The sequence below is a fragment of the Meriones unguiculatus genome, chromosome 11 (assembly GCF_030254825.1).
Source record: "Meriones unguiculatus strain TT.TT164.6M chromosome 11, Bangor_MerUng_6.1, whole genome shotgun sequence".
NCBI lineage: Eukaryota > Metazoa > Chordata > Mammalia > Rodentia > Muridae > Meriones > Meriones unguiculatus.
The window spans coordinates 2,654,235-2,787,247 of NC_083359.1; the positions used below are offsets into that span (position 1 = coordinate 2,654,235).

The 133,013-nt window shown below is 55.9% G+C and overlaps 10 protein-coding genes, 2 long non-coding RNA genes and 1 other non-coding gene across 28 annotated transcripts in view; 7 read left to right on the forward strand and 6 right to left on the reverse strand.

Moving 5' to 3' along the window:
* Dnah2 (dynein axonemal heavy chain 2) overlaps positions 1-14,404 on the forward strand; it is a 110,009-nt gene extending 95,605 nt beyond the window's left edge. Inside the window, exons 66-88 of the mRNA XM_060365002.1 lie at positions 945-1,109; positions 1,368-1,493; positions 1,592-1,740; positions 1,807-1,873; positions 2,005-2,155; positions 2,312-2,460; positions 2,613-2,746; positions 2,839-2,983; positions 3,380-3,579; positions 5,338-5,464; positions 8,299-8,485; positions 8,582-8,730; positions 8,821-9,004; positions 9,596-9,786; positions 11,412-11,603; positions 11,723-11,907; positions 12,126-12,354; positions 12,426-12,577; positions 12,692-12,806; positions 13,297-13,473; positions 13,556-13,630; positions 13,783-13,933; positions 14,066-14,404. Of these exons, the coding sequence (XP_060220985.1) occupies positions 945-1,109; positions 1,368-1,493; positions 1,592-1,740; positions 1,807-1,873; positions 2,005-2,155; positions 2,312-2,460; positions 2,613-2,746; positions 2,839-2,983; positions 3,380-3,579; positions 5,338-5,464; positions 8,299-8,485; positions 8,582-8,730; positions 8,821-9,004; positions 9,596-9,786; positions 11,412-11,603; positions 11,723-11,907; positions 12,126-12,354; positions 12,426-12,577; positions 12,692-12,806; positions 13,297-13,473; positions 13,556-13,630; positions 13,783-13,933; positions 14,066-14,220 (3,555 nt within the window). The 3' untranslated portion in view covers positions 14,221-14,404. The remainder of the gene's footprint in view (positions 1-944; positions 1,110-1,367; positions 1,494-1,591; positions 1,741-1,806; positions 1,874-2,004; positions 2,156-2,311; positions 2,461-2,612; positions 2,747-2,838; positions 2,984-3,379; positions 3,580-5,337; positions 5,465-8,298; positions 8,486-8,581; positions 8,731-8,820; positions 9,005-9,595; positions 9,787-11,411; positions 11,604-11,722; positions 11,908-12,125; positions 12,355-12,425; positions 12,578-12,691; positions 12,807-13,296; positions 13,474-13,555; positions 13,631-13,782; positions 13,934-14,065) is intronic.
* Positions 10,917-13,358, reverse strand: LOC132646440 (uncharacterized). 2 transcript variants are annotated; one of them, XR_009584736.1, is made up of 4 exons: positions 13,226-13,358; positions 12,708-12,796; positions 11,792-12,533; positions 10,917-11,706 (listed from the first exon to the last, which is right to left on the reverse strand). It is a non-coding gene; the product is annotated as an uncharacterized LOC132646440 (long non-coding RNA). The 2 variants fall into 2 exon arrangements; XR_009584735.1 differs by lacking the exon at positions 13,226-13,358 and having other exon boundaries at positions 12,708-12,846.
* A 391-nt stretch (positions 14,405-14,795) lies between the features above and the next one.
* Kdm6b (lysine demethylase 6B) lies at positions 14,796-34,340 on the forward strand. The gene is given in 28 exon segments (XM_060364980.1): positions 14,796-14,952; positions 17,404-17,684; positions 21,187-21,296; positions 25,722-25,837; positions 26,058-26,201; positions 26,289-26,430; positions 26,607-26,705; positions 26,796-27,015; positions 27,102-27,194; positions 27,277-27,438; positions 27,520-27,729; positions 27,814-28,170; positions 28,263-29,609; positions 29,611-29,766; positions 29,768-30,052; positions 30,054-30,346; positions 30,443-30,569; positions 30,652-30,757; positions 31,479-31,684; positions 31,776-31,838; positions 31,939-32,012; positions 32,101-32,249; positions 32,327-32,441; positions 32,520-32,707; positions 32,812-32,953; positions 33,224-33,350; positions 33,468-33,638; positions 33,714-34,340. Coding segments are annotated over 23 exon segments (4,851 nt in total). The 5' UTR covers positions 14,796-14,952; positions 17,404-17,684; positions 21,187-21,296; positions 25,722-25,837; positions 26,058-26,201; positions 26,289-26,293; the 3' UTR covers positions 33,738-34,340.
* Positions 34,341-34,967: 627 nt separating this feature from the next.
* On the forward strand, positions 34,968-36,265 carry Tmem88 (transmembrane protein 88). The gene is made up of 2 exons (XM_021648196.2): positions 34,968-35,447; positions 35,556-36,265. Exons 1-2 carry the CDS (start codon positions 35,238-35,240, stop codon positions 35,823-35,825), a joined length of 480 nt encoding a protein of 159 aa, XP_021503871.1. The 5' UTR covers positions 34,968-35,237; the 3' UTR covers positions 35,826-36,265.
* Positions 36,266-36,716: 451 nt separating this feature from the next.
* On the reverse strand, positions 36,717-37,562 carry Naa38 (N-alpha-acetyltransferase 38, NatC auxiliary subunit). Of its 2 annotated transcripts, XM_021648190.2 has the most exons (3): positions 37,422-37,562; positions 37,036-37,219; positions 36,717-36,874 (listed from the first exon to the last, which is right to left on the reverse strand). In XM_021648190.2, the coding sequence occupies exons 1-3, from the start codon at positions 37,500-37,502 to the stop codon at positions 36,762-36,764; spliced, it is 378 nt and encodes a 125-aa protein (XP_021503865.1). In that variant the 5' UTR covers positions 37,503-37,562; the 3' UTR covers positions 36,717-36,761. The 2 variants fall into 2 exon arrangements, with proteins under 2 accessions (XP_021503865.1, XP_021503864.1); XM_021648189.2 differs by having other exon boundaries at positions 37,036-37,462.
* Positions 37,563-38,058: 496 nt separating this feature from the next.
* On the forward strand, positions 38,059-42,031 carry LOC110555137 (cytochrome b5 domain-containing protein 1). The gene is made up of 4 exons (XM_021648188.2): positions 38,059-38,245; positions 38,331-38,407; positions 38,533-38,751; positions 39,300-42,031. The coding sequence occupies exons 1-4, from the start codon at positions 38,086-38,088 to the stop codon at positions 39,528-39,530; spliced, it is 687 nt and encodes a 228-aa protein (XP_021503863.1). The 5' UTR covers positions 38,059-38,085; the 3' UTR covers positions 39,531-42,031.
* Positions 42,032-50,835: 8,804 nt separating this feature from the next.
* On the reverse strand, positions 50,836-61,016 carry LOC132646441 (uncharacterized). 2 transcript variants are annotated; one of them, XR_009584737.1, is made up of 3 exons: positions 60,700-61,016; positions 58,139-58,319; positions 50,836-57,933 (listed from the first exon to the last, which is right to left on the reverse strand). It is a non-coding gene; the product is annotated as an uncharacterized LOC132646441 (long non-coding RNA). The 2 variants fall into 2 exon arrangements; XR_009584738.1 differs by lacking the exon at positions 60,700-61,016 and adding an exon at positions 59,947-60,072.
* On the forward strand, positions 59,716-83,814 carry Chd3 (chromodomain helicase DNA binding protein 3). 8 transcript variants are annotated; one of them, XM_021648198.2, is made up of 40 exons: positions 59,716-60,001; positions 63,528-63,640; positions 64,169-64,339; positions 64,555-64,679; positions 65,651-65,937; positions 66,166-66,296; positions 66,418-66,583; positions 66,736-66,929; positions 67,211-67,441; positions 67,557-67,760; positions 67,861-68,072; positions 68,637-68,768; positions 69,476-69,575; positions 69,885-70,076; positions 70,245-70,445; positions 70,743-70,880; positions 71,153-71,274; positions 71,418-71,591; positions 71,858-71,999; positions 72,176-72,307; positions 73,118-73,235; positions 73,415-73,539; positions 73,715-73,946; positions 74,302-74,468; positions 74,888-75,065; positions 75,347-75,412; positions 76,239-76,324; positions 76,465-76,598; positions 77,108-77,252; positions 77,410-77,572; positions 78,043-78,164; positions 78,276-78,405; positions 78,507-78,608; positions 78,790-78,918; positions 79,488-79,596; positions 80,104-80,236; positions 80,487-80,728; positions 81,580-81,743; positions 81,912-82,038; positions 82,635-83,814. In XM_021648198.2, exons 1-40 carry the CDS (start codon positions 59,731-59,733, stop codon positions 82,873-82,875), a joined length of 6,351 nt encoding a protein of 2,116 aa, XP_021503873.1. In that variant the 5' UTR covers positions 59,716-59,730; the 3' UTR covers positions 82,876-83,814. The 8 variants fall into 8 exon arrangements, with proteins under 8 accessions (XP_021503873.1, XP_021503878.1, XP_021503876.1 ...); XM_021648203.2 differs by having other exon boundaries at positions 80,487-80,682; XM_021648201.2 differs by having other exon boundaries at positions 66,433-66,583.
* Positions 76,713-76,857, forward strand: LOC132646623 (small Cajal body-specific RNA 21). Its single transcript, XR_009584877.1, has one exon. It is a non-coding gene; the product is annotated as a small Cajal body-specific RNA 21 (non-coding RNA).
* Positions 83,815-84,353: 539 nt separating the features above from the next.
* Rnf227 (ring finger protein 227) lies at positions 84,354-86,406 on the reverse strand. Its single transcript, XM_021648131.2, has 2 exons — positions 85,853-86,406; positions 84,354-85,766 (listed from the first exon to the last, which is right to left on the reverse strand). The coding sequence occupies exons 1-2, from the start codon at positions 86,361-86,363 to the stop codon at positions 85,711-85,713; spliced, it is 567 nt and encodes a 188-aa protein (XP_021503806.1). The 5' UTR covers positions 86,364-86,406; the 3' UTR covers positions 84,354-85,710.
* Positions 86,407-90,168: 3,762 nt separating this feature from the next.
* On the reverse strand, positions 90,169-97,721 carry Kcnab3 (potassium voltage-gated channel subfamily A regulatory beta subunit 3). Its single transcript, XM_021648184.2, has 14 exons — positions 97,045-97,721; positions 95,820-95,863; positions 95,696-95,733; positions 95,352-95,431; positions 94,033-94,077; positions 93,883-93,927; positions 93,688-93,731; positions 93,462-93,548; positions 93,122-93,207; positions 92,867-92,987; positions 92,692-92,786; positions 92,470-92,590; positions 92,242-92,330; positions 90,169-92,008 (listed from the first exon to the last, which is right to left on the reverse strand). The coding sequence occupies exons 1-14, from the start codon at positions 97,284-97,286 to the stop codon at positions 91,931-91,933; spliced, it is 1,215 nt and encodes a 404-aa protein (XP_021503859.1). The 5' UTR covers positions 97,287-97,721; the 3' UTR covers positions 90,169-91,930.
* A 462-nt stretch (positions 97,722-98,183) lies between these two features.
* On the reverse strand, positions 98,184-99,823 carry Trappc1 (trafficking protein particle complex subunit 1). The gene is made up of 4 exons (XM_021648157.2): positions 99,569-99,823; positions 99,358-99,428; positions 98,873-99,011; positions 98,184-98,480 (listed from the first exon to the last, which is right to left on the reverse strand). Exons 1-4 carry the CDS (start codon positions 99,665-99,667, stop codon positions 98,352-98,354), a joined length of 438 nt encoding a protein of 145 aa, XP_021503832.1. The 5' UTR covers positions 99,668-99,823; the 3' UTR covers positions 98,184-98,351.
* A 76-nt stretch (positions 99,824-99,899) lies between these two features.
* Cntrob (centrobin, centriole duplication and spindle assembly protein) lies at positions 99,900-121,536 on the forward strand. 6 transcript variants are annotated; one of them, XM_021648154.2, is made up of 19 exons: positions 99,900-101,026; positions 101,773-101,851; positions 102,063-102,147; positions 102,542-102,698; positions 103,165-103,281; positions 103,533-103,649; positions 103,955-104,053; positions 107,361-107,597; positions 107,904-108,050; positions 110,630-110,763; positions 112,843-112,968; positions 113,412-113,574; positions 114,843-115,101; positions 116,413-116,567; positions 117,255-117,318; positions 118,118-118,288; positions 118,391-118,523; positions 120,758-120,830; positions 121,047-121,536. In XM_021648154.2, exons 1-19 carry the CDS (start codon positions 100,757-100,759, stop codon positions 121,164-121,166), a joined length of 2,706 nt encoding a protein of 901 aa, XP_021503829.1. In that variant the 5' UTR covers positions 99,900-100,756; the 3' UTR covers positions 121,167-121,536. The 6 variants fall into 6 exon arrangements, with proteins under 6 accessions (XP_021503829.1, XP_021503830.1, XP_021503827.1 ...); XM_021648155.2 differs by having other exon boundaries at positions 102,066-102,147; XM_021648152.2 differs by having other exon boundaries at positions 120,758-121,536.
* The last annotated feature ends 11,477 nt before the right edge of the window (positions 121,537-133,013 follow it).

Sequence of the window (133,013 nt, forward strand, 5' to 3'; positions counted from 1 at the left end):
TAACTGCTGCTTCCTCTGCTGATCTCTGCCACGCCTGCCTGCCACGGGAGTGGTCACCGGCCTTTGCCTCCTGCCACCCACACCCTCACTTTGTCTCCCCAGCTGGCCTGGGACTATCTGTACACCTCAGGCTGGCCTTGAACTCGTGATCATTCTGCCCCAGCCGCCCGCATGCAGGATCTGCAGGCCGCCCCAGCATGCGTGGCTTCCTGCCTTCGACTGGAGAACTGCTTTCTGCAGCTCGGAACGAGAGTTGCTGTTGGTGCAGGTGCGGCCGCATCCGGGAGTCTTGTGGGGAGCAGGCGCTCTGCCACCCCTCGCCAGCCTCTCTCACGGCTTTGTTTCCTGCCCGTGAGAGGCCGATGCCACCGGGTCAGCGGGCAGCCCCCGCCTCTCGAGTGGCCTCTGTGCTGCCAGGCTCGCTGCCCGCTGTGTGGGCCCGCTTCTAAGAGGAGGGAGCGAGACAAAGCTCCCCTGACGTGAGGTGCATCCCTGGGCCCTCTGCTCCCCTCTGCCCCCGCGACGATTCCCTTCATACAGGAGGGCGCAGAGCCTGGAAAGCATGACCGTGACATGAGTGTGACGCAGAGCCTAGAAAGCATGACCGTGACGTGAGTGTGAGTCGTGTGGGCGAGCCAGCAGCTCTTATCGCAGGCCAGGAGAGAGGCTTCTGGAGCTCAGGCCTCCTCCTCCGCCCTGACGCTGGCCTTGAGCTTCTGGTGATTCTCCTGGTTCTGCCTCCTGTCTTCCCAGTAGCTTGCTGGGGTTCCAGATGAACCCCCCCTGTGTGAGTGTGTGTGTGTGTGTGTGTGTTTGTTCGCATAGGCACTACAGTGCAGAGGATCAACTCCACTTCACACCCTCAGAGAGATTAACTGACCCAAGGGCAAAGTCAGGATGGGACCCAGCACGTGTCCTGGAGCTGCGTGTGCGGTCCCTCGCAGGTGGCGGAGAAGCTGGAGATGCTGAAGAAGCAGTACGACGAGAAGCTGGCGCAGAAGGAGGAGCTGCGCAAGAAGTCCGAGGAGATGGAGCTGAAGCTGGAGCGGGCCGGGATGCTGGTGTCGGGGCTGGCCGGCGAGAAGGCCCGGTGGGAGGAGACCGTGCAGGTGAGGGGAGGGCCCTCCGGAGAGAGGACAGACAGGGGCCGCTATCTCCAGCTCTCAGCCCCCGCTCCCTGAGGGGTTAGATCTTGTCAGCGGACGATTAGCAGGCAGGCCCCGTCAGAGGTCAGGCTTATCTCAGAGGTGGAGCGCAGGGGTTCGGGAAGGGGAAGCCGGCTTTGATCTGGGCCAGAATTGAGCAGCGTATCTCCCGAAGCATCGCCACTATCTGCAGAGGCTCTGATGCTGTCCTGTGTGCCCCAGGGCCTGGAGGAGGACCTGGGCTACCTGGTGGGTGACTGCCTGCTGGCCGCTGCCTTCCTGTCCTACATGGGGCCCTTCCTCACCAACTACCGGGACGAGATCGTCAACGAGATCTGGATCAGGAAGGTGAGGGTCCTGGGATGGGGGCCCTTGGGTCGTGCTGCGGAGGAGGTGCAGGCGAGAGGCAGCCGGGCTACGGCTGGATTCCGGGTTCCTCTGCGCAGATCCGGGAGCTCCAGGTCCCCTGCTCGCCTCGCTTTGCCATCGACAGCTTCCTGTCCAATCCTACCAAAGTCCGGGACTGGAACATCCAGGGCCTGCCCTCAGACGCCTTCTCCACTGAGAACGGCATCATTGTCACCCGGGGCAACAGGTGAGCCTCTGAGGACTGGGGGACAGGGAGGGCAGAGCCTGCCTTCTGACCGGCCTCCTCTTCCAGGTGGGCCCTCATGATCGACCCTCAGGCCCAAGCCCTCAAGTGGATTAAGAACATGGAAGGGAACCAGGTATCTCGAGTTGGGGGCGGTTGGGGGGTCGGAGGGGGTCAGGTCGCCCCGAGGGCGGCGCCTTCTCTCAAGGTCCCGCTCTTGGCTGCGGCGCTCCTCCACACGGCCTCTGTCCACCCCTCGCTCTCCAGGGCCTGCAGATCATCGACCTGCAGATGCACGACTACCTCCGAGTCCTGGAAAAGGCCATCCAGTTCGGGTTTCCCGTGCTCCTCCAGAACGTGCAGGAGTACCTAGACCCCACGCTCAACCCAGTGCTCAACAAATCTGTGGCTCGGATCGGTCAGAGCCTAGGCTTAGGGGGGGCAGGAGTCCGGGGTGCAAAGTGGGGGAGCTTGGTGGAACCCTTAGAGCAGGCGAAGTCACTGGCACCCCTGGGCCAGGGGGTGCGGGCTGTAAGGCGTAAAGTTCCCGCGGGTGACCCTGCTGTGATCGCAGGCGGCCGGATGCTGATGCGCATCGGGGACAAGGAGGTGGAGTACAACCCCAGTTTCCGCTTCTACCTCACCACCAAGCTCTCCAACCCGCACTACAGCCCGGAGACCTCCGCCAAGACCACCATTGTCAACTTTGCTGTTAAGGAACAGGTGGGCGAGGCGCTGGGGGGGGCAGGAAGGATGGGGCGTCTGCAGGGAGCAAGAGGAAAAGGCCAAGCTTGGGCCAGGCGATGGAGGACGAGGTCTCGGGAGGTCTGAAAGCCACGGGCATGGGACCCTCACCCGGGTCTCGGCCTTCACAGGGTCTGGAAGCCCAGCTGCTGGGCATTGTGGTCCGGAAGGAGCGGCCAGAGCTAGAGGAGCAGAAGGACTCGCTGGTCATCAACATTGCTGCGGGCAAGAGAAAGCTCAAAGAGCTGGAGGATGAGATTCTGCGGTGAGGACGCCGGCCCCACCCACCGGGCCTGCCCTGCGGGGGCGGGGGCTGACAGTGAGCGCCCCGGCCTTGACCCCGCCCGCGGCCCCCAGCCTGCTGAACGAGGCCACGGGCTCCCTGCTGGACGACGTGCAGCTGGTGAACACCCTGCAGACGTCCAAGGTCACGGCCTCGGAGGTGACGGAGCAGCTGGAGACCAGCGAGACCACGGAGATCAACATTGACCTGGCCCGCGAGGTGAGCCTGGAGGCCCCCAGCGGCTCCTGCTTCCTGTGGCCCTGACGCTAACTGAGCCCGCACACACGGTCAGACCCAGCAGCGGCCCAGGTAACGGCCCAGAGGCTTTTACTACCGTGACGCCCAGGCCTCTCAGCTGGGCGGGTTTCCAGGGTAACCTGTGCTGGCCGTGCCCCCTCCAGCCCTGCCGCTCTGCCCTGTTCATCTCCACGTGCCGAGGCAAATCTTGTCGCCTTTGCTTTCGTCTCCCAGAGCACCCCCCAACACACACCTCCCTGAAGGTCCCCCCTCCACTCCCACCCGAGGGAGGACGCATGACGTCACATGACGTTTACAAATGCCCCAGGCTGGCACCTAGCTGTCTGCAGGCTTCACACACGGCACCCACGCCTGCAGGCCTACCGCCCGTGTGCCCAGCGGGCCTCCGTGCTGTTCTTCGTGCTCAACGACATGGGCCGCATCGACCCCATGTACCAGTTCTCGCTGGACGCCTACATCAGCCTCTTCATCCTCAGCATCGACAAGAGCCACCGCAGCAACAAGCTGGACGACCGCATCGAGTACCTGAACGACTACCACACCTACGCCGTCTACAGGTCTGCGGCCGCCGGCAGGGGTGGGGGGTACAGAGGCAGGGGCATTTCTACGAGTTCAAGGCCAACCTGGTCTGCAGAGCAAGTTCCAGAATAGTCAGGGCTACACAGAGAAACCCTGTCTCGAAACCTACCCCCCAAATCCCTAGAAAACAAACAAACAAACTGAAAACAATGGAAAAGCCGGGCACTGTGGAATGTGCTTGGCATCCCAGCCCCGGGGGTAGAAGATTCCCTGAAACCTTGAGGGCAGCCGGTCTGGCTGAGCTGACGGGCTCCGGGGTTCCGTGGGAGATCCCGTTCCAGAAAACCAAGTGGAGAGCAGCCAAGGAAAGCCCCTCACCCTTTTCCTCCATGTTCTGCAAATACATGCGCACCCGCCCACTCCACACATGGACACACGCACAGACAGGCACATGATAGAGACACAGACGGAAAGACAGGTGGACAGGTGCCAGCCAGGCTGGGAGTCAGCTCTGCGGAAGGGTCCTCCATCCTACATTGCTAATAAGCTTCTGGGGAGCTGCTGATCCTGGTCTGTCTAACTCCGTTTATTTTTTAAACTTGCACTCGTTCATGAAGCATTTGTGGCGGGCAGCACGCACGCACCGCTCAGGGCCATCTTGTGAAGATGAGAGGATGGATTACGGTGGCCCACTCTCTCTCCCCAGCTTGTGGGCTCTGCGGACCAAACTCAGGCCCCCAGGCTTGGCCGCAAGCTCCCTTACCCACCGAGCCATCATGCCAGCCTGCGGATCACATTCTGAACGGCAGAGTCCGTAACTTCTCCCCTGGACTCACCTCCAGACCCCGCTCAGCCAGCCTGTTCAGACCAACTTGTGCTCCGCCCTCTTTCTTCTACCAGGGCCCTCAATCCTGGATGGCCCCCACCCCCCACCCCCGCACCCTTACACAGACACACACATAGGTCACGTGGAGTCACTCTATTCTCCCGCTCCAATCCGCTGCTGGGTTCTGCTATGCGCGTTCCCTCCCACGCCTCCCTCCCGGTTCTCCCTCGACCACCAGGGCCGGGCCTCAGCGTGCATTTCCACCCTGCACAGCATCCCTACCCTGTGTGTCCCTCGTGGGCCATCCTCCGGCTGTCACACTTGACTCTTGCTCAGAGCTTGAACTCTTCAGTGGTCAGCGTATCCTGAGCATCCCCAAAGCCTCTGGGACCTGGCCTCCACCTCTCCCAGCCTCACCCCAGCTGCCTGGGCAGCACTGCTGACCTTCAGCCCTTGCCCTGTCCCCCTGGGCTCTCCTTATGCTGAGTTCTTCCTGGAACGCTTGTTCCTCCCCCTCCCAGGTCACCAGGTAGTCCCCGGGTAGTCCCCGGACCCCTCAAGGCACTGCTCTCGGGCTTTCTAAGTGCAGCAGACACAGCAGGCCACCCGGCCTTGTGTCCCCTTGACAACACTCCCTGCCACGCGTGGGCCTCCTCGTGGCTTGTGATCACCTCTACGCCCCTGCTGTCAGAGCACATGGCTTCCCTGCAGGCCACGACTCCCTCAGGGACAGCAAGATAGCGGGAATAATTGCTACTTTGTTTTGTTTTGTTTCTAAATGGAACCGATGCCTGGTTAAGGCTGACCTCTGGGAAAACTATGTCCATCTCTCAAGGCCCGGAGTCCTTGGTTGTTCCCAGGAGGCTTGTGCCAGGCTCCCGCTACTGTCCTTCTGTGTGTGGCACTGAGCGTCTCTGTCAGCCACTCTCTGTGTCCCCTCACCTCCACCTTTCCTGTCCCTTTCTCCCAGGTACACCTGCCGAACCCTTTTTGAACGCCACAAGCTGCTCTTCAGTTTTCACATGTGTGCCAAAATCCTGGAGACTTCTGGGAAACTCAACATGGACGAGTACAACTTCTTCCTGCGTGGGGGCGTGGTGAGTGGGTCTGCGTGGGGGCGAGGGAGCCGGAGGGCGCCTCCCCTCGAGGAGTCAAAGCTGGGGCTGGGCTCCGCAGCAGGCGCTTCCGGAGTGGTCTAAGGAGAAAGTGCAGCAGAGACAGGCGACACGCGCTTCCTCGTACTGGCCTCTCATCTGAGACCCACCTGTACCTGGCTCTCGCCCTTAAAAACTTTAAAATTGTAGTAAGTAAGAAAGTGAGGCGAGGTTACACCTACCTCCAAGCCCATATGGGGGCAAAAGGTGGAGGCAGATGTCCGGGATCCCTGGAGTGTCCAGCTGTCCTAGCCTCATAGTTTCCAGTTCCGTGAGCGATCCTACCTCAGGGGACAAGCAGAGAGCCACAGAGGATGCCGTGCAGCACGGTTCACTGGCCTCCGCAGGCTTACCCAGTCATAGGCAGGCACCGCACACTCATACCCCCCCCCACACTACACCCACCCCGGGGGAAAAGCTCCAGATTTCCAGTTTTAAAGAAGGAGCGTGTGAGAATGGAGCAGTGTGGATTCTCCCGTGGGAAGTCTGCCAACGGTGGGTGTGGAGCTGTTTCTGCCACTAGACCGCCAGAGGGCACCAGCTTCCTGAACGGGAGCTGTTGGGGTCTCGGCGACGGCACCCCACCCCACCTGTGACTCTATAAAAGCGGCACCGAATCCATCTTGGATTCCTGTAGCGCCTCTGCGTTCATCGTTTCATAGAAGACCAACACTGGAGACGCATGCACACGTGCAGTGGGAGGAAAGGAACTTTTATTCGCCTGTTGCAGTTGTGGTCTTGGCGGCTTCCTGCCTCGTCTGCTGACCTAGGCTTAGTCCCGAGGGCTTCTAGCCTCCGAACAATCTAACCCAGGCTTAGAACATTTTCAGCCTCTGAGACTCACTGCTGAATAAGCTCACCCGTTCTTGGTCTTTCTGAGCTCTGGGCTGGCTGCTTCAACTCAGCTGTTCTGGTTCAAACTCCTCTCCCAGCTGATTTATTCAATCTGGCTTTTCTCTCGGCCTCTGAGTTGCTCTGCTTGGTCTCAAACTAACCCTAGCAATCTGGTCTGATCTCCTGGCTCCTTCTCAAACTCTGGCTCGTTCAGTCTTCACCTGTGTCTAATTTGTTCTCTCCTCAACCTCTCTCTGTAAAATTCTACTGGTGCTAAGTCTGCTTCCTCCCCCCTCTCTCATTCTCTGTGTAGTTCCCTTAAATAACTTCCCTTTCCTATCTGTTCTCCTGAGAGATTAGGCCGTATTCTATTCTGTCAAATCTTTCTCTGATTCCTAATTCATTACTTTTTCTGCCACTCAATTACACATCACTTTCAATTATAGGTGCTTCCTTCTACAAACAAACTTTACCAGCCCGGTTTAGGATTAAAGGCGTATACCACCACAGCTGGACCTAAGCTTTTTTTGTTTGTTTGTTTGTTTTTAACCTGAAATTTGCTCTATACCAGGCTGGCCTTGAACTGGGATCTGGTGGCCTCTGTCTCCTGGATTAAAGGCATGTCTATATTTCAGCCAGATCACACAGACAAAGAAGGTCTTTGGATGTGATCGCTTGCCAGAACAGCAATGTTCTAAATTAAAATTCCTCTACAACTTCCCCCTTTCTGTTTAAGCTAAAAGTTGTACACAATTTAACGTTTTCAATAGAAACAATTATCAATCCCACAAACTCAACAGTCTGAATGTCCTTGTGGAGTTCCACTCGGCCACTGATTCCATGGGCCTCTATAACTGCAGTCCTGGTCGTCTGTCCTTCAGCAACCATCCATTTCAGCATCAGGATTTCCAGTCGGCCCGTCGGATGAACTCTGTCCCTCTTCACCTGCTTTGTTAAGCTGTCTCCGTGCAGGGGGATCTGCTTTCTTCGTCCCTTCCTTGACTTGTGCCCTTCATTTGGAAGCTTCTCTAATTGGGATCAATTCTGATGCTAAAAGCATACAGGTTGATCTAATTCAATAGTTTGTTTGTTTGTTTTTCTTTTTTTCTACAATCCAGTGTTTTGGGTTGTAGCCTTGGCTGTCCAGTCTTACTGTGATTCGCCGCCTCTGCATCCCTGACTGCTGGGATTAAAGGCAGTGGCACACACCCGTAATCCCAGCACTCAGAGGCAGGCAGATTTCTCTGAGTTCTAAACCAGCCTGGTCTACAAAGTTAGTCCAGGTCTGCCAAGGTTACACAGAGAAACCCTGTCTCAAAAAAAAAAAAAAAAAAAAAAAAGAAAAAGAAAAAGAGAAAAAGAAAAGAAAAGTCTGTCCCTATAACTAAAATTGTTTTGGGGGGACTCGTGGCCTACTGTGATTCACAGTCTCAGAGGCCCCGCATCACTCCTTGCTCTGGGCTTGAGCTCTCGCTGCTCTGAGCCTCCCTGAGCGTCCAGCTGAACCTGAAGGACTGAATCTTCCTCTGAGGTGGTCCCAGGCGCATTTCTCCTCTGTGAATTTCAGTCCTCTGCTCTCTTCTCTTCAATCATGTTGGGTTTTCCTATCAACCATGTTGAGCACCATGTGTAAGATAAGACTCTTTTCTTTATAGCCCAGGCTAGCCTCAAACTCACTGTATAGGCCAGGCAGGCCTGGAATTGCTGGGAGTTTTCTTGCCTAGCCTGGGTGCTTTAGTGACAGGTTTGATCCGATGTCTGGCTTGCTATGAGACATTTCAATACATGCGTGCATACATATAAGCATGTATGTATAACGACCAGGTCTGGGTAGTCGGCGTACCCGTTACAGCGAACATTTCCCCTTTGTGTTGGAACGTTTCGACTCAGTAACTCTTCTTTCGAGGGCTCCAGGCACCCCTCTCCCCTCTGTCTTCCCCAAGGTTCTGGACCGGGAGGGCCAGATGGACAATCCGTGCACCAGCTGGCTGGCAGACGCCTACTGGGACAACATCACGGAGCTGGACAAACTGACCAACTTCCACGGACTCATGAACTCCTTTGAGCAGTACCCTCGGGACTGGCACCTGTGGTATACCAACTCTTCACCGGAGAAGGCCATGCTGCCAGGTGCCTGGCCTCCAGCCCTGCCCCCCCGCCCCCTCCCCCTCCCCGACAACTCCAGCCCCTGAAGAGCCCCCTGTTGAGCTTCCTGCCCCCCTCCAGGAGAGTGGGAGAACGCGTGCAACGAGATGCAGAGGATGCTCATCGTCCGATCCCTGCGCCAGGACCGCGTGGCCTTCTGCGTCACCTCCTTCATCATCTCCAACCTTGGCTCCCGCTTCATCGAGCCACCCGTGCTAAACATGAAACTGGTCAGCCCTGCGCCTGCTCGCCCCCACAGCCCATAGCCCCTGCCGGCGCCCCGCCGCGGCTTCCTCACGTCCTTCTCCGGGTTCTTCTAGGTGATGGAGGACTCTACCCCCCGGTCCCCACTAGTGTTCATCCTGTCCCCCGGCGTGGACCCAACCAGCGCTCTGCTTCAGCTGGCGGAGCACACAGGCATGGCCCACCGCTTCCACGCCCTGTCCCTGGGCCAGGGCCAGGCCCCCATTGCTGCCCGGCTCCTCCGAGAGGGTGTGCTACAGGGTGAGTGTCTGTCTCAGCCAGGGCTGCTACTGCTAATCACCGTCCTTTAGACACCATGGCCAGAAGCCACTCCGGGAGAAAAGGGGTTATTTCCCTCATACTTCCTTAGAACCGGTCACCGGTCACGGTCACCGGCCAAAGCAGGGAGGGCGGGAACTCATCCAGGGCAGGAACCTGGAGGCAGGAGCTGACTGCTCACTGCCCTGCTCCCTGTGGCTTGCTCAGCACCCAGGACCACCTGCCGGGGCAGCCCCACCCACCATGGGCTGGGCCCTCCCCACCCAGCACTAGTTAAGAAAATGCCCCGCAGGCTTGCCTCCAGCCCGGCCTGATCTTGTGAGGACTTCTCTGAACTGAGGCTCCTCCTCTCTGACTCTGGCACTGGCGCCATCTTTCCTGTCCACTGCTCAGCCCCAGTCCGCCTCCCAAGAAACCTCCTCCTCAGCCCACCTGCCATGATTGCGGCTCCTGCTTTTCCATAAACCGCAGAAGTAACCCTGGGCATCTGCACCAGCCCTGCACCCCCAGTGCAAAGCGCGTGGGTCAGGAAGCTCGCCGGCCGACCCCTGCTGACCTGGTGCCCCCTTGCAGGACACTGGGTGTTCCTGGCCAACTGCCACCTGTCACTGTCTTGGATGCCCCATCTGGACAAGCTGGTAGAACAGCTGCAGGTGGAGGACCCGCACCCTTCCTTCCGCCTCTGGCTCAGCTCCAGTCCTCACCCAGACTTCCCCATCTCCATCCTGCAGGCCAGCATCAAGATGACCACAGAGCCACCGAAGGTAGAGTGGCCACAGAGCCGGCATCGCCAGAGCTGCCCGCTCGCCCTTCTGCTCAGTGGCACCGGAGAGGGGTTCCCGCCCTAAAGACCGCACACCTTTCTTTGACTCTGTTGTCCTCTAAACTCCACCTTTCTTTTGCAAGCCCAGCTCCCGGCACTTAGCAACGGCAGCAGCCACCCTGTGGGTGTGCCCTTCTCACACCACGGGCACTCCTGCACCCTCCTGCTGCTCTCCCTTTTCAAGTTCACACCTGGATGCTCAGATTTTCTCTCCTTCCTTCCCTCTCTTGAGAATTTTATCTTTGATTTCACAAGTTCACTGCTGAAAACAATGATATCAAATACAATAATACTGACCCTTTAAGATCTGGGGGGGGGGGGGAGGTGCGCGCCCTCATGCCCAGCGGGCGGAAGGCTGAGGCAGTCGGATCCTTGAGTGTGAGGTCAGCCTAGAGGGTGGCTCATGCCCAGCGGGCGGGAGGCTGAGGCAGTCGGATCCTTGAGTGTGAGGTCAGCCTAGAGGGTGGCTCACAGGCACCCTAAGTCCAGCCCCAGGAGAGCCGGGGCTGACTTGCTTTGAAAAAATGGAGGGCAGAATAAGCATTTTTTTAAGTGCCTTTTCTCAGTCTTGCGACCTTCTCTCCAGGCCCAGAAGCCATTATTTGAATAGTTTGTAATTTTCTTATAATTTTAACACAAAATTCGGTGTCACAAGTACAACCATATCATGATTTATTTTCCTACTTAATTCGTGTACTTGACATTCATTCCATACTTCATACATTCATACAGATCATCATCTTTCCATCTGTTTTTTTTTTTTTTTTTTTTTTTTTTTTGAGATGGGGCAGCCCTGGCTGTCGTGGAACCAGCTCTGTAGGCAAGGTTGGCCTCGAACTCCCTGAGATCTGTCTGCCTCCCCAGGCCTCGGATTATAGAATTAAAGGAGTATGCCACCACTTCTCAGCTTTTCTCTTCCTCCTCCTTTTTGTTTGTCCTTTTCTTCTTTTCTCCTTTTGCTATGTAGCCCAGTCTAGCTTTGATCTTGTGATCCTCCTGCTTTGGTCTCCCAAGTGTATGCCCATACTTGCAATTCCATACATTTAAAAAAGAAAAAAATCTCAGTTGCAATAGACTGGCAGTATAGCTCAGTGGTAGAATATTTTCCTGGAATGAACAAGGCTTTGAGCCTCAACCCCCAGCATTGACGTAAAACACAACAAATAACAATGAAAAGCTAATTGCAGGTGTACACTTCTGTCTTTATCCATATGTTCTGGCACTTGCAAACTGAACTGGTTCCTTCATCAGGGGTGTCATGACTGAGACAATCAAGCGCAGAGGAAGGGCCGGCCGCTGTGGTACACACCTGTAGTCCTAGCACTATCAGGAAGGCAGGGAGATACCCGAGCTCCAGGCCCACCTGCTCTACCTGGCCTTCCCAGGCCAGCCAGAGCTGCAGGATGAGACCTTGTCCCCAGAACGGGGAGGGAGGGGCAGAGTGATTGGGCCTCAGTGTGCAGCACTGGTGGGGGAGGGAGGACTCAGTGGGGGCAGCCCCGCCCCACTGTGAGCGCCCTCCACCCCGCCCACCGTCACAGGCAGCCCTTGCTTCCCCGCCCTCAGGGTCTGAAGGCCAACATGACTCGCCTGTACCAGCTGATGACGGAGGTCCAGTTCACGCACTGCTCCAAGCCCGCCAAGTACAAGAAGCTGCTGTTCGCGCTCTGCTTCTTCCACTCCATATTGCTGGAGCGCAAGAAGTTCCTGCAGCTCGGCTGGAATATTGTCTACGGCTTCAACGACTCCGACTTTGAGGTTCGCGCTTCCCTCGTCGGCCCTCTCTCCTCGTCCTCCTTGCCCCGAGGCTCCTTTGTGGGGTACTGGGTGCCAGGACATGGGGAGAGGCCTCGCCATCGCCCTGGGGTCACACACAGGTGTCTGAGAACCTGCTGAGCCTCTACCTGGACGAGTATGAGGAGACGCCCTGGGACGCCCTCAAATACCTCATCGCCGGCGTCAACTACGGCGGCCACGTCACGGATGACTGGGACAGGCGCCTGCTCACCACCTACATCAATGATTACTTCTGCGACCTGAGTCTCTCAACCCCCAACTACCGGTGAGGGCTGAAAGGAGATGCTCAGACCTGGAGCCAGGGTTGTGTGTGGGTGTGCGGAGACCCGGAGGTCGGGAGGAGACAGAGTTTGTGGAGTTGGGAGGCGCAGCAGGAGCTGGAGCCGCCAGTCACGCAACTGGGAACACATGGAGCCTGAGGTCTTGGTTTGGTGTGGAAGCTCAGGTCCTGCCACGTGGTGATTCTCCACTGTGGCTGCCCAGGTTGTCTGTACTGGAGACTTACTTCATCCCGAAGGACGGGGCCTTGGCCTCTTACAAAGAATACATCAGCATGCTGCCCAGCATGGACCCCCCTGAGGCCTTTGGCCAACACCCCAATGCTGATGTGGCCTCGCAGATCACTGAGGCCCGGACCCTCTTTGAGACTCTGCTTTCCCTGCAACCCCAAATCACACCCACCAGGATTGGGGGCCAGAGCCGAGAAGAGAAGGTAGGGACAGAGGGCGTCCCGGGGCGAGGGAAGGCTGAAGGGCAGGCCAGCCCCAGCCGCTGCCTTCCTAGGTCCTCGAGCTGGCTGCGGATGTGAAGCAGAAGATCCCCGAGATGATCGATTACGAGGGCACCCGGAAGCTGCTGGCTCTCGACCCGTCCCCGCTCAACGTGGTCCTCCTGCAGGAGATCCAGAGATACAACAAGCTGATGAAGACCATCCTGTAAGGCGGGAGGGACATGCAGGTCCTGGGGGGGGGGTGGGGGAGAATGGCCCCAGCTCACGCCTGGGGTGGCTCTCGTAGGCCTGCACTCCCTTTAATGCTCTTTCTGCCCAGGTTCTCCCTGACAGACCTGGAGAAGGGCATCCAGGGCCTCATTGTCATGTCAACAAGCCTGGAAGAGATCTTCAATTGTATCTTTGACGCTCATGTGCCTCCGCTCTGGGGAAAGGCAAGATCCCATCACTGCCCGCTCTAACCCTGAACGCCCCTCACTTCATTCTCAGGGGGCAAAGGGCAGACTTCAGAGAGTGTGGGGTTCCAAGCTCCAGACAGGTTCAAGGTGTGGAAATCTGGCTCTGCCATCTGGGGACTGCAGAATTTAACTCACAGGCGTATTCATTGAACTTCTGCAAGGGTATTTCAAAGACCTCCCTCCCCCAAGCACTGTACATGGTCCTTTTGAGTTAGGGACCCTCAACTAGAGTCTATTCGAACATTCCGCACACACGAAAACCCCCTGAGCAATCTGAAACTCTTGTGGCCCCGTGCACTTTGGCTAGAGGCACTCTTGGGTGATCTCAGTGTTATTAGTACGCAGCTGCTACTTCATGCCCCCCCGCCCCCCAGTTAGTCTTGGAGAGCTCCGACCTGGAGTTGCAGAGCAGGAGCTGATGCTGCCCAGGGAGCATGGAGCAAGCCAACCCCGCCTCCTTTCGCAGGCATATCCCTCACAAAAGCCCCTGGCGTCGTGGACGCGGGACCTGGCTGTGCGCGTGGAACAGTTTGAGCTGTGGGCCAGCCGAGCCCACCCTCCTGTGATCTTCTGGCTGTCTGGCTTCACTTTCCCCACGGGCTTCCTCACCGCCGTGCTGCAGGCCTCGGCGCGCCAGAACAACGTGAGTGCCCAGGATGGCCGAACCGGGGAACCCGGCCGGGTGGGAGGCTGGAGGCCTCCCTCGCTGTCGCTTCCACCCACAGATCTCAGTGGACAGCCTCTCTTGGGAGTTCATAGTCTCCACCGTCGATGACAGCAACCTCGTGTACCCCCCCAAGGTGAGAGGCAGAGCAGGTGGGCCGCTAAGCAAAGGGTGGGGGAGGACCCCGGCAAAGAAGCCAGAAGATAATTGGAACGGGCGGGCAGAGGAGTCAGGTCAAAAGTAGTGTCAGCTTAGGGTCTGAACTTCACCCCAAATCTGTCTCTCCAGGATGGTGTCTGGGTTCGCGGCCTGTACCTGGAGGGTGCTGGCTGGGACCGGAAGAACTCCTCTTTAGTGGAGGCAGAGCCCATGCAGCTGGTCTGCCTGATGCCCACCATCCACTTCCGTCCAACGGAGAGCCGCAAGAAAAGCGCCAAGGGTGGGACTCGGGCTCCTTCCCAGCCCGTGTTTGGACACTAAGCTCCTCCCCCCGGCCCCTGGCCCCTGCTCCAGCCCTCAGATCCCCCCCTCCCCTGATCTTCCGAGTCTGACTTCCTTTCCTCGCCCCTAGGCATGTACTCCTGCCCCTGCTATTACTATCCCAACCGGGCAGGCAGCACGGACCGAGCCTCCTTCGTCATCGGCATCGATCTCCGCTCGGGAGCCATGACGCCGGATCACTGGATAAAGAGAGGCACCGCTCTGCTGATGAGCCTGGACAGCTGATGAGTTCCCCACCCCACCCCTCCCGCTTGAGGGGCTCAGAGGCCCTCGAACTGACAGCCGGAGCTCAGGCTTGGCTCTCACAGGAATGCAGCCTATAATGGCGCCTGAAGGTACCCGGTGGCGCCAGCCGTCAAGGTGGAGGACTTGCGTGGAGCTCAGCGCAGTAAAACACGTGCAAACCCAAGCCTCTCAGTGGAACGGTGGTGTTTCAGCGCGTGTTGGGGCGGCGGAGGCGGCCGGCAGCGGGAAGGGGGAGCGGGGAGGGAGGCGTGGCCTTGACGGCTCGCCCGCCGGGCCCGGAGGAGGCGTGGCTAGGCCTCCCGGGACGGGCGGGAGCGGGCGGGGCGGAGCTTGCTTCAGAAGGGCGCGGGATCCAAACGGAGCAGAGACTCGTCAGGTGAGGGTCCGGGGTGGGCTCCGCACGCCGCGCCCTAAGCCCTGCAGTCCTCACTCGGAGTTCCGACCGGGCGTGCGCGCTGAGGCGAGCGGGACCGAGGGCGGGGCGGGGCCGGAGAGCGGACTTGAGCGCCGAGGGGCGGGGCCACGGCCCGGGGGCGGGGCCCGGAGGGGCGGGGCCCTGGGGGCGGGAGCGGGTGTTTGTGTTGGAAAAAATCAAACTGCGCCACGGGGTGGAGCGGCCCCCCCAACCCATGTCTGGGGGACGGTGTGGGGGGGCCGCTCGACCCCCGAGAGGGCTTGCGGATGCTGAACCTCTGGGATCCCCAGAACCAGGTAATGGGGAGCCCCAGGGGGTTCTGGTAGAAGGGAAGCCATCTCCGTGGAAGGGGGTGCGGGACGTCAGGATCTCTGAGGGGTCGGGCCAGGGATGGGCATTTGAGTCTTGGGGAAAGCAATGGCAAAGTGGGGGCGCAGGACGTGCAGGCCCCCCAGAAAGGAGCAAGGCGAAGGGAGCGGGAAAACTGCGGTCCCGGCTCCAGAGGTCGAGAGGCCCTGAAAAACCCCGCTGGGACGGGGACCTTCGCCGGGGCGGGGCCGGCCGGTCCTGCGGAACGCGGCCGCAGACAAGTTGCCGATGGCCCCCTGAGGTGAGGCGCGGCCGGGCGCAGCAGCTCTGGGGCCCCTCGAGGGCACCGTCAGTGCCCACCCCCGGCGACATGTGTCTGCAGCCGCCCCCGTCCCGCAGGCCGGGCTCGCCCCCGCCCCCGGGCCGTCCCCACGCTTCCGTCTGAGGTTCCCTAGCCCTCGAAGGGCTCGGGCCCCGGTCTCCACGAGATGGCTGAGGGGCACGCGCCTGCAGGAGAGTGCGTCGAGGCTCTGCCCTGACTCCCTGCCATCTGTCCCGCACCCACCCTGGCTCGCGCCCCAGGAAGTCGTGAGCCTGAGGGCGACGGGCGGGAGCTGGGGACAGGGCTGCAGGCTCAGCCGATGCTTTTCCGGCCTGGAATGGGGTGGTGAGGGGCGTGCCGGCCTGCGGTGGGAAACTGGGGTGCTGAGAGGGCCGGGGACGAGAACCCCGAGAGCTGGGGTGCGGCGGAAAGGGCCTCAGCGGTGGTCGCGAGCGAGGCAGGACTCGAGCTGATGTCCGTGGCTTGCCGGGCCTGTTTGCTCGGTTGCCAGAGTAACGGGCCGCCGCCAGCTTCCCAAACTCCTCTCTGCCGCCCAATCCGCGGCGGCGGACGTGTCTACGTCGGGGCCCTGGTGGCCAATGGCGGGCCGTCCTCCCGGAGAGGCTGCCGGGGGCTGGGAGAGGGGGAGGCGGCGAATCCCCGGGATCTGCACGTGCACTCCCACACGCAGCGCTCCCGCGGCTCCCCCTTCCACCGCACGCGCCCAGACTGTCCCTTGCGCCTGCGCGGCGAGATTGTGCGCGCGTGTCTGTGTGTGCGCGCGCGCGCCTTCCCTTCCCTTCCCTCCCGCGCCACCTCGCCTCGGGTTTAAGTCTGTGTTTGCAAACTGGTCCAGCGTCGCCTTTCTCGAGCCCCGAGGGCCCAGGCGTCTGGGTGGGTGTGCGCTCTCGAGACGGACGTGGACCTCGCTCGGGGAGGCCGGCTCCCCGTGCCCCCCGCCGGCGCCCCAAGCTCCCAGGTGGGCTGGGCGGAGCTGTGGCTTCCGGCGCCCCAGGCTCGGCCCCGGCTTTCTCGAGCTCTCGACTGGGGAGCGGGTAGCAGCGCCCCTTCCCGGGGCTTCACCCGCCCAGGCCCGGCTGCGGCCAGTGGCCCCGGCAGGACCCCATGAGAAGCGCCTGGTGGCCCAGGTGACTTTCTTGGCCAGAGGATCGTCAGAACCAAATTTTTTTTCTTGTAAATTCCTGGGTTTTGGTATGCAAACCAACGCTTTCCCGTCCCTTCCCTGACATTTCCTCCCAGCTCGCCCCGGCGTTCTTTGCACCTCCCCTGGCTCCTCTCGTGCTGGCTGTCCCCGGCTCCACTCGTCCTCTGCTTCTCCAGAGGGTTATATAACTCTTCCTCTCGGCGTGTCCTGATTTCAACTCCACAGACTCCGCCCTGGAACGGCGCGGGAGGGGCGGGAGAGTTGGGGACCCAGACAGATTCCGGCTGGCGGCCAGCTGGGGCACAGGGGATCCCGCAGATAGCAGGCTGAGTCCCGCGGGACTCGGTGCCCCGTCCCAGTCTCCCGCCCCCAACTAGAGAGCAAGCCCAGAAGAAAGAAGGCGCAGTATCTCCGAGGGGCGTGTCGGGACAGTCAGAAATGTGGGTTGGGAGGTCAAGGCTGGAGGCTGAGGGGAGGAGGCTGGCGAATGACCCGATTCCCTAGGATTAAGTCCTGTTGGGGTTACTAGAGATAAAGGCAGGACACCTGGGTTTCCTTTTCGGCTCCTTCTTGGGTTCCCAGAATTCGTGGAGTAATCCTCTGGAAACTCAGCCAGCCAGGGCCTTCTTCGCAGTGGTAGGAGTCAAAGGTCTGTGTTAGAGGTGGCCTGGGATGATGTCACCCGTGCACGTGCCCCGGGACGGTTGCCAGGCAATGCGATCTCCTCCTCCTTTCCCTTCCCTCCCACCTCTGCCCGGAGTTCCGCTCCAGTCCCGTGCCGTCTCTTTCCCCTTTCCTTTCCCTTGGCATTAGCATCCTGCAGGTGGGAAACCCTGGCCTGGAGTTTACTGAGGGGGAGGGGCGCGGGTGTGGTGTGGCCTGAAAGACTTTGCCCCTTTGCTGGGTTGAGAGGATTCTGGGTCATTTTTTTTTTTTTTTTTCTTTTTCTAGCTTGCCATAGACAAACTCCCTCTCCAGCCTCCTGCGCTCCCCGGACCCCCACGCGCGCCCTTGGAAGAGTCTCCTCGCGTCTTTACTTTCCCACCTGCTGCATGGCCCAGTGTCGCGTCGCCCTTTCCCATCCTGAGTTGAAAAGGGTGTAGTTGCCAGACAGCTGCCCCGAGAGCTGTGCGTAGGTATACGCACCAGTTCCTTCCCGCAGCCCCCTGCACCTCCTCTCACCAAACGGGGAGCGGTGTACGCTGGAAAGTCGAGGTGTCCTATCTGTGAGGGTAGGTGGATGAGCCTCTGGCATTGCCCGCTTCTGAGAGAGCAATTCCCGAGAGCTATGGCTGCCCTTCTCCGCTAAGTACTGGAGTTGGCGATGGTATTAGAACGTCTCCTTTCTTATGGCTTAGAACCTGGACTGTTGGCTCAAACCCGCTGCTAAGTGGGACCCGGAAAGGTCACAACCTCTCAGAGCCTCCATCCGAATCTGGGCCATTTAGATATCAATACCTACCTTCCAGCTGATGGGGGGGCTACTGAGGTAATTTATGCGAAGCACTTAGCACAGTGGTTGGCATAAAATTAATACCGAATGAGTGTCAAGAAACACATATTATTAGATGGTGTTAGTTATTATAGTGGGTGGACCTGTTCTAAAGTAGCCATCGCTAGGGACTGGGTAGAGTGGAGAGTTTTGCTAACTGGTGTGTGGGGGTGTTGTGTTGGGGTGTCAGGGAGTACTTTACGTACCTTATTTGATGTGGGCTTTCGTCTGATTTGTATTGCTTTCTTTGGGTTCATTTTCCCCCCTCCTTTGGCTGCTAAAATAATTATGTTGTGGCTTGCGATTTTTAAGCGATGCTCTGGTTCCCACCCCACGTTGCTCTCCGGTGCCTTTCATTTTGCAAAGGGACTCCACAGTTTCCCTAGCGGGGACATGGCTGGGCTAAAGGGGTGTGTAAAAGGTTGGGGTGGATGAGTGGAGAGAGACTGGTCGGGGGAGGCTGGGGGAGCGGGTAGTTAAAGGAAGAGACCGGAAGGGAGGAGGAGGGAGCCTGCTGGTGGGGAGGGAGGGGAGGAGGAGGAGGTGGAGGAGGAGGAGGAGGAGGACGACGAGGAGGAGGAGGAGGAGGAGGAGGGAGGGAGGGGGGTGGGGAGAGCCTGCTACAGTTCTTTGTTTGACTCCGGGACTCAGGGACGGGGAGGAGGAGGGAGGGAGGCAGAGGCTGCAAGCACCGGGGCAGGCCCAGGAGGCAGAGGAGGGACCGTCTCCCCCGCCCCCCCAGCCCCCGCTCCCCCCCCTGCTGCTTCCCCCCTCCCTACCCGGACTCTGGGGGCACCGCCGGGGGACAGACACCCAGCAGGTAACCCTGGCCTGGCTCTCCCTCCCCCTGTCTTCTTTCCTTCCACACCCTCTCCGGCGATCCCTTTCCGTCTCCCCGATTCCCCCGGCCTTGCCTTTCCCCCTAGCCCTCCTTGTTCCATTTCCCGGAGTTGGGCTTGTCGCCTGCTGGCTCCGCCACCCTCCGTCTCGTGCAGTTCCCTTCCCCCCACCCCACAGTGTGTGTTCCCCTGTTCTGCCCGAGGCACCGTTTGGGGTTCTGTCTCACTGTTTCTCAGGCTGGCTTCTTCCAACCTGTCTCCTGGGGCCCTGAGGGAGGAGGGAGTCCTTACCCTTTAATGGCTCCCCCAGCCTCCCTTGCCTCATTCTCCTCGTAGTAGTCTCTAGGGAGAGAGAAAACCAGAATTTGGGGGCCCCTATGGAGAGGCAGGGGGTCTATGTGTGCTGCTGGAGACGGGCTGTGAGTGTGTGAGTGTGTGTGTGTGTGTCTGTGTGTGTAGAGGGGGTGGGGGTTGTTAGCGACCAGGCTGCCTTTCTGATGTCCCTTTAAATGGCCCTTACATTTCTGGGGACTGGGGGGGTGGGTGGGGTGGGGAAGTGGCAAGCCGCCTGCTTGGGGGGCAGGGCCCTGGGTTTGTCCACACCGTCAGGGGTGGTAATGATTTAAAGGGACAGCTATGGTGTGGCCACTGCCACCCTGTGCTGGCAGGAGGGGGAGCTGGCAGGCTGTGTCTATGGAGGATGGCTGGTGAGCAGGGAGGGCATTTGAGGCTGTCTGGTCCTGGGCCTGCAGGGCTGCAGTACAGCTACCGTGCCTGGAAAAGGTGCAAGAAGGGTTGACAGCCCCCCAAGGGTGCTGCGTTTGGGCTCTCTCCAGAACCCCATCTTTGAGACCTTTGACTTCACGACCAAGAAAGAATCTGAGTCTGAACTACAGAATCTGTGGGCCCAGGTGGGGGACAGTGGCCGAGCTGCAGGCCAGCAGGGTGACCTGGGCACTTTGGAGCTGGCCTTTCAGCTTCCCCTTTTGTTTGGTTCTTTGCACAAGAAGGCCCCAGCCCCTCCTCCTCATGCTCATGCCCCCACCCCCACCCCAGCTGTTGGACAGATGAATTACAGCCTCCTGCTTGGGGCCAAGGCTGGTAAGGGATTAAAGTTCTGAGGTTGGTCCTTTAAATGGCTGGTGGCCCTGCCCCACTCTGCACACACTCTGCACACACCCTTCCGACCCCCTTGGCTGCCTCTCACTCCTTTTGGTCTGGCCTGAGGGCCCCCTTCTCCCCACTAGGCTAGATTGACCCTTTCTAGCATGCACCACCTCCACAAATGCTGTCAACTTTGGGATTAAGCATTTTAGTCTTGAATTTGCCCTGTCCTGAAGGGTTCCAGCCTCCAGCATTTTTCGCCAGCTGAAGGCCCTTGCCGATCTGGTTTTCTCAGCCTGCAGCTGACCACTGCCCCTTTAGGGCCTTGCTTAGGTCAGAAATAACACCTCCCTGGGGGCAGTGTCATCAGCAGCTACGAAAGCTTGCAGCACATTGCATCATGGAGGCCGGAGGCCAGAGGCCTAAGTCTCTGGGGCAGGGGGAAAGATGGGGGCTGGAAGGGCAGGAAATGGAGAGGCCGGGCAGAGAACCCAAGTGTCTGGGTCCTGGGGCCAGGAGGATGGAAAAGATAGCTCCCCAGGTGTGAGTGTGAGCTGGGGGCTGACTGAACTCCCACCCCATGGCAACACCTGGTTCTTGACCCTAAACTTGTATTTACAGACCCAGCTCTTTGTATGTAAGGATTGAGAGGGAAGGGGTGGCCCTGGCACCTCCTTGGGCCACACAGAGGAAGGAGGTGATGGGGAAACAGGATATGGCCTTGGAGGGAGCCTGCTGTCGGGCTACTTCCCGGCTCAGGCCCAGAGTCACTGTTCTTGAGGAAGGCTCCACCCTGTTGGGCCCGTTCATCTGGTCTGGCCACGTGTGCCGATTGCCAGGACCTGCCGACACCTGCCTGAGGGAACTTGGAGGGTCAAAGTCCAAAGGGTGGGGTGGACTATCTGGTGTCTCGTTAGGGTGGGGAGGAACTCCCGGATCTGGAGGAAGCAGAACTGAAGGTCCACATGCCCTGGGGTCGGAACCAAGGCTGGCCTGGTCATAGCGTTCCCTCTAACTGGGCCTACACAGCGGCCAGTGAATCTCAGTCTAGCCCGGAGAGGGGTCTCGGGTTGGTACTGAAGTGTCACAGCGTGCCCCCTCACCACCTGAACCAGGCTGCCTCCTGAGAGGAAGGTTGGAGGATGGCTTTTTTTCCAGGTTGCCATGGAAACTGATTCTCCAATCCCATCTGACCTCTAGAGCCAGGCTTCTCAATGGGGGGGGAGGGGGCAAGGAACTCGGGGAACTCCTCCATCCTGGGAGACCCCCACTTCTGACTGATGTTTTATTTTCTTTTAGGTTCCCCCAGGCACCATGCCAGCCCCATAGTACCACCCACCCATGAGTTCTGCTGTACCCTCTGCTGGGGCACTTGTTCCGATGAGACAGAGCACTTCAGACTTCATCTGGTAAGCTCAGCTTCTGGGTTGTCATTTCCCCCAGGTCCAACTCTTCACCGCGTGTCTGAGAAGTCTTGGCTATGATCTGGTTCATGCCCACTCATCAGAATGGTCCGGTCCAATTCTTAACCCCTCCCCCAACACTCAGTGCTTGAATGGTTCAGCCCTCTGGGTTTACGCGCCCCTCTATCTCCTGTGAATGGTTCACCCCTGTACTTGAGCAGACCTGGAACCCTAACACAGCTCTGCAGCTTGTGTGTTGGCTGAAGAGAGCTGGGGTTTGTTGTGAGATACTCCAGGAATTTCTTGTGAAGGGCAAGGCTTTCTTTTTCCGCCCCGCCGGAGGGAATGGCCATGCTTCTAAAGGGTGTTTCGGAATTGATCTTGTCTAGGCCAAGCTGGCCATCTTCGCATCCCACCTCTGTGGTCCTCTGGCCCATTCTAACTCTCCTGCTCTCCTCAGCCCTTCTGCCTCTGCCAGGTTTCTTCCTGAGACCCTGCTTCATCTCTCTTTCCGCCCTGGTAGGAAGCAATTTCCCCGAAGCTGGGAAGTTAAGTTCTCTGATTCTTCATTGCTGTTCCCTATTACTCATAGAGTTTCTCGAGTTGGACTGTTTTCCCCCCCTTTCTGTCCTGCTCCGCAGGATGGTTTGCACACTGGGGTGGGTGCCTTTGTAGACTTGTGCCGAATGAACGTTTTAGCTAAACGCAGTGCTTTCCTGCCACCCACGGCTTCTGAGCTCTGCGCAGGGCTTCCTATCCACACCTTCCCTCAAAGATACAAGACATTTGGGATAGGAACGGAGGAAGGCTGGTCTCAGAGGGAGCCTGCAAGGATAAAACTGAGGGAAAGCAGGTCAGAAGCAGCGTGGAGAACTATACCTCTGGCAAGAAGCCCGGCTGGTCCCCTCAGCATGCAGAATGATGTTCCCCAGCCTCAGTTTCCGCATTTGCAGCATAGGGCAATCAAGTACCTTCTCTGCCAGATTTGGGGGAGAGTTAAAAGATGCACGTGAAAGGTTTGACACAGTGCCTACCATTTAATAAATGCCAGTCGTTTCCACCGTGGTTGCTGCAGGAGCATGAAGTGAGGACGCCGAGAAATGGGGCTGAACGGATTTAAGGCAGACACAGCCCCAAAAGCCTGCTAAACGGAAGGGCCACTGACCCAGTAAGTCAGGATTCAGGGCAGTAGAAGCCCTCGGGCCTGCCTTCGGGGTTTCCTTGGCTGTTTGAGATGGTGAAGGCAAACACGGAAGGGCATGTGCACACATACACGTGATTCCCACAGTGATGCCGAGGAGACCCAGACAAAAGACTGAGGCAGCAGCCAACCAGACACACAGACAGACAGCATCTCGGAGTCATGTAGACAGGGATAATGACAGGAACGCGCCAGACGCGGGCTCGGAGACGATGAGCAGATATGCAGGTGCACACCGAGACCCACACACAGCCGACCCTGTTCAACCGACTGGCGAACACAGCGCCCAGTCAGAGGCAGACACAACGCCCGCAGTGACACATAGCGGGCCAGCGCGCCCGGGCGGGCACTGTCACTTCTCGGTGGGGGCGGGGAGGGGCCGGCGGCGGCGGCGGGGGAAGGCTGGGGAAGGGAATCCCGGGCGGGCGGCTTGCCCGGGTGGCTGAGTCACTGCGGAGCCTCAGCCCGCAGCCCTCCCTCTCCGCCCGGCTCTCCCAGGTGAGAAGCCAGCCGGTAACCTCCCGGCCGCCGCCATGCCGAAAGAAGACCGCGAGGGACCGGGACCCGCGGGGCTCGGCTCTGCCTCCGCCCCACCTCCCAGCCGGTGCGTGCCGGCCTCGGGCTGAACGCGTGCTCGGGAGACACTGGCGCGCGGGGTGCGGCGTCCGCGCGCGGGTCGCAGGCCCCGCGGTCCGGGAGCTGCGCCGAGGGGCTCGCGGCCCCGAGCCCGGAGAGAGTTAAGTGGGTGTGATTGATGGGGCACGTCTCCCCCGGGGCTACAGGGGGAGGGGGCCGGTTAAAGTCCGGGAGTCCAGATCCCGGATGCAGGAGGCGGGGCTGGGCTCTGCCGGGAGTGCCCGGATGGAGGAGGCGTGGCCTCGACGCGAGCGGAGTTAACCCTTTCGGGGCGGCCGGCGTTGGGGGCCGTGAGTCGGGCCGGGGGTGGCCGGCTTGTCAGCCGAGGAAGTGTGTCGGCCGTCGGGCCGGGCCCGGGACGTGCGCGCCCGCCTGCCATCAGTCCCGGAGGGGGGGTGCGCGTGTCTGTCTTTGTGCTTGCCCGTGGCTGTCCCCTCCCCCTGGCTAGCAGGAGCCCTGGGAGTCGGGGAGGGCCATTCCTGCCTCCGAGCGAGAGTGGAGGTGAGAGTGGACGGCGCGCCGGCGGCGGCGGACAGGTGTGAGCGCGGCGGCGGGGCTGCCCGGCGCGGGGTGGGGCTGCGGCGCGGGCGGCCGCGGGGAAATTCCGCGGGACCGGCCGGGGCGAGCTGTGTGGGCTGCGGAGTTGTGTCTGCCTCTGACTGTGTGTCTGTGTGAGCCGAGGGGGGCGGGGGCTGACTCAGTGGGAACGGGGGGAGGTTTCGGAGTGACTCACTCTCCCCCACCCTAGCCTGGTTCAGACCCTGAGAGAGGCTTTGTCTGCGGGGCGGAGGGGAGGTCGGGCGCCCGCGTCCCCGCCGGGGACCCGGGGCCGCGGTGGCTGGCGAGCCCGGGCTTCGGGTACAGGAAGTTTTGTTCTGGAGCGCTTTGTAGTCCGCCGTGTCGGCGTGGGCGGTTGTGGAGAGAGGCTGGGGATCGGGAGGGCTGGAGGGACGGAACTCGCCAGTTCAGGGAAAGCTGAGTCAGTTCCCCGTGGGAAAGCAGAAGTGGCAGAGGGGAAGTGTCATCATCGAAGGGGAAGTGCATTTCCTGGCAACGAGCAGCGCCCTGGGCACCGCTTCCCCAGCGGGGACCTGCCGCTCTGACGTCCGGCGCCCCGAGCTGCCGTTTGTCCGGGCCCGGCCGGGGCAGCCAGTTGGGGCTGCACCGGACCGCAGTTCAGGGTCGTGCGCGTCCCGGGGATTGGTAACTGACGGGCTGCAGCGTCCGGAGTTCCGCCCGGAGCGCGGCGTGAAGCGAGCGGGGCGCGGAGCGCAGGCTCCCGCCCGGGCCGGCCCGGGCACCTTCCGCGCCCAGTTGACCTTGCCCCGGCGGGAGGGCCGGGCCGCTGCAGCCCGACCCTCCCGCCCCTGCGGGCCGGGTGGAAATTTCCCCGCGCGGACCGGCCGGCCGGGGCGAACTTTCCAGCCGCCCCCGGCCCCGCGCCGCGCTCCCCCGGCTTCCTGCCCGGCGCCTGCTCCAGCTGGAGCGCTGGCCCCGCCCCCGCGGCTTTGTACTCGCCTCTCGCCGCTCGCTCTTTGTACTCTAGATTCGCAATGGGCCGAGCCCGGGAGCGGAGTCGGCTCCCTACCTGCGGGGACCGGGGGTAGGCGCGGGGCAGCGGCTTCTGCGCCCGGACAGGCCAGCAGGGACAGCTGGGGCTGAGGGGGACGCGCCGAGGAAGGGCAGCGCCGCGCCCGCCGCGGGCCGAGCCAGCCTCGACGGGAAGGGGCGGGGGGGGGCGCAGGAGGAAGTGAAACAGGCTCTGGGTTCTTTAAGGGAGTAGGCGGCGAGAGTGGGACAGGGGTGATGTCACTGCCTGGCGGGCCCCGCCCTCCCCCTCCCTCCCGAAGGACCCCCCCTTACACACACCGCTTCCGCTGCGCAAGTGGCCACGTCACGGGCAACCCCCGAAATCCCCCCTCCCTTGGGGGGGCGGGGGCCACGTGGGCCGTGGGGAACCGCGTGGCCCCGGCAGGGAAAGGGCACAGAGGATACGGGAGCCACGCGAGAGGGGCCGCTCCACGGCGCTCGGCTTTTCCGAGAGGGCTGGGGGCAGTGGCCAGGGCCCGGCCGGCGCGGAAGGCTCGGAGCCTGGGCCGGGGAGGCCCCGCAGGCGCTGGTATGAGGCTGGGGACTTGACCGTGATTGAGGACTGGGTCAGGCTCTGGAGGTGGAGCCCTGACAGGCGCGGGCGGGCCTGGCGCTGGGTCGGGGTGCCGGGGCGGTGGAGGCAGAGCCAGGCAGCGCCGGCGGCCGCCGCGGAGGGCAGGCACGTGGCCCCGCGGCGGTGCGCAGGGGTCGGCTGCCCGTCGCTGCGGCGGGTCGGCAGGGCTCCGCTGCCAGCTGGCGGCTCTGCGAGCTCGCCTTCGGGGCGCCTCTTGGGTGATCTGCCCACCGTCCCTGGCGTGGTCCCGGCCAGCGTGCGCTTACTGCGCGGCGGGCCACCGGTTTCCGATCGGAGGTGTGGACCCCAGGTGGGAACCTCGGGGTCACATCGGGGTCACCCTAGGGCGAGCCTGTCTGACCAGCCCTGCCGCCCCTCCTCCGAGGCCGCTGAGTGCCCGGCTAACCTCGCTGCTATTGGTTCCTGCCAGGCTGTTACCGAGGCGGAGACAAGGGTGATGGTTGGCTGTCTGTGGAGAGAGGCGTCTTGTGATTGGCTGGGTCTCTGAAGCTCCTGGAACTGAGAGGACGCTCCCACGGAGGCTGGGTAGGCTGCGGATTGGAAGCCTGGCCCACGGGGCGGCTGGGGCGGCCCCGGCGCTTGTCCCCTGTTCCCGCTAACTCCACTCGCGGACGGCCGGGCGTCTAGGGGCTGCCTCTGCCGGGGTCTGCCCGGCTCCTTGCCCTCAGGCCTCCTGCGCTGACAGCTCGGACCGGCCTGCGGGTCCGGTTGTGTTGGCGAGCTCAGTGTACTCTTCTCTCGGTAGAACTGGTTGCAGAAGGCCAGAGGCTGCTGCCTGGGAACAGTGAGCACTCTTGTTAAGAGCGGTTGGAGCTGGACCATCGTGCCAGAGAGCTGGGGCAGGGGGCCGGGCCCCATCTCCAGGGCTCCTGGGGCCACTGCTGACCTGGTAAGGGACAGGTTGGAGCCGCTGTGGGTGAACGTTCTCCTGGACGTTTTGCTTCCCTGTTAGAGCAAGGTGTCTTGTCCCCGACAGGCTGGATGCATCGGGCAGTGGACCCTCCAGGGGCCCGCTCTGCACGGGAAGCCTTTGCCCTCGGGGGCGTGAGCTGTGCTGGGGCTTGGAGCTCCTGCCCACCCCATCCTCCTCCTCGAAGCTCATGGCTGCCCGGAGGCAGGTGAGAAGCTGGGCCATTAGCACTATCTCCAGGCGTCTCCCTTCCAGCCTTCTCTGTCCATGTCTGTCATTCTCCTCGAGCTTCTGTGGTTTGAGGCCCAGGTCCCAGCCTCCTCTGCTCTTACTCGCTCAGACGCCTCCTCTCTAGGGAACAAGCTTGCTTCTTTCTCTTTCCAGGTGCTCTGCCAGCCTTGGGCAGCCCCCACTCCCTGCTCCTTTACCCCCTTCTCATGGCAGTAGCTCCGGGCACCCAAATAAACCCTACTATGCTCCTGGGTAAGTGGGGTTCAGAAGTTCTGGGATTAGAGGGAAACTGGGGCCTTCAAACGTGTCTCAAGCTTGCTCACGCCTCCTGCCTCTCTTCAGGACGCCCGCCCCAAGACCTCTCCACGGGAAGCTGGAGTCCCTGCAGGGCTGCGTGCAGGCCCTGCTCCGGGAGCCAGCCCAGCCAGGGTTATGGGAACAGCTTGGACAGCTGTATGAGTCAGAGCACGACAGCGAGGAGGCCATATGCTGCTACCACAGGGCCCTTCGATATGGAGGAAGCTTTGCGGAGCTGGGGCCACGGATTGGCCGATTACAGCAGGTGGGATGAGGCAGGACAGGGGGCTGAGGGGAGCCTTCTAGCCCAGTGTCTCCAACTTATCTTATTCTGCCCTTTGACCCTCCCAGGCCCAGCTCTGGAACTTTCATGCTGGTTCCTGTCAGCACAGAGCCAAGGTCCTGCCCCCGCTGGAGCAAGTGTGGAATTTGCTGCACCTTGAGGTAAGGCTGGGGCCAGGTGGATCAGGGAAGAGGGGGCCTGGCAGGCTGGCACCCAGGCCACGGTGGCTGTCTTCATTTTCAGCACAAACGGAACTACGGGGCTAAGCGAGGGGGTCCTCCGGTGAAGAGATCTGCCGAGCCCCCAGTGGTGCAGCCCATGCCCCCCGCGGCTCTCGCAGGCCCCTCGGGGGAGGAGGGCCTCAGCCCCGGAGGCAAGCGCAGGAGAGGCTGCAGCTCTGAACAGGTGTGGCTCTAGGTGGGTGCGCAGGCGGGAGGACGCGTGCCTGGGGCCAGGAGGGGGTCTTCACACTCTCCTGTCTTTCAGGCTGGCCTTCCCCCGGGCTTGCCGCTCCCCCCACCGCCACTACCACCGCCACCGCCACCGCCACCTCCTCCACCACCTCCCCCTCCGCCACCGCTGCCTGGCCTGGCTATCAGCCCCCCGTTCCAGCTGACTAAGCCGGGGCTCTGGAGCACCCTGCATGGAGATGCCTGGGGCCCCGAGCGTAAGGGCTCAGCGCCCCCAGAGCGCCAGGTGAGGCCCTCTCTGGTGCCTGCCACCTTCCCCTCCTTAAATTCTGTCTGTCCCGTTCTCACTCTCCCTCCCTCCCCTCCGTAGGAGCAGCGGCACTCGCTGCCTCACCCGTATCCATACCCAGCTCCTGCCTACACCGCTCATCCGCCCAGCCACCGGCTGGTCCCAGCCACACCCCTTGGTCCAGGTCCCCGACCCCCAGGAGCAGAGAGCCATGGCTGCCTGCCTGCCACCCGTCCCCCCGGAAGTGACCTTAGAGAGAGCAGAGTTCAGAGGTCGCGGATGGACTCCAGCGTTTCACCAGCAGCATCTACCGCCTGCGTGCCTTACGCCCCTCCCCGGCCCCCCGGCCTCCCCGGCACCAGCAGCAGCAGCAGCAGCAGCAGCAGCAGCAGCAGTAACAACACTGGTCTTCGGGGAGTGGAGCCGAGCCCAGGCCTTGTGCGTTCTGACCTTGGGCTGAAAGTGGGTGAGGTGTCTGGGAGGGGGGCCACTGAGGCAAACGCCCTGACCTGTCCATTCTCCACTCGCAGCCTGGCGCTGACCATTACCAAAATCCTGCGCTGGAGATTTCCCCTCACCAGGCCCGCCTGGGGCCCTCGGCACACAGCGGGGCCCACAGCGGCCGGAAACCATTTTTGACGGCCCCTGCTGCCACTCCCCACTTGCCCCTCCCACCTGGGACCCCGCCATCCCCCCCACCGCCCTGCCCTCGCCTCCTGCGCCCTCCACCACCCCCGGCTTGGATGAAGGGCTCCGCGCGCCGCTCAGCCCGAGAGGATGGAGAGATTTTAGGGGAGCTCTTCCTGGGCGCCGAGGGGCCTCCCCGCCCGCCTCCCCCGCCCCTCACCCACCCCCGCTTTCCTGTGGGCACTCAGGATTCGCACACCCCTCCCACGCCCCCAGCCACCAGCAGCAGCAGCAGCAGCCACAGCAGTAGTCCTGGGCCTGTGCCCTTCCCACCACCGCCCTACCTGGCCAGAAGTGTAGACCCCCTTCCCAGGCCGTCCAGCCCACCACTGAGCTCCCAGGACCCGCCTCTTCCGCCACTGACTCTCGCCCCTCCCGCCTCCGGCCACCAAAATACCTCAGGAAGCTTCAGGCGCTCGGAGAGCCCCCGGCCCAGGGTCTCCTTCCCAAAGACCCCCGAGGTGGGGCAGGGGCCGCCCCCAGGCTCTCTGAGTAAAGCCCCCCAGCCTGTGCCAACTGGGGTTGGAGAGCTGCCTGCCCGAGGCCCGAGGCTCTTTGATTTCCCACCAACTCCCCTGGAGGACCAGTTCGAAGAGCCAGCGGAGTTCAAGATCCTGCCCGACGGGCTGGCTAACATCATGAAGATGCTGGACGAGTCCATCCGGAAGGAGGAGGAACAGCAGCAACAGGAGGCAGCCGCGGCCCCCCCACCCCCCCTCAAAGAGCCCTTTGCGCCTCTGCAGCCTCCGTTTCCCAGTGACACGGCCCCAGCCGCCACCACCACGATCCTAGACGAGGAGAAGAAGCCACCAGGAGCCCTTCCGCCGCCGCCGCCTCTAGCCAAGTTCCCGCCGCCTCCCCAGCCACAGCCCCCACCGCCTCCACCAGCCAGCCCAGCCAGCCTGCTCAAGTCACTGGCCTCTGTCCTCGAGGGCCAGAAGTACTGTTACCGGGGGACGGGAGCGGCGGCGGCCAGCAGGCCCGGGGCCCTGCCCGCCACTCAGTATTCCTCCAGTCCTGCGTCAGGTGCTACCGCCCCACCGCCCACGGCAGCGGCCCCCAGCGCCCAGGGCTCCCCCAAGCCCTCGGCCCCCTCGTCATCTCAGTTCTCTACCTCAGGCGGGCCCTGGGCCCGGGAGCGCAGGGCGGGCGAAGAGCCGGCCCCGGGCCCCGCGCCCCCTGCCCCGCTGCCCCCCACCGCTGCCGCTGCCCCCTGCTCGCTCCGAGTCTGAGGTGCTAGAAGAGATCAGTCGGGCCTGTGAGACCCTGGTGGAGCGGGTGGGCCGGAGTGCGGTCCACCCGGCGGACCCGGCGGACCCGGCCGAGCCCGCGGACAGCGGCACCGAGCCGCCCCCCGCCGCCGGCGCCGGCGCAGCCCAAGGAGGAGAGCGGCGGGGCGCCAGCGGGCCCGGGCAAGCGGCGGCAGAAGGAGCACCGGCGGCACCGCCGGGCCTGCCGGGACAGCGTGGGCCGGCGACCCCGCGAGGGGAGGGCCAGGGCCAAGGCCAAGGCCCCCAAAGAGAAGAGCCGGCGGGTGCTGGGCAACCTGGACCTGCAGAGCGGAGAGATCCAGGGCCGGGAGAAGGCCCGGCCCGACCCGGGCGGCGCCGCCAAAGCCAAGCCTCCCACCACCCCCCGCGCCCGCCCCGGCGCCCGCGCCCCTGCCCCAGCCCCCCGCCCCCTCGGGCCCGGGGCCCGGGAAGAAGGCGCGCGAGGACGCCCCGGGGCCCCCGGGCGTGAGCCGCGCCGACATGCTGAAGCTGCGGTCGCTGAGCGAGGGGCCCCCGAAGGAGCTGAAGATCAGGCTCATCAAGGTGGAGAGCGGCGACAAGGAGACCTTCATCGCCTCCGAGGTGGAGCAGCGGCGCCTGCGCATGGCTGACCTCACCATCAGCCACTGCGCCGCCGACGTCATGCGGGCCAGCAAGTGAGCGCGGGGCCGCGGGGCCGCGGCACCGGGTGTGTGTGTGGGGGCTCGCCCGGGACCCCCGCGCTTCTGACCGAATCCTTGCTCGTCTCACAGGAACGCCAAGGTGAAAGGGAAATTTCGGGAGTCCTACCTTTCCCCCGCGCAGTCCGTGAAGCCGAAAATCAACACCGAGGAGAAGCTGCCCCGGGAAAAGCTCAACCCCCCCACGCCCAGCATCTATGTATGTATGCATGCGGCCTGCCCCGGGAGGGCCGGGCCGCGCCGGGAGGAGGCTCTGACCCGTCGCCCTCTGGTCGCCTCAGCTGGAGAGCAAGCGGGACGCCTTCTCGCCAGTGCTGCTTCAGTTCTGCACGGACCCCCGGAACCCCATCACCGTCATCCGGGGCCTGGCGGGCTCGCTCCGGCTCAGTGAGTATGCCGAAGGCTCGGGGACCCTCAGAGCCCCTCCGCCTCTAGACCGCGCAGTCGCGCCCCGAGTGGCGTGTCAGCCTCTGTCACTGCCGTCCCACGCAGCGCACACCTGCGAAGGTGGAGCGATTGAGAGCGTGAGCATGCGCGGTCCACACGCCGTTGACCCCAGCGCGGATCTCTGTGGCTCTATAGACTGAGCTCCAGGACAGCCAGGGGTACACAGAGAAACCCTATCTCGACAAAAACAAAGTAGAGCAAACAAAAAGGAATGAAAAGAATCTATTATAGACGACTTCCGATCCCTAGTTTGGTTTTTTAATTTTGTGTGTGTGCGCGCGCGAGCGAGCGAGCGAGCGAAATTTCAAAGCGTAAAACTAGAGGAAACTATAGAAACAAAGGCCAGTCGCGTGTCCTTCAGGGATTCTTTCCTCCCGGAGAGTGATGGAGGCGTTCCAAGGTTGACTACATCTTGATTGCCTGCTGGGCGGGCGTTCATGTGCACGTCCGCGAGTTCTAGTAGCGAGACCGAGGCGTGAAGTGGGTGGAGGAGGCGGCTGGGGCACCCAGAGGGCCAGCCTCGCCAGCTTCCTGGGGCTGCGGTTCTTGCCCGTTCCTCGGCGCTGAGTCCCGCCCAACCGGAGCCCACCTCATCCGAGTGCTGGCCAGGGCGGGGAGGGGCTTCCGTCCTGACGGGCGTCCTGTTTGGCGCTCCCTGCAGACTTGGGCCTTTTCTCCACCAAGACGCTGGTGGAGGCGAGCGGGGAGCACGCGGTGGAGGTGCGCACGCAGGTGCAGCAGCCCTCGGACGAGAACTGGGACCTGACGGGGACGCGGCAGATCTGGCCCTGCGAGAGCTCCCGCTCGCACACCACCATCGCCAAGTATGCGCAGTACCAGGCGTCCTCCTTCCAGGAGTCGCTGCAGGTGAGGCCCGAGCCGGGCGGGGCTGGGCGGGACCGGGGTGCGGGGCTGGCCGGCCGGCGACCCTGACCTGCGTGCCCGACTGCCCAAGCAGGAGGACAAGGAGAGCGAGGACGAGGAGTCGGAGGAGCCAGACAGCACCACGGGCACCCCCCCCCAGGTAGGGCCCAGCCCCGTCCCATCCCTCCCCCCCCCCCCCGCGCCCGGCTCCCTTGCGGCGCCGCCACCGGCCACCGACCCGTGTGCCTTTGCCCTGTAGCAGTGCACCGGACCCCAAGAACCATCACATCATTAAGTTTGGCACGAACATCGACCTGTCGGACGCCAAGAGGTGGGTGATGCCGGTGAGGCTGGGATGGGGTCTGCTGAGGGCCGCGCCGGGCGCCGCTCCTCACCCGGCCCTCCTCGCGTGCGCACAGGTGGAAGCCCCAGCTCCAGGAGCTGCTGAAGCTGCCCGCCTTCATGCGGGTGACGTCCACCGGCAACATGCTCAGCCACGTGGGCCACACCATCCTGGGCATGAACACCGTGCAGCTGTATATGAAGGTCCCCGGCAGCCGGACGCCAGGTGCGCGGGCGGCGCGCGCTCGGGCGCGGGCGCAGGGGGCGCGGGCTTCCGCCGTGACGTGCCGTCTCCCCCTGCAGGCCACCAGGAGAACAACAACTTCTGCTCCGTCAACATCAACATCGGCCCGGGGGACTGCGAGTGGTTCGCCGTGCACGAGCACTACTGGGAGACCATCAGCGCCTTCTGCGACCGGTGCGCGCGCCCCCGGCCGGCCCCCGCCGCCCCGGGTCCCTGGGGCTCCCCGCTGACCCGTGGCTGCCCGCCCCGCAGGCACGGCGTGGACTACCTGACCGGTTCCTGGTGGCCCATCTTGGATGACCTCTACGCGTCCAACATCCCCGTGTACCGCTTCGTGCAGCGCCCGGGGGACCTCGTGTGGATCAACGCGGGAACCGTGCACTGGGTGCAGGCCACCGGCTGGTGCAACAACATCGCCTGGAACGTGGGGCCCCTCACCGGTGAGGGCGGGGCCGGGGGCGGGGGGCGCACCGCCAGGCCGGGGCGGGCGGGGGCGGGGCTCCGGGCTGCCCGGGAGCCCGCCGTGACCGCCTGCGGCCCGCAGCCTATCAGTACCAGCTGGCCCTGGAGCGATACGAGTGGAATGAGGTGAAGAGCGTCAAGTCGATCGTGCCCATGATCCACGTGTCCTGGAACGTGGCCCGGACGGTCAAAATCAGCGACCCCGACCTGTTCAAGATGATCAAGTGAGGCCCTGTTCGCTTAGCCACGCGCCCCGCCCGATGGCCCCTGCCCAGTCCTTCCAGACCCCCTGTCTCCAGCCGTCCGCGCGAGCGATGCCCACGAAGCCCCTGTTCTCCCTCAGCCCAGGTGTCCTGTGTCCAAACACACCCAAAACCCTGAAATGTCCAGACGGGAAAAGCAACCCAGAAATGAAAGTGGGGGCCTGCCTGGGGGAGTCCGGGGCTAGGGTGCTCGGGCCGTGCGCCCTGCAGCCTCGGCCCTTCCTTCCGCAGGTTCTGCCTCCTGCAGTCCATGAAGCACTGCCAGGTGCAGCGGGAGAGCCTGGTGCGGGCCGGGAAGAAGATCGCCTACCAGGGCCGCGTCAAGGACGAGCCTGCCTACTACTGCAACGAGTGCGACGTGGGTAGCCCTCCCCCTCCCCCCTCCCGCGGCCCCCCTTGACGCCGTCCCCCTCCCGCCCCCCCCCCCCCGCGACTCGCCCGCCGTGACGCCTCCCTCTCCCCCCGCCCCCGCCAGGTGGAGGTGTTCAACATCCTGTTCGTGACCAGCGAGAACGGCAGCCGGAACACGTACCTGGTGCACTGCGAGGGCTGCGCGCGCCGCCGCAGCGCCGGGCTGCAGGGCGTGGTGGTGCTGGAGCAGTACCGCACGGAGGAGCTGGCGCAGGCCTACGACGCCTTCACGCTGGTGAGCGCGGGCTCCGGGGGGCGGGGGGGCCGCCCGCGCCCGCCCAGCCCTGCTGACCCCGCTCTCGCCCCGCAGGCCCCCGCCAGCACGTCGCGATGAGGCCGGACGCCCCGCTCGCCCGCCCACGCAGGCCGCGGCGGGGCCACCAGCACACGCCTGGGCTGGACCTAGGTCCCGCCTTCGGCCGGGAAAGGGGGTCGGGTCCAGCCCTTCCACCCTATTGGCAGCTCCCCTCACTTAATTTATTAAGAAAAAGAATTTTTTTAACAAATACGAGGAAAAAAAGGAAAAAAAAAGGGAGACGGTCGGGGCCGGCGGCCCCTGCCCCGCGCTCCCCTCACCGACTTTGGCCTTTCTAGCAGCAGACACAAGGACCAGGCTCCGGCGGCGGCGGGGCTCATACGGGTTCCCTCAAGCCTGCCCGCCGCGCCCGCCGCCCGGCGCAGAGCTCGCCCGCGGCTCGTGTACATAGACGTTCGGCAGCCGAGGTTTTTAATGAGATTCTCTATGGGCTTTACCCTCCCCCAGGACCTTTTTTTACTTCCAATGCTAGCTGTGATCCCTGTATATGTCTGTTTATTCACTTGGTTATGATTTGTATTTTTGTTCCCTTTGTTTTTGATTTTTAATTTATAACAGTCCCACTCACCTCTATTTATTCATTTTTTTGGGGAAACCCGACCTCCCGCCCCCACCCCCAAGCCATCCCTCCTGCCTCTTTGGGAGGCCCGTCCCGGGCTCTCCCCATGCCCCAGTACGTGTCCGGGCGTGGCCGGCGTCTCCGCCCGCTCGCGGCTCCCGCCGGCTCTCATGGTGCTCTAACCCGCTCCCCTCCCCCACGCCCTGCACTTTCTCTCAGACCAGTGCCCCGCTCCCGACCCGACCCCCAACTCCGCCCGAGGGTGAGCGACTCCTGTACTGTAGGGGAAGTGGGAACTGAAGTGGTATTTTGTAAAAAAAAATAAATAAAATAAAAAATTTAAAAGTTTTAAAGACAGAGCTATGAGGAAAAGAAGCCCTGCCCTCCCCAGCCTCGGCCGATTAAACCATTGGACACCTCCACCCCACCCCACCTTAGAGGCGAGAAACAGCCCTGGGCAGGGCCTCGCTGGGCAGGGACAGCCTGGGCTGAGCTGCTCTGGGGCTTTATTTTCATTTTCTTGGTTCGTTTTGTCCCGCTGGGGCTGCGGAGGGGTGGGGGGCTACAGTACCGCCCCTCGCACTGCACTGTCTCTCTGCCCCAGGGGCAGAGGGGTCTTCCCAACCCTTCCCTATTTTCGGTGATTTTTGTGTGAGAATATTAATATTAAAAATAAAAGCAGGAAAAAAAAAAAAAGGCGGTTGTGTTTTGATGGTGGCTGCGGAGGCTGTCAGCTGACGGGTCGGGGCGGTGATGGAGGGCCGCGCAGCCCCCGAGCCCCTCCCGGAAGGCGCCTGTGGAATGTCCAGAGCCAGGCCTGCTCCTTGGGATGAGGATGCCTAATCCCAGAGCTGCATTCCAGGATAAGGTAGTGGGGGGTGGGGAGAGGCTGCCCCGGGGGAGGGGCAGGAAGGAGGGCTATAAGGGCTGCAGCCGTCGGGGCGGGAACCAGCCAGGCCATGGCGGAGGTGCCCGGAGCCCAGCGCTCGGTTCTCGCTGGCGGCCCAGAGCCCCGGGATCCCCTGGATTGCTGGGCCTGCGCAGTGCTGGTAACGGCCCAGAATCTGCTGGTGGCCGTCTTCAACCTCCTCCTGCTGGCGCTGGTGCTGGGGACCATCTTGCTACCCGCTGTCACCATGTTAGGCTTCGGCTTCCTCTGCCACTCCCAGGTAAGCGTGTTGCCCCAAGGGGTATGGGTGTGTGTGTGGGGGGGGACTGTTTCCCCCCTGGGCAGAATGCGGCCCAGCCGTCCAGCCTGACGCCCGTTACACGCACAGTTCCTGCGCTCCCAGGCGCCCCCCTGCACGGCGCATCTGCGGGACCCAGGCTTCACCGCCCTGCTGGTCACTGGATTCCTGCTGCTGGTGCCGCTGCTGGTGCTGGCCCTGGCCACCTACCGCCGCCTCTGCCTGCGCCTCCGCCTGGCCGACTGCCTTGTGCCCTACAGCCGAGCCCTGTACCGGCGCCGGCACATCCCACAGCCGAAGCAGATCCCGGCCTCACCAGGGTCCCGGGCTGTTCCCACACCGGGGAAGGTCTGGGTCTGAGGCGCGTGGAGTCAAGCATCCTGTCGCCTGAGGACTTACAGGAAGCCCAGGGCTGTTCTGCCCAGCCCTGCTCCTCACCACTGCCTGAGTCAGGTCCCAGCATCTCTTCGGTGGAACGGCAGCACCTGTGGACCCAGGGGAACATCCTCGTGCCCCAGAAAACCCATCCACATTTGAATCCTGACCGTTTGGGCTGGACCCTGCACATCTCTCCCTCCTCTAGCGTCAACAGTTGAGCTGGACTTCGTGCCTTCCTTTGCTGGTGCAGCTCCTCTGATATTTACGAGACTGAGGGGCAGGGCTAGAGAAGACACCATCACAAATAAAAAAAAAAAACAAACTTATAAAACGAATGCGCTCTCTGAATTCAGGGGTGGCACATACACAGTGGCCCCTGCCCAGGGCTCGGGAGGAGGACGCGTGGGCAAAGCAGAGCTTCTTTAAATAAAGCATCCTGCTTTCCCTTATCTCGTCGGTCCCTTCTTCCTGGTCGGACCCCGGAGCTCTGACCCTGACCCCGAAGTCACTTCCCTATTAATAATCGCGGAGGGGGCCTTGCGTTGACTGCCTACCCAGCTCCCCTTGGGGACCGGAGCCCGTTCTCTGACCCCAGCTTAAAGGAACTAAGCGTTGCCAGGCCGGGGTGGGAAACAATGGGTCTTCCGGAGCAGGATGACACCCCCTCCCGTTACAGTCTGAAGCAGCGGCGTGGGAGGGAAGGTGAGGGGCCCACCCTCGGGGCTGTTGCCTTAGGCGCCTAACTTGGGGGAGGCTTTGGTACTCTTAAATGGAGGGGTCAGGCTGAGGAAGCTCAGGACTAGGACGAGCCTGCTCTAGGGTGGAGCGTGCTATCCCTAGCTTACATCGGACCCTCACACAGACACCAGCCACTTTGGTCATAGGATTTAATGGTCTCAAAGACAAGTGCGATTGTGGTCAGAGATACGGGGTCCCCGCCAGGCTCTCCCTTTGGACTTCAATAGAAACGATGTGGTGCCCTGGCACCATGGCCAGACCCAGCACACGGGGCTCTCCCGCAGAAAATGAATCTGGAAAAAAAAAAAAAAAAAAAGGTCAGAGCATCAGAACGGCCTGCGAGCATCGATCTCGCCCCGGAAAATAAGGGGCGCAGTAAGGCCTGCAAGAGGAAACGCCCTGCGGTGAGTTTCCGCCGCACTCCCGAGGAGGTGTGTACTCCCGGGGCACTGACCAGACGGCTTGAGGAACTCCTGCGCGGAGCCCAGGATGACGTTACAGTCGCGATCGGTGCACAGGAAGCAGCCGACTAGTGTCCTTCCATCGGTCATACGAATGCGCATGGTCTTGTTGAGCAGCGCCTCTAGCTGCTGCCGGGCACGCGCGGCCGGCGAGTCCTCCTGTTCCCCGTCGGAGTCCTGCCAGGGCAGCACACACATGCGGACGCGCAGTCGCGGCTGCACGCCCGCAGGACTACAGCTCCCAGCAGCCCGCTCGGCGGCGCCCGGGGCCCAGGGGCTGCCGGGAACTGTAGTTCCCTTTCCGTCCTCTCCGCCCGACTCCCCTCCCCGCTCGGTGTCGCCGCCCGACGGCTCCTCCGGAACCCGAGCCCGCGCTAACCCCGGCGCTGGAGCTGCTCTGACGCCGACTGCAGCAGCCATTCTCCTCTCGTAGCAGCATGGTCGGCCCAGCTCCGGCCATTGGGCCTTAAACTTCCCGAGAGCGTGTGGAGTCGGGTCGCCAGATCTCGCGAGTGCTCCCAAGCGCTTCCCCTTCGTGAGATCACGCCTCTGCGTCCCCGGGTCTGCCACTCCAGAGATCTCGCGAGATTTTATCTCGGCCCGGGTTCACCGACGCTTACTGGGCTGAGAATATCGCGAGAACGTGCCTGCGCTCTCTTAGGCACCCTTTGGAAACGCCTGAGGTTTGGAAATTTTAAAACCCTCTGTTCTGGGCTCCTCAGCGTCACTTGCTGTTACCGCCAACAAACTCACGTAGCCTAGACTCCGCTACGGAAAGGACCGTCTTCGCTTCCTCTCAGAACGAACTGGACAACGCTAGGCTCCATGCCGGAACCAGGAATACGCTTCCGGGGACCACGTGCAGCCCAAGCCCCGCCCTGCCGACGCAGGCGTAACCTCCGTGTACAGTGGCCGGGAAGGGACAATGGTTTCCATGTCAGCGGCAAACGCACTCCAGGGAGCTCTCGGACCTGGTCTTTGCAAGATTGCTGAGGAGCAAGGAAGTAGCCAAGGGAGCTAGTGCTCCTAAGAGAACCGGAGCCATGACGCGCCGAGGCCTAGTCGCGGGGCCAGACTTTGACTGTTTTCAGCGTCGTTATTTCACACCGGCGGAAGTGGCGGAACACAACCAGCCCGACGACCTTTGGGTATCTTACCTGGGACATGTGTACAATCTGACTCCGCTTGCGCAGGAGTTCAAAGGTGAGGGACACATGTCCAGGAAGGGCTGCGGAGCCGGTCCTGGCACTTAGGTGGCTGGCCTCTGACGGCCGCTGTTCCTTTTTAGGGGACCTACTGCTGAAACCCATCCTTGAGGTCGCTGGCCAGGACATCAGTCACTGGTTTGATCCACAGACCAGAGATGTACGTTCTGTTGGAATGTGGGGTTGGTGGAAGCGGCACCAGAGAGCGGGGGAGGGTGGCGGGGAACAGTTAGAACCCGAAATAGTGATTGCTCCTCTCCTCCCTCGAAACACTTGCTTTTGAAGATCCGCAAGCACATAGACCCACTGACCGGCTGCTTGAGGTACCGCACCCCGCGGGGCCGCTTCGTGCACATCCCGCCTCCTCTGCCCCGCTCAGACTGGGCCAATGACTTCGGGATGCCCTGGTGGAAGGGGACGCTTTATAACGTGGGGCGGCTGTCCGCCAAGACCCGGAACATCCGCATTATTAACACCCTCACGTCGCAGGAGCACACTCTGCAGGTGAGGGCTGGCGCGGGTGGACAGGCTAGAGGGAAGCAGAAGGCACTTCTGGGGGCGGTGTTTTCTTCCCTCCCCCTGACAGGACAGAGGAAAGCAGACGACCCAGGTTCCCACAGAGGGGATTCCAGAAGTGTTTGCATTACAGCTACCACAGTCTTCATCTTAGTCTAGGCCAGCATCCTATGATTACCTGCTGGTTACCTGGTTACCTGCTGTTGCAGATAACAGCTGGACTCAGTCTACTGCAAGTGAGGGGCACCAGCTTTCACTCATAGAAGTGGTTGCTCTGGTGTCTTTATTGTGCGCTGGAGCATCAGCTTTACTTCTCTGGGGCTGTGGGGCGCCTGAGGGGCGCTGTCTGCTAATGGAGGCACTCTCGTTCTAGCTCAGTTGCTTCTTGGGACTGCTTCACTTCTGGTGTTCTTCCCAGTTTCCAGTTAGAGCAACTCCTAAAGGATCGTGGCTTAAGAGCCCCCCCTCCTAGCACTCGGGAGTGTGTCTGTGTGTTGCATGGGGAATTCTAGAGGTCGACACTTCGTGTTCTTTAGGTGGGGGCTCTGGAGTCAATGTGGGAAATCCTGCACCGCTATCTCCCCTATAACGCACACGCTGCCAGCTACACGTGGAAATACGATGGTAAGAACCTGAACATGGATCGCAATCTGGAAGATAACGGGATCCGGGATGAAGAAGAGGAGTTTGACTATCTCAATATGGATGCCACACATCACATACCTGCGATACTGCTCTACTTCAATGATGACCTCACGGAGCTATAGGCAAGGAGATGCACGTGTAGACTGAGACATCTGAGTTTGCCTCTTTCTATGCCCCGAGGAAACAGGTGTAGTCTGTGGGGCCTGGACCCACACCTCTGTTCCCCTCTGGGAACTGGCCTGTGGTTCTTGTGGCTTTCTGAAATGGAAGGGCCTTACCCCTGGCTCCTTTATGATTTGCTCAAAGAATAGTAGAGGGGTCCTGGAGAGAATTAACCCCTGGAAATGGCAGGAAGACACCTAGAGCCTTTCAGTTAAGAATGTTAGCACGTAGATTAGGCAGGGCTTGTTGACAGTGAAGGTCATACAGACATAGAGTGTAGAAGAACTTTTGGCAGAGATGAGAGATGAGAGGGATGATGGGACCTACAAAGACAGGATCTGGAAATTCCTATCAGGATCACAGCCGGTGGCTGGCTGCTCTACTTTCGGAAGGTGTTTAGAAGTTAGCTCTGGAGACAGTGACTGGTTCCCCGTGAGTTGAGGATAGACATCATGCTGAGAGCTTCCTGCTCTTTACACAGCTGCCCTCTCAGGTGAATGCCACTCATGCCATCTTACAGCCAATTCCAATGGGAATTTGGAAGGGCGCGGTAGCACAAAAGCACATCTGGTGGCTCCTTGGAGCCATGATGCAAACCCCAGCCTTCCCAACTTTGAAAGTCAGGCTCTTCTCTGTCTTCGCCTAATGCTAGCATTTCTGATGGCTACTCTCAAAGCACGTATTTGGAATGTGAGCTTGTCCCAGGCTTGTTGCATGATGGGAAATGGAAGCCTGTCATGCAGTCAACATGTGCTGTGTTTGAAAGGAGTTATTTAGCTGAGAACTCTAGAGACAGGCAGGGAAGGCTGAATTTCAGCCAAGCACTGGCTACTGAGGCTGCTTTCTTGTTGACATCATAGCAAGATTCCTGACTGTTGGAGGCAACAAGATATTTACTGAATCCAAGAAAAGCCAGAGTGGGGAAAGGACCTGTAGATCAAGAAGTTGTAGGGAGGAACCCAAATGGGGCACTTTCTTTCTTTCCAGCAGGCTAGGAAGACGGTTGCATTTCTAAGATGTTGCCTCTTAGTTGTTGGGGTCAGAGAGAGGGAGCGAAGAGAGGCAGACAACTCTCCTGGTGACTGGCTAGATTCGGTTCCTTTCACCATCCCTACTGAAGGGGAGGAGAATTCAGAAGAACTGATAAACTGAGCCAGGCATGATGGCTTTAATCCCTGCACCTGGGAGGCAGAGGCAGGAGTTAGCCTTGAGTTTAAAGCTAACCTGGTCTACAAAGCAAGTTCCAGGACAGCCAGAGCGTTTACACAGAGAAAGTGACTGGCAAGCGTGGTTCTCTGCAGCTGCTAAAATGAATGAAGGCGAGTTCCCAGCCGCAGCCTCAGGCTCCTAGGGAGCATGCTCTGCAGGAGACGCTGGGTGGCTGCACGGCTCTCTGAGAGGTGAATGGGCAGTGTGGACAAGGTGGGTCCAAAGCAGTCGACTCGGCGGTCTGAGTCTATGGATGCTGAGGACGACCCAAGAATGCCGGAGTTGCTTGGATCATTCCATGTTCAGTCAGCTCTGCATAACCTTACGTGTTTCCTTACTTGTTCTAAGCCCCAAACTCTTTGGGAGCCGTGTTGTTCCTCCCATAGCTTCCTCAGCGCATCACTGCTGGGATGTGCTCATCTGCCCGAGCTTGTCTTTCAGAGCATCCCAAATCGTCCTTGTTCCTCCAGGAGAGGGGCCTCACTGTGTAGCCCTGGCTGGCCAGGAACCCAAGAGATCCACCTGCCCACTTCAGAGCTTCTTGTTAGGGAGACATCCCTTTCCCTGCACGCCCAAGCACTCAGCAATCCTGTCTCTAGAAATCTTTTTTTAAATCTTTTTTAAATATATCTTTTGTTTTTTTTTTTGTTTTGTTTTTTTGTTTTAACATTTATTTTACATGAGTGCTCTGTCTGCACGGACACCTCCATGCCAGAAGAGGGCACCAGGTCCCAGTGTAGATGGCTGTGAGCCACCATATGGCTGGCTGTCGGAAATTGAACTCAGGACCTTTGGAAGAGCAGACAGTGCTCTTAACTGCTGAGCCATCTCTCCAACCCTTTAAAAATTCTTTTAAAATCTGTTCTTTTGTTTATAAAAAATAGCATCTTCCTTTGTCTCAAATAGCTAGGAAACTTACAACTTCTGATTTCTCCTTCTGCCTTCACGAACCTGAACATCTTACTTTCTGCCTCAGATCTTCAGAAGGTTTTTTATGCTTTTGCAGTAAAGCCCTGAATTTAAGAAGCAGAAATCAGGCCTTGCAGCTGCCACCCTGCCAGTGCCTGTCCCTGTCCTGCACCTCAGTTAACACAGAACCTGTACGCACTGTCCTGCGAGTTCATCGCCACTGTGCAGCTCTGTAGAGTGGATGCAGGTGGCTGGCCACTAGAGTGTGAGCCCCTGAGGGCCGAGGTCTCGTTCACTGCTGAGCACATAGCTGCTGCTCAATAAATGTGACTGACTGACTGAACTGGGATATCAAAGAATTTCTCTGTAAGAACCAGTGGGTATGATGTTGCGTCCTGAGGGCAAGGTGGCTGTAAGATGGTAGGATGCTGGCCCTGTGCTGGGGTCTCTTCCCACAGGGTGTTTTATTCTTGCACAGAGCCAAGACTCAAAATGACTGCATTCTCTGCAGAGTAGTTGGGGGCAATCTTCCTGTAATTTCCCCCATGACCACCAGGTGGCTCTAATGACCAGCCACGGCAAGAGGAGCCACGAAACCAAGTTAGAAGTTAAGATTGAAAGGGATGGTAGTGGGAAGAAAAACTGCATGGCCACCATTCTATTAGCATCAAGGTTAGGCCTGATTTTTTTCCCCCACGAATACACAGGGAAATCAGTGTGCTTTAAGAAGTCACTTCAGGGCTGCAGAGAGAGCTCAGTGGTTAAGAGCACTGTCTGTTCTTCCAAAGGAACCAGGTTCAATTCCCAGCACCCACATGGCCGCTCACAACTGTCTGTACCCCCAATTCCAAGGGATCTGACACCTTCACACTAATGCACATAAAATAAAATTAAATAATTTTTTAAGATTTATTTACTTTATGTATATGAGTGTTCTATCTGTATTTACACTTGCCAGAAGAGGGAATCAGTTCACATTATAGATGGTTGTGAGCCACCATGTGGTTGCTGGGAATTGAACTCATGACCTTTGGGAGAGCAGACAGTGCTCTTAACCACTGAGCCATCTCTCCAGCCCTAAATTTTTTTTTTTTTTTAAAGAAGTCACTTTATGGAGGCTGGAAAGATGGCTCAGAGGTTAAGAGCAGTGGCTGCTCTTCCAGAGGTCCTGAGTTCAATTCCCAGCAACCACATGGTGGCTCACAGCCATCTATAATGAATATGGTGCCCTCTTCTAGTGTACAGGTGTACATGCAGGCAGAGCACTGTATACATAATAAATAAATGTTTAAAGAGAAAGGTTCTATCTCAAGGTAAGTAACCTGGACAACTTGAAACTTTCTAAACACGTGTGTGTGTTATTCTGAAGAAATATAATTTCTCTAAGATTCCCCAAATAGCCCAGACTCTGACCTACAATAGTAGCTTCACTCACACAAAATAACAAAACTTCTTAAATGCCTCAAAAGTCAGTGACAGGATGCCTGGCACCATCTCAATGGTCTGTGTCAACCCATATCATATTTTCTGTGTTCCCGTGGCAAAAACTTCTAAAGATTTCATCTTTGGACAGATGTTCTGGAAGTTTTTGACCGGGTGGGCCTTGCAACTGAGGCAAGTGTCTAGCTCATTTAGGCTGGAGATTCTATCACCCCAGTCATGGATTCTGGGTGAGGCTGATGCACCCAGATCCAGAGCTGAATTCGTGGAGAGCACACAGCCAGAGCACACAATCCTGCAAGGAAGCGCTGCCTGAGACCTGAATGACCCAGTGTGCCTCGTCTTGGAGATCAAGACACAAACAGATATGCGAAGTATTGGATATTTTAGACACATGGGAAACACTGAAACACTATAAAACAAAGCTGATGCGTGAGTGAGGGGTGACTGTCGGGGTGGGGACAGAGGAGGATCCAGAAGGTAGCCACTTAGAATCATGTCTCTCCCTTGCCCAGAGCACCGCCATCAAGTGTCCAAGAGCTATTGCCTAGTGGGAACTCAGCTGTCCACCTAAATCATCCTTGTGTGCCCAATAACCATATAGTGCCTGACATAGAATTTTAACAAATAGTTAAATGAGCCTGGTTCAGTGGCACACGCCTCTGCACTGAGGAGGCAGAGGCAGGTGGATCTCTGTAAGTTCGGAGGTCCAGCCTTGTCTACAAAGCGAGTCCAGGACAGCGAAGACTATGCAAAGAAACCCTGTTTCAAAAACAAAAACAGAAAGAATTAACATTCTGAAGATGGGGAGATGGCTCAGAAGTTCAGAGTACTTGTTGCTCCTGCACAAGACCAGGGCTTAATGGCCAGCACCTACATGGCAGCTCCCAACCATCCATAGCTCCAATTCCAGGGGGCTGGATGCTCTCCTCTGGCCTCTGAGGGTACTAGGCAGACAGGTGGTACACATATATACGTGCAGGCCAAGAGCTTATACACATGAACTGAAAACCATGAGCATGAACACAACCCCCACTTTTAGGTCCACAAGAGCCAGGAGTCAAGTTTCCCTCCCTCCCTAATCCCATAAGTGATGGGAGCACTGGCAAACCCTTGGCCTGAGCAGTCAGGAAGAATGGTCTTGGATCTGTCGGCCTAAGAGGGTGAATGTCAATCCCTGAGAAACCGCGGTATCTGGCTGCAGGTGACAGCTGGCTGTTGGTGCCAACCGCAAAGACTTCGTTTATCCACACGACAGATGTCTTATTGCAGCCGGGACTCCACTCAGGCATCCACTCACAAGACTGTCCTCCCCCCACCTTCTAATCCTCGTGTTCAGGAGCTTTTTGGCTATTCTGGTTCTAGCCTGTATTTCAAGCAAAAGGCGACAGAGGAAAGGGCAGTGCCCACATCAGGAAGGCAAAATTTCCAGCATCTTTAGGAGACCTTTGTGTTGTTTATGATGTGGAAACGTGTTTTTGTTAAAATTCCAAGTTGGGGGGGTGGTGTCCACACCTGTTAAGCGTCTCCCTCAGAGCGTGGTCTCTGCAGGAGGAATTGGTTGCCTTCTGAGGACTGGGTGGAAATATGATGGCCCAGAGGAGGAGGGCACAGCTGCTCGGAGGAGGACAGCCTGCTGCCCGTTCGTCCTGCTGTTGCTGTTTTGCTGATTACCTGGACTTCTGGATGACTGTTAGTGGTTTGCCCCCAAAAGAATCAATGCTATGACCCTACCCAGCAGGAAGTGGCAGAGAGAACTCCGCCCCCTGCTCCCACTAACCTTCCCACCTACCCAGTGTTGGGTGGGAAGGGAGGTAGAAGCGTTTGCTCGCCCTGATGAAAGTAGGAGGGAGAGGCTGGGCCTGCAGGCTGCCCTCCGCCTCCGCGCATGCACTCCTCCGCGCAGACGCACACCTAGGCATTATTTACCCGATAGAGTGTAATTTAAAAACAACCTTTTCCACTTATTTACCCACCAGAGTGTAAGCCCCAGCCAAGTGGGAATGTTTTCCCATTCATCGCGATAACCCCAAACACCTGGAACCAGACAGCGTGCAAACTAACTTTCCCTTAAGGAAGGGTGCATAGGGCGTTTCCCAGTGTTGGTAAGACTGAGATTTCACTGGTTCCTGCCCTGTGTCTGTTCTTCCGTTTGGGGTGTCATAAAGCACTGTCTCAGATCCTCTGCACCTGTGTGCCATAGGTAATTCATTTCCTAGCAATAACACCTAGCTGATGGCTGGGCTAGGTGGCTCAGGAATTTAATCCCAACATCCAAGAGAGACGGTGTGAGTCAAGGCCAGCCTCCTATACACTGATTTCCAGGCAGCCAGAGCTGCTGTGAAATCCTGCCTCAAAAACAAAGAACAAGAAAAACAATAAAACTCAAACTAAAGCAGTTACAGTTCGCGGCCAAAGCCCGAGTCACAGTACCCACTGCACAGCGGACACAGGGCGCTGCTGCTTCCCTCCGGCTAGCAACCCCGCCCTAGAGCAAGACCTCAGCAGCCGCATCACTTGCTTTGTGCAATTCAGTTAAGTGGCAGAGCTCATTTCTACGTCCAAATGCATGAGCTGGGGGCCATTTCTGGAATCGGGAGGATGATCTATTTTCTTAGTTTTTTATTCAGTGCTATGGGATTGCACCCAGCACCTCCAACATTCTAGACAAATGCTCTTCCGCTGAGCTACACCCCAACCCCGGAGGACCCCTTTCGTCTTCATATGGGCCTCTACACTGCATCACAGCTGGGTTCCAAGAGTGAGCGAGCCTCCCGAGAGCCAGGTGGAGACCATTCTTCAAATCCAAGGGGAGGGAAGAGTGTCTGCAAGACAGACCATGTGGCCTGGGCAGGGGGCACCTGTTACCGGAACTCTCAGGAAGCGGAGGCAGAAGCAACCACAGCTAGTGAGCTCAAAGTCAGCCTGAGCTAATGAGCCTGTCTCAAAAAAAGATGAGTGAACAGAACACGTGGGATGTGAGGCACGGCTGTCTCAGTCAGGGTTTCTGTTGCTGTGAAGAGACACCACGGCCATGTCAGCTCTTCTAAAGGAAAACATTTAACTGGCGCTGGCTTACAGTTCAGAGGTTTGGTCCATTATCGTCAGAGCAGGAAGCATGGCGGCGTGCGGGCAGTCATGGTGCTGGAGAAGGAGCTGAGAGTTCTACGTCTTGATGTAAAGGCAGCAGGAGGACAGTGACACAGGGCCTGGCTTCTGAAACCTCAACCCTCCCCCAGTGACACACTTCCTCCAGCAAGGCCTCACCTCCTAACATGCCACTCCCTAAGGGCCTATGGGGGCATGTGCCTTCAAACGGCCGAAATTACTATGGCTGGTTTTGGAAAAGACAGGGTGGGGCAGTGGCGCACACCTTCAGTCCAGCGCTCCGGAGGCAGGTGCTGGCTGCTCTCCTGAGTTCCAGGACAGCCAGGGCTCCACAGAGAACTCTGTCTTGAAACAGAACAAAGCAAAGGTAAACTTGCCAGCCTGCTTCTCTTTTACACAGCAGTCATGGAGGATTTTTAAACACTCTGAAGTTTCCAAAGGCATCCTAGTTCTTTTAGGGTTAAGGATAAAACTCTTAGCATGGCCCTGGAGAGATGGCTCTGCAGTTAAGAACCCTGGCTGCTCTTCCAGAGGACCAGGTTCAAGAGTCCCGCACCCACACGGCAGCTCACAGCCACAAGAGTTCAGTCCCTCTGGCCAGAAGATGTCAGATCCCCCTGGAACTGGAGTCACTGATGGCTGTGAGCTGTCCTGTGGGTGCTGGGACTCTCAGGAAGGGTAATCGGGGCTCTTAACCACTGAGCCATCTCCAGCTCCTCTGCCTTTTTTGTGGGGATATTGTCTCTCCCTGAACCTGTTGCTCATGATTGGGCCCCAGTGAGCTCCAGATTCCCACCTCCCCGGTGGTGGGATCACAGGCGTGCACCATGCGTGCCTGACTTTTCATGGGGCATTAGGGATACAAATTCAGGTCTCATGCTTGCATAACAATCATGTTGCCAGTTAAGCCATTTCCTTAGCCTCTGAGGTCTCAGTGTACCCCAGTTTGGCCTCAAACTTGCTTGCAACTGGGGGTGATCTTTAAAGTTAAATTTTTTTCCTTTTTTTTTTTTTTTTTTGAGACAGGGTTTCTCTGTGTAGCCCTGGCTGTCCTAGAGCTCGCTCTGTTAACCAGGCTGGCCTTGAACTGCAGGAGGAAATCTCTCTGTCTCCCTCCCTCTCCGCTTCTTGAGTGCTGGGATTAGGAGTGCGCACCACCATGCTTAGTCTAAATTTAAATTTGTAAAGGAGAATCTATTACTATTGGTGCACAGGTGGTATGTGGGTGACAATGTGTGTGGAGATCGGGGGCTCTCTCAAGAATCCTAGACTGAGCCACTTCACCATGCTTGCTCCCGTCTTTGAGCCTTTAAAGGTCCTGACCTTCAACTGCTCCTCTGGTCTCTACCTCCCTGGGGTTGGGTTACAAGTGTGTGCCACAATACCAGCTTTTTATGCAGTGCTTGGGATTTGAACTCCGGGCTTTGCCAATGCCAGTAAGCACTCCACCACTGAACTACAGCACTAGCCCCGCCCCCAGCACAGGCTCCTGTCCATCTTTTTTCCTTAGATCCTTGGAGAACAGAGCCTGTCTCACTAGCCACTGAACACTCAGCCCCGTGCCCAGAGTCCAGGAGAATGAGTGGATGTCATCAGCGCCCCACAGAGCTAAGCAGACATGCGGCAACAATATGGACCCTCTTCTGTGGGCACCAGGGAAGGCTTTCTGCAGAAATGCCATCTCAAGCTGAGGCCTGGTGGGCAGGGAGGGGCTTGCCTAGCTGACCAGGGGCAGGTAGAGGAGGGTGCGGACTTTAGAGGGGGAGCAGAGCAGAAGGCAGGCCAGGGGAGGCTTTGTCCATCAGGCAGGGGTCTAGTTTGCTTTTATAAAGAACTGGCAGAAAAGGCAGCCACAGTAAAATCCAGTCCTTTAAAGAATACAATTCAGAGTTAAGAGCTGTAGAGGGAGAAGGACATTCTCACATTTGCATTAAAATTATTTTTTACATTTTCTAAAAATCTGTGTGTGTTTGAGTGTGAACATGCACAGATCAAATGACGGTTTATAGGAGTCTGTTCTTTCCATCCATGGTGGGCTTGCTTCTTCCACCCGGTGGGCCCCAGGGATCAAACTCAGCTGTCAGCTTGTCAAGTGCGCACCTTTACCCGTTAAGCCATCAACAGGCCCCACACTTATGGAGTGGGGGGGGGGGTGTCTCACTGTGTAGCCCTGGCTGGAACTCTGTGTGGACCAGGCTGGAATTCTGTGTGTAGACCAGGCTGGCCTTGAGCTCAGAGACCAGCTGTGTGCCACCATACACACGCAGATAAGCATTTTTTAAAGATGTCTGCACTGTCATGAGAGAACAGAGCGGGGAAATCATGGACCCTGGGAGTTGGAACCTACTGCAGCTCTCTGGGAGAGAAATGAAGGCAGCTAGCCCAGGTCAGTGGACACCAGAGGAGGAGGACCAAAGTTAAGAGTCATTTCCTTGGCAGATGTCAGATACAGGGAGGAGCCAAGGACTCCCAAGGATCTGTCTGGCCTGAGTGGCTGCGAGGATGAACCAAGAGAATGGGGAGAAGAGGGAGCTGAGAGAGGTTAGTCAGCTGTCTTCAATAACTTTGTGACCTGAAAATATTTGGGACTGGTGCTCTGGGTCCCTGTGTCAGGAATTCTGGCCAGCAGTAACTGTCTCCAAAGCTAAGCATGAGGTCACCCGGTGAGTAAAGAGATCTGAGCAGAGAGCCTGACAGGAACAGCACTAAGGGAAGGGGGAAGAAAGGAGACTCCAGAAAAGGGCCAGGAGGATGGTGCCGTGCGTGCTAAGAACTCCCGAGGCAGGAGTGGGAACCTGGGAAGTGCTGGGCAGGGCCCAGGAATCGAAGGCTGACTAGTACCTACAGACAGTACACAGCTTGTTGGGAGGGCTGTTACAGGAGGCTGCATTGGGAAAGCCCGGGACGCCAGAGAACACCCAGCTCTTTCTTAGAAGGGAAGAATGTTCCTGATCAGTAACTAGCTCAGAACACTTTCTTTAGATGCCAGCTCTTCCACCACAATGGAGAGACAGGACAACAGTGAGGGACAGCAAGGGCTGTAGGCATGACCTGAGCATGGCCTGGACTGCAGGCGTGACCTGAGCATGGCCTAGACAGAAGCTCCTGACATTTACCTGGGATCAAAGATGTTACAGAGAAGTGCCTGTCATTATGAAGGCCCTTGAAAGAAACAGTTGACTCCTTCATTTTCCTTGTGGCTTTTCTGCATTATTTTGTAACAAATGTGTCCCTTGGAAATTCCTGAGATTTGGCTATATTTAGCATCCAGGAACATCTGTCATGATTAGAAAATTAGGAGGCCATAGCTGTAACTAACTTTCTATTTCCAACTAAACAGTGCTTGTGTCTGAGAATTACTAAAGTCAGGTTAAATATGGTAGTTTCGTGTCCTGAGTTAAGCTTTTTCAGCTTCAAAAAAGTGAAGCAGAACAAGGAAATGGACGAGTTCCTGGGGAAAAGCAACTGAAGTTCATCTCTTGCCTTAAGTTTAGGATACTTTTTATATCCAAGGTCAGGAGGCCTTCACCTTGAAATCCCCTAAAAGGGAAGCAGCCTAACTGTAAATCACTGAGTGCACTCTGCTCAAAGCGGCCCTTGAAGTCGGCTCACCCAATCCTCACTACGCAGTGAGAAGGCTGGCTTCCGGACAGAGCGCTGGCTTCGGAGGAAGGAGCTGGCTGCTCCCTCAGTGAGGGGCAGGGGCTGTCCACCTTTCTGACTCTGAAACTTTCTCCAACAAACACAGGGTACCTTGATTATTGGCTCTTGGGTGGACTTCAGAGGCCAGTTTTTAAATATAGAATCTTATAAACTAGTTGTTGTAAGAATATGAACTGTGTCTGCTTCAATCTGACATTAATTTGCTTCCCGCATACTGTGAGCTGGAGGGTGAAAGGCCGAGAGCAAGCGCAGAGGCAAGAGGAAGCAGCCGCTGTTAACACGCTGTGGGGCAGATTAGAGCCTACAGAACAGGATAGCTGGCCAGCTGGGCTGAGAGGCCTCACGACAGAAGCCAGGCATTTCTAGATGGCCAGGCAACAGGAAACTCCAGGGCAAGCCGTGAACAAGCTGTGAGATTAGGGATGTTTTTTGGACTGTGGAATATCTGCATATACGTTATGAAAGATCGTGGATATGGGATCATCCAAACCCCAAAGACACTTATGGTTCATATACTTTTTTCTTTGCTTTTTGTTTTTTCAAGACAGGGTTTCTCTGTGTAGCCCTGGCTGTCCTGGAACTCACGCTGTAGACCAGGCTGGCCTCGAACTCAAGAGATCCGCCTGCCTCTGCCTCCTGAGTGCTGGGAGTAAAGGCGTGTGCCGCCACCACCACCATCCGGAAGGTAATTCAACATTCTTAGTGTGTCTAGATTTTTTGCTGTGAGCCCCCCCCCAAAAAAAAACCCACAAGAACATGAAGAAACCATGTTGATATTCAGGCCTTAAACAATGAAACACTTTATCATTCAGAGATGCTTAATCTGTAAAATAAGAAATTATTTGTACATAAAAGTACAACTCGATTTTGCATAGGGCTCTTCGGCTCTTTGGTTCTGTGCCAGCAGTCAGGCAACGCAGATCTTAAGATCTGGAAGAGAGGGAGGTGGCAATTTTGTGCTTCTGCCTTCCTCTTAGGACAGCAGCTCCTTCATGGAAAGCAAAGGGAGGGGCTCGGCTGGAAGACAGCACTGAGTGTCGGGAGACTAGGCAAAGCTTTCACACAGCAAGGGAGGGCTTCTTTGCTGGGCCTCCAAGGACAGCAAGCGTCCCACAGCTCACAGACAAGCAGAGGAGAAAGATGTCTGTCATAGCATGCTAAGCACATCTGAAAACAAACGCATTACCCATCCTGAAGCTCCCTTAACTTCCTTCCTGTGGTTTTAATAGTGGTATTCCTGTTCTAGAGTCAACTATCACCCAGCTTCTTGTCTTCAGGCCCATGAATCTGGCCAGCTAAACGCCTGCTAAATACCAATGCCTGCCATATCCCTCTAAATCCCTCTGACCTTGGCCAAGCTTCCTTCCACCTCAGTTTCCTTATCTGTAGCATGGCGACTGTGAGGGTCACTGCTGTACCGGAAGGCGTGCGTGCTTACCTAGGAAAGCACCAGGGCAGAAAGTGCAACTCAGTATGGATGAACGCTATTTCCTATCTGCAGAACTTATTCTTGTATTTTTCTAGAAATCTTGTTATGGCTTTCTCTGAGATCTTTGATTTTTAAAATTAGGTTTCTATTTATCTGTGTGGCAGGGAGCACGCCACAGCAAGTATTTGCAGGGCACTGGTTTTCTCCTACCTCGTGTGTCATCAGCCTGACAGCGTCTCTACCTACTGAGCCATCCCGATGCTGGCTGAGGTCTTTTAGCCAGGAAAACAGCGGGGCGTGGAGGCAGAGACAGATGGAGCTCTGTGAGTTCAAGGCCTGCCTATCAGGGCTTATGTAGTGAGACCCTATCAGAGAAGGCAGGCAGGCAAAAAGGAAAGGGAAGGAACGGCAGCCAGGCGTGGCTGTTAGGAGGCTGAGGCAGGAAGCTTGCCTGAACGCTTGCCTAAGCTTCAGCTCGCTCTTCCCTAACTCTGCCCTTGCCGCTCACCCGACTCCCTCCTGACGCTGCAGGAAGGACTGTGGAACCAGCTGTTGGCCCAACAAGCTGTGACCCTGTCCACAGCGCGAGCGCTGCTGAGCCGGTTCTGCCTTGAGCTGCCTTCTTTGAAGTCGCTGCATCGTGCTTCTCTGGCCCTTACCACAGCCTTTGTAATTTTATTTCCTGGGCAGTCTTTTCTTCTCTCTTTTTTGTTGTCTGTTATCCCAGTCAGGGGTTCTCTGTGTGGCCTTGGTTGTCCTGGAACTCACTTTGTAGATCAGAGTGGCCTTCAATTCGGTCTGCCTGCCTCTGCCTCCCGAGTGCTGGGATTAAAGCATGCGCCACCACTGCCCCCCCCCCCTTTTTTAAGTGAGAATCACACGATGTAGACTAGGCTGGCCTGTCTCTACTTCTCAAGTAATAAAATATAAACTCTCTATTTAAAATAACTAGTTTCTGCTATCTCTAAGCTCTATTAAAGACTATAACTCAGGCATTTGCTGACTTTGAAGAGGGCCTAGGTTCAGTTTTCAGCACCCACACTGCAGCTTAAAATTGGAACTCCAGTTCCAGGGGATCCAGTGCCTTGTTCTGGCCTCCCTGGGCACCAGACATACTTCCACACACACAAAGAAAATGTTCATACACAGAGAACAAAAAATCTTAAAATAAATACTGGTTTGTCGGGTATGGTATACTTTCCCGGTTGTCTTTAAATAATTTTAATGTTAATTTTTTATTATTTATGTCTATATTGTGTGCACACGTGCATGTCGTTGGCCATGGAAGAACGCGGAGGGTGGCAAAGCCCCTGCAGCTGCAGCAGCAGTGAGGAGCCCGCCTCGGGAGCCTTTAGAGACGGCTGCAGGCTCCCACGAAGCCCTCTTGCTGGCCGACAAGAACTAACCTCCAAGTGGGGACATTGGGAATCTAGGACAGCAGGAGCCTTGGAGGAGCACAGGACCTCAGTGCAAGCTGGGGGATGAAACGACCCTCATCTAAAATTATCTTCCCCTAGGGTGTGTTGTAGCTGTATAGTCGCTGGCTAGCACAGGGGGCCGGGCTCACTCCCGACTCTGCAGAGTGGCTGGCTAGCACAGGGGGCCCCGGGCTCACTCCGGGCTCTGCACACATACAGAAACTTCCCTCGGACACATCATCCGTCCGTCCGTCTGTCCGTCCGTCCGTCCGTCCTGGTGTTGAGGGCAGCACTCTGGTGGAGTGGCGGCCCACTCCAGGCTTACTGCCCATTCCAGGCTACCACACCTCATGACCAGGCAATCTCTCTCTCACCTTAGTTTTATTTTTCATCATAGAGTATGTACTCCAGAGAAAATTCTAGGGAGAGAAGTATAAACAAATAGAAAACAAACAAAAATGCCTGTTTCCATGAAAATCATTACTAACATTTAAATTATCTCCTTGTACTAGTTTACTGCTACGAGGCTGAAGTCCTATTACAGGCAGAATTCTCTATTTGTTCACTTAAGACTGCATCACAGTGATCCGCCCATCGTCTCCTGCCTCGATAGAAATACCATGGGAATCTGAGCAGGAAAGGGCTTGTTTCAGCTCACAGCTCCTATCACAGACCATCACCAAGGGAAGCGAGGGCAGGAACTGGAGGCAGGAGCTGATGTCCACATGGCTCTTACTGGCTTGCTCCTTACTTATAGCCTGCTTTCTTTTTTCTTTTATTTATTTAGTTTTGGTTTTCCCAGACAGGGTTTCTTTGTGTAGCCCTGACTATCCTGGAACTCGCTCTATAGATCAGGCCAACCTGGAACTCACAGAGATCCTCCTGCCTCTGCCTCCTGAGTGCTGGGACTAAAGGTGTGCACCACCACTGCCAGGCTCTGCTTTCTTCTAACACCTAGGACCCGCAGCCAGGGGTGGCACTGCCCCAGTGAGCTCAGCCACACGTCGATTCACTGTGGTGTGGGCCTTTTCTCAGCGGAGGTTTGCTCTTTCCCAGTGACAGCAGCCCGTGTCAAGCCGGCATGAAACCAGCCAGCACCCCATGTACAGAGCATCAGCCGACGGGGGAGTCTAGATGAGTGCTACATGAACGCTGGATGCTTTCGGAGTTTTCTACAGATTACCTTTTTAAGAATTCAGAAGATTCTGTGGGCTGTTTAGATGGCTCAGTAGATAGAGGGGCTTTAGGCCAAGCCCGATGAGCTAAGTTCAATCCCAGGACGGCTCATGGTGGAAGGGAAGAGTCAACTCCTGCAAGTTGTCTTCTTGTTTCCATATACGCGCTGGGGCCCGAGGGGAGCATGGGTGGATGACATGGGCACGGATGTGTGCACACACACACACACACACACACACACACACACACACACACTCTAAATGTTTTCAGAAAGTTACAGATAGGAAGGAAAAATTGCTTTTTAGTTTTAAAAATTATTTGTATGTATGGTGTTTTGTCTGAATGTATGTCTGTGTGCCATATGTGTGTGCCTGGTGTCCACAGAAGCCAAAGAGGGTGCTAGGTCCCTGGGAACTGGCGTTACAGATGGTTGTGAGCCACCATGTGGGTGCTGGGAATTGAACTCAGGTCCTCTGGAAGAACAGACAGTGCTCTTGACCACTGAGCCATCTCTCTCGCTATAAAACAAGAAAATTTTAAGCACAAAATTTTGGTGGAGGTAAAGGATGGATGTGTAAAACAGTAAGAGCCACAGTAGGTTTTTCGATTTAATTTTTTTACTTGTATGTTTGTATGAATGTATGTTTGCATGAATGTATGTTTGCATCAATGTGTGGGCACCACTTGCATGCAAGGAGCGTGGAGGCAAGCAGCAGATGCCAGAGATCCTGGAGCTGCAGCAGCAGCTGCAAGCTGGTGTGTGAGTGCTCCGAGCTGAGCCCAGGTCCCTCAGCGAGAGCAGTGAGTGGCCCACCACGCTACTCTCCCGCCCCTACGTGTGGTCTAAAGATCAGCAAAGGTCAGTAACGTTTTATTTAATAAGCAGAATGATGGATAAAGGTTCATTTTAATATTATTTACTGGCTTAAATTTTAAAAAGTGACTCTATTACGTGTGTTAGTCTACGTGGAGGCCAGAGGTTGAGGTTTCCCGTCTGCCTGTGTTCTGAGGCAGGCGGGTCTCTCACAAGCACCTCGGGCACCGCAGACTGAACTCACACCCTGCCTGTGTGGAAAGCAGCTTTCTACCTGGCTATCTCCCTAGCCCAGCACATGGAGATTTATGATGAAGCTGGGCTGGTTTGCACAGGGCTGGATCTTCTTTGTCCTTCAGAGTGCCTGCCTTTTTTCTAGCAAAATAGTTTATAACTTTTTATAATCAGAAGGGTTTTTAACTATTGTTTTAGATACAGTTCTTGAGCTTGCTTTAAATGATCTTATTTTGGCTTAGGAATCTCCTCAATGCATTTCCTTGTTCTTTATTTTACACTGGGGAGGTCCATTAATTCTAGTTTGTATTTGATAACTGAATGTCTGTATATTCCTTGTTCTTACCTGAACACTCTTCTAAATAAAAGCAAGAAGTAATAGCCAATTAGTTACAAGGGATTGCAAGCTTTCTTAGGGAACATAGGAAGAGTAGATGCGCACATTGAAATGAGTAATGGGACTGGCATCTAGAGACAGTGAGACATACAGATAAAAGGCCCAAGGACAGAGGGAAGAAGTAGGCGAAGGAAATACAGAGGAGCCTGTATGCACAGAGGGAGACGAGAACTGAGCGGCCTGAGGGCAGCACCACAGGCTGGCAAGGAAAGAGAAACACAGCCTCGGGAAGGAGGCAGCGTCTCCAAGACACACACAGAGAGAAAGGGAAGAGAGAATGAAGCAGGCGCTAATAGAAGAAACAGGTAAGAAGACAAAGCAATGTGTTACACAAACAGTGCCTCACAATTTACCGAGCGCTGGCCCTGCATCATTGCAGGCAGCGAGGGAGACTCCAACAGACAGGTGGGATGGTGGAGGGATCCAGGCCAGGTGGATAGAAGGGCAGGGGGCAGCCAATCAGCAGGGACTAGGATAGAGAGGAAGTAAGGAGATACATGGAAGCCTTTTTTTTTTTTAATTCATTAAGTCTTATTTTTAAAAGGCATTTATTTAGCCGGGCACGGGCACGGTGGCGCACACCTTTGATCCCAGCTCTTAGGAGGCGGAGGCAGGGGGAGCTCTGAGTTCGAGGCCAGCCTGGTCTACAGAGTGAGTTCCAGGACAGCCAAGCTACACAGAGAAACCCTGTCTCAAGAAAAAAAAGAAAAATAAAAAGAAAAGAAAAAAAGAAAAAAAAAGCATGTATTTATCTTACGTTTCTGCCACATGTATGTATGTGCACATGGGCTCTTGGTGGTCAGCGTGGGACTGGAGTTACAGAAGGGTGGGTGTGAGCTACCATGTGGGTGCTGGCGACCAAATCCCAGTCGTTTGCAAGAGCAACAAGTGCTCTTGATTGCTGAGCCATCCCTCCAGCCCCTACTCTGCTTTATATGAATACCAGTCTGTACATCATGCAGTACCTAAAGACACCAGAAGAGGGCGTTGTAGTCCCTGGACCTGGAGTTACCGACAGTTGTCAGCGACCATTTCAGCACTAGGAACCAATGCTCTGAGAGAGCACCCAATGCTCTTAATTACTGGGCGGTCTCTCTAGACCTAGGATTCATACTTTCAGAGTTTCATAGCATGTTTATGTCTATTTGAAAGTTGACTGAGGAAAAAATACTTAGAACAAACAAGAAGAAAGAAAAGCAAGCAGAGATGTGGACAGCCAGAACCTGCTAAGCAGACAGCAAAAAGCCAGGGAAACAGAGTAGGAAACCAGCAAAAAGACTGTGGCAGGCAGACTGCCTGTGAAGGCAGCAAGGGAGAAAGAGGGTAATTAAAACGGCTGCAAACGTGAGAGAAGGTGGGTGAGGAGCATGGCACAGATGCAGACGCTACTGTAAGGAGAGGGGGCCTCAGAAAGGCCTGGGAGAGGAGCTTCCCCTCTGCGCTGTCGGCACTACCCGTGGAAGCCAAGGGGAAAAGCTGATAAGTACAGTGAAAAGACACAAACACTGAGCAGTGAGAGAGCAGAAGACAAGACAGACGGGCAGGACGACACAGCTGACAGGAGGCAAAGGAAAATGATGAACTTAGCAGAGACACATGGGAGCAGAAATGGGAGAAGGTCAAGAGGAGAGGCAACTGTTCTAGGGAACGGTGGCACGTCCTGGAAGGTAGACAAACCAAGAGCTTCGGGCTTTAAAAGTGACAGAGACAGGCAGGCGGGGAGACAGATGGCGAGAGAGAGAGAGTGGTGGGCAAACAGCCAGAGAAGCAGACAGACAACCAGGGAGAGAAGGAAGCTGCCAGCCAGCAAGGGAGGGGCAGACGGGCAGCGGGCATCACAACAGAACCACGCAGGTAGAGGGGCCGGCAGCAGCCAGGAGGCACGAGGGCACTAGGAAGCCAAAAGAGCAGGGGCAAGTGCTGACAGGCTGGGGCGTGGGGTGGGGGGTGATGGACAGGGAGAGCGAGCTGGGCAGGCTCTCGGGTCCTCTGGCAGAGACAGGGGCATGGGCCTGCACAGGGAGACACCTGCAGCTGCGGATGATGACACGTGGCGGGCAGAGGTGCCTGGCACTGGTGAGGGCCCGACACCGCCGCCACGCGCTGCGCAGCGTGGCCCACACACAAGCAGAGACGGCCTTCTCTGTGTTAGGGTGATGCACACGCATCATCGGGCCAGGAAGAGGGGGAGCCTTCACACAGGAAGGGAGAAGTAAACAGAAGGCAGAGGTGGAAAGTCACTTAGAGATGATGGCGCCCTAAGAAGGCAGCCTCTGAGGGGTAAAGCACACACAGAGGCACCCATACACAGGAAGGGGGGACACCTTTAGTCATTAGGTTGAAGGACAGAAGGAAACAACGTGGAGCACAGACAAGATCATTCCACATTAAAAAAAAAAAGACAGAAACCAATGTTCAATAAAGTGGTAGTGAGGGGCAGCAAACAGAACATCAGTGAGAAACATTTTAGCACTGTAAACAAAAATGGGTGGAGTATTCCTTTGTCACTGGTACTTTGCTGGTTGTAGCTCACCTTCCCCTCAGGGTCCTTGTGAACTCGGCCAAGCTGAGGGGGCAGAAGAGAAATGGTTTCCCTAGGCCATGGATGGGAAGCAACAAAGCCAGATCAAAAGAATGGGAAAAAACTAGAGGAAAAAAAGAGCAAAGAACAAAAAACAAAGGTGGGACTGGCTAGCCCCTTCCTCCTCTGCTTCTTGGCAAGTTTCACTCTAGCTGAGCCGGCTCTGGTAAGCCTCTTTAGGAAAACTTACTTCTGGACTTCCTGTCAACTGCTCATCTGGTACAACTCTGAGAAAAACGCTGGGATTCAGCTGGACGTCATGGGTCAGTCAGTTGAACGAGAAGGCCCCAGTGATGCCGCCTCTGTCCTTGCTCACTCCGGGGCCTCAGTTTCTTCCACTTTAGCAGTGTTGAAGATCACCGAGGAAGACACTGAAACGGGAGAAAAAAAGAATTTCACAATCTTCACATCTGACTCTCTTCTTTTTATTCTAAAAATCTGTCCTATTTTACCCCCAAATTTATTTCTCAAGTCAGATGCTTTTACAAGCAAGCGACTGGGGGAAGGAAAGGGGGAAAGAGTAGAGATAAAATTTACAACAATTACAAACTACTGCAAAGGCTGGGTGAAGGAGAGAATCAAACATGGACTCCTTTGAAAAAACTCAATCATCGTATCTATTCATATCTCTCCCCTAAAGTCACTAGGATTTCTGTCACTTTTTTTAAGAAAGAAGAAAAAAAATCCAGTACCGTTTCTTATTTAAAAGATATGTACACAATTAAATGCATTTTGACTTCAATGAGGTATGTACAGTTATATATAAACATATATTTCATCTTTTTCCTTTTCAATGCCTGAAGGAAAAAAAAAACCCTTCACATCAAACCACTCCCTTCTGAAGTATTCAGAAAAAAAAAAAAAAAAGCTTTTCTTTAGAGAAGGAAGGTGGGGGCAGGAACAAGACTAGTAAAGAAAAGAAAAATTCAGTCTAGCTGGACTAGTATCTAACTAGTTAACCTTTAACAATTTATGCTGATGTCAGACTGAGCATGAGTACTGATTAATGCCCCCCCAAATATTTTTATAAGGGGGGGAGTTAAGTCACAGCAGCCATTTTTGTTTTATGCAGAAATCCTTCATGCCCCCCAACACACACACACATACACACACACTCTCTCTCTCAATACACAAGGAAAATGTATTAATCTGTACACTAATCAGTTATGAAAAGAGGGAGAAATTAGTGGGTTTCTGAGAAGCTAGGAGAGGAGATGTAACAGGGAGAAGGGGGTGCATGAAAAATGAAATATTAAGCCAGCCATTTTGTTTTAAAAGGGGACTTTACCCCCCTCTCTCCTTCCTTACAGAGGGGGTGGCGGTGCTGGAGGGGGGGTTGTTTTAAAAATAATTTCAAGGCGGCCATCTTAGTGCCTCAGCTCTGAGAAATATTTCTGAGCGCCCCCCTCAGAATTTAAATATATTTAAAGCAACCGAGGGGGGTAGAGAGAGTCGAAAACTTTTATATACATATATATAATTTTTTTTTTTTTAAAACGATCTCCCTTCCTTGTTCTCTTGGGAGGAAAGAGAGAAGGGGGGGGAAAGTCCTTAAATTTTTCCAAGAACATTTTCGGGGGTGGTGCGGCCCCCCTCCTCAGACGCCGGCCCCGGGGGTGGGTGTTCTGGAGGGGGGTGGCCCGGGGGTTTGGGGGGCTGGGGGAGGAGGAGGAGGAGGCCGCCGCCGCCGAGGAGGAGGAGGAGGAGGAGGTGGTGGTGGTAGCGGTGGGGGAGGCGGGCGGGCGGTGGGTGGGGGGGTGGTGGGGGGGCCAGAGCCACAGGATGGCTTCCCCTCTGAGGGACGAGGAGGAGGAGGAGGAGGAGATGGTGGTGTCGGAGGAGGAAGAAGAGGAGGAAGAAGAGGGCGACGAGGAGGAGGAGGAGGAGGAGGTGGAGGCGGCCGAGGAGGACGACGAGGAGGACGACGAGGAGGGAGGACTCGGGCGCGGGCCGGGCCACGACCGGGGCCGCGACCGCCCCAGCCCCCCCGGCTGCCACCTCTTCCCGCCGCCGCCGCCGCCGCCGCCGCCGCTGCCGCCGCCGCCCCCGCCAGGTAAGCGTCCGTCCGGGCCCCGAGCGGAGCCGCGCGCCGTTCGGCCGTCCCGGGCGCCGGGCCGGTCCCCGCGGGCCCCGGGCGGCGGCGGCAGCGGCTCGGGGCCGGGCCTCCTCCCCTCCCCCGCCGCGCCCCTCCCCCGCCGCCGCCGCCCGGGCGGAGAGCGCCGCCAGCGAGCCGCGCGGCCGGGCCACTCGGTCGCGGCTTTCGGGGGAGGAGAGGCGGCGGTTGGTGGTGGTTTTTTTCACCCTCGGCGGGGAGGGGGGTCAGTCAGGCAGGAAACGGCCGCGCGGGAGCCGGGGTGGGGGGGGGAGGACCGCGGAGACCCCGGCGACCGGCCGGCGGCGTGGGGGGAGGGGCTCGTGGGGGAGGGGCGGCCGCGCGAGGTCCCCGCGGGCCCGGCCCGGTGGGGTCGAACCGGAGGCGCGCGGGGCAGGCGGGGTGGGGGAGCGGAGCGGGGACCGGCCAGGGGTCGGTCGCGTGGGTGGCGGCCGGGGGCAGGTGGCCACCGCGCCCCGCCCCCCCTCCGCCCCCGCCGGCCGCGGAGACCCCGGGTCACTCCGGAGTCCCTCCGGGGAGGGGACCGGAGAGCGCGCGGCCGCCCCGCCCTCGCGCCGGCCGCCCCGGGGCTCTTTTGTGTCAAGGGCAGCCCCCGCCCGCCCGCCCCCGTGACCCCGGCGGCCCGGGGCGGCCCTCACGTGGCCTCCGCTCCCTGTCAGCGTCCGGGCGGCGCGGCCGCCCCAGGTGACGGCCCGCACGCGCCCGGCCGCTCGGCCACCCTGGGAGCGCGGCGCCGTCCGCCCCCGGGGGCCGCGTCGGCCCCGGCGAACTTGGACGCGGCGTTCGCGCCACTGTCAGGCCGAGCGGGGCGGCCGGGCGCCCTGTGGGGACGGCGGGGGGTGTGGCGCGCGCGGGGTGAAGCCCCCCACGCCCCGCCGGGTGCACCCGAGCGGGGAAGTTGAGCGGGAAGTTGTCCCCGCGGGGTCGCAGGCCGCCCGCGGCGGGGGCCGGGCCGGGCAGGTGAGCGCCGGGGCCGAGGAGGGGCCTGGTGGGGCCCCGCCGTCGGGACCCCCGGGGCGTCAGTTCACGCCTCCGCGCCTGCCCCCGGGTCGGAGCGGCCCGCGTCCCCCGGACGGCTCTGAGGGAAAGTTTGGGGACTGTTTGCAGCGCCCTCCGTCCCCCTGGGCGCCCCAGCCCGCCCGCTCCCCGGGAGTGCGCGTCCGCGCCGTGACGGGCTGCCATTGTTTTCCGGCGCCGCTGCTTTGATCCTCACCATTTTGTTTTACGTTCTTCCCCGAGACCAATTTTTATCCCTTCCACCCCCCCAGCCGGTCTCCCTCGCATTGTTAAACAGTTAAAATAATAGCGCGCGCGTCGGTGGGGGAAGGGAGCGGAGGCCGCAGGAAAACCTCCGCTCTCCCCTCCCCCTCCCGGCGAGCCCGGAGAAATAATATAACATAATCTATAGACGTGATTCCTCGGGGGGGCGGGGTGGGGATGGGGAGGGGGTGGTGGGTGGCGCGGAAGATTCTGGCAGTTTCTCCGCAAAGGTCTGAAAACACAAACCCACCCTCCGCGTCCAGTACGCATGTGCGGAGGGCCTATTATGGAGGTTCGCTGTGGGGGAGGGAGGGGAATTTTAGAAGAAAAAAAATAAATATAAGTGTGAGAGATTGATGGCGAGATTAGCGGAGGGGGGCGGGGAAGGCTCGCGCCAGGCTCCGCCCTCGCCCTCCCCACCTTCCCGAGATCTGAGCCGCGCAGTGGGAGAGTCTGGGCCCGCGGCCAGCATTGAGAGGCTGCCGAGGCAGAGGTTGGGCTCGGCTCTGCTTTATTACCCTCCCTTGCCTCTCCTCGCCATTCTTCCCCTCCGCTGGCCACCGACGTCGGCCTGAAGTTGGGGACCTCCTGCCGGGCCGGGCGGGAAGTGGAGTTCACGGGCTCCCTCGACCCACACACCCAGGGTGACCGGGGCGGGCCACTTCCCTGATCCTTAGCCAGTTGGCGTCGCTGGCCTGCCCTTGCCGCTTGCCCCGTTTCCATGTTCGCGTTAACCCAAGCCCCTAGAGTTAAGGGGAGCCAGCTGCTGGGCATGACGGCTGGCGTCCCACTACAGCCCTGGCTCGTTTTTCACACACTGCCTCCGGGCGCTCAGCCCCTTTGCCTGGCCGCATCCCATCCTAGAGCGGCCTTCTTTGCTCCCAGGGACGCGGGACTGGAGGGAGAAGGAAAGGTAGCATCAGATAGGAAACCCTGGCCTGGGGTGTTAATTGTGGCTAAATTTTCCCTGGCTGTTTTGGGAGGGAAGATTGTGTCCTAGAGCAAGAGGCGGGGCCGAGCCCTGGCTTTCCCCTCTGGCTGTAGCTGATTCTGTTTGGACAAGACAGGTCTGGCTGGTTAGTCTAGTGGTTGGTGGGGGTGGTAGGTAAACCAGGGTCTGTTTCTGTGTGGCACCAGGGCTTAATTGTGGGAAACCGCTCTGGTCCCCAAACTTGAGCAGACTGGCAGCGGTCAGGGAGAAGGGGGTGGTGGGATCGGAGGAAAGGGCCTGCTCTGGGCCCTCTCACAGAGCCGTCTGTGGAGAGAGCCAGGGACATAGCTGTGCTGGAGCAGGTACAGGCGGGCGTTCGCGCAGTGTGGGTGTGTGTGAATGAATGTGAGACCGCACATGTCAGGTGTGCCGTCTGGGATTATGTCCGTGCTTGTGGCCCTGCCATGCCTGGGTGTATAGATGGGTCAGCATGCCAGGTGAAGGTAGGGCCATGGGTGGGCTAGAGGGCCCAGCCTCCGAGAGTAGATTTAGAGGCAGCCGCACTCTAGCCCTCTGGGAGGAGGCGTGTTTAAGGAACTGGGTAGACTTCCGCTTGCCGAGTTAGGATGTGTTGGAAGCAGATACTGGTCCCGTGGGCAAGAGGGTAGGATGACTAGCTGAGGATTTCTCTTGCTCCAGCGCTGTGTTGGTGTGATTATCTAAGAAAATGTAAACAGAGGCCTCCCTCTTGGCAAAAAGCATGTCAGGGCCCTAGGGTGTTAGTGTGAGGACCCAGGTGGCCACCTTTGGCTCTCCCTTCTCAGCATCTGGCTTAGGGAGCTGCCAGCTTGTGTCTCCCTGCTCCAAGTGCTGGGGTCAGGCCAGGCCAGCAGCTGGGCATGGCTTCCCCGGCTCCTGGGCAAGCTGCCAGCTGGCAGAGTGAGGGGGAAGGCAGGAGGAGCCCTGGCGAGCACTGAAAGGACCTGCCACAGTCTGAGCTGGTGGCCTAGAGTCTGGTCCCTTGTTAGTAGGAGGGGGAAAAGGGAGTGGCTTGGCTACTCTTCCTTTCTGACCCTTGACCTCCCCTCCAGAACCAGAGGATCCCAGAATACTAGAAACACTCTGTTTGCATCCGTTCAAAGGCGGCAAATTGTAGAGGCGTTAACTGCCTGGGTTCCTAGAGAGTTTGACCGAGGGGGTAAGAAGGGGCCGGCCGAAGGGCCTCAGAGATTGGGACGCTCCAAGTCAGGCTTTCCTGTGCTCTTCTCTCCAAAGATAAGGATGCCATTCGGCTGCTGCCTTCAGCATTGGGTGTGAAGAAGAGAAAGCAAGGACCCAAGAAGCAAAAGGAAAACAAGCCAGGAAAGCCTCGGAAGCGCAGGAAGCTCGTGAGTGCTGGGGTTCCCTGACCTGTGCCGAGGCTCAGGGGCCCCTTCCCAGATACTCCATTTCCTATGGTCCGGGTCACCTGGGGAGGCCTGGCTCCCCTCTCAGGCCTCTCTTTTCTCTTCTCTTGGACCCGGGCCTTGCTTTCTGCAACCTAGTAAAGAGTCCAGCTGTCACCGTAACTTGCTGTGCCATGGAGAGAAGCGGCCAGGCGCACACTGTCCTGCCAAGGGTGTAGCTCAGTGCTGGAGAGCTTGCCTCACGTGTTTGGGCCCTGAGTTTAGTTCCCAGTACAGAAGGGAAAGAAAACCAGTCTCGGAGGCAGGTTGCATGATTCAGAGCCTAAGTCTCTGTCCTCCCCAGAAGTTTATCTAACTCCCTGTGTCTCAATTTTCTCTATTAAAAAAAGTGAATAAATATAGATCAATTGCTGTTTCATAGGCTAGTGTAAAGAGATATGTTCCGAGCTAAGAACAGTTCTTGGCACGTGTTAAGAATGAATGAATGTTATTTTTGTTTCTCTTCCTTAGGACAGTGAAGAGGAATTTGGCTCCGAGCGAGATGAATACCGGGAAAAGTCAGAGAGTGGAGGCAGCGAATATGGAACTGGACCAGGTCGGAAACGGAGACGGAAGCACCGAGAGAAAAAAGAGAAAAAAACAAAGAGGAGGAAAAGGGGGGAAGGAGATGGGGGACAGAAGGTGAGCCGGAAGTGAGGCGTCACCCCAAAGGTGGACGGGGTGGGGGGAGATAAAGGCCGTGTGTGTGTGTGTGTGTGTGTGTGTGTGTGTGTATGTGAGGCCTGGGGACTGGGCTGCAGCGGGGAGCGGGAAATCGGTGATGCCGAGTGAGGTGCTGAAGGATGCCTGGGGGAGAGGCTCCCCAAAGCCTCACCTTTTCGCACTGCCCCACTCAGCAGGTGGAACAGAAGTCATCGGCAACCCTGCTTCTGACCTGGGGCCTGGAGGATGTGGAACACGTGTTCTCTGAGGAGGACTATCACACACTTACGAATTACAAAGCCTTCAGTCAGTTCATGAGGTACGGTGGAACTGGGAATCCTTTCATAGACTTCCTGTTGGGCTGTGGCCTGGGCCTCTCTGGATCTGTGGAAAATCTAAGAAAATGCTTCCTACAGAAATTCACAGCAAGTACACGGATAATTGTACACATAATTTCAGTCTGCTCCTGGGCTGGGATCTGGCAACCTCAGCGAAGTCTTTCCCTCAGGTTGTGGGGGCAGAGGTCGTGAGGCTAGTACTACAGTAGAGAACTTTCCAGAACGAGAAGACAGGCTGAGAAGGATCCCGTCTTCTGCTCTGACAGTTTCCTTTCCTCTTCGTAACTTCTCTGGAGTAGACCTGGGTGACACTGTTGTCCAAGGTTTTTCATTCAGGCCTTCACAACCCTTCAAGCTGAGGCTCATGACAGCGCCCTGAGGTTTAACACAGCAGTTCCGTGCCCTGGCTTCACCTTGGGCCACTCACTTCTTTCTGTTGGCGTCGTTTCCTCATCTGTAAACTAGAAATAATGCCTTCAGGAGCCTGAGCGGGTTTGGGGGTAGCTGGCTGCAGAGCCCTCGGCTGCTGGTGGCCACACTCACGGGGTGCTGACTCGTCCTGCCCTTGGTGACGCCTTCCCTCCCCTGCAGCAGAGAGTGCTTGTCATCACTGAGGGCTGTGGATGTCCGTAGAGAAGCTTAGCATAGCCCCGAGAGGGAAACGTGACGTTTGTCTCTTTCAGCCTCTCCTAAGGGAAGCTTTGTTCAGGTTCCATAGAATCTAGTAAAATGCAAAAATCCAGTTGAGCCATTGCGAGACTGCTCCTTGACAGGATGTTTTCCTTTTACTTCTTTTTACTTAGGTTATTACGTAAATTAATATTTGTCTTAATAGGACGTATTTTTCCCCAGCCAGGAAAAATATGTCAGCATAGACTTGATTGTACGGGGAGATGGCAGGGTTCCCAGCCCATCTGTGAAGGGTCTGACTTTCCCACCTCTGCCTTCTCAGGCCCCTAATCGCTAAGAAGAACCCTAAGATCCCGATGTCTAAGATGATGACCATCCTGGGAGCCAAGTGGAGAGAGTTCAGCGCCAACAACCCCTTCAAAGGGTCAGCAGCTGCTGTGGCGGCCGCGGCGGCGGCAGCGGCGGCAGCTGTGGCCGAGCAGGTGTCAGCTGCCGCCTCCTCAGCCACCCCCATAGCACCGTCTGGACCCCCCCCTGCCCTTCCACCACCCCCTGCTCCTGAAATCCAGCCCCCACCCATCCGAAGAGCCAAAACCAAAGAGGGCAAAGGTAGGAACCCTCTTCTCCCAACCTCTGTTCCCCTGCTTTCCAAAGTGCATGGCTTCACGGCTCCGTAACTCAGGCTTTTCCAGCCTCCGTTGCTGGGGAGAAACGCTTCCCACGAAGGGGAAAGTGCAGCCACGCCTGTGTCACAGTACAGACTCCCCTACGGCTCTTACTCCGCCAGGGTGTGTCATGGCCAATGGATTTTCTCCCCTCTTCCCTACTCTCGTTCAGGTCCAGGCCACAAGAGGCGGAACAAGAGCCCCCGAGTGCCCGATGGACGCAAGAAGCTTCGAGGAAAGAAGATGGCACCTCTGAAAATCAAGTTGGGGCTGCTGGGTGGCAAGAGGAAGAAGGCAGGCTCGGTGAGCACCCCGTCCTGTGTGCTCAACACTGGGGTGCTGAGGGCTAAAGCTGTGGGTGGAGCGGGGGAGGTGGGGCACTATGGTCGGGGACGGAAGGTCAAATGTGCCATCCTCATGGCAGTGGGGCTGTGGGCAGTACGTGTTTCAGAGTGACGAGGGCCCTGAACCTGATGCCGAGGAGTCAGACCTGGACAGCGGCAGCATCCACAGTGCCTCAGGCCGGCCTGATGGCCCTGTCCGTGCCAAGAAAGTGAAGCGAGGTCGGCCGGGAAGGAAGAAGAAGAAGGGTGAGGATGCGCCTATGACGAGCCTCTCTGGCCGCCACCTTCTTCTGTGGTCCTTCTGACTTCAGATTTTGACCTCTCTGTTCAAGCCTCCTCTCTGTCTTCCCCTGAATCCCTCTTTCTTGTTCTTGCCTTGCTGTGACCGGGTGTGACAGTCCTGGGCTGCCCTGCAGCGGCCGGGGAGGAGGAGGTTGACGGCTACGAGACAGACCACCAGGACTACTGCGAGGTGTGCCAGCAGGGCGGGGAGATCATCCTGTGCGACACCTGCCCCCGAGCCTACCACCTCGTCTGCCTGGACCCGGAGCTGGACCGGGCCCCTGAGGGCAGGTGGAGCTGCCCTCACTGCGTGAGTACCTGGCGCCCTCACTCCCACCTCTCTGTCTTGCTTTCTCTTCTGGTCTTCTGGCTGCTCGGCAGTCGGTACTCAGGAGTCCAGAGTCCTAAGGGAGTCCTTCTCTCTTTGTTCCCAAAGTCAGTAGCTTTGGAAGATCAGGGAACCCTGTCTGGTAGCCCCCCCCCCCCCGACTTCTGTGCACGCCCAGGGCTCGGGCATCTTGGTTTGGGCTCCGTTTTCCAGTCTCTCCGTGTCTCCTTCTGTCTACCTCTGTCTGCTCTTTGGCCTCCTAGGAGAAGGAGGGGGTACAGTGGGAGGCCAAGGAAGAGGAGGAGGAGTACGAAGAGGAGGGGGAGGAGGGAGAGAAGGAGGAGGAGGACGACCACATGGAGTACTGCCGAGTGTGCAAGGACGGCGGGGAGCTGCTGTGCTGTGACGCGTGCATCTCCTCCTACCACATCCACTGCCTGAACCCCCCGCTGCCCGACATCCCCAACGGCGAGTGGCTGTGCCCTCGGTGCACGGTAAGGGCCTGCCAGCCCGGGCCCCGCCGCCAGCCCCCGCCGCCGTCTTGCACCGCTGTCCTCCCTAACGCGGGCTCGCTTTGCCCCTCCTCTTCTTCCCATCTGTCCCCCCAAGTGTCCTGTGCTAAAGGGCCGCGTTCAGAAGATCTTGCATTGGCGATGGGGGGAGCCGCCCGTGGCAGCGCCTGCACCGCAGCAGGCAGCCGGGAACCCAGACGCCCCGCCGCCTCGCCCTCTCCAGGGCAGATCCGAGCGAGAGTTCTTCGTCAAGTGGGTGGGCCTGTCCTATTGGCACTGCTCCTGGGCCAAGGAGCTTCAGGTACCTGCGTCTTCCACTCCACTGTCCCTCCTCACCTGCGCGTCCGTCTCCGTGTTGTCGCTGGAGGCTATCGCTTCTCTCCCCCTCTCTGTCCCGTCAGCTGGAAATCTTCCACTTGGTAATGTACCGCAACTACCAACGGAAAAATGACATGGACGAGCCCCCACCCCTGGACTACGGCTCTGGCGAGGACGATGGGAAGAGCGATAAGCGCAAAGTGAAGGACCCGCACTACGCCGAGATGGAGGAGAAATACTACCGCTTCGGCATCAAGCCGGAGTGGATGACCGTCCACCGCATCATCAACCACAGGCAAGCCCAGGGCCTGGGGGAGGCCCGGCCGGACTGTGGCATCGCTCTAACTCTGGCGAGGGCCCTGACAGGCCAGATGACCAGCAAGGTTTGCTGAATCTGCAGCTCCAGCCGTTCTGGTCCTGCCTCTTCTAGGGGACTTGAGAAACCAGGGAGAAAGCTAGTCCAGCACCATTTAGTCTCTGGTAGCGTAGACATGGGTTTGGGGCCTGACAACAGCTATGGGAAACTGAGGAACAGGTCATCCAGATGTGTCTCCAGAGCAGTGCTGACTGCTGCTTCACACTAGCTCCTTTACACCACAGTGGGAGGGCCTCACGGGACACTTGCTGGGTTGCTTGCTGCCCGCTCTAGTCCCTCTGGCCCTGGCCGCCTCATTAGACACCCAGAAGTCCTGTCTGGGTGAGCGTGTGACCCTGGGCTCTCCAGCAGTGTTGCTGGCCTCTGCATACTACCCTGAGAAGGCTGAGACCATAGATGCTGTTTGTTGGCACTTCATTTATCAGGACTTCCTGCAGTGTGTGATCCATAGTTCTCTTCTCTTCTTGGTCTCCTGCCCAACAGTATGGATAAGAAGGGGAATTACCACTATCTTGTGAAATGGAAGGATTTGCCTTATGACCAGTCTACGTGGGAGGAGGATGAAATGAACATCCCTGAATATGAAGACCATAAGCAAAGCTACTGGAGACATCGGTGAGGGGGCCAGCTCATGGACCGTGAAAACCAAGAGGAAGATACAGTTTCAGACAGAGCCAGCCGTGGGCACTGGCAGCCTTGGCTGGGTTTTGGATGGCTTTGGTAGGGTGGTACGCAGAGGAGTGCTAAGATCTGGCCAGCCTGGAGGGTTGGCCCAGCAGCTGAGAGCTCTTGTAGAGTATCAGTGCTCAGCTCCCAGCACCCGTGTCTGGAGGTTCACAGGCCCAGGGGAACAGATACCCTCTCTGGTCAGTGAGGGCAAGCAACCCTACCCCCCACAACACACGGACACACAAAAATAAACTAAATCTAAGAAAGTAAGAAGGGGGAAATGAGATCTGGTCTGAGAAATGGGTAAGAGGATACCTGAGGATACCTGGAAGAGAAGGATTGGTTCTCGAGGACCCCAGGAGTCGGAGGGGAGAGCTCGCAAGCCAGCTGAGTGGGTACTTGCTGCTAGAGCTGCAACCTTCGTTCACTCCCTGGGTCTGTAGGATGGAGGGAGAGAACCAATTTCCACAAGTGCTTTGACTTCTGTCTTCTGTAACTGTAATTAGATTTTTTTCTTTAAAATGCTTTGGAGAAAGAAGACATGAGAATTTGAGGGAAGGTTGTAGGCAGAGGGAGGCAGGCCTGGAATTAATGTGGGAAAGGCGGAGGGCTCCTGAGGACCAGGTCTCACTTAGATACCCTCTCTTCCTCAGTGAGCTAATTATGGGTGAGGACCCTGCACAGCCTCGCAAGTACAAGAAGAAGAAGAAGGAATTACAGGGTGACGGGCCCCCCAGTTCACCCACCAATGATGTAAGTTCTCTCCTGCCTCCCAGCACCGGGATCGAGTTCCCTAAAGCTGGCCGTGGCCCCTGAGCGGCTCTTCTCCACTGTTGAGCAGGAGCTGGGGGTTCCGTGGGCGCAGCAGCCCAGCCGTCTTCCAGCCAGCCCTTCCTGGTGGTGCTGCGGGGTGTTGATTTAGGGCGAGGTGGGGAAGGCAGAAGACGAGACCACAGCTCAGTCCATAGCTGAGAAAATTGTAATTCACCTTGATGCCCGTGCCAGGGCGGGGCAGGGAACTGTCCGCTCGCCCGTGAACCCTGCCATGTCCGAACCCCACAGCCCACCGTGAAATACGAGACGCAGCCGCGGTTCATCACGGCCACCGGGGGCACCCTGCACATGTACCAGCTGGAAGGGCTGAACTGGCTGCGCTTCTCATGGGCCCAAGGCACCGACACCATTCTGGCCGACGAGATGGGGCTGGGCAAGACCATCCAGACCATCGTCTTCCTCTACTCGCTCTACAAGGAGGTCTGTGAGCTTCTAGGCCGGTGCCGGGCCTGGGGGCCTGGGGCGGGGGGCGGGGGGCGGGGGGCGGGGGGCGGGGGGCGGAGGGCGGAGGGCGGAGGGCGGAGGGCGGAGGGCGGGCTGGTGGCCACCCTTGAGCCAGGCTAACGGGAGTCCACCCTTGACCCCCAGGGCCACACAAAGGGTCCCTTCCTGGTGAGTGCTCCACTCTCTACCATCATCAACTGGGAACGGGAGTTCCAGATGTGGGCACCCAAGTTCTACGTGGTCACCTACACGGGTGACAAGGACAGCCGGGCCATAATTCGAGAAAACGAGTTCTCTTTTGAGGATAATGCCATAAAAGGCGGGAAGAAAGCTTTCAAGATGAAGGTAGGTCCCCTGTCTCGTGCTTAAGACAACTCAGGTCTGTCACTTCTTTGTCCCAACCAGGAGTTCCTCTCCTGACCTCTGTGCCTCTGTGCTCTGCAGTGGGTTCCCGTGAGCATGTGCAGCCCTGTCTATTGGTCTCAGGGGTGGAAATAGGGCTGTGATCCCTAGTTCCTATTTGGGGGTGAAGTTAGGATGGCTGGCTTCCTGAGGAATCACGTGGTTGGTTCTTGATAAAGGGCAGGGTGTGTCGGAGGTGTGTGTCGGGGGCAGATGAATGGGCAGTGCTTATGTTGGCAGAGAGAGGCACAGGTGAAGTTCCATGTCCTCCTGACATCGTACGAGCTGATCACCATTGACCAGGCAGCGCTTGGCTCCATCCGCTGGGCATGTCTCGTGGTGGATGAAGCTCACCGCCTCAAGAACAACCAGTCCAAGGTGAGCGAGGCCCCAGGGCGAGTGTGGGTACGGAAGCTGTGCTGCCCACCGGCCTTGCTCCTTAAACAAAGGAGCGAAAACAGAACTAGTACGGGGCTGTAACCTGGGAGGTCAGGCTCCTGGCCCAGGAGGAGGGCAGGGGCTAGGGACTGGGTCTGTGATCCTAAGGGAAATGGAAATTCAGGCCCTGGCAACAGGGAGAAGTCTCCGAGGTGAGTCAGCCGCTTGCCACTGAAAACCCTTCTCCTGCTGTCCTTGTCCCCTGTCTATAGTTTTTCAGGGTCCTCAATGGCTACAAGATAGACCATAAGTTGTTGCTGACGGGGACCCCACTGCAGAATAACCTGGAGGAGCTCTTCCACCTTCTCAACTTCCTCACTCCAGAGAGGTTTAAGTAAGTGGCTCATGGAGGGCAGTCGGCAGGGGGAAAGCAGCTCACAGAGTTCTGGAAGATTCATTTGACATAGAAAATAGAGCCCAAGACAGAGGCAAAAACTTGTCCCCTTGTTTGATTTCTTATCTCTTTGTGCCTGTTAGCAACTTGGAGGGCTTCCTGGAGGAGTTTGCTGACATATCCAAAGAGGACCAGATTAAGAAGCTGCATGACTTACTGGGGCCGCACATGCTGCGGAGACTCAAGGCAGACGTCTTCAAGAACATGCCAGCCAAGACGGAGCTGATCGTCCGAGTGGAGCTGAGCCCGATGCAGAAGTGAGGCCTGGGACAGGCCGTCTGGACGTGGGCGTGGGGTTTGTGGGGAGCTGGGATCAAGCGCCACATTAGAAGTGGGTCCTCCTGGTAGTGGTGTCCCACACCTATAATCCCAGCAGAGGCAGGTGAATCTCTGAGTTCGAGGCCAGCCTGGTCTATAGAGTGAGTCCAGGTTAGCCAGGGTTACACAGAGAAACTCTGTTTGAAAAAAAAGAATCGGTTTCTTGGTTATCTGTATCTCTTGTGCATCCTACCCTGTTCTTTAGGAAATACTACAAGTACATCCTAACTCGGAACTTTGAGGCCTTGAATTCACGAGGCGGCGGGAACCAGGTGTCGCTGCTGAACATCATGATGGATCTGAAGAAGTGCTGCAACCACCCGTACCTCTTCCCTGTGGCTGCTATGGTAGGGTCTTCCTGAGGGTGGGCCGGAGCTGAGCCAGGTGGCGGGGCCGGATTCGGACCTCGGGGGGGCCGGGGGGGTGGGAACTGGAAAGTGTGGAAACTGCATTTAAGGTTTTGGCTTTTGTAGGCACTGTAGGAGTAAGGAGCATGCCTGACCCTCCTCTCCCCTCTTTTCAGGAGTCTCCGAAACTCCCGAGTGGGGCCTATGAGGGCGGGGCACTCATCAAGTCGTCGGGGAAGCTGCTGCTGCTGCAGAAGATGCTGAGGAAGCTGAAGGAGCAGGGACACAGAGTGCTCATCTTCTCACAGGTGGCCCTCCCTCTCTCCTCGCTTCTGTCTGTTGCCATCTGGGCCTCAGACCCTGTCCTCATTCCTGTGGCTCCTCTGCTATGAAAGAGTGAGGTCTTGCCCATAAGCTAGCTTGAGTCAGGCAGGCAAGGTGGCATCTGCCTCTAATCCCGAACTTGGGATGCTGAGGACAGAGCCAGTCTAAACTAGAGAGACCGTGTATTCGGATGGAGAGGGAGGGGATGGCTGAAGATGGCTCAGCGTAGAGCACTCCCCTAGCTTGCCCGAGGCTATGGATTAGATCCCTGGCACTAGAAAAACAGACGAAATCAAAATAAAAAGGCCTGGGCTGGGTTTGATCAGCCTTTAGTCCAGCCTGGTCCACAGAGTGCGTTCCGCGCAGTGAGGTCCTGTCTTAAAAATGAAGCAAAAAGGCCTGGCCTGGCTATCTCCTGCCTGGGTCTGACCCCTGTTCCTAAGAAGAGGCTAGCACCAGTGGCCAGCCTTGGGAGTGAGCGCTGGCCAGGAGCTCAGAGTCTTGAGCTCAGACGAAAGGACACCTCCGCTTTGGAGAAAGCCACACACATTTGATGTGACTTTCAGAGTATTTACAGGTTTCTCTGGCACATTTTCAGGGGTCTCAGAGAACTGTGCCTCCTAAGAAATGATCTTAAAGGACTTTGAGATAGAGCCGTGAGGGCTGCGGATAGTCAGGTGCACAGGGAACATGAGACAGGGCGGGCATGTTCATATCCAAGGCTTGGGGAGTTGTTGTCCGAACTAGGCCCAAGCTGCTGCTGGTCTCCTGGACTCCTGCTGTCCCTTTTTCAGATGACCAAAATGTTAGACCTTCTGGAGGACTTCCTAGACTACGAAGGCTACAAGTATGAACGCATCGACGGTGGCATCACGGGCGCCCTTAGGCAGGAGGCCATTGATCGGTTTAATGGTGAGAGCGAAATTCCTTGGTCCCTGGTTATAGAAGGTCTGAGAAGCTTCTGCGGTGTACTCAGGATGGGGTACAGTGAGGGGATGCTGACGCTTAGGCCAAGAGTTAGATAGAGTGGTTTGTAGTGAGAGCACTTAGCAGCCAGGGCTGAACTTGGCCTCCTAATTCTCGCCCCCTAGCTCCTGGTGCCCAGCAGTTCTGCTTCCTCCTGTCCACCCGAGCTGGTGGCCTGGGCATCAACTTGGCCACTGCTGACACGGTCATCATCTTCGATTCAGACTGGAACCCCCATAATGACATCCAGGTGGGGACCGGCATTCCCTGTCACTCTCAGCAAGTTGACATGGGCTTGAGGAGGAGGTTGTCCTGCCCAGGAGCAGAGAGGAGAAGGCCTCTCCCAACCCGGCTCCTTTCCCCGTCCTGCGCCAGCTTCTCTCCATCACTCCCTGGCCGACCTCCGTCCTCTCCTGCCCCTGTAGGCCTTCAGCAGAGCCCATCGGATTGGCCAGGCCAACAAGGTGATGATTTACCGGTTTGTGACCCGAGCGTCTGTGGAAGAGCGGATCACACAGGTGGCGAAGAGGAAGATGATGCTCACCCACCTGGTGGTGCGGCCAGGCCTGGGCTCCAAAGCGGGCTCCATGTCCAAGCAGGAGCTGGACGACATCCTCAAATTTGGCACCGAGGAGCTCTTCAAGGATGAAAACGAGGGTGAGGACTTGCTCCCGAGCTCTCCAAAGGCGGATTCTAGTCTCTCCTGAGGAAAAAGACATTCTGGAACCTCACCCCACCCCCGACCCCTGCCAAATAAAACCCCAAAACAAACCTTTCCTCTTAGCCTGTGAAGGACGAATGCCTTCTCTCTGGTAGCCTGAGGGAAGGGTTGGCCACCTGAGGAAACAAAGCAAAAACCCTTAACGGGAGCCCCTGAGAGTCACTGTCGGGTGGGCAGGCCCGTGAGGGGGAGGGTTGTGGGTAGGGAGTGGAGCGCCTCACCCATCCTGGCGACACTGCCTGAGTTTCTGGCCAACACCTCAGGTCCTCTTCTGCTGCTTGTCTCTGCCAGGGGAGAATAAGGAGGAGGACAGCAGTGTGATTCATTACGACAACGAGGCCATCGCTCGCCTGCTGGACCGGAACCAGGATGCCACCGAGGACACGGATGTGCAGAACATGAACGAGTACCTCAGCTCCTTCAAGGTGGCGCAGTATGTTGTGCGTGAGGAGGACAAGGTGAGAGACTTGGGGCCACACCCTGTCTCTCCAAGCTCACCTCTGAGGGGCAGCACCCTTTGCTAACGTTGGCGCTTTTGATTTAGTCTGTCATCCTGGTCCTCAGTACAAAGCAACAGTGATCTCAAACAATTTCTCATTCCTCGAGATGAGACTGGACCTCGGAGCCCTAGGCACAGAGAGGGGTAGTTGTCAGGGACTGGTGCTGCCGAGTCTGTGGGAGGCAGTGAGGGGAGTAGAGGAGAGGCTTAGAAGGAGGCTGAAGGCTGAGGAAGGAGGAGCCAGGACAGACGTCCACTGCCCAGACGCCTGATGCCGGGTTAGAAAGCACCAAGCAGGATTTGGCCAGCGGGTGGGATTGCTGTGCAGCCGGGGGTCTGAGGAAGGAGGCCGCCAGCCGTCACCCTGCTGCCCTTCAGATCGAGGAGATTGAGCGGGAGATCATCAAGCAGGAAGAGAACGTGGACCCCGACTACTGGGAGAAGCTGCTGCGCCATCACTATGAGCAGCAGCAGGAGGACCTGGCCCGCAACCTCGGCAAGGGCAAGCGGGTGCGCAAGCAGGTCAACTACAACGACGCCGCCCAGGAGGACCAGGGTGAGACCGCGGGCGAGAGGCGGAGCTTAGACTTGTGCAGCCAGGGCCTAGAGGGAAGGGCAGGGGGGATTTGTGGGAGTGCTGAGGGGCCCTCTCACTGTTAGAGTGGTTGTGGCAGGGGTCAGAGAGGTGAGATAGGAGGTACCCATGGAGATGGCTCAGGGTCTGTGACCGAGTCTGCGAGGACCAAGCCCGAGAGGGAGGGGGGAGCGTCCAGGTGGAGAGGGCCCCAGCCCCAGCGTGGTTGCCGCTGTCTGTGGGACCCTCTCTACCCTTCACAGACAACCAGTCAGAGTACTCCGTGGGCTCAGAGGAGGAGGATGAAGACTTTGATGAGCGGCCTGAAGGTGGAATTTTCTTGACTTCGTCTTGGTTCCTTCGCTTTTCACTTCCTGGCTTTCTTTAAGTCGTTTTTAAAAAGATGTATTTATTTGTATTTTTATGTGCACGGTCTTATCTGCGTATATGTCTGTCAACTACCCTTCTGCCCGGTACCTGTGGAGGCCGGAAGAAGGCGTCAGCTCCTGTGAGCTGGAGTTACGGATGGTTGTGAGCCACTGTGTGGGTGCTGGGAATCGAAACCTGGACTCCGCCGAGCCAGCTCTCCAGTACTTCAGCCCCCTCTTTTTATGTAACGAAAAACTTTGTTTTGGGGGCAAGAGCACAGCAGCACTCACTTGTGATGTCCACACTTAGGCTAAGGCAGGAGGATTGTGAATTTGAGGCATTCTGACTGCATAGCCAGACTATCTCAAAAAGGAATGAAAGCTTCTTAGGCAGGAAAGCCGAGGAGAGGAAGGACCGTTTGGAGTGGATAGGCACACGGCAGCAGGTGCTCTCTGGTAGCGACCCAGCCATCGGGGGGGGGGGGGGTCAGGAGGGTTGCTGAAGTGCAGGCGTTAGAGGCCTGGGCCACACAGACCTCATCTGAAGGTACAAACACACACAGCGAAAACAAACAGGAAGACGTGTTACTCTGCCTTCCCATGGGTAACGCTGTCAGATAGCCATTATTTTGAATAGGGTTTCTTTTAGCCTTCCGAGGCAGTAGCGCTGCCTGCATTGGAGGCAGGCGATCGGGCCAGCCCTGGGTTTTCTATGGGATAGCAGTGGGTGCCGGGAAGACTGAGGGCGTAGAGGAGCGCCCCTCCGCTGACCCACCCCTACCCTTAGGGCGTCGACAGTCAAAGAGGCAGCTCCGGAATGAAAAGGACAAGCCGCTGCCTCCATTGCTGGCTCGAGTTGGGGGCAACATTGAGGTGAGGTTTTGGCCCAGGCACCCGCATGATCTCTGAAGGGAAAGTGGGGTGGGAGAGTTGGGAATTGAGGACAGGCCTGGCAGTGGGAAGGGCTTCCGGCTCCTGGTCCTCCATAGCCCGCCTCTTTGCCCCACCTTCAGGTATTAGGGTTCAACACACGCCAGCGGAAGGCGTTCCTTAACGCTGTGATGCGCTGGGGGATGCCCCCACAGGACGCGTTCACCACACAGTGGCTAGTTCGAGACCTGAGGGGCAAAACTGAGAAGGAGTTCAAGTGAGTGTGGACGGCGTGGGGCTAAGAGCTCTGGGCATGGCTCCCTTCCTGCTGGCCACCATATGATGTGACCTTACTCAGCTGATCGCCACCTCCCGACCTTACGTCATGTCCAGGCTCCATTTCCTGGGAGGTGGGCTCAGCCTACCCCACTTCCCCTCATCAGAGCCTAGAACAAAGAGGCCAGGCACCCTCCACCTCCTCGTGGGAGAGGTGTTTGAGGAAGGCGCCTCACCCAGGTGGGCCTGGCCCCACAGTTACTTGGCCATGATAACATGGCAGGAGGCACTGGTGAATGGGATGAGAAACTGACTGATGGGGCCCAGGAAGAGTCCCAGGAGAGGCAGTGGGGAGCTGACGGGCAGGGGGCAGGGCAGTGGAGGCCTTAGGGTGTGGAGGGCTGGTGGGCGGAGTCTTGGGAGCACCTGGGAGTTGAAGTTCAGGGGGTCAGGGAGCTCTGTGTCTTCCTCTATGCCTGAGCCTCCTCCCCCCACTCCTGTGGTTTCCAGGGCCTATGTGTCTTTGTTCATGCGCCATCTGTGTGAGCCTGGGGCAGATGGCTCTGAGACCTTTGCGGATGGGGTCCCTCGGGAAGGGCTGAGTCGCCAGCAGGTGTTGACCCGAATCGGAGTCATGTCTCTCGTCAAGAAGAAGGTACCTCTCAAGCTTCTATCCAGCCACTCAGTCTCTTCCTCCTCTGGCCTCAGCTGTCTATCCTAGCTCACTCAGGCCGGTGTGACAGGGAGGAGACTAGAGCTTCTCAGGTGCCGGGTGCCAGGCACTGACCCTCCCTACACAACCCCTTCCCCAGGTGCAAGAGTTTGAGCATATCAATGGACGCTGGTCGATGCCGGAGCTCATGCCTGACCCCAGTGCCGACTCCAAACGCTCTTCCAGGGCTTCCTCGCCAACCAAAACCTCTCCCACTACCCCGGAGGCTTCTGCCACCAACAGTCCTTGCACTTCTAAACCTGGTAATTGAGAGTCAGGGGGCAGGCAATGTGGCCAGATGCCGGGTGGGAACCTCTGCGTTTCCCCGCGTGTTAGACCGTTTGTGTGGTCATGATGAGACTCGTGAACTTGGACAACTTTGTATAGGAGATAGGTTTGTTTGGGCTCATGGTTTTGGAGGTCTGGGGTCAAAGCTGCATCTGAGATGGCCTCCTCCTAGCATCCTGGCTCACGCAGGATGTCACATGGTGAAATGCAGAGTGTGCATTTGTATCTCCCATCTCTGTCTTTTTAAGAGCCACCAGTATTGTTACGACCTTATTCATGACCTTGTCCTAATCCTGATTATCTTCTAAAATCCCTCCTGTAAACACTGTAGTTAGACAGTTTCTACCATTTTAGTACCTCACATTGAGCATTACGTCTTAACACATGACCCTTTGGAGAACACTTAAGCCACAGCCAAGCCATAGCACTGTGCCTTCTCCCACAGCGACTCCAGCTCCAAGTGAGAAAGGCGACAGTGTAAGGACACCTCTGGAGAAAGAGGACCCTGAAAATCCAGAAGAGAAGCCAGAGAAGACTTGCAAAGTGGGGGAAAAGATGGAGACAGAGGTGAGTGGACACTTGGCTCTCTCTGAGCTGGAGTGGATACTCTGGAGGGGTCTCGACCGCTGGGTGCCGAGGAAGACGTTAGCTCATCTTGACTCAACTGGCCTCCACCAGGTTGACTCTCCCAGCCCAGCCCCTTCACTTGGTGAACGACTAGAACCGAGGAAGATTCTGGCTGAGGAGGAAGTGCCAGGGGCACCTGGGGAGCCGGAGCCTGGTTACCGGGGAGACAGGGAGAAGTCTGGTGGGTGTGTTAACCTACTAGGATGGGGCTTTGAATTCTGGAGTTGCTGCTTCTGGAGCTGGGATGAGAGTAACAGCCTCCCTTCCTGTCTCCTCCCACAGCCTCAGAGCCAACGCCAGGAGAAAGGGGGGAGGAGAAACCATTGGATGTGCAGGAACACAGGGAGAGGCCGGAGGGGGAAACAGGGGATTTGGGCAAGAGAGGTAATGGGTGGGAGGACTGGACCCGAGTCCCTGAGGGCGCTGGGGGTGGAGCCTGGGGGACCACGGGCCTGGGTCTTGGGGGGTAGCTGTGGGAGAGCCGGCGAGTTTACGTATTAAGTAGTCTCGGGACTTAGAATGAGGCTGTCCTGACGTGTGAGCTTTGCCCCGTTTGGCCCAGCAGAAGATGGAAAAGCAGACCGGGAGCTTCGACTTGGGCCTCCTCGAGACGAGCCACGGTCCAACGGGCGCCGTGAGGAGAAGGTGGAGAAGCCGAGGTTCATGTTCAACATTGCCGATGGTGGCTTCACAGGTGTGAGGACTTGTCTGTCCCCTGCCCCTCCCTGTCCATGCTGGGCTTTGTCACGTGCCCCAGGCTACCTGCTACATTCATTCCCCAGTACTCTCACTGAAATGGCGCGTGCTGGCAAGGAGCCGTCCTGTAAATTTTAAGTGTGCCACCAAACTCCCATTGGTCTGCAGTACAGCTTTTTGTCTTAATCCTAATATGAGCCTATTCATAATTAACTTTGTTCTGTACGTTCTATCATAGTGTTTTCCTGCCTCTTTTTGAATGTAATTTTTCCAGATTTATTTTATGTGTGTGAGCATTTGCCTGCATGTGTGCACAGAGGTCAGAGGTCAGAAGATGGTGCTAGATCCCTTTAACTGGAGTTACAGGTGGTTGGAAACGACTATGTGTGTTCTGTGACCTGAACTCTGGTCCTTTTCGTGAGTCACGAGTGCTTTTAACTGCTGAGTGACCCCTCTACTCCCTAAGGAGCCTTTGACCCTGAGCCGTCACTCAGCCCTGCGTGTGTCCATGCCAGCTGGAGCGGCGCCTTGCCCAGCTGTCTGCAGCTTCTGCTCTTGTCTTTGCAGAGCTGCACACACTGTGGCAGAATGAGGAGAGAGCAGCTATCTCCTCGGGAAAACTCAATGAGATCTGGCACCGAAGGCATGACTACTGGCTTCTGGCCGGGATTGTCCTGTATCCTTTGTGTATGTGCGAGGTTAGGAAGGGTCTCTCAAGCAGAGAGAAGGGGCCTTAGGTTTCTGTTGCTGCGATAAGCACCATGATCCCGGAGGAAAGGGTTTATTTTATTTCACAACTTGTAGCGCATCTTCCAGGGAAGTCAAGGCAGGAGCTGATGCAGAGGCCACGGAGGGTGCTGCTTTCCGGCTTGCTACAAGGCTTGCTCAGCCTGCTTTCTTAGAGAACCTGGAACCACCAGCCCAGGGGTGGCCCCACCTACCATGGGCCGGGCCCTCCCCCATCAGTCATTAATTAAGAAAATGTTCTGTAGGCTGCCTCCAGCCTGAGCTGATGGAAGCAGTTCCTCAGTTGAGGCTCCTCTTCCCAGATAACTGTAGGGAAGAAGGGTCTCTCCGGGAGGCCTGTGCCACATTGTGGGGAAATCCAGCCAATGAGAAGAAATGTTCCCAGTCAAGTCCATTCAGTTACATTCCTTGATGGTTCCCTTTCCTCCATTGGCAGCCATGGCTATGCCCGGTGGCAAGACATCCAGAACGACGCTCAGTTTGCCATTATCAATGAACCGTTTAAAACTGAAGCCAATAAGGGGAACTTCCTGGAGATGAAAAACAAATTCCTGGCCCGGAGGTTCAAGGTGGGAATGGAGGGAGAAGGGGTTGGGGTGGAGAAGGGTTTGCATCAGAGGGGTCTGGAAGGAATTTTAAGTCTTGAGGGCTGAGGTAACACAGTGCCCCCTTGTGATGGGAACTGTGGCCTGGACTGGAGTTGGCACGGGTCACACTGTGGAGCTGGGGCTTCCTGAGACAGCGGGGACAGTAGCTCTTCAGCACCGTGCCCCTCGCTGCCCTCCACTCACCTGTGTGCCCCTCTCCCTGCGCCCTCAGCTCCTGGAGCAGGCGCTGGTGATTGAGGAGCAGCTACGGCGGGCGGCCTACCTGAACCTGTCACAGGAGCCGGCGCACCCCGCCATGGCCCTCCACGCCCGCTTTGCCGAGGCCGAGTGCCTAGCCGAGAGCCACCAGCACCTCTCCAAGGAGTCGCTGGCAGGGAACAAGCCAGCCAACGCTGTCCTGCACAAGGGTAAGGGCCGCGGTGGCCCCGCGCGGGGGAGGGCCCACAACGCTGCGTAAGTCTTCACCCCGCCCCCTTCAAAACCTTCCCAACCCCTCGCCCCCTTACCCTTCTGCCCTGTGACCTCTCACCCACCTCGGACCCAACTGGCACCCTTTTGGGCTTTAGCCTATATCCCTTGTCTAAGCCTGTACCTGATGGGATTCACACGAGCGAGCAGTAGGGTCCGGCCACCTCCTAGAGCAGGGCCACGTTACGCCTGCTGTGAGCCTGCTGTGAGCCTGCTAGCCTTGGCTTGTGCATACATCACAGTGTCCTTAGCTCCGCTCCCACAGATCACTTCCTCTGTGTCTCCTTCACCCGTACCCCATGACTCTTTCCTTGCACCCACAACCTTTTCTCCCAGCCTCCTGCCTTGATAGCTGTAGGTTAGGTTCTACCCAGCAGAACCTGGCATAGTGACTGGCCCTGCTCTCCGTCCCTCGATACAGTGCCAGCCCCTTTAACACGCCTCCCCATTGGCGTGTTAAAGCTGATTCCTTAAGTCACAGACCCCCGTGCCTCCTACTTCCTCCCTGCTACCCCACCCCTGAATCCCTTTTCCAGTATGGGATGTTCTGACAACCCCCGACCCCATGTCTTCCAATGTCTTCCCTGTCTCTTCTCCACATTCCTTCTCTTTCTTGTTTCCATCTGTCCTGTCCTGTGTCCTGTCTGGCCTGACACTTTCCTCCAACGGATCACTCTTTTCCTGTCTTCTGTCCTTTTTGTCACTTGATCCTGTGGCTCTTTGATGTCTGTGTCCTCTCTTTCTGACTGTACTTGTCCATCTGACTGTCCCTTTTTCTGGCTCCATCTCTCTTTCCACCTTTCTCTTCCCTTCTTTGTCTGTGGCCCGGGCCCCAGTTCTGAACCAGCTGGAGGAGTTGCTGAGCGACATGAAGGCGGATGTGACCCGCCTGCCGGCCACGCTGTCCCGAATACCGCCCATCGCGGCCCGTCTCCAGATGTCGGAGCGCAGCATCCTCAGCCGGCTGGCCAGCAAGGGCACCGAGCCTCACCCAGCACCGGTAACCTTCCTGCCACTGCGCCTTCTACACACGCGCGCGCGCACACGCACGCACGCACACACTCACTTGGAGAACCAGCCTGCTCCAGCAGTCTTCACCGAGTCTCCTGGCCTGTACCACAGGACTCTCCTAGACTGTGGACTAACCTCAGCTTGCTCTCCATTCCAGGCCTTTCCCCCGGGGCCTTACGCCACGCCTCCGGGGTACGGGGCAGCCTTCAGCGCCGCGCCCGTAGGGGCCCTGGCCGCCGCAGGCGCCAATTACAGCCAGATGCCAGCGGGGTCCTTCATCACAGGTGAGGTCTTCCCTCACTCTTGCCATGCCCGCTTGACTCCTTGTCCTGCTTCCTCGTACGTGTCCAGTGCTTTAGGGACGGGCTGTTTGGGCTTGTTCTAGCCTATCGTTTGTATCCCCTCTTCTCTCCCCATGGCAAAACCCCTCCTGTCAACCAGGGGGCTGAGGCAGGACTCCTAAGAATCCTCAGGCTAGCCTGGGCTATTGTGTGAGATGCTATCTCAAAAAAGAAACCACTGTGTATGCTGTTGCAGACAGTTGGTCCCAGCACTTGGGAGGCAGAAGCAGGTGAGTTCTAGTTCCAGGACAGCCAGGGCTATGTAGAAAGACCATGTCTCAAAAAAACCAAGAAACCAAAAGCCTTACCCATATACAGCTTCGTGTCTCCCGCTTGAGCCTCCTCTACCTGCTTTCCTCAAGGGGACATGAACAGGAATTCGTGGTCCAAGAGGAGGAGGAAGAAGAGTTCACCCCTGCCTTTGTACATTTATAGGAAAACTCAGCAGTGACAGGAAGTGGCTTAGCAGTAAGGGTGGGCCGTTATCAGGGAGAGATACCTGGGTGTGGGCACTGACCTGTCCATACTCGTCTCCCCAGCCACCACCAACGGCCCCCCAGCACTGGTGAAGAAAGAGAAGGAAATGGCGGGGGCGCTGGTATCAGATGGGCTGGATCGGAAGGAGCCCCGAGCAGGGGAGGTGATCTGCATAGACGACTGACTGGATCCCAGGCCTGCCCTTCACCTCGGCCCCGACCCCGGAGCCGGCCCGCCTCGCAGGCCTTGGGGCCTGCCGCCAACCCTCCGCCTCCCCCCATCCCTGGGCCACCGCTGGGCTAGAGCCCTTTTGCCCCTCTGTAACTCCTCCCTTCAAGAAGGACCCCTGTCTCTCTCCACCTCCACACACCTTTCCCACCAAACCTTGAAGACTGTGCTGGTGTGATGAGGTCTGGGCGGGAGATGGTTGCCAGGGTCTTCCAAGTACCCATATGCCCCACCACCAAATACACGCAGCCTCCCAGTAAACACTTGTGGGTGGGGGGAAGAGGTGGACCTCCCCAGTCCTTTCCTGCAATATCACCGCCACCTCCTGCAAAAGTGGGGGGCTAGCCTTGCCTGGCCTTCAGGAGAGGAGCGTCAAAGGGGAGGGCAACTTCATTACAGAGGCTGAAAATAGCGCTGGGGGAGAAGGGATGAGGATGTGCTGGTGCCGCTTTCCCTCCCTCCCCCACGTGGAGGGTGGAGCAGCTGCAGGCGAGGGAGGGAGCTGTTCAGAATAAAGGCTGCTCACTGGCTCCGTGACCTCCTCCTGTTCTCCCTAGGGACCAAGGACCACCCCCCAAAACAGTAATGGTTCAGTGAAACTCCTTCAAGCCAAAGAGGAGCTCCCCAGCCTGTTCTAGGCAACCTAGAAAGGGTGGAAAGAGAATAGAGGCCAGATGGGGCAGACCCCCATCCTGGGGCTCAGGTTTCTGGGGGACTAAATCCTCCCTCCTCAAGGCCTGGGTACAGACTAAATTTGAGCAGCTCAGGCCAGGGGCCTAGTCAGGAGCCTGCCTTGCCTGTGGGACCAGAGCAACTTCGTGGATGACAGGCTGGGGAGATTTGGGCACATTCTCCCCCCCACAAAGGAGGGCCAGGGAGTGGCAGTTGCACGGGGAACCCCCATATCCTCCCTGCTGCCCCTTTCCCGGTCTCCTCGCTCCCACTCCTGGTCTGTCCCAATCCCTTCTTCTGTATCAGGTTATCGGTTGTACATATAAATTATACTTTCCTTTCTGTGTGCTGTCATTTTTGCCAGGGGAGGGAGAATCCTGGTTTGGAGGTTAACTGAGGAGGAATGCTTTGTCCTATTTATCTTCATAGTCCCCTCCCTTTTGTTGTTGTGTTGAGACATGGTTCTTCTGTGTAGCCCTGGCTGGCCTGGAACTCAAGAGTTCTTCTTACTGCTGCCTCCCAAGCACTGGCATTAAAGGCATGTGCCACCACTGCCACCTGGCTGATAATCCCCTCTGTTCTGTGACTTTTCTGCATTTTTCTCTTGGACCACTTACCAAAGTCAGACCTTTTCCCCAATACCAACCATATGATGAGCTCAGTGTCCAGAGCTGAACAGCAGGACCCCTGAGGCCACAGTGGTAAGGTAGAAAGCAGAGGAGGTGTACGGAAACCCCACTTTCCACCTCCAAGCAACTGCTTCCCCCAGGAGTCAGAGGTCACTACAGCGCCCACAGGGTCAAGTCCACTAGGAAGCAGATTTTGTTTGTTTTTAAGAACTGGGTCAGTCTCTGGAGGAGTTCAACTTCTGGACAGTATCATTCAATAACAGCCTTTCTCAGGCTGAGTGAGCCAGGTACTTTATTCTTGAGACCATTACATTAAAAATAGATTGAACAAACACTGAGCACACACACACGAAGACTGCCATTGGCCAGAGATAGTCACTGGGAGTTTACGCTCCAGAAACAACAAAACGCCAGAGAAGAAATGTAGCATTTGCTTTGGCAGCACATACACGGAGAGCAGTGAAAATGAGGCACATTACAACAGATACATGCTGGCCTCCAAAAAGGGAACATTTAAAGCTGAAACTTACAGACAGGAAAATGACAAAACATTTTAGAAACGTAGGTTTATACTCTACAACTTGATACATTATTTGTCAATAAAAAGATCTTGAAGACCTCTGAAAACTGAAGTCTATTGTAAATTCACATTTTTAGCTCAGAAAATGTTTTCACAATAGAATGTCACTTTAGAACTCAAAAGCAATGCGTCATCAGTGTTTTAAATGTTCCACCTACAGATGACGACAATGATACCCCAAAGTGACTAAACCAGAGCTGTCAGGGAATGTGGGCTGGGGTCCCAAATTCTGCACTTCTAGCAAGCTGTGAGACCAACACGCTGCTGGTCTTGGTTAAATCTACATACAGTAGGATATTTACAGGACTTTAAAATAGAACTAATCACATATAATAAGCAATGTCCCATTATGGGACGCAAATATAAAATTATGTGAGCTTTTTTTCCCCCCAGTAATGCTACAGAGTCTGTAAAGATAGCACAGAAAAGGTTAAGTTTTGCTTCCTTTATCAGTGGCTCACCCATCTTTGATAAGCCTTAACCTACGGCCTCACATAAATGCCTCTGGATGTTTTCATACCTGCCTTATCAAGCTGAAGGCTTCCAATCCTAAGCAGGGAGGCGACTCCGTCATTTCGGGAACACGGAACAAGAGTGGGAAGACGGCATGCCAGCAAACACACAGAACCAGATGAGTGAGACTGACCTGATGTGAAAATTAGCTTATCCCCCGTCCTGTATTTTTTTTTTTAAGAAAACATTTTCAACCACTGAGCACGGCTAAAATGGGGTCTGTTGCTCAAAACAGCCCCCCTGAGCGAACGCCAAGGCTACAGCTTTGTATTTTCCTTCCCACACCACGCAGGCTTGGTTTCCATCATCCCTTGGCCGCTCCATCCTGAGCATGCAGTGCTGGCACACTCCGGGAGCCTCCGGCGCTCCACCCAGGGCACTGTCTGTTCAACTCCATCACGCACGTACCAATGCCGGCATCAGAGGGAGCAGTCTTGACATCAACCCTTTTGTACTGGAGCGCGCCCGAGGATGATGCTCCCACCTGCCTTCTGCCATAGATCCCGGGTTCCTCGGTTACAGCGTGCAACGGGTCATGTGGGCAATGTCCTTGACCTCCGGACAGTAGAGCACTGGAGGGAAGAAAAAGGGTTAGTGCAACCTGACTCACCGTTCCTCCGCGCTCGGTACCCGGCCTCCTTCTCGGGGGGCCCCTCACCATTGCTAGGCAACGGACGCCGCAAGCGCCGCGCCGGCGCCAGGACCCTGGTTAAAATCCGGCGCAGCGCGCGCCAGCCCGCGCTCGGAGGTCCCGCCCCCTCGCCGCGCGGCTCTTCCCCATCGCCGTCGCCGTCCCCTCCGCCGTCTGCGCTGTCCCTGGCCGGGCTCCCCATCCGCTCCCGCTCAGCCCGGGCTTTCTCCTCCAAGCGCGCCCACAGGCCGGGGTCCAGCGCGATCTCCGCGACGCCGCCGCGCGGGAGCGGGGAGGGCGCGCGGCAGAAGGGGCACGTGACGGCGCGGCGCAGGCGCACCACGCGCGCGGCCGGGCCGTCCCCGCGCGCGGCCAGCTCGCGCAGGCAGGCGGTGCACAGCGTGTGGCCGCAGCGCGCGCGCGCCGTGCCGGGCAGGCGGCGGGGCGCGCGGGCGCCGAGGTTGTAGGCCCGGTAGCAGATGTTGCAGTCCAGCTCTCCGCGCTCGGGGACGGAGGGCACCCGCATCAGGAGCTGCATCCTGGACGCCGGCCCTCCCTGGGCTGGGGCCTGGGGCCCGCGCCGCCGCCTCCGTCCCCTCTTAATAGTGGGGCCCCGCCCTCGGGGCGTCACGCGCACACCGGCCGCTCCCCTCCGCGGCACGCGTTGGGGCGGTGGAGGCGCGAGGCTGGGAATGCGAGTGGGGGCGCGGCGGGTTGAATGCCCAGACAGCGCCAGATCTGCCCGAGGGGACGGGAGGGGGCGCGTTCCACCCACCCTTGGCGAACTCCTCACCCCCAGCAAAACACCAGCGCTGTCACTGAAACCTGGTGCTGGTGTCCAGGTCCCCTCCTGAACAGTCACTGGCCCAAATCTCCAAGGCCCTCTTAGCCTGTTTGTCACGTGCTCATACTCTTTCACACCCACACCCCCCACAAACAGGCTACACATGCCAGGTTTACTGCTGGTTCTGCCCAGTTTTATTTGGGCTCCTGTTTTGGAGCCCAAATGTTTGGATTGGGCCCGGCCATAATTCACTCTGCCCTTGCTGCCCCCTTTCTTGGGTTCTTTGTAAGGCTGGCTCCAGAACGTTCGTCCTCATTCAGAGTTCGAGTCCAGCTAACATCTCAGCCCATGGAGGGACTTAGAATCTGGGAGCACGGCCTTTGGAATGCTGGGAATCTTTTCCTGCCGGAGTATCCAGGCCTGGACACCCACACGGTGATGATTGAAACGGAGTCATGCAGACTTCTGACTCAGGGGTCTGACTTCTCCCACAGGTAAACAGGACGTGGTGTGCACCCACACCCAGGCTGCCTCCTCATCCTCTCCTGGACCTGGAGCCCAGGTTCTGTTGCGGAGGATAATAACACAGTCTTGACACAGTTGGCTCCAGAACAAATCCTAGTTGTGACATCACAGGCAAGTTACTTAATTTCTGTGCCTTGATTTCTTCATCTACAAAATGTGGCTAATAATAGTAAGGATCGAAAGAGCTTTAAATGGTGCCTAGTACACAGTAAACACCAGATAAGCAAGAGCTGTCATTACCCTTATCCCCAGCTCCAAGCCTGCTTTAACTTCTTGGCCCCCAGTATTTCGCCATCTCTGGGTTAATACACGGTGGGTTTCTCTGCACAGTTGGTGTTCACCGGCTCACCACAGGGAAGACAGCTGGTTTTTAACGTTAGAGTTGTTAAAACGTAGAGGGTACTCTTTGTTTTGTTTTGCTTTTGGGACAGGGTCTTAGGCTAGTCTGGAACTCTTTGTGCAGCTTTGGGTGGCTTTAAACTCACAAGAGATCCTCCTGCCTCTGCATTCTGAGTGCTGAGATTAAAGGTGTTTGTTACCATGCCTAACAAGGGTCCTCTTTGGCCCCGTCTAATTTGGAGCTCACTCTGTAGCCTAGGCTGGTCTCAGACTCACGATAGTCCTCCTGCCTCAGCTTCCAGAGCACCGGGATTGTGGCTTCTGGAAGTAATCTTTCGGGAGGTCTAGCTGAGACTTGGTTTTAAACTATGTGTGTGTGTGGTCTGTGTGCAAGAGTGCAGGGTGGCCCTGGAGTCCAGGAGAGCGCGTCAGAGCTCCTGAAGCTGAGGTGCAGGTGGCTATGAGCTGCCCAGCATGGCAGCTGGTGACAGACTGGGTCCAGAACAGTAAGACCGTGGCCCTGCCGTAACTCGCTGCCCTGGAACACCGCACGCAGCAGGGAATGACCTTTGGCGTCTGCCCCCAGGCCCCGGGATCACAGGTGTGTGCCATGATGCCCTGCTTGGGTTACCATCCTTTTCAAGCAGACATTCAGAGTTTAGGAGCTGAACCTGTTCCCTTACTTCGGTGACACTGTCATAATTCAAGCCTTGTGGACCTTTGGGTTAATGATATGTAAACATGGTTTTGTTTTAATCCCAAGTGTGGGACGTGGGACTGATTCAGATGGTCACAGCAGCAAATTATTTGCCTCATGTGGGCTCAGAGAGGGAATAAATGCCAGAGCCCAGAAAGAGAGACAGAGGGCTCAGAGAAGAAAGATGAAGGCTGCTAGTCCTTCCCCTGCTGCTCCTGGTTGCTGCTGATGCAATGTGACCAGAAGTTGGCGATCTCCTGAAAGGAAGATCGGACTAAGGAACCAAGACCCTAACCAGCAGGAAGAAGCCTAAGATAACTCTGGCCCCTGTCCCCATTAATCTTCTTTCTCTCCTACCCGATATTGGGGTGCTGGAAGGGACTCGGGTGGATAAGAGGGAGTGGGATAAGAAACTCAGATAAAATAGTTAAAAACTAGTGCTAACAAAACCTTCTGTAGAATTTGTCTTTGGGAAGGTGTGCCTCACGGTTTAAACTCTCTGCAGGGGTGGTGAGGTGGTGCTTAAGCACACCTGCTGCTCTCCAGAGGACCCGAGTTCAGTTCCCAGCACCCGTGTCGGGCAGCTCACAATTGCCTGTGGCTCACACACATAAAACAGTCTTCAACTGATGGTAATAAATCTTTGTGCTTCTATGTGTGTCCATACATGTGGATTACTGTGTGTGGTTTTTGCTGTGGCACGTGGGAAGCTCAGAGGGTAACCTCGGGTGCCCTCGCTTTCACCTTGTTTGGCTTTTCCTGTTGTTGGAGTGAGCACTCATTTGGTTTTGAGGTAGAGTCTCACTGTGGCTGACCTGGGACTGTGCAGACCAGGCTGGCCTCTGGCTCACAGCCGGCCATCCGCCTGCCTCGACCTCGGAGTGCGGGGGTTGGAAGCGTTCACCAGCATGGCTGGGACGGGGGTTCGCAGACCTGTGTGCCGCGACAGCTGGTCGACACGCTCTGGGGCTGAGGACTGCCCTGTGTCCGCCTCCCACTCGCCGCAGAACTGTGATTAGACACACGCATCATTACACCCGGCCTCTGTGAGGTCTGTGGCTTCAAACTTCCGTTCTCCACTTACGCGCACGGACCTCCCCCAGGGAGCCATCTCCCCAGCTCAAGCCGTAATCACTGATGGTGGAATAAATGATCCCGAAGTGTTTCACAGCCCAGGGGCCTCTAAGCTCCTGAGTTATATTATCCTGTCCATGTTCCAGCTGTTACAGCCAAGAACTCAAACTGATGGTCTCCCTTTTCCAGAGTTTCTCCCACTTTCCCCCCTTCCTTGGCTACCTCTGTAACCCCGGGCATACCCTGAGGCTCCCCGTCACTGTACCTTTCTTTATTGACCAGCCCAGGGCCTTTCTGTCCCTTAAATAGCCAATCAGCCTACTTGCCTCCACCTCCTGCTCTCCCAGCCTTGACCAGTGACGGCGTGAGGCAGAAATGGTGTGTGTTCTGGAGGCTAGCCCTCCACAGCGCTGCCCTTTTGTCGAGGTCTCCTCCCTTGGGTTCTGTGATGGTGGCTGTGAGACATCCGTGGAGAGGTAGGTCACACCTAAGCACTGGGGGTGAGGCCCCGGAGGAAGATGGAGGTACGTCAGTCGGCGGCTAGTGCTGACTGCCTGACATGCTAGTGAAGGCTGCCTTGTGCTGACCCTCTAAGCCCCTGAGCCGGAATCAGCCTTTCCTTGTTTACCTCTGCTGTTTCGTCTCAGCCACACAGCGCTGTCTGACCGCTGCTTGCATGTTCCCCTCTGCCCAGCCTTTACACCCATCACAGCCCTCACGCTCTTGCCTTTGATGCCCACCGCACCAGCTCTCAGGCAGCCTTGCCGCGTCAGGGACTCACTCGACACGCCGTGAACACCGTGTGCTTCCCCACAGACCAGGCAGCAGAAGTTTGTTCGAGAACAGAGACCGCGTGGTTATTATCTCCCAGCAGCAAACTGGTCTCTCCATGCCCCTGATGCAGCCTCGTAGAACGACTCGATACACAGACACTCACTGAATTTATGGATACGGTGGGTGAGAAATAACGGCAAATGTCTACGATGAAGGAAGGTTTTGTTTACAAGGGACTTCTACCTCTGGAGGTAATTCTAAGAGGAGGCTTTCAAAGGTGCTGTGCTCTGGGGTAGGCAGCATTGGAGTGCATTGCTGTTCAGGAGAACTATTTCAAGGGAATACTATTTTGAATTGATAAATTCTTGTATGTTTGTCACAGATGAATTACTCATAGCTTAGTCATGTATCTGGCTTCTCTGACTCCTCCACGGGCTTCCAGGGTGAGTGGGAGTTAGAGGGCTGGATGGAAGTGCTCATTAGTTGATCCTGAGGTTGCTAATCCAGTCGCTGGCGGCAGGCTGCTCCGGCTCGCTTTTGGAAATCAGTTTCACTCTGTACTCCGAGCTTTCAGACGAGGCAGGATGAGGATAGTAGAAGGGAGGCGCTGAGGTTAAATTTAAGGGTGGCAGAGCCGTCCTCCTCCTCCTGGCGATCTCCGCAGGCTGTGCCTTCCTGCCCACTGCCTTTCCTCCAAGAAAGCAGGGTCCACAGAGGAGAACAGCGGCAGGACCGGAAGAGCCCACTGGACTCTTCCTGCCGCCTTCCTCTCTCTGTATCCCCTCCAAAGAGCGGGGCGCTATCACATCACAAAAACACAACCCCAGTGACGGTTCCCATCCAGCCGCAAAGCGGCTCCGTTCCTGGACACCTGTAGGTACAAGACAAGAGGAAAAGGAGACCTACAAGCCAAGAAGCCTGGCAGATGAAACGAAAAACAGTGAGTGTGTGTGTGTGCGCACGCGTGAGTGTGGGGCTCTGCACTGCTTTGCAAAGGACCCAGGTTTGGTTCCCTGCATCTACACGGTACTCCACAGTCACCTGCAACTCAGGAGCCAGGGGACCTGACGCCCTTTTGTGTAGGCATGTGCGATACAGGTACCCATCCGTTGCAGACACCGGAGGACCAAGCTGAGGTTTTATTTACAGTAGAGGGCCACCGTTATTGCTTTAGGTTTATCGCCAGGAAGAAGACTCAAGTCCTCGGCTGCTACACACTAAATCCGGTTCACGCCCCGGGCTGTCCCCAGACCTTTCACAACCCGGTGGCCCGCAGGCCTTCCCTAAACTCTCCAAAGCACTCTGTTTTCGAAGGCCACCTTGCCATTTCTGCGATACAGCCATCACATTTCTCCCGCCTTTGTCAACATGGCCCTCCCCACCCTCCACCCCTCCCTGCCAGCACAAGCTGGGAGCCTAGTTCTAGAGTTAAGTCCCCGCCTCCGGGCAGGAGGCAAGATTTTGGTTTCCCAAAGGTTCTCATTTACGTTCTGCCAGGACCAGCCTGGCTGCTACGGAACGACCCGTGTCGGTGTAGGCTCCTGCCCCCTTGAAGACGTCTCCAGGCCCGTGTCTGAGGCGCTCTCAAAGCTGCTTTTATCCGCCCGGATGTTTTCTGAGCTTGGGCAAAAGGGAAAAGCGGAGCGAGCCCGAAGGGCTGAGAGGAGCCGCTCAAGCCCGGGATTAGCGGGAAGGCCTAGCCCTAGGACACAGCGGGGCGCGGGGCGCGGGTGGGAGATCTACGTTCGCGCTCAAGCCCACGGCGAAAGGATATGGCTTTGTTCATGCGAATCGCTACTCGAGGCCGGGACTCGTTGGCGGGCGGGGCTCCCCGATGGAGCAGGGTCGGCTTGGGCGCGGAAGAGGTTTGCCGGCGCAATCACTCCGCTAGGGTCCCCGCGCCCCCGACGGACTATTTCTTAGAATGCGGTTTGTTCCCCAAGAGCGCGTCGATTTCCATCACTGTCTGCGGCGTCAGCTGACTCAGCACCTTGAGGGTGGGCAGTGGGGAGGGCAGTGGGGAGGGTCACGGAGGAAGAACGCGGAGAAGGCCACAGTGGGACCCAACGAGAAAGTCTCAGCTGCAGGCAGAAAGTCTCAAGCTCAAGCAAAGGGCTCCCCGGGCTCTCCTTTGCAAAGAAAAAGTTTGCAAGGAGGTCGCTTCCGTCCACGCGGGGTTAGACAGCAGAGGGGAGGGGAATTCTGACTGAATTTCCAACTCACCTGCAGGGAGCCGAGATGCTCCAGCAGCTGCTCGGCATTGGACACGCCCAGCAAGACTGAGCTCACACCCTCACTCCTGAGGCACCAGGCTGGGACCGAAGGAGGAGAAGGGAGAGGAAAAAGGATCAGACCCTCCAGGAGTGTCTGGAGGGCCCCCTCCGGGGACAGACTAGTCTAGAGAGAGGCGTGGGCAGTCTCGGGGGCAGCAGGGCGCCCGCAGGACCTCACCTATAGCGAGTTGGGCCACAGTGCAGCCGAGCTGGTGAGCGATGGGGAGAAGGTCCATGACTCTGGCTTGCTGCTTCTTGCCATCCTCGCTCTGCACTTTTTCCTTGAGCCACTGGTACCCCTGGAAGCCGAGGAGAATCAGCAGAAGGCCCTGCCCCTCTTCCACCGCCCTGCAGCCATCTAGATAGCCCAGACCGGCCTCCCTGAGACCCCAGCTCTCACCTTGACGGCGGCTTTGCAAGTCTCCGGAACTCGCCCGTCGTACTTGCTAGTGATGAGGCCGCACGCCAGGGGAGACCAAGTGACGGAGCCAACACCTAAGAGGGAGAGGACTTGGGGTGGAGCAGGGGCCTGTGTCGTGGGTGGAACAGGAATGGGGGGGGTTAGGTGTGCGCACCAATCTTGTGGTAGAGCTCATGCAGCTGCATTTCCACCTTCCCCCTCTGAAAGAAGTGATTCTCCGTCTGTTCACACACAGGAGGGATCAGATTGAACTGCCTGGCCATGGAGTAGGCCTCCTGGGTTGGCGTGGAAAGGAAACAGGGGTCAGAGCCAGCCTTCCGCTTTCTTCCTTCTCAGCGCGGTGAGGTATGGGCTGGTCATGAGAAGGGGGGACCAGGTACGGGGTGGGCGCGGTGTCAGGGTCACCTACCATGATTTCAGCAGCACTCCATCTGGATGTGCCCCAGTACAGGGCCAGGCCCTGGCTGATGACATACGTCATAGCTCTCACGATCTCTAGGTGCACAAGACAGGAAAAGCCTCGAGGTCGGACCCATGGAGTCCTAGACCGTAGATCCGTCCCACCCAGACTCTGCACAGCCCAACAAGACCCCAGGCACGTCTGCAGTCACAGCTATTCTTCACCTCCTCTGCTTGGGCCCTAGGCCCTGAGCCTCTGCTGTTGGGATTGGGGGACATTTGGGCGGGGGAGGCTGGCTTCCTGCCGTGAGTCTGAGAAAGTGCTGCCCAGTGTGGGGTGCTGGTTTTACCCTCCATAGGACTGTTCGGGTCTGAACGATTGGCAAAGACGATGTCGACGTATTCCAGTTGGAGGCGCTCCAGGGACCCTTGCAAGCCTGGGGGGGGAGAAGGTAAGTGTCACCTCCAATAAAAGTATCCCACCAACCGTACCCGTCCCCTTGTCATGGTCAGCTTCATCTTCAGAAACAGTCCCGGTCCTCTGCCTCCGCTTCCCAGGCACCAACTCTCTCTCACCTTCAATGATGTGTTTGCGGCTCAAGCCTCGCTCAGTTTCTGCCCTGTAGGAAAAGGCTGCGTCAAGGATGAGGGCTCATCTAGAGAGAAACTGGGATGACGCTGAGTCCTCACAGGCAGCTGTGGAACAGCAGCTCCCCAACCCCTGTCCCACAGACCACATCCTCTTCTTAAGTCCTCTCCCTCATTACTTACTGTCCTCCCCAAAAAATCTTGGTGGTGATAACATAGCTGGATCTCCTGGAAAAAAGTGAGATGACATTTCCAGCAGAAAAACGGCAGAAAAACAGCGCTCCTTCGGTTGGCCACGGCTCCAGTGCCCCTCCCCCGCCCCCACAGTCTCACCTCCAACCTTTGCTCTTGAGGATGTTACCCAGGGTTCTCTCAGCCCTGAAACAAAGACAAGGTGAGAGCACTGATTTCCCCAAGACAGAGCAGTTCCTTCCTCCCCTCCCAGCTTGTCCCTCGAAGTAGAGAGAAGAGCAGGGGACCAAGCGCCCCTTTGGAGTCTCAGCTTAACCCCGAACAAGGTCAAGGGGCTCCTGAGGTGAGTCATGCAGTCATAGAATTTTCATTCATTCACCACGTCATGTATTAGCTATGTACCAAGCCCACTGTGGGTGCCTGAGAGGGGGACCACGATGAGGTGAGAGAAACAGGTCAGGGAGAGAGCACAGGCTTTTCTGGCTTCAGTCGCCTGGGTTGCTGTCTCTGTCCTCTGCCTCTGTGGAACTCCGGCCATCCTCCTACGCCCAGCTCTGGATCCCGAGGAGTCTCATCAGCCTCCAGACCTCCCTCCCCATTTTGGAATCAGGATCCCGGTTGGTAGCCCAGGTTGGCCTCACATCCTCAGTCCTCCCTTAGCCTTCCAGTGCTGGAGCTCCGGGTGTGAGCCGTGATGGCTCCCTACACAGCTGTCAGCACACAATCACTGAACGCTTTACAACGCTGGGGGTGATCCCGGAGACCAGGCTACACTTCAGGCTTGTGCTGGCCTCCCCAAAACAGTGCAGGCTTTGTGCTGACCTCTGTGGAGGCTCTCAGGAAGGCAAGCTCCACGGAGGAGCAGCTGAGCTGAGCAGCAAATAAAGTTTACTACTGTCAGAGGTAGCACAGAGTGTCATGGCTGCTCACAGGTCTTGATTTATTTTGTTATTTATACAATATTCTGCCTGCATGCCAAAAGAGGACACCAGATCTCACTATAGATGGTTGTGAGCCACCAGGTGGTTGACTGGGAATTGAACTCAGGACCTTTAGGAAGAATTGCTCGTGCTCTTAACCTCCGAGCCATCTCTGCAGCCTGAGCTAAGGCTTGGGGAAGAATGTTTACTGAATGAAGAGGCAGAGTGGTGACCACCTAGACTGGCTGCTCGCAGCGTAAAGTCACAGGCATGTGATGTGACAAGGTGTGTTTGAAAGTAAAGCTGTGTGACCTTCAGGGTAAATTCCTTGGCTTTATTTTAATGTGACTGCAGGGCATGTCTACTGACCTTTCATCCAGAGAGGAAGGTGTTGTGGGAACTACAACTCCCATAATACATAGGTACCTATGAGCCTGAAAAGTTGGACTTTACTGTTCCCAGGATTCCCAGGTTTTTTTTTTTTAGAGGGAAACAAGAATCCCTGATGTTCTCTCGACCTGCCTTCACCCCAGGCCTTACTTTCCTGCTGCGTACACTTCAGCGGTGTCAAACAGGTTTACACCATGCTCGTAGGCTAGCGTCAGGACGTCTTCTGCTGTCTAGGGAGGTGAGGGAAAGCTGAAGATGAGCAGCTGCCCCCAGGCACCTCCCTGCACCCCAGCCTCAGCACCCAGCCCTGGCTTCCACAGTTTTCTCTCCTTTGCTCATCCTCTAGCTTCAGATCCCCCCAGGCCCTGCTCTCCCCCTCCCCTCCCCCACCCCATGTACATGCTTGTCCAAACCCTAACCAGATCTACTTCTTCCCCTCCTTATCCCCTCACCACAACCACCTCTACCCTGTTTCTAGAACCCATCACTTATACCTCATCTGAGATCTGTGAGCCAAACGTGACCCAGGTACCTGCAAGAGAGAATTCCGACACAGAGAACCATGGCAGACAAGCCACAAAACAACGCCCCCTTTCTTTGGTTTCTGTTCTGACTCACCAAGGCCAAGGCAGGACACCCGGAGTCCAGACTTCCCCAGATTCCTGCAGGGTAGAGAAGCAGCAGGAAAGGGTGAAGCCTCCCCTCGCAATATCAGCCCCCATCTGTCCCTCCAATCTGAGAAGCCCTCAACGGTCTCAGTCCAAAGAAACCAGACCCCATGGGCCGATGGGAAGGACAGTGCTAGCCCCACAGCAGGGCCCTAGGAATATTGTTGAAAGAAAAGTGAACAGACGTTGTCCCCGAGAGCCGCCTTCCAGCGCCTCCATTGCCTCCTATTTTCCGTGTCTTTCTCCCGTGTCTTTCTGCCTGGGTCTGGATCACGTCTGGATCACGCCTGGATGCGTGGGGTAGTGGGATTTGAAAAGTGTGGCCGGCTGCGGTGGGTTTGAGAACGCCACTGAAGGACGCCGGCACAGTGACAGCTGTGAACCAGCTCAAGCCCGGGCACTTGACTAGACACATGTGGGCATCGGGGGGTTTGTTTGGCAGGGGAATCCGGCTCTCTCTCCCTCTCTTCCTCTCTTCACTGACTGAGGACAGAACTAGAAACGCTCCTCCTCTTCCCAAGGCACAGATTAAACAGCTTCCTAACCAGCGCCGCTACGGGAGAGGATTGGATACTTGAGGGGACACAGCTCATTCCCAAGCAGAAGCGCCGTGCCCCCCCCCAGCCCCATTTTGAGTTGAGAGTTTCTGGTCAGCAGTCCCGAGTTAAAGTAAAAATTCCACAGCCCTTCCCGCCCAACTCCCGTTCTCCAGCCCGGAGACGGGAGAAGTGGTCCAGCGGTCCTCTCTCCTGCTCTGCCCTCACCCTGGAAAGGTTGAGGGAGAACGGCCTCGGGGCTGATGGGGGCAATATCTGGGTCAGGCGCCCCAACCGGCCAGAGTGAGCTGCTGTTTCCTTCCCTCCTCTCCCCAGGACGCCAACCCAAGGACACTCCATTGGAAGGGGGGAGCAGCCCGGAGATCCGGGCGTTCCCCGCCTATTTAAGGACAAGGAGGGCAGCTCAGGGGCGTCGTTGAGGTCTGACAGGACTCTGTCGACCTTAGGAAACTTGATCTCATAGTTGGGGGAGCAAATAGCCGAAGAGAGGGAATGCCAGCTAAAGAGGGGCAACCGGACCTTTTCAGCTAAGTTTGAAGGGGTCGTGGCGGCTAACCCGGAAAGCCTCAAGGGTCCCGAAAGAGGAGCGAATGGGTAGGCTGCCCGGCCACCCCGTACCTGTATTTCATGCCAGTGCCTCGGCCGGTGCTCTCTCGAAGGGCCCCAGCGGGTGCTGGGGGTCTGGGGACCAGTGCAGCTCGCGTCTTGGGGCCCGCTCCTCCACCCCCCGGAGGGTTCCCGTGCCCCCCGCCCACTGGCCCTCCATTACCGCCCCCAGGCCCCGGCCGGGGTCCACAGAGACGGTCCTCACTGCTCCGGCTGCGAAGGTTCTGCTCAGTACACGCGATAGACACCTGCATGCCGGCCGGCCAGGGCGGGGGAGGGGGCTCCGAGGGAGCGGGCGAGGCGGCCGCGAAGTCCGAGGGCACACACCGGTGTGGTGGTAGTGCGATCCCCGGGAGAGCGGGAAGGCTCGGGAGGCTGCAGCGAGAGCCGCCCGGCGGGAGCGGGCCCGCGGGGGCGGGCTGCTGGAGGTCGCGGGGTTTGCGGCGGGAAAGGGAAACCGTAGGGGGCCGCCGGGAGTGGTGGGTATTCAGGTGCCGGGGGCTGTGGCGCAGGGAGTGGGAGGATAGACGGGTAAGGATAAAGATAAAGTCGAGGACCGTCTTCAGGGATAGAGACCCGGGCGCCGGGGGCGGCGAAAGACGGGTGCCACTTCGGCTGGAACCGCTGCGGGACCGCTGTGCGCCCAGCCGCGTCGGCAGCGAGCCCGGCTCATCAGCATGCAGGCCCCGCCCCCTCATCTGCATGGGCCCGCCCGCCTCCCCGCTGAACACGCCGCTCAGCGGCATAGGCTCCGCCCGGAAGGCTCCCGAACTTAAGCCGACAGCGGGCCTTGCTGGGAAGCTGGGAACATCTTAGGATCCTGGTCCTCACTTTCTGTGCCTGAGGCACGTCAGCTTTCTTCCCGGTCAGTGGTGCGCGATCGAGAGGGCTTTTTTTTTTTTTTTTTTTTTTTGTCCCAGAAAACAAGGTTTGCGGACGCTGGTTGTCACAGCTAGAGGTAAGGCAGAATGTTTACACTACACCTAGCAAAGGTTGCTGCTAAAATCCTAAAACGCAGCAGAGAATTATCCAGCTCAAGAGAAATATGCTGCAAAAGCCTTGTTATAGGTTTCAGGGATGAGTGGCCACCCGAGTTCTCATCTGTGCGTGAGCCACACTGGGAGGGGACACAGAAACACACGCGGGCAGCAGAGGGTGACAGAAAGTTTATTGTGTTTCTCAGTCAAGCAGGGAGTAAAGCCGGCAAGAACCCCTGTTAGCTTCATTCTTGTGACCTGAAGGCCTTCAGGGTGAAGCTCCCAGGGGAGACGGGCCGGGCCCAGGCAGTCACGGTTCTTGGGAGGGGTGAGGTAAGTGTTTCAGCCAGCTCGGGCAGAGAAGAAGGGCAACGACCGGACATAGGAGTCCAGCCGGGAGCGAAAGAGCTCGCTTTGCACGGTCTGTCCCAGCGGGCACAGGGGGTTCTTCACGACCAGCTCCACGTACAGCTGTGAAGAGGAGGGCGTGTGAGCCAGACTTGCGGCAGTCTCATTTCAATCTCAAACCCCTCAAGGATGTAAGAATCCTCGGGGGCGGGGCGGGGCCCGCCGGAGAGATGGCAGACCGTCTGCTTTTGCAGAGGATGTTGGTCAGGTCACCACCGCCCGTAACCCTCCGCAGACACCCCCACACACCCTCTATCTACACCATACGTACAGCCAACATAAAAAGGAAATCATCTTTTAAAAACCCACGCAGGCTCTCCCTTAAGAGAAATTATTGTCGTGTAAGGAGCTAGGGGCTCTGGAGAAAGCTGAGTTCCCCAGGGATGCCGTTCAGGACTAGGGCAGGAAGCCGAGAGGCCCTCAGCCCCGGGAGGAGGGTCCCCGCCGACACTGACCGCGCTGTAGATGTGATGCAGCACATCCCGGATGGGGCCCACGCCCAGGTCGGTGTTCATGACAACTTTGACCCCCGAGGGCGTCTCGAAGTAGTGCAGCTTGTAACGGCTGGTTTGGAAAGACAGAAAGCCATCCTTCCTGCGGAAGCGGGGTCAAGACAGGAGTGCAGTCACTCCCAAAGAAATATGTGTGACCCCTCAAGGCCAGCTCCCTCCCGTTCCTATAAGCAGTCTGTAGCAGCCTCGTGGAGTAGAGACACCTGCCATCCTCTCCCACCTCGACCTGGTTGCTGCTGCCTTCACTCTCCCAACTTTCACCCCTACCTGCAGCCGCTCCTGCCTGCTTCAGGACTCTCCTGCCAGCCTCGGCCTCTAAGACCCCTCTCCCCTCTCTGGGGCCACATGCCACTTCCATTCCAAAACAATATCTCCCTCTCCCAAAGCTGGCTAGCCGTCCCCTCGGCAGCCCTCTAACACGGTCGTACATGTCTAGCGGGGACATCTTGCTGACAAACGAACGAATGGAGAAGAGCATCCCGTACATCAGCTTGTACTCCTGGAGAGAGAGGGCGTGGAATTAGGTGTCTGTTATGGAGGGGGACAGGCCGGCAGGGGGAAGGAAGCAGGGTTTGGAGAGCAAGGACCGGGCTGGGACTGTGTGTGTTTGGGGGGGGTACGCGGGGACCCTCCGATCACCTCTTCCTTAGGGATCCCCGCTTGCTTCTTGCGGTGCCACTCGCTGTAGTGGAGGCACACTCCATTCCGGTCAAATAGGTACAGATTGTGGACAGTCATCTGCAAGATGAGGAGCCTCGCTCAAAGGCTCGCACCCGACTTTGTAGAAGCAGCTTCTTCCGCCAGGTGGGAAGCCAGCCCCGGACTCACCGGAATTGCTCCGAGAGAGGGTGACAAGCCACTTCCGGTTTCCGAAGCCCAGCTGGGGCTCCAGCGGCACCCGCAGCAGCGTTAACTCCGCCCCTGCAGACTCCGCCTCCCTCCTGCAGCCAATCCGCGGCCAGCGATGCTGCGCGCGTGCGCGCCCGCACTCCCAGGCTCCGAAGCCCCTGGAGAGGCAGGGAGCGCGGTGTCGCGGGCGGGTGACGTAACTTACGGGAGGTGGGGCTGCCGGCTGTGGGCGGGAGGCTGCCAACGGTTTGGGGAGCCGAGCGCCGCGCCGGGAGGGCTGGGTTGTGGTCCTTCTCTGTGTCGGCTGTGGGGTCGGGGGACAGTCAAGCCCGGGGGCCGGCGTGCTCAGAGTGGTCGGAATCCGGTGGTCGCAGCAGAGGCTCCCCGGGGGACGGGACTGTGCTTTCTGGGGTACGGGGGGTGGGATTCTGCGGACCTCCGCTGGGGCTTTCTTACCTGGGAGGGTTGGAGGGGAAATCCAAGGACGTTGACGCTGGGTGTGACAGGTGATATAGGAGCAGGTTGGGGGTGGGGGGGTTGTGGCAATGCAGTCTCGCCTCTCTCTGCACTAAAACTAATTGATGGACAGACGTTGGGCCCTCCTTGGTTTGGGTCTCACAGTTGAGTGTGAAAAAAAGGAGAAAAAGTTAACCAGAGCTAGCGCGTGCCGAGGTCGACCTGCAGTTCCAGGACTCTAGTTCTGTCGCTCTGCGTGCGGGTCTCCTGCCCAGCACAACCGCTCTTCGCGGTTCCCAGGAGCTGGGGAGAGAGAGATCTTTGCCCCATCCATGGCCTCTGGAGCCAGCGGACACTCCTCTAACGAGAAAGCCCTGGTACCCTTATTTGCTGAGGATCCAACAAAGTGTCTTCTTCCCTTCCAAATCACTTTTCTTGGTGAACTTACGCACAAGTTTGGAACCTCTCAAAGCTGAGCCAGGAATTCCCAGCTTCCTGCTGTGTCCACTTGTCTCTTCACACATGGCTACAGTCGCTACAAGCCCCAGTTCACCTCTCCGGCCAGAGGACCTCCTGAGCGATTCGTCAGAGCCGCCTGGGTTGAACCAGGTGTCCTCAGAGGTGACCTCCCAGCTCTATACTTCCCTGCATCTCAGCCGTCAGGCGGAGGCCACAGCCCGAGCTCAGCTGTATTTAGCGTCCACCTCACCTCCTAATGAGGGCTTAGACAGCTTGGCTCAAGAGCTGAGTCGCAGCTTGTCCATTGGGCTGGAGAACAACGTGAAGAAAAAGGTGAGAGGGGCGCTGTGTCTTGGAGCTCTCAAAGGTATTAGAAAGTATTACGCTCTTGGACTTTCAGGGTAGCTTTGCCGTGGCTTGGATCTATTACTAGATTTCAACTATTTCCGAAGTACACATGCTTTCTTATAGAAGACGTGTTTGAGGGAATGCCACGAAGCAATATACAGGAATTTGGGAAACTGTGATGGTTCTTAGTGGTTTTTTTTGTTTTGGCTCTTCATGGTTTTGTTTGGTCAGATGCCTGCACTGGAGAGTAGGCTGGGTGTCCTGAGGATCGGGGTTCCTGGACCCAGGTCATAACTGTGCACTTAGGGACAGCAGCAAAATATGCAAAGGCCCTTTCAGCCCCAAGTTATTTTGATTGTGTGGTTCAAAACTTGGCATGAGAGTCATTAGACCAGTGTTTAAAGAAGATAAGTTATTCCAGTGGGAAAGAAGACGGGTCTTCAGAGTATGGAATCCAGTGGGCACAGCCGCACCAGCTTCAGACGGGCATTTGTGCGTCAGTTGACAGCAGTCCCCTCCACCCTGGTTTCCTACCTGCTGATTTATTCATGTCCTTTCCTTTCTGGCCTCTGTAAACGTTTGCGTTCAAGGTTAAGACTTCCCTTGTTGGGTCTGACTAGAGTAGGCTGTAATTTGCTAAGGCGTATTTGAAAATTCAGAAAATTCTGCCCTGGCAGGGTATAGACGAGACAGGGAGTCTGACTCCTGTGGCCTTTTCTTCCCTCCCCTAGGATGGCTCTAAGCATATCTTTGAGATGGAAAGTGTCCGGGGTCAGCTCCAGACCTTGCTCCATACCTCACGTGACTATCGTAAGTCAGTCAGCCCCTTCCCTAGAGCTCTAGAGGACAGCTGAGGTGTAAGGGCTGGAGGCCAGAAGCAGGAACTCGGGAGACACTTGAGAAGAAAAAGCACCCATTCTCTGGGGAAAACTTTGGGGAATGGAGAATGGGAAAGGCCTCTTTTCTCCAAATGGCCTCTGTTCCTACTTGATCCTTACGTTGGGGTCTCTTGGGCTGCAAGCAGGGGATCCCCTCATTCGAGGAGCTGGCTCAGAGAGACGGGAAGAGGACTCTTTTGACAGTGACAGCACAGCTACCTTGCTCAAGTGAGTGCTCCGTGGGGGTTCTCCGAGCCCTGGGGTTCTTATGGCCCACTTGCTTTTGCTCTGCTCCCCAGGTCCTATCACCACTTACCCATACCTAAGGATCTAAGAAGCTGGTCATTGGGTTTTCATCTTTTCTTCTTCTGAAACCTGGGCAGTGGCTGTCTAGTTGGCTCTCTCTTTCCTCAGCCCGTCTTTCTTTAGCAGGTTAAGCTTGTTCTGCTGTTACTAGACCTTGCTGTAGGGGCTGCTGTGGGGAAGGAACCTCACAGAGGAGGGCGTAGGCTCTGCTGTTGCTGGCTCCACTACGTGGTTTCTGATATATACGAAACCAGGCTGGGCTCAGGGGCTCTCAGAGGTTCTCCCACCCTTGACATCGTCTATCTGGCTTGCTCAGCACCCGGCCTCTGCAAGACCTGTCTCCATCCAGCTCAGCCCAGGCGCTGGAAGACTTGTTTCCCCGCTACACCAGCCTTCGGCCAGGCGCCCCCACCAACCCCCCAGATTTTCAGGGGCTGAGAGATGCGCTGGACTCAGAGCTTACACGCCGAAAGGTGAGAGGCAAAGGCTTTCTTCTGAAGTGGCAGAGTTAGAGGTTAGGGGCCTTGGATGGAAAAGCAGGGCTGACTGCTAAGCCTGAAGGCTGGGCCCCCAGCCACTGTCCTGTGTCTGTGCCGCCACCCCAAGTGGTCCTCAGATCCCTGACCCCTCCCTCAGCTTATCCACTGGCGGACATCTTGCTCATTCCCTCTTACCCTAAGCCCCTTCAAGGTCAGTTCTGCAGCTGCTCCTCCGATGCCCGGTTTATGGGAAATGCGCGAAGGGAAGCGCTCGGAAGCCGACAGGTTTCCTGAGCTTACAGGGAAGCGTTCGGAGGTCGTGGGTCTCGAGGCTCCTGCTCCAGAACGCTTGATTCTGTGGACCCACCTTCCTGCCCACGTCTCCCGGCGGGTGCTGGAGTGTCCGGTGCTGCGGTCAGACTGGGCGAGAGCAGCGCCCGTGCCCTCTGTTTCTTTCCAGCACTGTGAGCGCAACATTCAGAGCCTGCAGACCCGGGTGCTGGAGCTGCAGCAGCAGCTAGCTGTGGCCGTTGCCGCCGACCGCAAGAAAGATGTCATGATTGAGCAGCTGGACAAGGTGACAGTAGCAGCCGTCGGGGCTCGCCGTGGAGGGCACTGCGGAGGTGTAAATGAGGGGTGGCAGGGTCCCAGGGTGTGTTTTCCCCGGCCTGTAATGGCCGTCCTGCCTCAGCCTCCCGAGAGCTGGATTACAGGACTGAACAGCGGGGAGAGATGGACAGCTCTTCTGACCTGGGAGAAGGGCACCGCTCATGACTAGAAAAGGGGGAAACGTGATTTTGGAATTTCATTTTCTTTGCCGTTCCCAAGACCCTGGCCCGGGTGGTAGAGGGCTGGAATCGGCATGAGGCGGAGCGGACGGAGGTGCTGCGGGGGCTCCAAGAGGAGCGGCAGGCAGCGGAGGTCACCAGAAGCAAGCAGCAGGAGGTGGGTGACCTGTGACACGCGGCCTTAGAGCCTCTCATGCATGTCTAGACAGGAAGAAGGAGCTTTGGTAGTGGGGTTCCCAAGACTTGCCTCTGGCTTGTGGTGGCTGCCCGCCCCCCCACCGCTGCACCTGCCGCCAGGTTCCCTGCAGCTCAGCGTTTCCCCGCTCTCCTCCCCAGGCGCCCTCTCCTTGATGGCCTCCGTTGTGGAGTTAATTCTACAGTTTCAAATTTACACTGCTAATTATTTGTGAAGCAGGGGCATTTTCCTCATTCTTACTGTTCTGTGTTTTTCTTTCCTGAAAGACGGTAACCCGCCTGGAACAAAGCCTTTCTGAGGCCATGGAAGCCCTGAATCGTGAGCAGGAGGGCACCAGGCTGCAGCAGAGGCAAAGAGAGGCTCTGGTGAGAAGGTGGGCGTGTGAGGTGCTCCTCTTGTGTAGGTGGTGTCTGTGGGTTCCTAATTTGAGTGGCACTAGGCCATGCTGCGAAGATGCGTCCTTGCGGCATCCGCCCTGCTGCTATCTGTTGGGTATTCCACCAAAACAGCCCTCTGCCACAGACTGCAGGGTGATATGTATATATGTACTAATATGTGTATGTATATTGGTTTTGGTTTTTTGAGACAGGGTTTTTCTCTTTGTAGCCTTGGCTATCCTGTATTCTTTTTGTAGACCAGGCTGGCCTTGAACTCACAGAGGTTCACCTGCCTCTGCCTATCAAGTGCTGGGGTTAAAGGCGTGCACCAACACCTCCTGGCAAATCATATTCCTATTAAAACATTAAACCCAGCCCAGGAGCAGGGTATGATGTGTCTGACCTTTAATCCCAGCGCTCTGGAGGAAGGCAGAGGCAGGTGGATCTCTGGGAACAGTGTGAGGCCAGCCGGCACTGCACAGCAGGACCTTATCCCTAGCACATATGCATGCACACGCGCACACACACACACACACTCACACACACTCACACACACACACACACACACACACACACACATACTCACACTCACACACACACTCATACACACACACACTCACACACACACATACTCACACTCACACACACACACACACTCACACACACTCACACACACACACTCACACACACACACACTCACACACACACACACATACTCACACACACACTCACACACACACTCACTCACACACACACTCACACACTCACACACACTCACACACTCACACACACACTCACACACACACACACACATACTCACACACACACACACACATACTCACACACACACACACACACATACACACACACACACACACATACTCACACACACACACACACACACACTTGCTACCCTGAAAGCCAGCGGACCTTCACACATTCCAGACAAGAGCTCCACCACTGAGCTACACCCCCAGTCTATCACTCCAGAAGTCTTGATTCAGCAGGTCCGTGGTGGGTTTCAGCCGCTTCCTGGGTGATCTGTTGAGTCAGGTGGAAACGCTGGTCTGGTCCAGCCTGAGACAGTGGAGGAGGAAGCTCCTGTGGACCCTGAGGGCTGAGCGGCCGTGTGGTCGCCAGCGCATTGGTAGCCAGGCCGGGACCCTGTTGCTGTCTTGACACAAGCTTGCAGCCCGCCGACGGATGCTAGTGCCCTTAACAATCACGGCTGCGGTGCTGACGGTGGGGCCACGTGACCAGCTCCTCCCGTGAGCCGGAGCTGTGGTTTTAATGGTGATGGAGACAGCTGTTGTATGTTAAGTTTTTGTTAGGTGCCAGGCACTGCTACTTTATACAAGCCTTTCACTCTAATCCTCACAAGGTAAACAGTGTCTGATATCCGTTTACAGGCAGTGACGTATGCCTGAGAACACGTGGTTCCCTGGGTGTGGCGATGTATACCCGTAATCACAGCATCTGGGAGGTTAAGGCCAGAGGATCAGGTTTCAGCTCAGCCTGGGACGTAGCCAGCCTGACTCAAAAACAAAACACACAGTAAACAAGTGCCAAAAGTAGGATTGAAGCTGAGATTTGAAACTCTGGGACAGAGTTCTTTTTTATTATTTTTATTTAAAAAGCTACCAACCGGGCACACACCTTTAATTCCAGCACTTGGGAGGTAGAGGCAGATGGATCTCTATGAGGTCAAGGGCAGCCTGGTCTACATAGTGAGTTCCAGAACAGCCAGGGCTACACAGTGAGATCTGTCATGAAAAAAAAGCAAAAAAAAAAAAAAAAAATCATATTGAGGATTTTATAAGAAACAGGGAGTTCATATCACGCATGCACAGCCCACAAAATGGTAAATCTTCACTTGGCCTTATGTGTTTCCTTTAAAAGCATCATGAGATCTTCTTGCTCCCCTCCATGCACAGCCTGTGTTCATATAATTTTTCTCTCAGGTCCTGGCATTTGCAAGCCCAGGCCCGAGGCGCTAGGTGCTAGGTGCTGGGGTCTGGCTGGAAGACAGGCAAGCTTGCTGCGCCTCACCTGGCAGGCAGGGTGTGTCTGCTTTTAAGTAGAGTGTCTTTTATTTATTCTTTACCAGTCTGGTACATAGAAATCATGTTTCTTGATAAGCGCACCCCAAGTCTCCCTTTCTCTTGGGGGTGACCTCCTTTCCAGTTGTTGGCTTGTCGTGTGGGCTTGGTTGCACAGGTCTTGTGCAGGTGACCAGAGCTGCCGAGTTCACAAGCGCATTGCCATGTGACAAGACAGCAGCTCACACCCTCCTCCCTGTCCCTCTTCATGACATTTCCCAAGCGTGGGGAGGGAGGGTTGCATAGAGGCCTTCACTCAGCTTATTTATCATACTGTCACCCAGGCCCAAGTTTCCACGTTAGCCGCTGCCCACAGCAGAATGAAGCTTCGCTGGGCAGGGTTGAGGACAGCACAAATCTGTGTTTAAATATGAGTTTTAAAAATGCATTTGTTTGAGCCAGGCGTGTTGGTGCACGCTTGTAATCAGCACTCAGGGAGGCAGAGGCAGGCTGTCCTGTGAGTTTGAGGCCAGCCTGGTCTACACAGAGAAACCCTGTTCTGAGGAACAAACAAAGTATTTTTATTTTGCATGTGTGGTTGTTCTGCCTACATGTATGTCTGTGCACCACATGCATGCTGGTGCTCACAGGCCAGGAGAAGGCTCAGATCCCTTGGAACTAGAGTTAAAGACACCCGTGAGCCACCACGTGGGTCCTGGTAACCAAACGCCGGTCCTCAGGGAGAGCAGGCGACGCTCTTCCTCACTAAGCCGTCTCTCCAGCCCTTAAACATGGGAGTTTTGTTTTGTTTTTTGTGTTTTTGTTTTTATTTTTTGAGACAGGGTTTCTCTGTAGCCCTGGCTGTCCTGGTCTCTCTTTGTAGCCCAGGCTGTCCTCGAACTCACAGAGATGCACCTGCCTGTGTCTCCCCGAGTGCTGGGATCATAGGGGTGTGCCAGCCTAAACAAGTGTGTTCAGAAAGCATTTGACATCGTTTCCCTTTGGCAAGACAGCAGTCTTCGGTCTCCCCAGGACCTGTAACCTTCAAGCTTTGGCTTCTGCCAGGCTTGCTGGCCCAGGTATCATTCCTACCTGTAGAACAGTGGATGGCGTGTTCTCCCACCCTGTTCTAGCTGAGCTAGGCAGCTGCTGTACCATTAGTGACTGTAATTCTCAGCACTCACCATGTGGGGAGGTCTGTCAGGTAGCTGGTCTCGTGAGCACACGAAAGCAGCTGGCATTCTCTGGGGCTTTAGGAAGAAGAAAGGCAAGCCCTGACGCTGAGGCTGGAGGTGGAGCAGCAGAAGTGCCGGGCCCTCCAGGAAGAGCGGGACGAGGCTAGGGCTGGGCTGCTCTGTGAGCGCCGGAAGCTGGAGGCCCTTCAGGTTGCTCTAGACGAAGAAAGGCAGGCCTGGACCCAGCAGGAGCACCAGCTGAGGGAACGCCACCAGGCACTGCAGGAAGAAGGCCAAGCACAGCTGGAAAGAGAGAAGGTAGACGTAGCAATCGCAAGAGTTGGGGAGTGGAAACATGGGGGAAATTGCTAACAAGATGAGACATCAGAACGTGGAGGTTAATAGGGAACAAGGGTGGAGAAGAAAGAGCTTTGTGGAAGGCAAGATTGGGAGGTGAGGACCAGTGTGAGGGGCTGGGAGCAGCAGATACATGGAAGGCCAAAGGTGACATTATACTGAGGTGGGGGAACAGGGTGAAAGGAGGAGGGAAAGACAGAGGGTGACTGGAATCCATAACCAGCAGTTAGGAGCTGAGGCCTGCGCAGACTGGAGTTTCCTCTGTAGGGGACCAGCCAGCGGGAGGCACAGGCAGCCCGAGAGGCTCAGCAGCAGCTGGCCCTGCTGCAGTCTGAGGTGCAGCGGCTGGAGGGGGAGCTGGACACAGTCCGGAGAGAGAGGGACGCACTGCAGCTGGAGATGAGCCTGGTCCAGGTGAGCCCGGAGTGTTCCGTGCTTGGGAACAGGTCTGAGCACACACAGTGACTTGGAAATGATGGGAGACTTGCCCGTCTCGGGTGTTTGGGGTTCATCATTGGTTGATTTGGTGATACTCTGCCTTAAACTCCACTACTGTTTCCCCACGGAGGGCCCAACATGGGCTCATCACTGTTACTGTTAACGTACACTGGTTCGTCTGTGGTTCTTAGAGATGGCGCCGCACCTGACTCTGATTGGTAACAGTCTGCTTTGTATTTATCGTCACTTTATTTTATCTCTTAAAATTTCATTGGTCATTGTATGTGGTCTGAGTGTGGGCCTGGGGGAGGTGAATATGTACTGGGACACATATGTAGAGGTCAGAGAGCAGAGGAATGGGACTTAGCCATCTAGCCAGCCCCAGTCCTGTCACTTTAGTCACTTCTGCTAATACCTCTAAGTTGGGGACCCAGGAGGATGATGTTTATTTTATTTACTTGGGAAGTTCCTGTAACAGTTCATGGACCTGACTCAAAACAGTGCCAAAAAGCGTCAGACACAATCAGATTAAAAAGTGCTCTTTAGGCAGGCCTGGTGGCACAAGTCTGTAATCCCAGCTACCTGGAAGGCCGGGGCAGGGGGATCTCAAGTTGTAGCCCAGCTTGGGCTGCAGTGTGAATGTGACTTCAAGGAGAGCCTAGGCAACCTAGTGAAATCCTGTGTCCAAAAGTAACTTGTAGACTAGGACATGGCTCAGCATGTGTGAGGCCCTGGGGCCCATCCCCAGTGCCGCTAAGGCAGCAGCAACAAAAACCTTGCTGGGCTGGAGAGATGGCTTGGCTGGTAACAGCACGGGGTGCTCTTCCAGGGGACCCGGGCTTGATTTCCAGCATCCAGTGGCGGCTGACAGCCACCTGGGACGCCAGTTCCAGGGATCAGACACCCCTTTCTGGTCTCTGTGGAGCAGGTGCCAACATGGTTTTAATTCCACTTCACCCGCTCTCAGAAGCTCGTTAAGCGGCTCTTACAGACATCAACAGAGGCCCGAGGTGGTCGGAACTAAACTAACGGCCGAACTGAGCACATTTTCCCTGCAGGCAAAGCCCGCACGCAGCGGAGCAACGGTTTCTGAGAGTGCATTGAATCTTAAGTTCACATTCCCTAGCCTCCGGTCACTACTGCAGCCAGGCTTGGCAAGCTTCCCACAGAGGACCAGAGAGCCAGTATCCTTGACTCTGTGGGTAACGCGTTCTCAGTTGTAAATACTCTCCTGTCGTAACACAGAGACTACCGTGGAGAGGTGTGAAAAAACGGGTGCCCGTGACCTGGTACGTCTGTGCAAAAGCAGGCAGTGGGGAACTCTTTGAGCTGTAGCTTGCTGATTCCTGGAACGGCGCAGAGGCTGGGAGAGAGCCGTGTTTCAGTCCACCGAGGACCTCTGTTTATGTGTGAGATGCTTGTCAGGGCCAGTGCATGAGAGCAAGTTCATTGATTAAAGGGCCACTCCTAAGGGAGTGAGCAAGTAAAGGAGCCGAGAATGGCTTCTCAGAGCTTGGCTGTTTTCTCAGGGAGAGGAGCCACCGAGGCAGGAAATCTAGTGGGCACGCCTCTTCCGGCGTAATCAGAAACAGCCATGAAGTTTCTGGGTACATGTTTTTTTTGTTTGTTTATTACTTATTTTCATTTAAAATTTTATATGCATTGGTGTTTTGCCTGCATATGTCTCTGTGAAGTGTCAGATCCCCTGGAACTGGCATTACACATAGCTGTGAGCCTCATGTGAGTGCTGGGAATTGAACTCAGGTCCTCTTGAAGACCTCTTAACCGCTGAGCCATCTCTCCAGCCCCTTACTTACTTACGTTTTAGACAAGGTCTGGATACATGGAGGTGGATTGTCCTTCTCCTACTGCCTCAGACTGTCAGCAGCTGGATTCAAGCATAAGCCACCATCCCTAGCTTGGGTATATGGGCTTAAAGCTTAGAAAAAGGTAGGGATAATATGAAAGATCTGGGAATTAAGAAATGTAGAAAAAAAAAAGTGCCTAGAGGCAAAAGCTTCTTATGTAGCTTAGAAATATGCAGCCTGGATGTCAGCAGAGAGTAGAGAGGAGGAGGTTGGCAGGACGAAAGGGCAGCTGGAGGAAGAGCAGGCAGCCACAACTCAGAGGAGAATCAAGAAGAGGTCCTGCTAAGGGAAAACGTGTTGAGACGGATTTTGGGCCTGGGGTCAGGAGTTGCAGTGACATCAGAAGAGACGCAGATGGAGGAACAGCCACTGTGGGATTAGAACTGAACTCTTCGTGAGTGAAGTAGCAGTCAGATTCCAGGGAGCTGCAGGAGGAGCAAGAGGCCAAGAATGGCAGCTGTAGACCACTGACGGCCCAAATGCCTCCTGGCCCAGGAAGGTGGGGCACACTCGACATTGCCGGCTGCTCTGCATCTCCTTGGGTCCGTACAGCTACTTCTTTGGTCCAAATCTTCGTCCTTGAGGCAGACGAGGGGGTTTGGTTGACTTTGTTTCATTTCCCACCACTTAGAAGACTAGGCTCAAACAGAATGGAGCTGACAGTCACCCACCTCCCTTCACTCCCAGGCCAGATACGAGAGTCAGCGGATCCAGATGGAGTCGGAGCTGGCAGTGCAGCTGGAGCAGCGGGTGACGGAGCGGCTGGCGGAGGCTCACGAGAGCAGCCTGCGCCAGGCCGCCTCTCTGAGGGACCACCATAGGTACCCGCCTCGCTAGACAGTGTTTCTCTGGTGGCATCAAGTGTGATTGGCTTCCCCTGTGTGCTCAGGGGCGTGGACCCTCTTGAGCCTGACTCCCAGGAGACTCCTTGTCCCATCTGGAAGGGCTTATGGAGAGGCCTGGAAGTCTCACTCCCCATGGCATGGCCAGCACCAAAGGGCAGGGCAGGGAATGCTGCTTCCGGTTCCTCTTTGGGACAGTGCTGAAGTGTGGTGTTCACATGCTGCCAGGACGAGTCTCCTTCCTACCCCAGCCCTGCTTCCCTCCCCTCACATGCTGCCAGGACAAGCCTCCTTCCTACCCCAGCCCTGCTTCCCTCCCCTCACATGCTGCCAGGACGAGCCTCCTTCCTACCCCAGCCCTGCATCCCTCCCCTCACATGCTGCCAGGACAAGCCTCCTTCCTACCCCAGCCCTGCTTCCCTCCCCTCACATGCTGCCAGGACAAGCCTCCTTCCTACCCCAGCCCCGCTTCCCTCCCCTCACATGCTGCCAGGACGAGCCTCCTTCCTACCCCAGCCCTGCTTCCCTCCCCTCACATGCTGCCAGGACGAGCCTCCTTCCTACCCCAGCCCTGCATCCCTCCCCTCACATGCTGCCAGGACGAGCCTCCTTCCTACCCCAGCCCTGCATCCCTCCCCTCACATGCTGCCAGGACGAGCCTCCTTCCTACCCCAGCCCCGCTTCCCTCCCCTCACATGCTGCCAGGACGAGCCTCCTTCCTACCCCAGCCCCGCTTCCTACCCCTCACATGCTGGGGGGGGGGGGCTTCTGTTTTGTTTGTTTGTTTGAATTTTTAGTCATTCTCTTTTTAGACCAGACTGGCCTTGAGTTCACAGAAGTCTGTCAGTCTCTGCCTCCTGAGAGCGGGGGTTAAAGGCATGTGACATCACGCCTGGTGGAAATGCTCTCTATTAGATCTTTTTCAAGTGGACGTGGATTACAGGACTGTAATCTCGGTTTGGGTGGCTGAGGCAGGAGGATTACAAGTTTGAGATAAGCCTGGGCTACATAGTGAGATTCTGTCTCAAACAAACCAGACCAACCTGATCAGCTCATGTGTTGCTCTCTGGGGAATTCATTTTGTGGCCTCAGCTTTGTTCTTCCCATCCCTGTGCTGGGCATGGGCCAGGAGGTTGCAGCTGTCTGTCTCCTGACCTGAGCCCACAGGAATAAGGGTCCCTGACAGTGAGGTGCTGAATGGGAGGACCAGCAGGTCTCACGTAAGCCGATGGCTTGTGCCAAGCAACTTTATTTAGGAGTGCAGCATCTTCTGTGCTATTGGAGGGGGCGGGGCGGGGGCTCCACAGCCAAGGTCGGCAGAGAGCTAAGTCAGACAATGTTGGCAAAGGGAAGACGGGGCACCTCACACGCAGCTGCCCAGGCACTGATGACCACAGCCCAGGGGGCGAGTCAGGCCCCTGGAAACCACCTTGACTCTCTGAGGAGACACTGGCCCCCTCCCTAGACCCAGTCCATTCCCAGACAAGGACACAGAACTAATGTCCCTTGTCCTCTTCAGGGCCTCTGGAAGAGTCTTAGGTTGATCTGGCTCCTTTACCTGTACACGTTCTGTCTTTTTCTCGTTGGTCACATGTTGTTGTTTAAAAAACAGCTTTTTATCAGCTGGAGAGATGGCTCAGTGGTTAAGAGCACTGTTTGCTCTTCCAGAGGTCCTGAGTTCAATTCCCAGCACTACATGGTGGCTCATAGCCCTCTCTACTCTCTACTGCCCTCTTCTGGTGCGCAGGTGCACATGCAGTTAGAACACGATACACATAAATAAATAAAATCTTTTTTTAAATGGCTTTATATTTCTAATTACATGTGTGCACGTGTATCTGTGTTTAGGTACGTGCATATGAGTACAGAGCCTTGTAGAGACACAGGGAGCTGGGCTGACAAGCAGTTGTTGGCCACCCAGTGTGGGTGCTAGGAATCGAACTTAGGTCCTCTGCAAGAGCAGCACACAGCACACTCTTAAGCACTGAGCTACCTCTGCAGCCCCCGACAATGTCTCCTGTCTGCAGTCTAAGTCTCTTTCTCCCCGGGCCTTCCCAGGAAGCAGCTACAGGAACTCAGCGGACAGCACCAGCAGGAGCTGGCTGCCCAGCTGGCTCAGTTCAAGGTCGAGATGGCTGAACGCGAGGAACGGCAGCAGCAGGTGGCTCAGGACTATGAGCTCAGGTGCTGGGCTTGGGGCTCCTCTTTCCCTGGGTCTGGTCCAGACTGGGGGTGGCGGAGAGCAGCCTCTCAGAAGCTCTGACCTCCATAATGTATCTGAAGCCTTGGTTATTTCAGTCTGAGCGTGTCCTGTCCTGCAAGCCTATTCCTTAAACCCCCGAAGTCATTCCTAATGTGTGTGAGGAGTGTGTGTGTCCCTGTAGGTGGTGTATAGGCCAGAGGTCAATGTCGGATGTCTCCTCCACCTCAGTTTGAGACCCTGAACATAGAACTCAGCAGTTGGTTACACTGGCTGACGGTCGAGCTCTCTGGACCTCTAGGGTCACCCAGCACTGGGGCCCCTGTGTGCCCGCCATGCCCTGCTGAACACGGGGCCTGACTCGGATCTCAGGTTTTGCAGCAGACAGTTACCAGCCGAGCCGTCTTCCTGGCCTCTCTCTCCTCAGACTGGCAAGGGAGCAGGCCCGAGTGCGTGACCTCAAGAGTGGTAACCAGCAGCTGGAGGAGCAGCGGGTGGAGCTGGTGGAGCGGCTGCAGGCCATGCTGCAGGCCCACTGGGACGAGGCCAGCCAGCTGCTCGGCGCCACGCTCCTGCCTTCCAACCCTCAGGTAGGCCTCGCCCCCAAGACAGCTGTCCTGTCCTTCTTCCACGGCCATAGCTCACCATCTGTGCCCCGCTCCATCGGGCACAGCTGTGATCCCAGAGCTGAGACATGAGCGAGTATGTGGTCTACTGCGGAAGAACCATGGCTGCCCTAAATGACCATAAGTTGTAGCTGAGGCTAGGGAGATTCTGGTCAGTAAAATGCTCGCTTTGTGGAGTGAGGGCCTGACTTCATCCCCTAAACAGCAGTGCATGACTGCCTCTGGAGAGAGGCTCCCCCTCATCCTTAGCTTACAGTGAGCTCAGGATAACCCTGGGCTACGTGAGGCCCTGTCTCAAAGGAAAAGCAAAGCAAGACAAACAGCAAAAACCAGAGTGACTCCCTGAGAACTGCACTCAAGGTGTACTTCCGGCCTCCACACACGCTCGCGCACACAGACAGGCACACACACACATATTGTTGCTAAGTCCTGCCCTAGACTAAAGCCTTTCCCTTGTCTGGTTTCTCTTAATTTATGATATGCTTATTGGCTAAACAGTTTTAACATCAGTAGAATGCATGTGGCACAAACAAAGAAAAATCCAAACTGTTTTGTTTTGTTCTTAAATAAAAGGTATCCAGTAAAAAGCAGCCTCCACGCTCTCCCAGGACCCCATCCCTCCACGAACCATCCAGCTTCCTTTCCCAGAGGCAGCCATGAACTGGTGTCTTGAGCATCCCTCTCCTCCCGTAAACCCCTCACACCACATGCCACCCTCTACCTGCTGCTGTATCACTGTCTGACCAAGTGCACGCTCCTGGACACAGAAGTGCTTTTCTGTGTTTTACCTACAGTGTTACAATAAGTATCAAAGTACATGTTGTTGTATAAATTATCTATAAAATTTCAGGAAATAGAATTGTAATAGGAAAAATGATCAGTTTAAGATTTGGTGGAAATTGCCAGGCACAGTGGTGCCCACCTTTAATCCCAGCACTTGGGGAGGCAGAGGCAGGAGGATCTCTGTGAGTTCAAGGCCAGCCTAGTTTACAGAGTGATTCCAGGGCAGCCAAGGCTACACAGAGAAACCCTGTCTCAAAAAACCAATACAATAGAAAAATAAATAAAATACATCAATAAGGGTGAAGTCTAGACAAGTGTTTAAACAATTTTGGTGGAAATTAGATGCTACTCATTCTCCTTCAAAGGTGGTTCAGGCAGTTTATAACCACGTTCAGGTGTCTCTTCAGACCCACCGGGCTGTAAGCTTTCTCTTTCTGTCTCCTGACCAGGCTCCTCCTGCTGAGCCCTCCAGCCCTGGGCCTCTGGAGCTGGAGAAGGGGGAGAGGAGGATATGGACCATGCCCCCGATGGCTGTGGCCCTGAAGCCTGCGCTGCAGCAAAACCGAGAAGTGAGGGGTGATCTGCCTGGAGCACCTCCCGTTCTCGGGAGCACCTCCCCAGATCTCAGCCTGCTGCTGGGACCCCCTTTCCAGAACCAGAATTCCTTCCAGCCCTTGGAGCCCAAACCAGATGTGGCTCCCCCCACAGGTAACTAAGGGCAGAGGTCACTGGCATTCTTCTCACATGCACAGAGAGCTTCCTTACCAAGTTCCTTCTGATGGGGGTGTGGTGCCTTAGCAACCATGGATTTTAAGGGACAGAAACTCACTGAGTAAAGGGAAGAGAGCATGAAGTACAGGATATATAGAGTTGGAAACAGCTGCTGTCATCGTGGCTACGCGGCTTCTCTCTGGACTTCCGTTTCTCCTCACCCTCCGCCTCTGCTTTTTTGTGTACAAGATTAGAACATGTTGCCAGAATTAGTTGAGGCCAGGCAGAGCAATTCAGTCAGAAGCCAATTTGAATCAATCTGGAGAGTTCAGGCTGGAACAGTTGGGTTGAACCAGCCAGCGAGAATTCAGAAAGAGCTAGAAAGGCTTGGAAAGGCTCTCATCCTATCCCCTCGTCTAAGAAAATAAGAACTTTTACACACTGCCGCAGGGGAGTAGAGCTCTCTGGCCTCTGTGTACCTGCTCATGTCCACAGTATTTTTTACATTATTGTAGGTGTGTGGATAGGCACGTGCATACCATAGTTATGTGGAGCTGTAGGAGCTGACTTGCTCTTTCCATCATGTGGGTTCTAGGAATCAAGCTCAAGTCACCAGGCTTGGCAGCAGCTGCCTTCATTGGTCTGCCGTCTAGCAGGTCCACCAAAGAAAGGGGGGACGTCTGCCTCAGCTTCATTACTAGAGCCAAGCATGACCTTGACCTGATTTATCAAAGGATTACAGCACTTCCTGTTGCTGGGCAGATGCGCTCAGTCGAGCTACATGCCCAGTCCCCAGATTCTGCCTTTTGTTGTGTTCTTGAGGAATTTTTGGAAACGTGTTTGAAGGGCCCAGCTTTGTGCTTCTGTCTGCATTTCTGTCTTCAAGTTGAGCTGTTGAGCTGTGCGATCTCCCAGACTCCTCTCACCCTCGCCTCTCCAGCTCCCTTAAATGCTGACGTCCTCTTTCCTAGCTGTGTCCCTCTTCTGCTTGTTTGCTTTAAAGGGCTCGTTCAAAAAGAGTTATGTGTATTGGTGTTTAACCTGCATGTACGTCTGTGCCTGTGGAGGCCAGAAGAGGGTATTGGATCCCCTGGAATTCCAGACAGTCATGAGTGGCCATGTGCATGCTGGGAATTGAACCCAGGTCCTCCGGAAGAGCAGACAGTGCTCTTAACCACCGAGCCATCTCTCCAGTCCCCACTCTCCCACTTAATAGTGCCTTTTCTTTGGGAGCATTTGATGGGTTCATTTACGGAGACTTCTTCCATGTACAACATCCAAGCATGCCGGGGCATTGTCACTTCACAGCTGGGCCCTTCTCTGCACTGGAGGCACTCACTGCTGACCACAGGGCAGAGCGACCATTTCCGGAGGAAGACCCTGGATCTGATGGGGATGGCTCCCTGAAGCCAGGGCTGCCCCCTGCTTCTCAGCTCGAAGGCCTTAAGAATTTTTTGCAGCAGGTAAGAGTCTCCCAAGACCTCCATTTGTCTTACCTACTGACTCATTTCCTCCAGGTTAGGGTCCTGTCCAAACTCTTGTTCTCCTGCTCAGCTTCCCAGGGCTGGGATCACTGTGCCTGACTGGCTTCCTTGCCTATCTGTGTGTGTGTGCGTGCATGTGTGCACACGCCTGTGTTTTGCCCGTGTTCCTCTGTGGGCGTGCTCATGAAGTGTGCGAGCCAGAAGATGGTGTCAGATGTTTTCTTCCTAAATAGTGAGAAATAGTGAGGTTATAAAAATGGCTCCACCCTCCACCGTGCCTGCTTTTTTTTTTTTTTTTTTTTTTTTAAGTCAGGGCCTCACTGTGTAACCCTGGCTGGCCTGTGACTTACCATGTAGACCAGGCTGGCCTCAAATTCACAGATTTATGCCTGCCTCCCCATGGCAATGGGAGTGCACCATCCCAGCTTTTATGTGGGTGTTGGGGATTGAACTCCAGACCCCTGCTTCTCAGTGTCACTGAGCCGTCTCCCCGGCCCCCTTCTCGCCTTTTTAGAGCCAGCTGTCTATCAGTGTAGCTCATTCTTAGTCCATAACTCTCCTCTGGAACGTCGGCCACTGCCCCTAGCTGAGACGTCTCTGTCCCCTTCAGAGCCTAGGTTTCTTTGTACCGGTTTTCTAGAGGAGCATCCTGTCTTCTTTCCCCAGCTGCTGGACACGGCACCCCAGAGTCATGAAAGCCCCTCTGTTGACCTGTTGCCCTCTAAGTCTGGTGAGTCCCAACTCTGAAGAAGGTCGGGGCTGAGTCTGGAAGAGGGGGAACTGGCGCTCCAGGATGAAGTGGGAACTTGGAGGTCGGGTTTGACTCTGTTCCCGTGACTGCGGAGGCCGGTAGCTGCCTTAACGCTTCAAACAAGCCTGAGTGAGAAACACAGTCGTTTTCTGTGGGAGGTTATATATACTTACTTGAATTTGGATTACATTTTTTTGTTGTTTGTATGGTTTTTTTGTGACATGATCTCATTCCATAGTCCAGTCTGGCCTCAAACTTCCCGGGTAACTGGGGTTGACCTTGATTTCACAGCAAGTTGCCTACCCTAGTGCCCTGAATACCAGGTTTACAGAGTGAGTCACGGTGCCTGGCTTAAATTTGGATTCCGTTTCTAAATTTATCCTTATACCTGGCAGTGTTAGAAACAATGACTTGTGCTTCTTTGTAATATACTAGTAACAGCTAACTTATATAACTAACTCTAAAAGTGCTCATTTAACCAACCAGACACCGGGTCATTGAAATGCCATGCTTAGTCTTTTATTACGTAGTACCCACGTCACAGAAAAATTTTACTGGGGAAGAGGACTGTCGTTGAGACAGTCTCTGACATAGTCAAAGGTGACCTTGGCCTCTGATCATCTTTCATTTCCCGAGTATTTCCAGTACAGGTGTGAGCTGTAGTGCCCAGCGTAGGGCTGGGGCTTGAACCCAGGGCCTCTGAGCTACCCTCTGGGAGCTGATTGATGCCCAGCCTTGTTCCCATGGGCATTCTTGCGTCTCTCTCTCCTGCTGCTAGGCTCTCGGGCGGTCTCCTCCTGGGAAGAAGCCCCTCAGGTGCCACGCCTTCCGCCTCCTGTCCACAAAACTAAGGTTCCCTTAGCCATGGCATCGAGTCTCTTCAGGGCCCATGAGCTCCCCTCATCCCATTTTCAGGGCAGCGGCCTCAGCACCGGCTCCCCAGAGAGAGGTGAGCAGACCGGGGTTGTCAGGGAAAGACCATTCTAGAGCCCAGGGAAATGGGATGAAGGCTGGGAGAGGGCCTCAGGTGACCTGTCCACCCGTCTCCCAGGTGCGGACGGGCTCAGCCCCCGGAGGCAGCTGATGGAGGTGTCCGAGCTCTTCCGCCTGTACCAGGCCCGGGGCTGGGGTGCCCTGCCTGCCGAGGACCTGCTGCTCTACCTGAAGAGGCTGGAACACGGCGGGTATGAGCTTGGGAGAGAAGAGCAAGAGCTGCAGGGTGGAACTTGGATTAGGAGATGGTCAGGCAGATTCCCGCTGCGCAGGCTTGTCCTTTTCAGGGCCGGCAGCGGGGCAGAGCGAGGGGTGAGGTCTAGGTCCGTTTTCTGTCTCCCTTGTTTCCATTTCCACGCTGTTTCTTCTTAACCCACCTGTACGTCTGTATCCCAGTTTCCTTCCTCTCTCCCGGAAGCTTAAACTTAGAGCCCCAGAATTTTTGCTTATTTAGTTAGTGTAGGTGCTGTAAACTTTTTCCACTGAGTCCCTTTTTACCTGAGAACTTAAAAAATCAAATGTTTACTCACAGTAAATCATAAGGAAATGTATTGGTCTATTATATATGTTTGAGACAGGTTCTCACTGCCGCCCTAGCCAGCCCAGAACTCACTGTGTAGATCAGGCTGTCATCAAACTGCCGAGGGCCTCTGCCTCCCAAGTGCGGGGATTAAAGTGACGTGTGTGCGTGTGCCGCCTTGATTTTTTTTTAAATGAAACTCAAAGGCAGCAACAACACAGACAACTTTTCAAATTTGAATGCAGTGCCAAGATCCACTCATTTGGTCCGTGCTGTGGAATATGGGTTAGAGTCGGCTCCTGTGGCAAGGTGCGTGTGAGGCAAGCGTGAGGAGCTGAGGTTGCTCCCAGAAGGCATGTTGAAAAGCCAGGCACGGTAGCTCACACTAACCCCTGGCGCTCACCGTCCTGGAGCCACGTTAGCTCCTGGCCAATGAAAGACCCTGTTCACCAGGTAGCCAGGTGCGGCGCACGCCTGTGATCCAGCACTTGGGATCAGAGGCTGATCTCTGAGTTTGAGGCCAGCCTGGACTGCACTGTGAGACCCTGTCTCAAAAAGACAAAAAGGGCTAATGTGGATAGCTCCTGAGGAGCAGCGCTGGAAGCTGTCTGCATGTTCACACATGCGCACATATGCTCACACCTGTCCACACATGCTCACACATGTCCACACCTGTCCACACATGCTCACACATGTCCACACCTGTCCACACATGCTCACACATGTCCACACATGCTCACACATGTCCACACCTGTCCACACATGTCCACACCTGTCCACACATGCTCACACATGTCCACACATGCTCACACATGCTCACACCTGTCCACACATGCTCACACATGTCCACACCTGTCCACACATGCTCACACATGTCCACACCTGTCCACACATGTCCACACCTGTCCACACATGCTCACACATGTCCACACATGCTCACACATGTCCACACATGCTCACACATGTCCACACATGTCCACACCTGTCCACACATGTCCACACATCCTCACACCTGTCCACACATGTCCACACATCCTCACACCTGTCCACACATGTCCACACCTGTCCACACATGCTCACACATGCTCACACATGTCCAGATATGCCCACACATGCGTGCACGCCTGGATGGACACACAGCAGTAGCCTCCATCTTCTGTATCTAACCGTCGTTTGTCTGAGAGCAGAAGGCCCCGTAGGAACAGTGAGGACGCTGCCTGGGACTCCCGTGCACAGTGGTGCCCAGCTGGAGCCGGGTGCCTCAGGCAGTGCCCGCCGTGGGGTGACAGCAGGGCACAGCGTGTGTGCCCTGTGTCCGGAAGCAAGGCTGCACCATCCAGAACACCTCGGACTTGATTTGGAATTACTTTGGTTGAGTTTGAATTAACTTTTGGTTGTGCCCTGTTCATCTTTCACCTCCACGTTTAGCTGTGCCTCGCCACAGTTGTAAGAAGCACAGATCCAGAGTAAGCCGTTAGGCCACTCGCTCCCACGTGCTTTCCAGTCCAATTCATTCTCAGGTCTCCTCCTCTTTCCTTCGTGTGACGCTGGACATTGAGTCACAGGCCTCGTGTTGGCAGGACGTGTGCTCTCCCAGACTTACATTCTTCTTGTTTTGTTTGGGGGTGGGGTGGTTTTTTGTTTTTTGAGACAGGGTTTCTCTGTGTAGCCCTGGCTGTCCTGGACTCATTCTGTAGACCAGGCTGGCCTCAAACTCACAGAGATCTGCCTGCCTCTACCTCCCAGAGTGCTGGGATCACAGACCCGCACCACCACGCCCAGCGCGGACTCACATTCTTAAGAGAGGAGATCGGGGACCACTTTCATTTGTACAGAGTTGTATGGAATTGGGCATCACTGCCCACCCCACCGTGCCCTTGCTTATACCCTTGATTCGTGTGGCAGGACTGATGGCCCAGGGGATCTTGTCCCTAGAAGAAACACAGACTCCCGCCTGGGTGAGATCCCCCGGAAAGAGGTGAGGGGCTCTGCAGGAACCAGGGGTGACCAGGCCTCTTGTCTGGCCAGTGACCCCAACTCTCTACACACCCTGGCTGGCCCCGCCCCTCCACGGCGTGGTCTCGCCCCACTTGCTAGGGCTTGCCCTCCTTCCCCTGTGCTCACTGGTTGGGGCCTCCTCTGGGGGTGGAAAGTGGGGGTACAGGATGGTGGCTTCTCTCCTCTCAATTCGCAGATCCCCGCCCATGTCCCTCGACGTCTTGCTTCAGCCCCTAAGACTGAAAAGCCTTCTCGGAAGAAAAGTGGACAGGCTGCCCCCGGCAGCGTGCGGAGTCGGGGAGGCATCTGGAGATGAGGCCTTCTCCTCTGCGTGGTCCTCGTCGCTGTTCGTGTTCGTCTGCCCGGTAGTCTGTCTGTATCAGAGGGATGTGGAAAATGGAGATTTTGTAGGAAGCTACTTTGTGAAGAAACCTTTAAAAATAGTTCCAGTATTTTAAAATATATTTGTTATTTCCTATAAGAAAACACAGGGAGTCTTTGGGGCTGCTGTGTGACCGGAGGTGTGAGTGGGCTGAGGCTCTGTGGGCTTGGGTTTAGCATTAAGTGAATTGTGAAGGACTTTGTTATACATTTTGTATTTTTCATACTTTCTGAAATAAGTATATATTACTTTAGTGACCAGAAACTCCCAAACTTTTAATAAAAGGGTAAATTATTGTATAAAACATTGGAGAGAAAGCTTTGATGCTGAGAAGAAAGTTTTGTCATTGAAAATGTGTTAGATGATTTTTATATGAGTTTTTGGTTGTTGTTATTTTGTTTTTTCCTTTTTTGAGACCAGGCCTCCCTGTCTGTAGCCCAGTCTATCTGCCAATTTGCAGCCCTCCTGCCACATGTGTTGGGTTCAGGCGTGTGCTAACGTGCCTGGCATTTCTGCTTCCTGAGAGCAGATGGTTCCTTCGGGTGGCGCTGGGGGTTCAGATTGGCAGGTCCCGTCCAGCCAATGGACGAGGTTGGGCTGCAAACATTATAGCTTTAAAAGGTGTTGGGCATCATGGCGCACGCCTTTAATCCCAGTGCTGAGAGGCAGAGGCAGGTGGATCTCTGAGGAGGCCAGCCTGGTCTACAGATGGAGTTCAGGGACAGTCAAGGCTACACAGTAAAGCCATGGGTGGAAGGAAACAAAACATGTAAATAAATTCTAGCAGTGAAGTAACAGCTACCTCCAAAGCCTTCCATCCTTACCTCCCCACTAGCAACGAAGAAGCAGCACCTGGGCTATGAAATGGTAGCTGCTCAAGAGACTTGTGCCTATATCTGTAACACTCGTTGGGCAGAGGATTGCCAAAAGTTTGAAGCCAACCTGGGGTAGCTAGTTCAGGCCAGCCTGGGCACAGAATGAGACTCGTTAGTTTAGGCCCCAGCTTAGGGTGGAAGCCCTGAGTTTCAGTTAAACTGAGAGAATGAACACATATGGTTTCAGGCGACTGAGGCTGGACCCTCAGCTGCAGACAGCACCCTCTCTGGACAGGCGGGCACAGACGCTGCAGACAGGAGGGGCCGATGGCGCTTGAGGAGCATGTGCTGAGGCGGCCAGGCCCTTCTCAGACCTTGAGTCATTTGATGTAATCCACATAGGCAAACTTCTCACAATGATAGCAGTTCACATCTGGCTTCTGCTTCCTCAGGGGCAGGGTATGGGAGTACATGGCAAGTTAGTCATGTGATCCTCCTCACCATCCAAGAGACTAGGCCTTCAGCCCAGCCCAGGGCTTTCTCTGATGGCACTGGGCTGGCGAGGTGGCAGCGGGAGGGGGAGGGGTGCTTTCTTTAGGAACGTTTGCATCTTTATTATTTCCAGTGTCATCAGATCAAATTGATATGTGCCACACGCCATCAGTAAGAGTTAGTTTTACACTTTAAAAACTATTGGTAAAAGTGAACACTGGGGCTGCAGCTCGTTATCTCCAGAGTCCAGCCTGCCGCCATCAGCCAGCATGCCTGCTTCCGGTGGAGGTTCAGGGCATATGTGGGGAGAGCGTAGGGACCCTGGGGCTGTGACGGGCCAAGGCCTTTCAGACAGTTTACTTCTGTGACGTCCAGAAGGGGAGTCGGACCTCACATGCTCCCTGGGGCGTGTTGCCGCCATCTTGCTGTTGCCGCCATCTTGCTGCTTGAACATCCACACAGGTGAGGCAGATCATTGACTCCCAGCTGGAAAGTGAAGGCTTTAGGGGTCTGGGGTCGTACAACATGTAGCTGGAAATACAACGCACCGACTTTGCTACGATTTCATTAGCAAGGTGGGCACCATTTGGCTCCACCAGGCTGCAAATGGCTCAGAAAGGTAGCCTCGGTGGGCCACTGTGGGCAGCTGGCTCTGTGTGTAACGATGATGAGGGAAGGGGAATGCGAAGCCTGCCTTACAGAAGAAGAGGCCTTAGAGGTGTCACACGCCTACACGCCCCACGCTTGGGAGCAGAGGCAGGTGGACCTCTGGGACAGGCCAGCCTGGGCTACAGAGTGAGTTCCAAGCCAGTCGAGGCTACACGCCAGGGACAGACCCTGACTCAAAAAACCAAAAATTAAAACAATTTCTAAAGGAAGTTGAGAACTATTTATTGGGAAGATGACTCGCCCATGAGAGGTAGTGACCAACTGGGAGATGAGGGACAAGTGCAGAACTGAGCCAGTCTCCTTCAAAAATTAGCGTTGGGAGCGACATCGGTAAACTGTTCTTAGAAGAGAGAGAGGGCATTAAAAGGGGCAGTCGTGCGAGCAAGGGGCAAAGGGGTGAACTTGGGGCTGGAGAGGCGGCTCCTGCAGAAGACCCAGGCTCGGTTCCCAGGCGCTTACAACCGACTTAACTCTCCTCTGACACGCCCCACCTGGGCGTGCACTGTTACACACAGACAACCGGGCATAGGATCATGGATTCACGTCAGGGACCGCCTATGACTGAGAAGACAAAAGCATTATGGGTCCTGGGAATCTGAACTTCTGTTCTTGGCAGGAGGCAAGGGCTTGATCCCCACCCTCTCCTCAGCTCTCCAAACACTAGGCTTAGTGGGGAACATTAGAAGCCTCCTCTTTCCAGATCCTCTTTAGGACCTTGAGACGTGACTCAGCAGCTAAGAGCACTGGCCGCTCTTCCAGAGGACCCGGGTTCAATTCCCAACACCTACACGGTGGCTCACAACTGTCTGTAACCCCAGTTCCAGGGGCTCTGATGCCCACTTCCAGCATGCACAGGGCACATGCACAGGGCACACACCAAGCAAGCAGATGCATAAATCTTTTGAAAAGTAATAAACCAACCTCTTGGAGCAAGGCTGTTCTTCCTTATCACCTCTGTTAGCACAGGGGTGCAACCCTAGACGCACAAGGACGGGAAAAGGGCAAACCGCTGTCTACAGATGAGCACTCACCTTCAGGACATGCTTAAATGAGGATCAAACTGTATACTTGAAATACATGATGTACTGTCATAAGTGACACCACGTTGATACATGTATTTCAAATGTTAATGCTATGGTAAATAGCATGTTAAGAGTTGTAGTAAATTCTTCAGTGTCTTAATGTCAATATAAGCAGTTTGGCTTAACAAAAGAATTTTAAATAGAGGCTAAAGAGATGGCCTGACAGTGAAGAGCAATGGCTGCTTGTTCAGAGGACTGGGGTTCAAAATCCAGGGCCAACTGCCCAAAGCTCCAGGTCCAGGGGATGCAGCACCCTCTTCCGTCCTGCACAGGAACCAGGCAAGCAGTTAGTATGCAGACAAAACAAAACAAAACAAATACACAAAATAAAGGATAAAATAAAGATTTTAAAAGAGAGCTATGAGCCAGCACTTCGTGAAAAGAAGCAAACCCAAGGCTGCAGTGCTCTCTGGGAGGGGTCTCGGCCTCCCTGCGCTCTGGGTGAGCCGCAGATGAAACCAGAGCTATTTTTATGCCCCACCAGACAGGCAGCATTGTGAAGGTCTGAATGTATGTCACTGAGGGTTTGCGACAGCAGCAGCTGTTCTGCGGTTGAGAGAACCAGGAGGGGACAAATGGGCCATTTCGGGAAACATCTTGGCAGAGCCTGCACGCACCCTAAATGCAGCGAAGCCATCCCCAGGGACACGGCCTAGAAAATAGCTCTGCACCGGGAGATGAGTGTGCAGAAGTCCCTGGGTGGGGATGCGGGGGGTGGAATGCAGACAGTCGAATGTCCTTCTGGATATGGCAGCTTCTCTTCAGGAAAGACTGCAGAGCAGTTCAGATGGGTGAAGTGTAGTTACAGGCGTCTGTCTGTGTGACAGTCATAACCATGGTGCCTCGTGACGATGCAGGAGGAGATGGCCGGCACAGACTGCTTACGTAATGCTGAAATAAGTGCGGAGCAGCCCAGCCCAGCATGTGTTATCAGAGCCCGCACGGGTGCTGGCTCAGGGTGTTGGGGGTGAGGAGTGTGTGTGCCTGCCAGAAGGGAATGACAAGGGAGTCAGAGACAGGGCGGGTGAGACAGAGTGGCGGTAGAGACTACCTGTGGGGGCTGTCTTGAGTTTTATTGCTGTGACAAGATGTCATGATCACAGCAATTCTTATAAGGGAGAACATGTAACTGGGGCTGCTTACAGTTCAGAGGTTTAGTCCATTATCATCGTGGTGGGAGGCAGGCCTGGTGCTGGAGAAGGAGCCGAGGGTTCTACATCTTGAAGAGCTCAGCAAAAGAGAGGAGCAGGGAGAGGCTGTGCTCCACACTGGGCCTGGCTTGAGCACGCAGGACCTTAAAGCCCTACCACAGCGACAAGCTTCCTCCAGCAAGGCCACCCCTCTGCTGCAGGATAGTTGATCCCATTGTGAACCCCAAGATTGTGAACTGTCAAACCCTGTCTTTTGTTTGGTGTGGCTCAGCCCTAGCACACACCTTTGATCCAAGAGCTTTCTGTACACAGGTCAAGAGGCGGAGCAAGAAGGCAGCTGACAGGGAGTAACAGAAAGGAGAGACTTCTGCGAGAAGAGTGTTTAAGACAGCATGGAGAGAAGAGCAAGCTTTAGCTCTCTAGCTCTTGGGCTCTTTAGCTCTTGGGCCTCCAGCTTTTGGCTTTCTCCTCCTGGGCTGTCGGGTGAGCTAGCAGGCTTTTGGTTTTTTTTTTCCATCTGAGACATGAGCTGAGTAAGAAGGCTTTTTCTGTCAAGGCTTGAGCTGAGAAGGAAGGTCAGCAGGGTGCTTTCTCTGCCTCTCTGAGCTGGCAGGTTTTCACCCCCGCATCTGGCTCCCGAGTCTTCACTGGTAAAGCAGAATGATTGGAGTTTTCATTTCTTTATAACAACACCCTTCCTGCTGGCACCACGCCATTGTTTGAACGGACCAAGCATTCAAACCCAAGTGTCTATACAGGCCATCCCTAGTCACACCACCACGGAGGGTGATCGCATAAATGCTAAGTTAAAAAAATGAAGGGAGAGCAGACGTGCAGGCGTGCAGGCGTGCAGGGGTGCAGGCGTGCAGACGTGCAGGCGTGGAGAAGGGAACAGGAGCCAGTGCGGCTACTTCACTTGCTTGGGTGCATCGCAGGTTAACACCCACAGATAAACAACGCGCCTCTGTAAACATTGCCCAGAATGCCGCAACTTTCCCAAGACTGCGCTATGGAGGAGCACAGAGTGGCTGCCTCAAGCGACGCAAGCCTATTCTCTGACTGTTCTGGAGGCTGAAGTTCTGAAAACAAGGTGGAGCAGGACCATGCTCTCTGAAGACTGTGGGGAGATCTGTTCTGCTTTCTTGGATTCTGTCTGCGGCTGCCAACAGCCGCGGAAGTTTCTTGGCATGCACGAGTGTCATTCGGTCTGTTTCGTTGTAACATGTTCTCCCTGGATCCCCGTGCTCTCCTCAGCCTTTTCGCAAGGACATTGTGTGTACTGGATTGAGGATCCACCTTAATCCATTATGACATCATTTAACTTGATAACTTCAAAACAATTTCTAAATACAGTAAGCCTGTTTGTAAGCAGTTTGGCTTTCTGTCACTTGGGGTTTCCACAGTCAGACAAAATGTAAGGGAGGATTCCAGCAACAAGTCATGCGAGAGCTCTATTGTTGTCCTGTTGTTTGCAAATGGGCCTCACTGTGGTCCCGGGCTGGCCTCAAAGTCCTGGACTCAAATGCGCCTCCCGTTTCAGCTGGGACTACAAGTGCGTGCCGATGGGTTCAGCTTCAAGCAGTGCATGCAGTCATGCAATCATGCATGGAATAGTCATGCAGTCATGCAATGTAAGGAATGGTCATGCAGTCATGCAATGTAAGGAATTGTCATGAAGTCATGCAATGTAAGGAATGGTCATGCAGTCATGCAATGTAAGGAATTGTCATGCAGTCATGCAACACAAGGAATGGTCATGCAGTCATGCAACGCAAGGAATGGTCATGCAGTCATGCAACGTAAGGAATGGTCATGAAGTCATGCAACGTAAGGAATGGTCATGCAGTCATGCAACGCAAGGAGTGGTCATGCAGTCATGCAACGCAAGGAGTGGTCATGCAGTCATGCAATGTAAGGAGTGGTCATGCAGTCATGCAACGCAAGGAGTGGTCATGCAGTCATGCAACGCAAGGAGTGGTCATGCAGTCATGCAACGCAAGGAATGGTCATGCAGTCATGCAATGTAAGGAATGGTCATGCAGTCATGCAATGTAAGGAATGGTCATGCAGTCATGCAACGCAAGGAATGGTCATGAAGTCATGCAACGCAAGGAGTGGTCATGAAGTCATGCAACGTAAGGAGTGGTCATGCAGTCATGCAACGCAAGGAGTGGTCATGCAGTCATGCAACGCAAGGAGTGGTCATGCAGTCATGCAACGCAAGGAGTGGTCATGCAGTCATGTAACGCAAGGAGTGGTCATGCAGTCATGCAACGCAAGGAGTGGTCATGCAGTCATGCAACGCAAGGAGTGGTCATGCAGTCATGCAACGCAAGGAGTGGTCATGCAGTCATGCAACGCAAGGAATGGTCATGCTGTAAGACCTGGGGTCTCACAGCTCAGGAGTTCAATCGCGTCCTTCCCAGAAACTCCCCCAGACCAAGACTCGTTGCAAAAGCAAGAGGTTTATTAACCATTGTACAACGGGGTCACCCCTGCCGGTCAGCAAAGAGTGGCGCTGGGAGACAAAGGCTTTTAGGTTTTTAAAAGAAAAATTGCGGGAAATTTGAAGTTGGAGTTTTGGCAATTTAGGATTGGATGAGGAAGTTATAAAGTAAGATAATTGGCTAGTCTTAGGTGCTCAAGCTTGGCCAGTCCTGCCAAGTGTGGATGCAGCTGCAATTGAAGGTGGGGGTGGTTAGCTCATCCTTGAAGATTAGGGCTGCAGGCTCTTGCCTGGAGGTCAAAAGCTACTCAGAAGAAGTCTAGGTTCCTTGCTAAGAAACGCTATCTCAAGGACAAGGGTCTGGTCCTTCTTTTGCTGAGTGAAGGTCATTGCTTGCTTGCCCTTTTTTTATATCTGTCCTCACGGATAGGGTCACATTCCTCTGTTCTCTGGAAAGGTACTAAGAGGCTTTAGCTTAACCTGGACCTAAAACTCAAAACTATAGGCTTTAGAAGACATATAGGTTACAAAGTTAGTCTAACCCTTTCATTTCCCCCTTCTCCTTGTAACTGCTTCAATCATGAAGCAGCTGCAGAGTGAGAATTTTATCTTAAGAAAAAAAAATTTTTTTCTTTTGACTCAACATTTCAGCCTGTAGAATGGGACAATGGGCCGATGATCCGTCTTCTGGAATTTTTTCATGCTGATGATGGATCGTTGATATCTCAGTTTGAAAGAGGCTGAAATGCTGGTCAAAAGTTGGGGAGAGTACATGGGTAAAGTTTACTAGGAGCCAGTCAAAGGCTGGTCAATGAGGCAGTCCTTAACAGTCTCTGATTAGTTGATCCAATTGAAGAGACAGGGAGCAGTCATGTCAGCTTCCAACAAGTCCAGATTTTAGTTTGCAGCCCAGAGTCAACCAGGTGAAAATCTGCTGAGACAAATTCAGACTAGAGACAGAAGATTTGTCTGTTAAATGGAAAAAGTGAGGAATCCCAACAGCAGGGAAAAACTCTTCTGGGATCCATTTGAGCTATGCCAGAACTAGGTCTCATGACCTTTTGATTTTTATAAACTCATATGAATTTTTGGTACACAAAAGGAAATATATATTTAATGCATATTAAATATATATTAAATTATATTTATTAATATTAATAAATATAATATAAATTTTAATATATATTAAAAACTCAGAAAAGTAACATATCAGCAAATCTAATACAGCAACATTTTGAGAGTAACAGGTAAAAACTATATCCAACAGAATTGGTACCAGTCAGCTGTTTGTTTTATATCTTTTATAAACAACTTAAGTGTGTCCATGTGGCAGCCTTTTTGGAGTTAACGGCATCTGAGCAGCGGAACTCAGCCTCTTGGCTATTTTTCAAAGTCCAGTCTCTCACAGACTGACCTTGGTGGTCTTACAGCGGACTGTTCTGACCCTGAGAAACTCCGTGCAACCATAGTAACCAGACAGCAGGCTCTGTGCAACCTTGAGTAAACCCTCCTATATTTTGGCTAAGTAAAATTGAGAAACTGCTTGTACTTTTTTTTTTTACTTAAGTGTTAACCTGACGTCCATTAAATTGACACTTTGATCAGTATGTAGACGAACATTTTTTAGATTTTTATAACCTGAACTCCTATATCCTCAGACCCTATATAAACTTTATATTTTTTTTATTTTACTATTATTATAAGACATTGGCAACTGATGTAAAGCCTGTGAGCAGGGCAAACCTGTTTTTTTTTTTTTATACAAAAGATATAGTACCCAGTAGTTTTAACTAACTAATGAACTGTCCAATGAGCTGATAGTGAACCTAACTGTCTGCTCTTTAGCTGTCAAGTTACTGTTAACTAAGCCTAGCCTTTCAGCTTAGCTGTCAATGTGATCAGAGACCTGAGAAGGATAAATTATGAGCTAAGTAAATGTACCAATCAAAATGATAGAGATGACTAGTTAGTCCATCACCTAGGCAGTGTCCCTGGCTCCTGTGGTCTCCTGGCTTTCTGAGCAGAGGCAGTCCAGCCATCAGGCATAGAGGATGAGAAACTGCTGCTGTGGAAAGAGGAACAGGAGAGATTGACCTCACCTTGCCTCTCACAATGTGAGACAATGGCTCTTTAGGTGTCCCCGGCTTTGTCCACAGTTTAGGCTGGGCCCTACCAGTTGGGGCAGTGGTTAGCATACCACAATCCAGAGTTGTAGTCATTTGTCATTGTCCAAATCTTCTCGGAGACCTTGGGGAGCTACTGCCAGGATTTTGGGACTTTTTGCCACAATAAACTTACATATGTTAAAATGCCATATTCATCAGATCTCTGATAAGCTTGAGGGCCAGCATATCTGAGTTACTCTTTGTTTTTATCATCTGTTTTAAACTGTGTCCTATAAAACTGAATGCTATTTAATCTAGTTCCAGCATATTTTTGACAAGTATGTTTTAGAACTATATATTTTAAGACAAATAGGCAAACTTTATAGTTACCCATCCTAGGCTTAACCTTAAAAAAAGCCCTATACAAAGACACTAGGTAGAGCTCAACATCTTAACCAACTGCAGTCGTTAGCATAGCTTTAAGTCTGCTCTTTCTGAACTAAAATTAAAGCAAACATTTTAATCAGATACAGTTTATAGAGGGGCTAGCAAATCTTGCTGATCCTACCACTTTGTATTAAAATTGAACAGTAAAAAGCTTTGCACTTAACACTAATCAGAGGACTGAACATAACTGAGAGACCTAAACAAAATGGTGGTAAACTCATGTCTCCACCCTCTTTATCTCCGGACCAGCATGGCGGCTGGCCACGTGTAACTGAACTCAGCTGGAAGTCCTAAACAAATATGGCAGGGAAACTACAGCTTCACGTGCTCTCTATCCCTGAACCATCATGGCAGCTAGCCATGTCTTAGCACAGGCTGTGACTGACAATACCAAACATAGCCATTAGGTGCTGTTGATGACACAGCAAACACTGTGGAGTATCCATAATCCCCCACAACCAAAAGTTTTAACATAGTGATCAAATAAGTTTTAGAACCAACTGCATAACAGAACAGTACAGAACACTTTTAAACTGTATGAAGTATTTTAGCCATACCAAACCTATCAGCCAGAATTTTTTTCCCTTAAAAGAGCATAAAAAAACATTTTGCAATGAAGAATCACCAGCCTTTTAAATGAATTATAACATATTCAAATACAGTATTTTTTAATCATATTAACTCTCTGGCTTTTTATAATACATCCACTAACCTTCTGCAACATCCTATATACTTTTAGGCTTTTAGCTTTTTTTTTTTTTCTGGCTTAACCGACATTTTTGCTTTAGACAAGCTATTTTTTTTTTTTAATATCTCTTGCTCACTCTTTTTTTTAGACAACAGGAAAACTCTCATTAATTTTTTTTTCTCAAGGGTTGGGAAACTGTTTTAAGTTCATTGTTAGACTGCCCAAGAGTTATTGCTTAAAAAATCTGATAAACTGTAAATGTTTTATCCTCTTAAACATTTAAACAATTTTTAAAACTCGTCCCTGCAATATCAAAGTAAAGTATCTTTAGGAGTGAATTTACAAAGCATAACCATAATTTTAAAAGTCGAAACCAGATTTTAAGACCAAAATTTATCAGTGAAAACAACCCAATCTTCAGAACCAATATCAACTTAGAATAAGACTTTCTTCTTATCCTAAAAGGAAATAAAATCATTTTGACTCAGAGATTTTGCAACCTTTGTTCTTTTCCTGAGCCACACCATGTGGCAATTTACATTGTTGTTATTTAAACATATGCATTCATAGACCCTACAAACACATAGGCACATATACGTGTTTAAAACAAGAATTTGAATTTAACCTTAAAACAGACCCAATTATTTTTGATCATACCAACCATTTAAGACCAGTTGAAAATAATTATAAAATGGCCATATATTTAAACAGACAGACTCAGCTGCAATTCTAAACATTACAGCAAGTGCAGTTTTTTTTCTAAATTACTGTTTGATCTGTAAGTTGCAAGCCCCCTAGGTGGGAGGAGGGAAGAGAGGAGCAAGAGGGCGTGGTGAGCTCTTGCCGCTCACTTCCCTGCTAAGCTGGCATGAAGGCAAGGGGGAGTTTTTCCTCACTCTCGGCAGCCAGAGCAGCTCCTATCATGGAGCAGCTACGGTGCCAATCCCCGCCTAGCCATGTCTAAGGACTTCCACCCAGCAAGCCCATGAGCCTTGCCTGCTCCCTTGGCTCCCTTGTGAGCTCTACTGTAGCTTACCTCCCCCGCAGGTCCTGAACCTGCTTCCTGGCTGGGCCTCTCCCCTCCCCCGTGCTCTTTGGCTGTCCATCGCAACAAGGGGATGGCGCACCAAGCCCATGCCCTGCTGGGTGTGCATTGTTATTCCACAAATGCTCAAGTGCCTGAGCACTGCCTGCCCAAGCTCCAGCCCCAGCTCCACAGGTCTCCCCAGCCACCCGAAAGCATTCCCTCCTTGGCTCCCTTGGGAGGGAGAGCACACTGCTTGGTGTCCTGCCATGCAGCTATGTGCACTCCCGGGCCGAGAACTAGTTCTAATTTTAACTATCCTCTGTCTGAATTTTCATCAGTCCAAGTCTACAAAGAAACAAACGCAGAAAAATACATACATACATGAGAAACACAGGATTTAAATTGCTGAGGGAGCAGAATCTCTCTGCTCCTCCCTGTTCACAGAAAGGGGCAAGCTGAGTGTCCTACAGGATGTCCTATGGACTTGGCATTAATAACATGTCTGTCTGCCTTAATGAAACCGTTCCAGGAAAGTGGCCTCAAACCACTCAAGGGACTCGAACCCCTTCTACAGATGCTCTCAAGCTAGACCATCTCCCTGTCAAAAGAGTCAGAGAGGCAACAACAACAGAAACACAAAGAATCAGGCAAGTAATCAAACAAGGACGCCCTTGTGAGTGGTACCACAGTGCTCTGATAGAACGGCTGCCTGGTGGCGGTCGTTCTCTACGAAAATCAGACGGGAGGAGGACCGTCTCAGATCCAACCTCCCGAACGGAAACTTGGGGCGTCCCCCAGTTCCCAGTCAGGCGATATTCTGACACGTCTGTCAATCGCAATGACTGATCAGATGACCAAA

Coding starts and splice junctions, on each gene's coding strand:
- Tmem88 (XM_021648196.2), top strand. CDS start 35,238: ATGGCGGAGGTGCCCGGAGCCCAGCGCTCGGTTCTCGCTGGCGGCCCA. Junction 35,448..35,555: donor GCTTCCTCTGCCACTCCCAG/GTAAGCGTGTTG, acceptor TTACACGCACAG/TTCCTGCGCTCCCAGGCGCC.
- Naa38 (XM_021648189.2), bottom strand. CDS start 37,462: ATGGCTGCTGCAGTCGGCGTCAGAGCAGCTCCAGCGCCGGGGTTAGCG. Junction 36,875..37,035: donor GGAGTTCCTCAAGCCGTCTG/GTCAGTGCCCCG, acceptor TTTTTTTTCCAG/ATTCATTTTCTGCGGGAGAG.
- LOC110555137 (XM_021648188.2), top strand. CDS start 38,086: ATGACGCGCCGAGGCCTAGTCGCGGGGCCAGACTTTGACTGTTTTCAG. Junction 38,246..38,330: donor GCTTGCGCAGGAGTTCAAAG/GTGAGGGACACA, acceptor GTTCCTTTTTAG/GGGACCTACTGCTGAAACCC. Junction 38,752..39,299: donor CGCAGGAGCACACTCTGCAG/GTGAGGGCTGGC, acceptor CGTGTTCTTTAG/GTGGGGGCTCTGGAGTCAAT.
- Chd3 (XM_021648198.2), top strand. CDS start 59,731: ATGGCTTCCCCTCTGAGGGACGAGGAGGAGGAGGAGGAGGAGATGGTG. Junction 74,469..74,887: donor TTGTGCGTGAGGAGGACAAG/GTGAGAGACTTG, acceptor GCTGCCCTTCAG/ATCGAGGAGATTGAGCGGGA. Junction 78,406..78,506: donor GGGAGACAGGGAGAAGTCTG/GTGGGTGTGTTA, acceptor CTCCTCCCACAG/CCTCAGAGCCAACGCCAGGA.
- Rnf227 (XM_021648131.2), bottom strand. CDS start 86,363: ATGCAGCTCCTGATGCGGGTGCCCTCCGTCCCCGAGCGCGGAGAGCTG. Junction 85,767..85,852: donor GCGTCCGTTGCCTAGCAATG/GTGAGGGGCCCC, acceptor TCTTCCCTCCAG/TGCTCTACTGTCCGGAGGTC.
- Kcnab3 (XM_021648184.2), bottom strand. CDS start 97,286: ATGCAGGTGTCTATCGCGTGTACTGAGCAGAACCTTCGCAGCCGGAGC. Junction 93,208..93,461: donor CCCGAACAGTCCTATGGAGG/GTAAAACCAGCA, acceptor TTGTGCACCTAG/AGATCGTGAGAGCTATGACG. Junction 92,591..92,691: donor CTTGCAAAGCCGCCGTCAAG/GTGAGAGCTGGG, acceptor CTCGGCTTCCAG/GGGTACCAGTGGCTCAAGGA.
- Trappc1 (XM_021648157.2), bottom strand. CDS start 99,667: ATGACTGTCCACAATCTGTACCTATTTGACCGGAATGGAGTGTGCCTC. Junction 99,429..99,568: donor CGGGGATCCCTAAGGAAGAG/GTGATCGGAGGG, acceptor CTCTCTCTCCAG/GAGTACAAGCTGATGTACGG. Junction 99,012..99,357: donor AAGATGTCCCCGCTAGACAT/GTACGACCGTGT, acceptor CCGCTTCCGCAG/GAAGGATGGCTTTCTGTCTT.
- Cntrob (XM_021648152.2), top strand. CDS start 100,757: ATGGCTACAGTCGCTACAAGCCCCAGTTCACCTCTCCGGCCAGAGGAC. Junction 103,282..103,532: donor TGATTGAGCAGCTGGACAAG/GTGACAGTAGCA, acceptor GCCGTTCCCAAG/ACCCTGGCCCGGGTGGTAGA. Junction 116,568..117,254: donor TTAAGAATTTTTTGCAGCAG/GTAAGAGTCTCC, acceptor TTCTTTCCCCAG/CTGCTGGACACGGCACCCCA.